At 40.6% G+C, this 144,179-nt stretch overlaps 2 protein-coding genes across 2 annotated transcripts; one reads left to right on the top strand and one right to left on the bottom strand.

Moving 5' to 3' along the window:
* Window positions 1–65,995: 65,995 nt before the first annotated feature.
* On the bottom strand, window positions 65,996–98,210 carry ACTR3 (actin related protein 3). Its single transcript, XM_059820826.1, has 12 exons — window positions 98,129–98,210; window positions 81,836–81,891; window positions 77,434–77,558; window positions 76,764–76,874; window positions 75,090–75,185; window positions 74,420–74,527; window positions 72,129–72,272; window positions 71,233–71,406; window positions 70,363–70,455; window positions 69,736–69,861; window positions 67,647–67,730; window positions 65,996–67,240 (listed from the first exon to the last, which is right to left on the bottom strand). Exons 1-12 carry the CDS (start codon window positions 98,170–98,172, stop codon window positions 67,145–67,147), a joined length of 1,257 nt encoding a protein of 418 aa, XP_059676809.1. The 5' UTR covers window positions 98,173–98,210; the 3' UTR covers window positions 65,996–67,144.
* Window positions 98,211–121,277: 23,067 nt separating this feature from the next.
* SLC35F5 (solute carrier family 35 member F5) lies at window positions 121,278–143,852 on the top strand. The gene is made up of 14 exons (XM_059820443.1): window positions 121,278–121,412; window positions 122,861–123,004; window positions 125,311–125,373; window positions 126,908–126,989; window positions 128,331–128,521; window positions 130,169–130,250; window positions 131,965–132,052; window positions 132,635–132,699; window positions 133,061–133,165; window positions 133,637–133,796; window positions 136,842–136,932; window positions 141,937–142,091; window positions 142,548–142,636; window positions 143,580–143,852. Exons 1-13 carry the CDS (start codon window positions 121,278–121,280, stop codon window positions 142,627–142,629), a joined length of 1,443 nt encoding a protein of 480 aa, XP_059676426.1. The 3' UTR covers window positions 142,630–142,636; window positions 143,580–143,852.
* Window positions 143,853–144,179: the final 327 nt, after the last annotated feature.

Genomic DNA, 144,179 nt, shown 5'->3' with positions numbered 1-144,179 from the left:
CTGAAATTCAAACCCCAAAGCACATACAGACCATGCAGCCACCCACTTGACTGCTGACAGGGAATTATATTCAACTTCCCTGCCAGCTGGACCACACAAGCCATTATGAGAAAAGGTTTCACGAAAAAATGTTAATAGAAGAGCTAAATCTTTGTTTCCTATCCCTAGTCACTTGATATGGTTTAGAGTTAAATTTTGGGAAGCTACATCTCACTTCACCATCAGAAGTTCTCTTACACTGGCAAAAGTACTCTTACTAGCAGTTTTCTCTTCCAGCCCATTCTGTAATAATTTTTTCTCTCATTCCTCCCCTCTTTCACGTTTTCCTTGCCTACACCAGTCTCTGGCAGCCCAGGTAAGCAGCAGCTCTTTCCCTTTGGCCTTTAGGTCTCATCCTAAAAGGGACGTTCTGCTGGAGGCTGGTTCCTGAGGATGTGTGAGAGCCTGGGGAAAGCCTAGGGTCCCAGGTGAGCACCTCCAAATTCTTTGATGTGGATGTTCAAAGGAAAATTTGTAGGGAAAAAAAAAATCCTTACTGCAAACAAGTTTTAAGGACCAAGTGAATTATCTGGCCTCTGCAAAGAGAAAAAGGCTCCAAACTTCTTTCCTAATGGGACTTTACACAAATAGTATAATGTACAAAGGCATCAACTCGTACTAAGAGGAGGGGAAATTAATTGCAAACATTTGCTAGAACAATGAGTTCAGCAAGACAGCCAGTGTAACATTATAAGCTTTAGTATTTGGGCATGAGAAGTCATACTTCATGAACTCACTCATTACATACCTTAAGAAAATCATTACTTTCTTACTGAAGATGGAGAAGGGAGAAAGTTTGTTAAATAGTCTCTGAAAATGATGCTATATGCTTCAAAGATTAGCAACATAAAACTTCTTTCATATTAACTGTAGCAATTCTTCTGTGCTGTAATAGCTTAACAAATATAGTTAGGATTTTTACAATAAAGAGAAAGTGATAAGGCAATTAGTTACTACCCACAAAAAGCTTTGAAACTATTTATTCAACATACCATCAAAATTACACATTAGATTAGCAAGTCGTACATGATAATCTAGCGCAAACCTCGAATGATGGCTTTTGCATCCCAGAGTGATAACATTATTCCTAGCTAGAAGGGAATAAAAATACAAATTATTTTTTCATTGTGACAGTGAAAACTTTCCAGTTAGAATTCACATGCAGTTCAGTATTTTATGCACAAATGAAGGAAGCAAGCAACATTTAAATGACAGAATTATCAGTCTTTTTTGTATATTGCAGCTGTTTGGAAAGCCACAGGGCAAAGGCATTTATATATGAGATAAGCTCAGTCTGTAGAACAAATTAATGCTGGATTGTGAATTAAATGGCATGTCTTCGGACAGCTAATTAGCTTTGTGCTGCTCAATTAAGCTTTGAAAGGACATGTTGTGTTTCTTGATGGAAGAGAAAACATTTCCAGGCTGTTTCACATTCTCGGTGCTTTCTGTTTCTTTGACTGAGAAGTCCAAGAAGAAAAAGAAAAATCCAGCAGCCTTACCAAAAGGTATCAAAGTCTAAACTACAAAGTACGCAACGAAGTTATTTTCAATAGTCCCAAAAATCTTTGATTTGATGTCAAATGGCTTAAAAATATAAGCTAGCTTGGGATAGGAAGGAACTATAAATCCATGTCTTCAATGCCTTTTAAACTAGAAAAGTAGCAGGACCCCTCCAAGGAGAGGATAGAAAAGTTGTATAAGAGCTTTCAGTGATTTGTTAATATTGCATCTTTCTTCAGTTAATCCAAAATTTTCCATCTCTTTTCTTTCCTGCTAGCATCCTAAGCATGTGTATTGAGCAATAAACACTCAAATGTCATTTGGGTTACTTACTCAACAGTACGAAACAGACATTAAAGTTTCAAGTCTTGATTCACTAAGAATGGTGGTTTTCTTGCTGTTGTCCAAATCTTTGAGACTTAAACAGTAAGTGAAAACCTTCCAAGATCAGGTTTCTCACAAGAACTTCAGTACTTCCATCTTTTTTCTCTGCTGGTAGTAACTAAACAGCTGTTTTCTTGCTTCTCTTTTTCTGCTTGCCAATCTTCGAGTAGAAAAGCCTGGTTAAATTGGCGTGGAGAGGGGGTAAAACTAAATTAGATTCCTGGAAAGGAGTAATGGTTTTCAAATCTAAAACCATGGTGATTCAGGCTGCATTTAGCTCTAGCAGTGGGATCTCTCTTGTAGGACGAGAGATCAAATTCTCTTTCCTAGTTAAATTTTCACTGCTCTGCATGTTAATCTACCGTTGAGCTGCAAATTGCACATGCAGAGTATTTACTCAATGTGAGCCAATAACAACCAAAAAGGAGAAACCTGTGATCAAATGCTGCCCTTTGGCATCATGGACTTCATGGATCAGCAGTCTCTTATCAGATTTCTGTGCTGGGGTATTTTCTTCAGCCTGAATCTTAAAGTTAAGAGCATTTAATAAGTACTGTGGATTGTGAAATAAACAGACATCAGGCATTTCTGCCATAAATCACTGAAGGTCACACTAACAAGCAGGGTACAAAATCTGAGAAAATTCTGAAGCTATGAAATGGTTTTTCATCTTCGGTCACCATTTTTACTTATTGTACTTTTCCAAGCAAATTCTGACTTTGAGCAACTGCACCCCAGAGGGAGATATGGAAACCCAGCCCAAGGAAGGACTGTCATCTACTAACCTGCAGGTGTGAGTACACACTGCATATATAGCAACATTACTATATACATACATATGCATGCATATGTATGCACGCATATGTATTATACACAGCATGCTATTCTGGCACTTCAGAGAGATTCCCCTGTCAGAAACAGGTAGAATAGCTGCGTACCAAGACTATTTTTCTGTAACTATCCTTTTAAAGATTTGTACTTCGAAAGCCCCAATTTAGTCGTGTACACTTATGGTGGTATACAAGTATATAAATAAATGTACTCTAGGTATAAAAATATGGCATGTACACTCATCTGTAAGACCATGGCAGAGAACGCCTTTTAAAAATGTGCAGGTTTTATTCTTTATTTTCTTGCTTGAATCTGTTTTGTCTGAAGAAAACCTAGTGTTCCTTCTCTTGCAACTCCTGTTCAGGGAAGAAAGAAAAATTCCTCAGGGTTAAGTAGGAAAGTCTTTTACATTAGAGGTTAAATCCACAGGTAGCAATACCAAGAAAGCAGTAGTTTTTATGAGCTCAAATGAAACTCATCCAGAAGCTGTCAGGAAACATTAACACTACATTAACAACCATTTTCAAAGTGGTGTTTGGAATTTGTTGGATGGTTGTCCAATCTGTTACAGATATTCTAGTACAGTTGACTCTTAAAATTTAAGCTATACATGCCATCAAGGGCTTCATTGTAGCTTTCCTCAAATGTTAACATGAATTTGCTCTTGATGCTTCCCTACTAGCCTTGGAAGAGGAAAACAAAATGGCAGCAGGTGCAGCTGGCAGGCACAAATCCCCATGCTGACAGACAACTGTGGTACAACAAACAGAGCAAAGAAGCCTGTTCTCCACACAGAGAAATGAGTCTGAGTACATTAACACCTGATGTTGACAGCAGTTCTCCAACAAATATATGAAGATTTCCCCCAAACTGTATTTTCATTAAGAAACCTAACTAACAGGAGATATTTATCAGATGTGAGTAGCAAAAAAACCCATTTCATTATTTAAATATCAGAAAGAGGAGAAAAAACATTTTTAGTCACCTCTCTTCTGTGAGACACACCTCAGTGACAAGCAAAGGGCTGAAATTTTCAAAGCCAGACAGAGGATTTAGATTTGCAGTTGCAGCTACTTGCATGATGGTTAAAATGTTCAAATTGCACAAATGGCCTTGAAAATTTTAACAGTTATAGCTACCGAGCAAATATTTTAAATTCTTTGTTTACCCTCATATTACATCTCCTATATTTTCCTTTTTCAAAGGCACCATTAGTTTTATTTCTGCCTGGATTCTCTCTCAACATTCATACCACCACATTTAATTAAGCAAACTCTGAAAACTCTGAACACGCTTCAGGTATGCCAGGCATCATAAGCCTCTATATAACACAGAAGTGCTTCATATAGAAAGCTGTCAGAACTGAGAAACAGCATTTGTCTGAGCTGTACTTAGCATTCTGAGTGAATCAGACGTCGTGTCAAGAGTGAAGAATCAGCAAGAGCCGACCATGAAAGGAAGAGAGCTTGCTTTGTTCTGAGTCCAAGAAAACATTCAGCATCACTACTTCCCAAATTGTGTATGAATCCTGCCCCACTTCATTATTCAAAGCCCTTATTATGATGGGTTGAACGCAGGAATATTTCAAAATGTACCAGCAATACATCTACAACCATTAAATATTGTGCTATATTACCCCTGCAAATTCTGTAGTGCCAGTTCTCAAACTAATGCTATGAAGCCAGCACAGAGGGGAACAGTAGCTCCTTGAGCACTGGTTTCTAAGACTTTGTATAAGCTAAGGTCACATGGAAGGAAACCAACATGCACAAAAAGGAAAAGCAGGGAGAAGAATTAAAACAGAAAACTCACAATAAGTGAAACCCAACAATGTATTTTGGAAGAAACAAGAAACAAAATTTTTCAGCAATGTAAGAAATAATACCAGGTGAAATGCTTCTTTCACAGGCATTTATCAGCCTCCAAGCATGTGACCCGTATGTTTCAGCACTGGCTACAGGGCACCTCTGGGCCAGCAGACACTTTCCTGTGCCCAGCACTGTGCGCTGCACCGCAGCCTCAGCAATTCCTGCGACTGCGCCTGTACCAGCCCAGGCTGATGAGCAAAACTGCTGCTTTCCTTAGCTGCCTCCCCCATACTCCTTCCCAGCAAAGCCCCTTTTGAGATCGGAAACCTCCCTCTGTGGGAAATGCAGGGTTGCGGGTAAGTTGTGATAGACGTTTCAACCTTAGTAGCCTGTGCACAAAGATTAAAGTCAGCAGAAACCTAGATAAAAGCTTGACTGTGTTGAATGCCAGAAATGTTCCTTATTTCCTCTTTCATTATGAAAAATGACTTTATCTTGACTTTTCAGAAATACAGTGTGATTGCGCTTTCAATTAACTTAGTGTTCTGTTTTCCATTACTACAGTACAGAATAACTGTAACCCATTGTACCGTCCCAGGGCTTTTTCAAAGATGCTGATTTACAGCAGAAAAGGGATTTTCTGTTTCTTGCCAGTTGTAAAATTGCTAAGGTAAAGTTGGGAAGCAGACACGTTAGCATTCATTTCATCTTCAGCTCCTTCTATTTCCCCAAGAAGGCTGCAGCAGGCAGTTCAACATAAAAGAAAGTTATTAAAAATTCCACAGCCTTGAAGCAATCTTCATAAAACTGATAATAAATTCAATTTTCAAGTTGCTTAATACAGCCTTCTCTTGCCTAACACAGTTATCCTAACTTAAGGACCTTTTAAACTAATGACCTGGAAGGAATAGGGAATATTTCATTTGAATCTATGCAAAATTTGAAGAACTGCTCCGTACTCTGATTTTCTGCATCTCTTAGTACCATTAGTAGTCCCTGAGCATCCCTCTCTGCCATGGAAACTTACAGGGAAGAACAGGGTGATTCATAATGCAACACAAGTGATTAGGTACATTCGAAATCAGAAATATTAATAAGTTGCTGGTCATATATTTAAAACAAAGTCATGCATAAGTAATACCTTACAACTCCCATTCAAATATTACAATAAGTAAAATAATGAAAGTTTACTTAACTAAACTACTAAGGACCAGAACATATAATAAATGAACTTCGGACTTTGTTTTTGAGTTGGAGTTATGAACATTTACATCTCTTTTTCAAATACAACACTTATTTTTTTTAAAAAAAAAAAAGACTTTACAGAAAATAGTGGCATGAACTTACATTAAAAACTAGATTTCCAGATTTGTCCAGCTTAGTGAATATCAGTTACACTGCTGAGAAGATAGTTTCTAAAAAGCTTGCTTCCCTACATAAGAAAACACGTGTAAATCAGTCTGCAATAAGTCTAATAATCAAATGGAGTTAAATGTTTGTCATTGCCCCATTTGAAGATAGTGGCCTAGATTTCTAAAGAGCTTTGTGAAAAAAAGCCAGCAGAGGTACAGAGACATCCATTCAGTGTGGTTCCAGGTGATGACACTGGCCTCATGGTCGCCTGCAGGCCCCTCCCGTTCCAGTTTAACTCACGCCTGGCACAGCCCTGCAGCAAACTGGGGTTCAGTCTCTGAGCTAAACCAGCATCTTGATCAGCTGCTGGCATATTTACACAGTCTTTACTGGCCCACACAGTCCACAAAAATAATTCGCTCAGACAAGACTTTCCCATAGCAGAGAGCCACAAGCACTGGAGATGATGCTCAGGCAAGCATAAGTGACAGCCAAAGCTCCCAACCTGCATCTTAACAGAAAGGCTTCAAATCACGTAGTTTTGCCTAATAATCAGATTCCACTGTACTGCTTGCTGATAAGAGTTAAAACATCTCCACCCTGACAAGGGGGATAGCCTGCTTTGTGAAGAAGTATGAGCAGTTTAAAACAAACAGGAGAAAAGGTAATATTTTGCAGCAGAGTGTTCCCACAGTCCCCATCAAAACCTCTCAGATTGTCACAGGGATGAACCCTTCTTCTACACACTGCAACTATTCCTTTTGAACTTCTGCTGGGGTTTTAGTTCTGATTTGAGAACAAGCTTGTGTATTGATTAGCAAGAGAAAGGGGAAAAACCCAGCTTTGAAACTGTTCTTTTGAAGATATTCTCTTCCAACTTCATGTAAGTATCCAATGAATTTGGGATATATCTGCAACATCATTCAAGTAACTGGATACAGTCTTAACGAATATAGAAGTTTCTGGTCTGATACTACTGAGTGTTGCAGAGATTTGGATGAGTGAGTATCCACTTGGACTCACATACTGTCTCCAAGAGCTACTTTTTAAAGCAAATAATTAGCAGATCAAAATTAATTTGTATTTAAACAACTGCAGAAATTAGTTTCTTTCAAGTATGCACTTTTATAAATTGCAGTTACAACTTCATTATCTGATTAAGTACAGTGCACTTTGTCAAATTCAGGGACTGATACGTTCATACATTAACTGAGCATATAATTATGAACTGTTTTTGTGACTCTTCAAATTTTAATGTATGCTATAGGGACACAGGCTAATATCTGGATAATTCTAGCTCTAGAAAGATGCTTTGATTAATTGGGTTTAAGAGCAACATATGTTACAACCAAACCTCTGTCACATCTGGGAAAATAGATCAAGCAGCTCACATAGGCACAATAAGAACACTTCAGAGGACAGTCTAAATAGAGACAAATAAATGAGAGGAAAAAGTCTTAACCCCACTTGACAGAGAATTTAATCTCTGAGTAAGGTCCAGAAGGGAAGTCTTGCCCAGAGCAGGGACCTGAGCCAGCTCCTTCTCAAGCCCCGTCCAAGGCTTTGGTAGTAAAACCATCCTTACTGAAACTGCCCCTTGGTGTCACACAGAATGCCACTTTTGAGAAGTGTTTACTGCTGACCTCTGTCTGCTCCCTTTAAAGTCAATGGCAAAGCTCCTACTGACAGCAGTACGAGCACAGACAAGCCAACAGAAAGAAGCTTTTAAGATCTTCCCCATAATATGCACAGTGAGAAAGCAATTTTACTTGCACCGTTGGTTTGAACAAACCATTATCATGCTTTGAGCACACCTATTTTCTAGTGAGCTACGGTGGTTGTTAGAGCATAAGCACAATCTGCCATCACATAATAAAGTCAACACATTATAGTTTAATTGGATGGAGTCATTTACACAGTAATAACAAGGATTAAAACACAGAACACAACAACCCATTTTCTTAAATCTATAACCAGCTGGTTTCACTGCAGGAGTTAAGAGTACATGCCTCACTCACCTCTTATTAGTCTACGTGTTTTGCCAGGTAATTTAAGAAATGTTTACCAAAAAATCCACTGTTTTCAGAGATTAAGGCATTCAGCAACGCAGCTGCTCGCAGGGGAGTCAATCTGAACAGGAGTGCAGGAGGGGCTCCTCCAGCTTTTACAAAGCTGCGATATTCCTGGATACAGAAAGCAACAACCCAAAAGGAAAATGAACTCCTTTGCCCGAAGAAAAGCCCCAGTGATACAGCTGTTCCCTGAAAGCCTTTGCTCTCATGTACAACCCCCAGCTGAAAGCTCCTAGAAAACTTTTGGACAATTACCTTGAGGCGTACGACCATGACCCATGTTTTCTGCAGGACATGACTGTCAGCCACATACAAAGATAAATCTGTCTGGAAACTATTTTTGCCACCCTGAGTTTCACTCACCAAGCAATGCCATGGCAGCTGCGCACACACTGATCACACATCACATCAACACATCCTGGGTGTACACAGGGTTGGCACCATGTTATGGTTCAAACATTGCATGTGGGCAACTGACAGTCATATCTTGAAATGCAGAGACAAGGGGTTTCTAAGGCTCCTGAAGTCAAAGCTATGCTCACTGCGAGTTTCACATGGCCTCATTCCTAAAAGCCTCTAATCATAAACTCTTGGGAGGTAGTGAGTGGTTTCTCAATGTCTCCATGCGTTTAAAAAGCCTGGACTGAATCCCTCTCTAATTTGTCTCTAATTTTTGCTAACCTTCCATTTTCAGCACTTTCAAAGGGAAGAGGAGGCAAGACTGAATTTTGCTGTTTCACAACACGTCTGAGGCTGAGATGTGCCGTGGGGATCGGGCAGGTGACAGCCACTGGCGGGTGCCACATGGGTGCTGCCTCCCCCTTTTTCTCTGCAGCACAGAAAAATGGGAAAACATGGCTAAACGGATAAGCCAAGCTAATGATTTTTTGTTGGGCCAAACTGTCATTCTCTCAGTGGCTTTTTGTATTGTTTGACATTCTTGTGTTACTGACCTGACTGGCATGGGGTGGCATCAGATACACTGCGTCACCAACAAATACAGTGACTGACAGATGACAGCCATGGGCTGGTGAAAGCCAAGTCTCCCCCCAGCATGTCTGTGAGCAGCTACCAACCAGAAAGCAGTAATAACACAGTGCTTATTTGCTGAAATACAGCTTAATTCAGTAAGCTGACAGAGACAAGGATTGTACAATGATGTTTTGAGAAATGCTATTATAGAAAGAGAAAAATAAATGTAACCATAAGAGATCAATTATTTGCTGCAAGCTATTTGCCAAATTAAATCTCAGTGCTTCTTTTAATGTATTTGCTGGTTACATTTTATTCTAAATGAAACTTTATAACCTTTTAACCACATCTTACTAATTCATCCTTAGTGGCTTGATTAGCATTAATCAGATGAAACATTTGACTGGATAAATATACTAACATTTTCTCTTCAGTTGCAAACATGTACTCTTGGTGCCACTTTGCCAGAATCAAACATGTAACTTTGAAACCTGGAACGGCTTTCCAACACCATCTTGCCAATAAACCAAATGTTATGGATGATTTTAGAAAATAATTTCTAAAGCTATGCGACCATTGATAAACCTGATTCATTGCCAAATCAAATGAGTATTTCCGTAAGTTCTTTGGCATATTTCATTTGAATCTCATAATTATGTTTCTTCCCCTCCCAATGCTCGCAGAAGAGCTTGATTTCCAGCAACAGTAAATACTGCTCCACAGTACAGGCAGTGCAAAACAGACAATCCAATGTGAGAATATCTACATACAGAGACTGCCTCTCTGGTCGTCTGCTGCATGGGTCAGGACACAAGTTGGACTAATCCCCAAATCTGTTTTCTCTGAGGAGCTCTGTATTAGAACTGTCTAGAAAACAGAATTGAGATAAAAACCAAAAAACTCAGTTCTGTGATATTTTAGCATTTCCAGAAATATTCTCAAAGAAAGAAAATATCTTCCCAAGCAAGTATCATTCCAACTACAGTGCATTCTTGAGAGCTCCCTGTGCAGCCCAGGCACTCGCCAGGTCCTGGCTCAGAGCAGCAGCCTGGTACGTCTGCTGGTGGGACACCGGGTGGGTTTCCAACAAAGCCCGCGCTGCATTGAAAGATTAATCCAATTCAACACATTTCCATGAAATGTTTCACTTCTGCAAAATTGGCATATTCTGACAAAGAAACGTACCTTCAAAAAACTTCTGAATAGCTTCACTTGGTGTGATTTTACTACACAAATAGATCTTGACAGTGCTTATTGCCATCCACCAGGACTCCATTAGAAGAATGGAAATTCAGCATAAGCTGCTTCTTATAAAAGGTTGCCATCATTTAAAGTTTCCTCTTCACACATAATTTTATTTCTTTGCTCCTGTTTCTCTTCAAGAGATATTTTACACATTATTCTATTATATTATATGTCCCTGAGTAATCTGTTCAGTAAATTTTCTGGGATAGCAACTCATTGTATAGACTGAGCTAAATATAGTCTTTTAGCCTGTTTAATGCTATCTACTTAGAAACAAATACATTTAAAAGCATTTTTTTTTTTTGAGTAAATGTAGTTATAAGCAATACTCAAGGTACTTTTATCCATATGGTTTATTTCCATAAACAGATTTCAATATTCTCCCACCTTCACTGAAACAATTGCTTCTAAATACATATTACTACGTAAAAGAAAGAAAATCCTACAAACTGACAGCTCACATTTTATTGTTTGGATATAAGGCATAAGATTGTCCCTGCAAAAACTGTCCTTTAAAAGCCCTGTCAGGTCCCACGAAGCAAAGGTGTTCCTCCCTGTTGCACTAGGGTCCCTCAGCATCACCACCAACCAGCAGCACCCCCCCTTCCCAGGATCACCCACTTCGCCCCATGAGGCTGGGTGCAAGTCTGACACCCATGCCCACGGCATCAGGGCACAGCCTCAGCAAGGACAGGGTGAGTGAGCGCTGAAAAAGGGAGGGACAGACAGCTCCACATCTCCCATTAGTGCCCATTCCTCCTCTGACTGTTCTTCCCCTGGCACCCTCCTCTCACCCCGTCCAGATTTTAGCCTGTATTGGAGCTGGTTTTCAAATTCAGGAAAAGAATGGTGCTGAGACACTGCACAGAGCTTTTTCTTTTATTTGGGATTTGGAAGCAGCTGTTGCATACACAGCAAGTCAGTATATTAAAACATGACTGAGACATGTGATATTGGGTATGCAAACTAGGGGAACTTAAGGCCTAATTTTAAAATTGAGAACAGCTTTCTAACATGTCTAGCACTGACCTCTCCGACAGCAAATTAGGACACTAGGGGTTTTTTCCTGCTTTAACATGTAATATAAGAACTGAAATATGCTTAGTATATTATGAAGCATGTGCTTCTCTCTCCACTTGTTGTGTATGGAAATCCATGAAATAATGCCTTTACAGTGACAGTAAATATTGCAGTCTGCTTTTAAGCTAAAATGCCTCCAGCTAACTCAAAAAATCCCTTAGAACAAAAATTAGAATGACCATGTCATACATTGTTCATTGTCTTAATTTAAATCCAAGTACAAAGAAAGAGTCTGGAAGTTTGTGAAACACTTTTCTCTCTAAATTGTTGAAAAAATTCCATCAGTGTTCAGAATTAGCAATTACAATAAATGCATTTAGGTTTCCCAGAGATAGTGGCAAAGCAGTATTGCCTTCCAAAGTAACAAAAACATGCAGATGCCTTTGATATCAATTACTGCCCTTACAACTCTGCACCTGAGAAGATTGCTTGTTATTGTGGAAGGGGCTCATGTAATGCTAGAGAGCCAGTTAAGATCTCAGTGACGCCACTGTAGTCACCCAGACTCTCTTCCCTCTGGTCTGCGGTGGGAGAGTCATTGCCCATAGACATTTCAGATTTTCAACATTTACATTCAATGCCTAAAGTCATGTAGGAGGTATCCAGCCCAAAGCACTGCAGGAGCTTTTATTGAGTTACAAAGTGCTTCTGTAAAACCCTCCTTGGTCTCTGACTGAGTTTCATGTGCTTGGGTGAAGGTACAGCAAGAAATGGGGGAACCTATTCCTCCAATTTCTCCCTTAGAAAACCTCCTTCACCACCAGGACCACAATGAAATTAGAGTAAAATTTGCCAAAAATGTTTGTTTTAAAAGAAAGCTCATGTCCCAGGGACATGAGTAAGCCCCAGGTCCAATTTGTGTCTTTAAACACAAATGAGAGTAATGGGGTAGACGATTTGTTTGTAATTATGTACAAAATATCTTGTCGAAACAATGAGAGAGTATAACCCTGTACAATCTGACAAAAACTTGTTCTTCAATGTTAGCTTTATGATTTACCAGGGAGAAATCATCTCCGGTGGGAATTATTTAGTACCATTCATTTTGTAGTGAATTTTCCCCAGAGGAAGGGGATTTTGTTTTAACTCCCCATACTTTTGTTGACAGAGCCTTCATGGGGCTTACCTGCAATAACTTCACTTACTTTAAGAGGCAGGCTAAGAAAGAAGATGTGATTTTACATCTCTGTTGCTGGGAGAGTGGAGGCCAGGGAGCAGGGACACCAAAGCTTGCTCTTTACCCCTCCCCATTGCCTTACGCATGCATAACACAGGAAATTGTACGTCCCTTGGTGGTTTGCTGCTTGCTGCACACATTGAAAGAGGAGGAATAGTCCAGACCAACTTGTCTGCCCAGTGTTAACCACACATTACACCCACCAAGATGCTGGGAGTGCACAGCAGCTGTCTCGGGCTGAAGAGGCATAGCTACACAGCCTTCTGCAGGCTGCAAATTTGCAAGAGCAACCTCAAGTTTTCTTCCGTCCAGCACATGCTAAAAATAGTTTGGATGCTCAGCAAATTTGGGCTCAAGCACTCACCCCTGGTCAGAGACCAGAAAACCTGTTTCTCTAGTGCATCCTCTGCCACTCAGACAGTATGTCATTCTTACTCCCTTGCTATTCTCCCATGCTGTCATTGCTGTTCTAACACCAATCACTCCTCTTTGCAAACTAAATATTCCTGCACATCTCTTTCATTATCCCTCTAAATGAAAGCACCAAAGTAAATATGAGTTAAGATTAGGCTGAGTATACTCCGGTTTTGATTAAGAATATTGTAAAGGTTGTAGTGAGGTCCAGTGCTTCCCTCACCCTTGCTTCTCCGGTTAATAGCTTTTCTATGGCACAGGCAGGCTGCTAGATGACCTTATCCTGGTAATAAGGGAAAATCAGACACTGCCTATTTCTAAGGGCCTAATTAAAGACATGCCTCCTGGGCTTCTGATATGCTCTCAGTTCCTGCTGAAAGACCAAGAAGCTACCACAGCCAGGGCAACCTATTCCCAGCTAAGGTCACCTGAAGGCTTGGCACCTCTTCTCACAAAGGAAGACCAAGTAATAAAGACCTAGGCCTTTAGCATCTTAAAAACAACCTATATTAAATGTTTTAGGAGTAATCCTAAAGAACCTGGTAGCCCATGTGGTAAGCAGTATAAGACTGCTTCCTGCAGGTTCCCAAATGACTCAAAGATGTTGGGTTTATCAGACAAAGCCTTAAATTACCCTCGCACCTCTCTATTTCCTAGCAATACAACTGCTGGGGCTGTAGTCGAGCTCATTATCTGAGCATTGTCAGTATGAAAAAAGCCAAACATTCTCCTTTAGAGTCCTCAGCCTTTGAAATTCATCTCTACCCACTCCCCTATGAACCAGAGGCCAATAAACCGTCAAGGCGCTCTTGCAAACGTAGTTTTACACCACTGTGCTGAAAAAGACTACAGTGGTGGGAAACTGAACAGCAATTCTGGGAATTGTTTTGGTGCATATATTTGTAGTGGGTTGTTTGATTTGGGGTAGGAGTCGGGAAGAATTTATAAAGATCTGCTCTATATTGGATTTCAGAAATGTTTCCAAGAAAGACATGCATTGTGTTGGATCTTTACAAAAATAATCCACATAAATGTGTAAAACGTTGATCTTGTCTGACAAGGCCAAAATAATGCAGTAGTAAAGGTTCTCTACCCTCAATGCACATCAAAATAAGTAAAAACTAAAGCAAAACACTACCATTAAATGTTTGTTTCTGTCTTTCACACCAATATCCTTTAGCTCCTGATGTCCTGCAAACATTTTTGTCAGCTGCTATTGCACAGGGACATGCATTATTTATGCACTGTGCATACTTACAAAAGGCAAGATCTTTGCCATGCTCAAGACTCTAAACAACACATAAAAGTGCTGGGTTGCACAGAGAAGCCCTAACACAAGCCCTGCAGAGGCTCTTCACAGGCCACTCTCTTGCAAACTGTAACCCAGGGATGTGCCGGGAATGCAGCTCCTGGAAAGGTCACGTTGGGAGCAAGCAGCTTCACATAGATCTGCTATCAGCGCGCAGTGGTGGCCCAAGACATGCAACCCCAGGGCAGTGAATAATCAGAGGGTGGCAGAGCAGTCAAAGCCACTTTAATCCCTCTCTCCCTGTGCTGCATCTTCTGTACTTTGCCTCCTACACAACACAAAATCCTACCCATGGTTTGCTAAATACCTGGAAGCAACACAATATAAGAAGTGCTGCAGAATGTGGAGTGTTATAATTCCACGCATATCTCAGACAGAAGAGATACAATCCCTATTAGTGACCTGACGTAGCTGAAGCTGATATCAAAACTGGTTATCTTCACTCCCCCTCACAAGCAAAGTGCTGCTCACGCTAACACTGCACAGAGAACCTGTGAAATTTTCAGCAGTGGCTGATGCTGAGCCTGGGTCCCTTGCTGGGTGCTGTACAAATAGAGAGCCAAACCATGCTACCATCCCAAACAAACAGAAAGTATCTGGAAAGACCAGTGGGGATGCAGTAATGCAAATGGACTTCCATACGCCATTTAGACAGCCTTACCGTGGTTTATAAGAACATGAGTCAATGTAGATTAAAGCCTTTAGCAGAAGAAGAGGAAGATGCTGGGGAAAAGCCCCTTTCACAGTCAAGAAGCTTCATATGTGGTGAGCATCTCATACCTGACCAAACTGGTTTCATTCGAGGGATGGGATCAGCACAGTTCGGGCATTTGGGGAGTACCAAGGGCAGTCTGAAACAAGACCTGGCACATCTGGAAACAGGGACAGGATTAGACGGAACCACCTTATGCACAACTGGTTGTGTAACTAAAGTGTTATCATCTCACTGGTTAGATAACAAAGGAAGGGTTCAGCATTGCAACCTTTTCCCTGACCCCAAACTCCTGTTCACCTGGAGTGCAATAAATAAAGATTTTCAATGAGATTGGGTAAGGTTTATCTCTATCAGGCTGGCCAACCCCTAGTGTTTCTTCACGTTTTAGATTCCCAGGATAGATACTGCTTGTGATCTTGTTTGTAAGTACGTTACTACACTTTTTATTACAGTAGTTTTATCCATTGTATTCCTTAATTAGGATTCTCAATTTTTTTCTGAATTCACTCCTTTTAAATGCTTGTTTTCCTGAGTTGCTTTCAGCCCCTGGTTATTGCTGGAAGACAGAGGGTTACCAACTATTATGAGATTTTATGTAAAATTAGATGTAATATAAGTTTGAAAAAAATAGAAAGACCGGTTATGCAGCCATAGCTTATTTCTCTTTAGCCTGCAGCAATTTCACTTAAAACTTCTGCCATCAAATTGTCTACTACTTGCTTTTTAAAAATAAAATACTAACTATCCTTCCAGAGAGGTGATTGAAACAACATATTAAAAATGCAAGTTGTAGTGCCTTCAGGATACGCTGTTTCTTAAAAGGCCTTTGCTCAATTAATCAGACATAAAGAGTTTGGTAGTATCACCATCTGTATGTTGGTGTCAAGGACATCACCCATGTGTCACTCCTGTAATCAACCCAATTTGCTAAGCTCCCAAGTTCCTTGCCGCAGCCTTTAGTCTTCCCAAGATGGAAATAAAGCCCACTTGTTAATCATGAGGCTAATGGATTTTGCTGTAATTGACAGTGACAGAAGTAAAAACAAATTGCCTTGGGTAAACAATGAACTAGCAAAAGCCTCAGCAGCAGCCAGCTATGATCTGCATTTCTGAAATAACAAAAGCTGCACAAATAATGCCAAAAGTAAGCGGCAGTGAGAGATGTGCGCACTTCCCAGCATCGCTTAAGCTGTCAAATTCCACTAGTAATTTTATCCAGGGCAACAGGGGACAGAGATATCTTGGGAAACTGAAAGCCTCAGAATATAGCAAGAAACAGAGTAAACTCACCCAAATCAGTTCAGAGTTGGCCAAAACACTGCACCTGGTCCCCCACACTCAAAAATTCACCAACTTCAAAACAGAGGTGGGCACAGGGTGACCGCAGCAAACACCCTCCCTGCAGCCACACCACTGCCAGCTTGTGGCTGCAAAGACCCAGTTAATCCAAAGTTAATCCAAACCACAGAGGGATGGGGGCATCTCTCCTCAGTGCTACCAGGAGGAGAGCACAGCTGAAAACATCAGAGCGGGCACAGCCTGGACGTAACCAGGACCAAGCCAGTCTTACCTGTACTGCCTCCAGCCCGCTGAACCCAAAGCAACACAGCCATGTTTGTGTGGGTAAGGCCTAAAATACCAAATTGCACTTGACCCTAAGTGCTGCTGCATGTCTCTGGTGTGTATCTGGATATACAGTATGGGCTGTATCTGCACACATGGCTAGCCTGGAGAAACCATCCACAACTACCCCTTTAAGAGCTGCCCTCACCTTATAGTCTACTTACAACATGAGCAGTGAAGAGTATTACATGGAAACCTGTGCACCTGCTTTAAACAAAGTAGTACGTTTTATTGTTTATTTGTATCACAACAGTGCTATGCTTCAGTGTCACAAGATGCATTGTGTCAGAAGCAATACGTAGCAGGAGACCACACCTGTCCTACAAGTTAAGACCAAGTAAGATCAGGTAGGACCAGGGTGAAAAGCAAGATATCCGCTGCCAGTCTGTCATCTCCTCAAAAGTCTGTATTTGGAATATTCAACTGGACAATGCACTATCCTTTTATCATAACTTAAGGTATTAAAACCTCTACCTAAATGTAAAGGAGTAAAAGCCTTTTCTGTTAAAGTTGTATTACTCAAAGCTATAGTAATAACTGAAGTCAGTGCTACTTAATTTGTAAATGCTGAGAAGAATGAAACATCTAGCCCTTACCATGTAATGCAGAAACAAACAGTTCAAAAGCAGTGAAGGCCGGGATTTACAAGCAAAACTTATCTAGACAAAAGCTTTTTGTCTAGAAGGTCATTTTTATTTGCACCCTGCTGTCACTCCACTGGGTGCAGTCCAACAACAGATGTCCATTTTGACATCAATCCCTACTTTAGGATTTTTTAAAAAATAACCAATTCATCATAACATTTCAGAAAAACGTATCGATTTCAGAGCTACCAGCTCCCTGGTTGTGGATCACAGATTTAAAGAGCTACCAGGAGAATAAGATGGGGAAACTGACACTTTGGAAAGATCGCGCATTCAGACTTAGCAGCGTAATACAATAATCAGAAAGCAGGATGTGCTTGGTAACAAGTGTGGATACCCATCCTTATAGCTGGCCTGGGAACTGGGGAAAATGCTTACTGTTTCCAGACATAACTTTTCCCTTTGTCAACTTGCCATATAGCCTTGTTGCATTGTGAAAACAAGACTGCATTTCCACTGTAGTTATCTGAAGAGTTCACTTAGTTTAGCTTCTCTGGGCACCCACAGGAAGCAAAAGATTTCACATTCATTTTACAGAAGAACAAATTGAGTAATCATGAAATCAAGCATCTTGCTAAAGGATACTTTGCAACACTTCAGCAAGTAAGTGAAATTACAGGACCCCATATGCCATATTAGAGCTTCTTAAGATACTGAGAGTACAGTAAATGAAAAACCCTAATACTCACAGGAAAAAAATATTCTGGACGCTGTTCAGTTTCAGCAGCATGTGACATACAGCTAGACATGACAAATCACTGGTTCTTTTGCTTTATCAGTCTATGTATTTCTGCAAAACAGGTCTAATGTACAAAGTAATACTAACACATTGACAGACATCATTAACACTGCCACTGTACTACTGGTCCATTACCTCTCATATTTCTGAATCTTCCACATTTAAAAGGTTCTCTGAAACAAATGTAGGAAGTTTTAGAGTTCTAACCTTCCCTAGGTTTCTTTTTTTCCTTTTTTTTTCCTCCAGAAGCATTGTGGACACCTCATTGGCAGCTCTGACACACTGAAAAGCACTTGTGCTCACCTCACAACACTCAGCACATATCATTGTTGATCCAATGACTCACAAGCTGCTCTTATATATGTTATATGTACAATATGAATTCTGAGAACCTGCTGCCAAACAGCATTATAAAAATCCTTTAGAGCCAAGTTCTTTAAACATTTATGGCTAACTGCTATGTGAGTCAAGTGCACTGTTTATATTACCAAATGTCATATCTAATTCCCTGTTATGAACCCTTGAAATAAAATTATGCGATAATTACACAATCTGTTTGAAACCTGACAAATATATTCCCAGTACAAATGATTTATGAAGATAATGCGTTGCTATAGCATAATGGTACTTCTTAATGGAAGCAGTAAAGCTGTTTCCTATGCTCCAATAACCACAGTGATTTCTTACACAACTACTGATTAAGCAATAGATAATGTAGGCATTTTGGAAACTATATACACCACAGATTTGTTCCAGGCTGTTCAAAAGTTATGGCCTGTCTATCTAACTGGCCTGTTAGCAAGGTATGAGCTTCATTTGGGCTGTTTCACTCGCTCCTACCCAATTTAGTGCCACTGCAATAGATTTATGTTTAGAGTAACGCACAGTTTAGTCTCTTTTTGTAAGAACTGCTGTTAATCAGAAAACTAATGACTTGGCTGGTGTGGTGTGAGACATTAGTAATGCCTACCCTGGTCTCCTGCAAAGGACTTTGAATTAGTAACTGGTGATGATGCAACTCCCACACCTGAGAAAGGCTCTTTGTTGGTGATTAGCTAGCTCTGATGAGCAAGCCCTGCTGCTTGGAGATCACCACTAGTGACAGTATTTGAGGCACAGGCAGCAAAGGGCAGTGTAGTGGCATCTTCTGTGTGTCCGCCCTTTGCTCCTCCACCACGTGCTCTCTCTCCCACCAAGAGGGGAAAGTGATGCTCAAGAAAGAAACTGATTCAATACACTTTTCCCAGTTTAAGAGTGGCCCTACCAACTAGATATTACATTATTTTCCTACCTCCTTTCCCCACCAAATGAGAAGATAAGTCTTTTCTCAATTGTTTCAGCATCATTATAGTTAATATGTGTGGCAGATGATCAAATTAATTGTTTCTGGGTTCAAATCTAACACTGGTAAGATGTTAACAATTTAAATGAGACCGTCAATTTTCTACACATTTCTGCAGAGAGTTTTGTAATTGCTTTAGCTTTGTTCATTCTGCCAATCCATGCTTCATAACACTGATTTCATTAATGAGCAGCTAAACGTGACTGCCCTGCTGATGATTTGTCCCTGTGCTACCTGTGAAATGTCATTTGAAATGGCCTAAGTTCAGTAAAACAGCCCTGAAAAATTTTAAGTGGCAGCAATTGTTTTACTCCAAATTGTTATATGTAGAATAAAAATTGTATCTAATACAGCCATATCCAAAAACGCATCCAGAAATTATTGATGCATGTTACAAAATCATATCTGGTGGGAAGAAAGACGAAAACTCTCACTATGAGAATTGTCCTGAGGTTTAATTAGCATAAATATATATTCTTCAAGTGCATCAGTGCTAGAATCATAGTCTACTTAAGGAGGGGCTTCAGTCTGGTTTGTTCTTGCCGTAAGTCTCCTTTTTCAGTAATGCTAGACCTGTAAAGCATGAACATCTAATATTTCAGAACCAATGTCAAGCAGACTTTAGGAAAGGGAGTGGTTTAAGAGGAAAAGGAAGTGGGTTAAGATGTAGCCTTCAGCAGCACAAAGGCCATGTTTGCTTAGAAGGGACAGGACAAAAGGCATCTGACACATTCACCTCTGTGGCTGGAACACTTGCTTACAATAGAAAAAAGGGGATTAGCATGGGGAAAAATGCACTGTGCTGTTCCCAAAATTTAGGCATCCTTTCAGATAGGATCATCATTTTTTCCTGTTAGCAATACAATTGTTAGAGAGATAGAAAGATTTTCAAGTAGCAACTTGGTGTCCCAAAAGAAATCACCTTTCCTATAGATGATATTACGTCTAAAGGGGTTATCCAGTTATTTTAATCTCAATATTCACTTACTGTACAAAATTCACTGAAATAACACTTCTTTTATCGAAGGTGATTAGTGCCTTGGTACCTTGTGAAATACATTAATAAAACTTTGATATTTGCAAAGTACATTTGATTAGTTACAGAATTTAGACTTTTTAATACATCAAAACATTTAATCTTAGGAAGAAATGGATGGCTGGGGAGACATAGGAAAAAACAAAGCCTTACACATTATGGTATGTTTGAGCTGACGTGTTGAGAAGCAATCGTACAAAGATCAACACCTAGGGATTCCCCACTAAAATGAGAAGCAAATTTGGAGAAGATTTTGATACTTGTATAAGGTTTGTAGAACATTTCTGGGAGTCTCCCTAACATCTTTGCCCATGTTATATTTTCCTCTAGAAAATCTTTTTACATATTGAACTGTTTAAAAGGTGCACAACTCACCTGTTTTTACTGATTTATCTTTACTGTAATACTTACCATGGTGGTACTTCGCAGAGCTCCTACCCTTCTCCCTCATATGAGCATTCACCCTTGTGTGTGTGTGCACTTTTAGCAAAAGGTGATAGCACCACCCTGTTCATTTATAATTTTTGCCAGATTAGACACTTGGATTCATAATTTTTGTGACAAGTATTTGTTCTGAACCAGATTTAAGTCTCTGCTAAGCTTGGCTCATCTGAAAGCAAGAATGGAAAAACATATTATTTCTTCCTTAGTGTTATTCGATTTTTTTCTGTGCTTTGCTGAGAACTTCTGCAGTCTCCATGCTTTCAAGTGGGCAGAGGAACTTTGGTTAAGGGAACAGAATAGTATTACAGACATGTTTCTTGCTATTTTAGTGAAAATGTATCCAGCTGGGACAGCAGGAGCAGAGCCAGGCATCCCACAATCGTCCCTCCTGACAGCTGGGGAGGAGCAACGGCAGGAGCAGAATCAGGAGGAGATCAGTGGTGTGGATAGGGACCCCGTCAGCTAGAAACACTTACTCAGACAAGGGAAGACTTACTTAGCTACACTGTACAAATCAGTTCACTGAAATTCTAGGAAGGTTTATGATTGCACTGGGGTTTGCTTCAACATCTCCCCTGCTACTGACTGAGGTTAAATCTCTTTGTATAAAAGGTTGACTCTTTCAGTGCTCTATTGCATGCAGGTGATCAAGAAACCTGTTAACACTGCTGAAAATTGTTATAAGAACATTTTTAGCATGAACAAAATAAGATTTTTTTCCTTTAACTTTGTTCTGATTCAACAATTTCAGTTGAAACATTCCTAAGAAAAATATGTCTTGTGACATGCTAAAAGACGGGTAGCTGGACAAAATTAGAAGCAACAGAAAGCATGGTCCTAAATAAAGAAACAAACATACAACCAGGCACTGTTACTTGTACTGCCAAAGGAAGGGTTAGCCCTAAGAGAAGCATCAACAATATATTGTCCTCATGAATAATTTTGAGGTGGTTATTTAAATTAGAAGTACAGCGGGTGTTAGACACTAATCAGTTGTGCAAAGTAATTACATTAGTTCTATGCAATGTAATTGCAAATGAGTGTAACAGGCATTGCAGTAGGGGTGGGAGATAAGAGTAACAAGGGTAAAAGCCTGCAACTACACAGGTGAACTTCATGCGTTTATTTATGAGGCAGAAATGGGAACTTTTATTAGTTCTTACTGGACATGTAACCACGCCATGGCTAAGCAGAGTTACCACGGTGCATCAGAATGGATGATTCCAACTATACAGCAGTTGTCTGTTCTCCACAACATTTAAAAGGGCAGCTTGAAATATGCAAACAGATTTTGTTAACTGCTGTGTAATATTCCCAAAAGGGAATAAAGTTCACTGATATTTTGAGACATTCTCAGATGTGAGAAGGGAACTTCAAGGAGCCTCAGACAAATTTGATTCAACTGCTGACTGCCCGTTTTCCTTTCCACTGCCTTTCATGCACACACACGCTGGAGATCTCCCCCTTCACCCCAGCTTGGCTTGTTGACAGCAAGCCTGGATGTCTCCCAAGAGAGGAGCTGCCTCACCAGGAGGCCAATCTGCAACCTGTCTCCAGGACAAGGCAGGTCCATCAACAATCCTCTACCTGGGCAGGTTAGGAACACTTCTCCAGCAGTGGGAAGGACCTACTTCTACCTGAGCTTGTGGGGTCCCTGCCTAGAGTGAGTTGCAGGCAACAAGGAAGGATTTGAAAAGGTGCAAGAATTTCCCTGGGAGAAGTTATCTCCTGGCAGGAGGAAAGGGTTTGAGGGTGCCAAGACCAACTTCACAGGAATGCAAAATATTTCTGAGTTGGGGAAACAGGATGAGGTGGCTTGAGGCTGAGACAGGCCAGAGAGCAGGGAAGGAAGGAGAGGAGGTTTCCAAAAATCCCACCTACTGTGTATAGTATCAGGCCACCCTGTTGAAAATAGGCTGAAGACCATTGAAGACCATTAAAATTTAGCAATATGGATTAAGACCACATGATCAAAGCGAAACCTACTGGACAGGATTTCCCAAGTGTACCGCACAGAAGAAACCTAAGAGGTACATTGCCCCTCCAGCTTGCCACCAGCAGAGGAGCCGTGCCCACAATCCCAGCCCTTCACAAGGTTCACTGCACATTTTGAGGTGCTTGTCCACAGCCAGACACTTCACCTTCACAGCCATCTCCCAGGCACTGCCCACTCAGAGAGTACTTCTGCAACAGTCACAGGTCCAGGGACTGAAACTCAAGTCCTAGGGGTTCCCCAGTGAACCCCTAGTTCAGAGCACAAACCAGCCTTTATGCTCTAAAATTCTGCATTCATCCAAGACAAGCAACAGTCTCACACTTGACCTAGCTTCAGCTGGAATTACATAGTTTCTGTGATGCTTGGTTTTTCTATGTAACTAGAAAATAATATTCTAAAGGTTGGAGTAGGGAGAGCACAGCTTTATTACAAGGAAGATGTTGGGGTTTTTTCGTGTAAATTCACATGTAGACAGTTCATATGTAGTCAATTCATATGTAGACAAATATCTTAAAATCAGAGTAAGGGAAAAGATTTTTCTCCATATTTTGTAGCTATTGACTTCTATCAGTGTCCAAAAAGTAAAACATTTAACTTCTGAGGGGTTTCTGATTGCTTTTTTAATTCTCCAAGAATCCTGGAGTGATGATTAGATCAATTCCTGTCCATTAGAATTTGAAATTAATCTATTTTGCAACTAGTGAGTGCCCTTCTAGTATTTCACTGAGCATTTTTGATAGATGGATGAATTTCAATAGAACAAAAATGTATCTGATAATGAAGTCATTATGCTTGTTCTGATTTAATCAGAATATTTGTATCATACAAGTCCATTAGAATATCAATGAGAAGACAATTCATACCAGGTTTCTTCAAGGAAATAACAAGCATTTTTTAAAATGTTATACTTCCAAAGGCATGACTTGTCTCTCGCAAGCATCCATTTCTCACCAAGGTTTGGTATGTTCGTTGTGCATCTCTGCAGCCCTACGGTCCTATTTCAATGCTTTCTTAACAAAGGTGCCATCATTTAGAACATGCCATATGAAGAACTTCATTTTGCCTTTAAAAGGTATTCATAATTCAGTTTAATCATCAATGCCATCTTCCTTGGCCCAGGTGTCTGAGGCTGTTTCAGAAGTGAGTCCTGTTTCTGGATTCAGTTCTCTCTGAGGTGCCATGTTGGCACAGCACTTGGTTTTCAAGGCCTAGGATGGTGTTTCAGGTGATGGTATGGATTACAGGGGATGTTTCCAAGCATCCACTGGTCACCTCCCCCATGGTAAGCATGTGGTGTTTGTGGCAGCATGATGTAATTGATCTACCAGGCCCTCCATAACAGTATCTCAGCCACCATCCTCCATACCAGAGGGGCTTTACAGACTCAGCTTGCTTGATTAGGGCATATGTTTCGCATTCACGGGTAACCTGTGCAACCATGTCAATGGTCAATTCCACCTCTCGATCATGAGCCCAGCTGTACCTTGCATTGCCTCCTACATGTCCTGATGTGCCTACCGAAGTACAAATAGCTCACTCTTATGTTCTGGCAGCCTGGTTTACCTGCTTGTTGTTTCTCTGTTCATTGGTGACATGGCTCTTGGGCATGCAAGCATCTACATGATGTACCTTCACAACAAGGTTCTCTACCAGGACAATGCAGCAGCCCGGATGGGGTTACCTCTGCACTGCCAGTGGTTCTGCTTCCATTGCTGTAGCCTGCCCCACAGGGCATTTGCCACCATCCAAGAGTCGGTATAGAGATTGAGTACTGGCTCTCTGACTCTCTCCACAGTCTCCAGGGCCAGCTGGATGGCTTTCACTTCTGCAGACTCAATTTGCATTTTCCTTCAATAGTTTCTGTGACTTGTCAAGTACAACTCCATACAGCAGCTTTCCATTGCCAATGATTCCCCCCAGTATAACAGGACCCATCTATAACCAGCATATTGCTTCTCACTTTCTGGTAATTCTGGTAATGCAGTGGAACCTCTTCAGCATGAGTTGCCTCCTCTGGCAATGCTCCAAAACATCTGTCTTCTGGCCAGTCCAGTCAAGGACCCAGGCCACAGATGGAGCCAGGGAGTCTGGGTTGGTGCCATGTTGCCGCCAGTGCACCATCATGGTAGCAACTGGCACCTGCTGTGGATACAGAGAAAATTAAACTACACCAGAAGCCCACTGGTACCATTTTGGGTCCCTGAAGTACCCTCCCCTTAGGCAGTCCATTGCAGGGATGCACATGGGCCTCTGGGCTGGTCACAATAGGATACTTCTACCACTCATCCCCTGTTTGGCTCACCTCAGACTCCAACGCAGACAACTGTTGGGATTCCCCTGTCAGTCTCAAAATCCAGATGGGTTCTGCCCCTTCATACCCTGATGGCATTAGGGTACACTGTGCACTGGTGTCCACCAGAGCCTTAGAGTCTCATGGGTCTGAAGTGCCAGGCTGTCAAATCCATGCAATCCAGTAAACCCAGTTATCCATTTCCTCCACCTGGCTGGAGGTAGAACTCCCTATTCCTGGTTGGAGCATTGATTACCCAACTCCTGTAATTGCAAACCAGAAGTACCTTCAGCAGGATCAGAAGCAGAATCAGCCCTTCTGCTACATCTGGGGAACTGCTCGATGGCAACCAGAATACTAATCTTCCTGGGTGGACTCTTTCATCGCAATTCCCACATGCAGCCTTCTAGGTTTGAGGGAGGTGCACCATGCACTTCCTCATGTCCTCCCCGCAGTGTTGCCAACAGAACCACAGGGGCCTGCAGCCATGGTTCCCTTTCCCCAGGCCAACTGCATCTGCTGCTCTTGACAAATGAGATGGCAGCTTGCAGGGAGGGGAGGAAGGCATTCTCTGAGTCTCTGGACACAACTAACTATGTCCCACCCACACCCCCATGCAAAAACTGATGCGGCACCCCTTCCCAAATTAACTGCAGCATCCCCTGTCCCCTCCCCAAATAACTGTCATTCTCTTTGAGTCACTGGACCTGTTGGGACAGTTTCTCCACAGACAGATGCAGGCCTGCAGGTTGGGGAGATTCGCCAGAGCTGGCAGGCTGGTCTGCCTACAGCTACTGCCTACAGCCTGCCCCATTCTGGAGCATGGTCTACGACATCCTTGTGTGCTGCCACAGAGCTCTGCCACACAGACCTGCACTGATGTCATCCAGGTCACTGTGGAACACCTTCACAACCACTAGTTCCCTCAGACACTGGATACTTCCCTCAGTGGAGGTCCACTTGCCTCAGTAGTTCACAAGAGCTTGCCTGATGGGATACCTCGCCTTCACGCTTGGCAGGAGCCACCTCCAGACACTGCAGGCTACTGCCCCTCTGCCAATCCCTCTGCCAATCCACCAGCCCCTACTGAGAGATCCCAGCTGCTGGGCTTCCTCATCCGCTCATTTCTGATTGTGGGCCCCAGCTGAACAGGTATAAGAACTACAGATTCAGCTGAACAGATGCCAGTCAATTCATCATTACCTCAAACCCCTTGTACTCCACACCAGGCACCAAAAAGGACTGAGAGAAACAAAAGGACTTGATGCTATGCAAGCATTGTTCAGCAATAGCTAAAACATTGGTGTCAACACTGTTTTAGTCACAAATCCAAAGCTCAGCACCATACAGGCTCCTGTCAAGAAAATTAACGCCATCCCAGCCAGACCCAGTACAGGCTTTATTATGAATATTTTGTTCTGTGTCTTCAGTAGTGGCATTTAGCAGATATTTACAAGTTTATGGTCATGTGAAAGATTGTATCAAGGTAAAACACTTCAGCAACTTTTAATTACTCATATTAAACTTCACTGTAGGCTTTCTGATAACAAAACAGGATTGTATGTTTCTTATCAGCATATACTTCGACTCCTAAAGGCAGGTCCCCAGTACACATGCCTGCAGTCAACACACCTTTCTTTGGACAAGCCTTTGTGTACAGTCGACTGTAAGTATTTCCTTAAGGCTAACCTCACACGCACGTCACACAAGCACTAGAGGAGCAGAAAAGGTATCCACGTAGACACGATTCAGTAATGCGGTTCATTTCTATATTGACTGGTATAAGGTGAGGATAACTTGACTGAAAAACATTTCATTGTGCCAGTAAAAAAGCAGAGGAGGACAAGATCGAAGTGAAGTAGCTTTATGGGAAAATGAGGAATTAACAAAATGCTCATAACTTACTGATGCTTGCAAGACAGTTTTTAAACAAAATTTTAGGTCTGCATGTTATATTTCACATCCTTACCCATATACTGAACAGATGATTATAACTAGTCACTGACATAGCTAAACTTTAGCACGTATTTCTAATTACATCCTAAATATCTCAAATAACAATGCTCTGACCTTAGTTAAAGTGTTTCTGTTCTACATGTTAATATATAAATGATACTTTAAAGGTACATCTCATTAGGTAAGACACTTTAGGAGTAAGGACTTAGAAATTTCCGCTCCACCATATCACAAATTTCAAATCAATCCAGGCTGTAAACTATGAAAAACCTGAGGATAACAGTGCAATGAAACTTGCAAATGGTCCTTAACAAAACAGGTGGGAAAAAACAGTGTTTCAGTAGTTTTAAGCTTCAGAGACCCTTATTTTTAAATTAGAATTGCCTTTTACTTCTTTGTCAAGTATGGGCAGCTGAGAAGAACATCAACACAGTCATAAAAAGAAGTAATGCATACAACTCCAAAAGTTGCCTTTCACCGAGAGCTCATGTCTAATGGGACAGATGTCTGTTACCTCTTATAATTAGAAAAACCCCACATACAAACTTAGCAGAAAATTTCCTCTCTGTTACAATAGCATTGTTAAGTAAATACTGAAAATGGTCATGAGGGAAAGAGTCCCCCTTCAGCACTCTGAGACTGTCAGGAACCACCCCAGGAGCAAGAAGCCCGCTGCCTCACTCCACACTGCTGCTGCTAGGTACCAAGACTACCTCCTTAGTATTCAGCATTACCTTTCTGGCTAAATTCAGCATTTTTAATTTCCACATGTTTGACTGGATTTAATATGAAAACAAGAACATTTTCCTTGCTCCTCCATCTTACTCAAACCTGTTGAGTCTCACATACTAGGTGCTTAGTAAAGGTTTCACCAGCAGTAGAACTCATTTAGTAGTTTATGACCCTGACATGGCAGGGCAACGTTGCTCTCCACCCTCTCTAACCTCCCTCTGCTTCATGACAGTTGTGCAGATCCCCTCCTCCCTTTGCCAGCTCCAGAGCTTCACCCTTCACCAAACTATTTAATTCAAAGTAAGAGACCACCACCCGCTTCCCTGTGCTGGTTTTGCCTTTCTGCAGAAAGCGATGCAGCGAGGACCACAGCAGGTACAAGGCAGATGGGGAGAGCACACACCCAGAAGCCAAAGTCCCCCTTCCTGGTGGTGTGGAGTCATTGCACCTCCTCATCTCTTGAATCTCTATCCTCAGACTCAGGCAGCTGGCCCTCACTCACCCAAGGCACAGTGTATTTCAAGTCAGCACTGAGCTAACCTGGGATCCATTTTGCACCTATGAAACCCAAAGCAGTAAAAGATAAGTTTTTCATCCTTCTCCATGTCCCAGAACATAAAACACTTCTCTGTATTTCACATCTAAAGCAGCATCAGTCTACCTAGAGGTTCTGAGTGCATTCAAAAATAAATGTTTTGATGAAGGCCTGTTTGACCTCTGATGGATAGTTCCCTTCCAATCATTCCCTTTTTCCAACTGCAATTCAGCTGAGGCTGCATTTGGTCTAAGTTGTTATTTATTGCTCAACAACTCACTTAACAACAGGTGAGTTATTGACTATTGACTGACACCAAATGCAGTCTCATCCTCTTGTTAGTCGTGCGGCCTGCATAAACCATTTCAAGAGTAACACAGAAAGGAGTGCAGAAAGGGTGCTATTGCATGGCAGACCACCTTGACTCTCATTTACTTCTTGTTTGGAAATGAAACAATGATCAAACCAAGTCCGAATGCACAACTCCTCATAAGAAATCAGTTCATAGCTAGGAAAATTGGTCTTAGAGGATTGTTTTCTGGAGGCCTGAGAAGCCCATTCAGTGTTGAGGGATCTTTCAGAAAGAATTCCTGCTCCGAGCATATTGACATTTAAAACCTGCTTTCAGGGAAAAAAATAATAAAACAAAAACACATGCAAAGTTTCATGAAGCCAGCCATTTTTTTTCTGCCATGGATGGATCAACTGTAGTTGCAAGACAAGTTTCTCATAAAGCAATAAGCAGTGGAGACATCAAAAAAGTGGTGTCTGCAGGGTTAACGTTAGTTAAAATTCTCTAAGTGGCTTTTGTGAAGCACCAGCTCTCCTTACCTCTAACATACATGAAAATCATACACATAAGAGCATTCAGTGTTAGGAAGCTAGGTTTCAAGTTTTTAGCTACTCTCTTTATTCACATAGGGCAGATAAGTATCGGTGTTGGTGAACGCACGTGATACGTTCTGCAAGAGCCACCGGTACATGTTGCGCAACTCTAAATTCACAAAGCATCTTCCTGAGTAGCTCAATAAAAATCTCTGCTCCAGGCTACAGCAATGGTCAAAAAAATCTAATCAAACAGTTGGATGCCTAGAAAGTGTGATAGAAAAAACTGAAATTAGAATAATATCCTCAGATCAGTATTACTCTTTCAGAATATAAAGAAAGACTGAACAGCCTAGCTGCAAAGAAAGGTGAAGTTTTAAGCTTGAATTTTTACTCAGTCTACAGAGCGGCATAGAGCTTGCAGAAAAAAGTGCAAATTGATGGTGCCCTGATTTTAAAATCACTTGGTCCCCTCATTACAGCAATCATATGAACATACGCGAGGAACACAAACCCAAGGCTCTGTCAGCATCTGCGAGCTCTACTCATGTTCTCAATCTTACAGGCAGAACATTTTATGGCTCAAGCTGTCTGAAATAGACACTATGGACAGCAGCACAAATACTGAATTTGTCAAGAGAGCTGACACTGCATTCAGCACATCTGTAATTGCAATCTGGCCCCTACCAGAAGTAATTCCAAGCAACCACTTAGGAACAATATTTTTCTCCCCCTCCCTTTCTATTTTTAAAGAAACTCAGTGAAAGTCACTTCAGATGACTCAGCGCTCCTCGCTGCTGCATCCAGCCAGACTGAGAAGCCGACCCATATGTGCACACACACCCACACACAACTGGAAAATATAGCAGCTGCTACCCATGTCTCTGCTGGATAAGTAGGGTCCTCTCAATCTCTGCTGTGGCACTTGGTGAATAATTTCAGAAGGAAAAGTGTTTTGCTGCAGCAATCTGGTAAACCCCTTTTCCCATTGCAATCCCGTTAGCATCCTGCGTTCCTAGGACTGCTGCACCACCAGGGAAACGCTAACTGCTTCCCCAGCCAGAAGGAGCTACAGAGCTTGTCAGAGAGTATAGATAACTAGGCCATCACTTTCATTAAAATCACAAAATAAAAGCATTTACAGCTACATTTATCCGCAGTCTCTGAAAGCACAAAGAGGAAATGTCAGAAGCTTTTCTCTCCAGAGCCACTTTTGGATGAATACACCACTTCCATTGAAGGAAGAAGAGTCTTACAGGAAAAAGTACTTTTGCTATCGTACCTGGCTAGCACACAATACACATTTATCCGTTAAGATATGGTCAAGAGGGAATTTTGGTATGGGTAACTTAAGTGCTGTGTTACTGATAGAAAGGCAATCCCAGGCTGTTAAGGCTCAGAGCAGGTGCCAGAGAACTGCTAGCTATTAGCATGTGCTTAAATCCTGTAGTACTCAGTGGCAGGTAGAGGTAAGTGTTTGCTGAATTGAGGTCCTCCGTATAATAGCATTCAAATGGTAGCAGACCTTAAACACATCTATCCATTTTAGGATAACATATAAAAAAATTTCTCATACCTTAAACATAAAATCTCTGCTTCCCTTCAACCAGTGAAATTGTAGTTTATAGTTTGCATATTTAGATTTATGCATTCTGAAACTTGATTTTATTATTATGCGTCTTCACACTGGCTTTTGTTTAAAACTGCTTATTTACCACCCCACTGCATAAGATCACAGCTGAAGCTGAAGCAAACATTTGATCAAAGCTGAAGTTGTTTTGTAGATGATAAGAACACTTAGAAGATTAAGGCATTTAAGAAAGAATAAAGTTACCCAATTAAAGAAAACAAAAAAGTATAAGCTAGAAAGTTCTTACCAGTTATAGTATTTTCTATTTGAATGGCATCCTGGTTTTTTCAGCTTTATGAAATTAATTGCTGCTCTGGCCTATGCATAACTGGGGCCACACTGCAGACACTCAGACCCACAATTTCTTATACCACAACTGACACCCTATCATAGAAAAAAAAAATCTAGCATTTTCAGGTAAATTGTTTTGCTAATGTTTTTATTTTTTAAACAAATTCTACAAGTTTTTTAAAGACAGAAATCAATTACTACTGTAACAAGTTTCAGTATAGCAGTTCCAATGCCAAGAAGTAATTACGGTTTATTAGATTTGCCATTTTACTGGAAATGTCCACACTGATGATAAATTGTTATACTACTTTGTCTGGATGCTAGACCACATCCAACATTAGAAGAAATGACATGTTCAATTAGAGTACCTGTGATATCATACTGGCTCCTTGCACTCAACAGTACCATCTTCCCCACAATAAAACAGGAAATAGCTGCAAGTTTTGATTCTATACAGCTAATGAAATAAATTAAGGTTCAAATTTTTCCACAGAGAATTTTTTAATAAAAATTTAAATTTTAAAAGTCTTAATTGCTACCTTTTAGCCATATTTGCTCCACAGTTGTTTTAACTGAGTATCTTTCGTAATCATGGACAAGAATACTTGATTCACAAATATATTTTCTAATCATTTTTGTGGCCTTTTTTTGTTGGGAATATGGCATTAGCATCAGTAAGAAACACTGCAGTGCATACAAGTTTGAAGCAAGTTGAGCAAGCCTGACGGAGTTGCCTCTTCCACAACTTGCAAGCCCTTTCCTTTGCTATAATGCAGTCATCCACTGGAAGGAAGGGGTAGAAACGAAAGAGATTGCTGTCGGCCACTGGGCGTGCTGCCCCCAGTCCCCCCACCCCTCTCCGGTCACCGCTCCACACGGCCCCTCTGGTGCGCTGCTCTCTCCAGTGCCCATGCATCAAAGGGTGCCGACCCACACTGCCGTCTGTTGTCCACCGCGCAGGTGGCTGCAGATACATCTCTCTCTCTCCCAGAACCTTACTGACACCAGAAGGCCACTGACCACTGCCAGCAGAAATCTCAGGAGTAGCAGCACGGTTCAACATCTGTTCAGAGGCTTAGAGGGGGGAGAGAGGCACCCAAAGCACACACACGTACCTTCATCTCTTCATTTTGAGGCAGCACTGCTGTTCCAGGCTTGGCTCAGCCCCTGCTGCCAACCTCCCAAGGCCTGACTGCACTAAGCTGCCTGAGAAGGGCTCACAAACCCCTGGCCCTCCCCGTGCTCCCCTCACCTGTGCCACCCCGGAAAGCCCCGGTGCTGCTGGAGATGGGTAACGACCCGGCGGGGTCAGCCCTGAGGGGGCGGCCATGACCCCATCAGGGTGTTAGGTGGCAGCGGCCTTTTGGGGATAACCGGGGAAGAGCCCCAAGATAGTCACAGCTGCAGGCATGGCTGTGAATGGAGAGTTGCTTTCCTAAACTTAGTTCTCAATGAAAGGGGATGTCTGAGAATCATCAAAGAACTGAAAAAAAAGGAAGGAAAAGTAAAAAAAAAAAAAATCAACTTACAGCAGAGGATGTGAAGGTGGTGACCGGCTCCTGGCGACGCCTGGGCAGCCAGCTCTCACATGCTCGCCTATCACCCTCTCTTTTTACAATTGTGACTAAAAGTTGGAGTGTTTTTAGTCAAGGCTTGTACCAAGTCCAGGTGCTGTCTGCGGGGGCTCCTCTGTGAGGAGAGGCCGGGGCTGCCCCATGCCAGACACAGCCGGCTCCAGCCGGTTCCAGCCGGCTGCGCCGTGGTCCCACCACAGGGCGCAGCTGAGCCCATCAGCAACACAGGTGGCCCTTAAGAAAGGGCAAAACGCCACCGAGGCAGTGAGGAGTGAGGAAAAAAGTGTGAGAAACAGTCCTGCAAGTGCCCAGGTCTGAGGAGGAGGAGGAGGAGGAGGGGACTGGTATTTCCCTGCAGCCCGTGAAGGGACAGCGGGGGAGCAGACACCCACACTGCAGCCCATGGAGGACCCCACGCCGGAGCAGGTGAACATTCCCTGAAGGAGCTATGGCCGTGGAGAGCCCACGCTGGAGCAGAGAAAACATGTCAGGAGGAAGGAGCGGCAGAGAGGAGCTGTCATGGACTGACTGCAATCCCCAACGTGTGCAAAGTACATCTTCAACGTGCCAACATGGCGGATATCTTACTTCAAGTCATTGACTGAATTATTTCCAGCACGATTTGTTTCGTACCACCCCCTCTCCACCATTAGAGACATACTGTTCAGGATTATCGGCCCTCTGTCTTTACAGTGGGCCTTTATTCACTGCATTGTAGGCTGTGGTTCTGTCACAATTCAAAATGGACAGGAGCCAGCTCAGAGTGTGTTTGTATGGCAAACCTCTGCGGACCACATGCATTGTAGCGCTTCAGGGGGGTAGGAGTCTTTCCTTATATCAAAAACCCCGTCAGATTTCTAGGGAATTCAATTCTGTTAAATAATGCATTTCTGAGATCAGAGGCAAGAAACAGCTCATGCCATAAACTGGTCAGATTTAATGAGAAACATTCATCAGAAGATAGCTACAGTCACGGAGGCTGAAATATTTCTCTCTAAACATCTTTAGCTCAGCGGACTTTTGCTGAATCTTCGGCCTGGCTCCTGGAGCAGGGCTAATCTCCAAACGGACATTGCCAGGATCCTTAGATCTAAGGCAGATCTGCCACAAGGCAGGTTTTCTCTGAAAAGGGATGTTATCTTCAAGTCCTATCAGCCTTTCCAAGACTTTTTCATTTCTGCCATACACTCAGGAAAATGGCCCTCCAGTTCTGCAAGTTAGAAAGCCCCATGAGCGCTGAATGGAGTTGGGCTCCAACAGCTTCCAAATTCTTGCTGCAGAGGTGGGACTGAGGCTGGGAAGGAGCCTCCTTTATTTGGGTTTTTGGGGGTCTTCCTAGAATTTCCGGTTGGTAGGAAATTTTGAAAGTTTGCAGGTTTTCTTCACTTGGGATTGAAACTACATATCAAACCTACACAGGCAGAAAAAATCCAGGCAAATCTCTGCCTAAGCTGTCCTTTAAACCTCAGCAGTGGAAATCCTGCAGCCTTTTTCACTGCAGTTCAAATGAAAAAGAGACATGGAGAAAGACGAAAATCCTTGCCCATGACCCCTTCACCAAGGGAGAGTGACAGACTAGCCAGTTGCCAGTCTGAGAAGTGTTGACTTGGGCTATATTTTATCACACTGTGATGTATTTTGAGCATTCTCATAGAATCAGAGTGCCCTTGTGCTTAGCTAGCCCAGAAGTACAAACATCTTCCTAATGCCTAGGTCCCCCTTGCTGCAGTTTAAGTCGAACACTTCTTCCTTTGCCTGTCATATCCCTGGAAACAGTTTCTTTCTCTTTGCAACATTTTTCTCAGCTATATTTCAGCGCTGAGACCTTCCATTGATCCTCTCTCCTCTACAGGACGCAGAGACAGCACTTGAGTCTTTGCTCATACATCTCACTTTTGGTAGCTCTGAACTCCCTTGGACAGGTCCACTTCATATTACTAGGGACAGCACTAAGTACAGCAGCGAGACCTTCTCAGAACGCTGTGTGCACACTACTTCAAACATTTTAAATGCCACACTCCTCCTTAAATATTGCAGTATTTGCTATTTTTGGGAGGGAAGAAGTGCAAGAGTATGATGTTCATGATTTCCCTGACATAGCAGAACAGCTGGAGGATAACTCAGCGTGACTCAAAATTTTTATAAGCATCATTTGTCACCTGCTTTCCACTTTCTATAACAATTTCTTTTAAAGTTTCAGGCCACTAAAAAGCTCACAGTTTAACACCCTAGCCCCTGTCCACAGCAGGATACTTTGCTCTTAAATTTCTTAAGGAAGAGCAGGCCTCCTGAGTACCTTTTCTCTGTAGATTTGTTTCCTGTGCAGAAATCTTACCAATTATTGGCGGGAACTAAAAAGTGTGCTGTCTTGAATTCATCTTTATTATTTTCTCCCTCTTTGCTTTCCCAAGAACACTATCACTATCATTTCATGATCACAAAAGTGTCTTTCACCATCCTATTCGTAGTAAGTCCCCTGCACTGATCAGTCCAAAGCTAGACGAGTCCTTCTCCCCACTTTCTCTGCTTCTCTGTCCAAAGTTGTCTCCAGCTTACTTCTGGAATCTCAGTCTGTGGCCCTGAGCTGTCTGTTCCCTCCCATAAAGTACCTCATCAACCCCAGTCCTCCCTTCAGATGATGCTATTTGTTGTTGTTAAGGTCCCATCCACCTGATGTGCTTACCTTGGCCCCTACCACAGACACCCTTATACTTCATTCCTTTCACATTTAACCAGGGACTTTAAGTACTTGCCTAGTACTTTCTGGACCTCAAAGTAGTTATACAGCTCCTTTCCTGGTTCTTCCTTATTCCTCAACCCCCAGGGTAGAATGCCCATACCTAAGGTGCTTGTAAAACTGAACCTCAGTTTTTCTTCTTGACCTTCCCAATGCTGTACCTTGACTGTGCAAATTCACATCACAACCCCTCTTCCTCTGGTGTCTTTGTCCAAGGATCAGCTTCTCAGTCCCAAATCTCATTTACTAGTTAGCAACTTTACAACCAAAGATACTCTTTCCAACATTTAGATTTTAGACCATCTTTTCATTTTCACATCACCTTTTTTCCATAGGCTGAATCACTACTCTAGATATTTGATGTAAGAGGGTAGGTTCTCACAAAAGTATTGTTTAGCGAGAAGCAAATAATCACAGTGTTTTAGAACCAGAAGAACATGCTTTAATAATTCCTGGTTTTTTATCATTGATGGAATAAGAACAGAAAACATCTATCTATATGTATATAGAGAAATTTGTGTATATGTATAGACAGAGATAAACAGAGAGTTATAAATTTATAAATTAAAAAATTTGTTCATCATCAGAATCTATTCCATTTAGTGCATTTTCCTTTGGCTTTATTATAGATGGCCTTTCTTTAGATCAAAGTCTAGCTTCCTGGAAGCACGTTTTCATAATTCATTAGTTTCAGAAAATAAAATCAAAAAATCCTGCAAAACTTCACATACATATCACATGACTCTTACTTGGAATACAAAAGACCAAATGCTGCTGGTCTTGCAGCAGTAGAACACTCACTCAATGAAGTTACATTTCTGCTTAAGGAAGAATAGCAGGTTTCATTCCAGAATTGTATTTGGTTTTATTTTTAGAGATTTTTTACTGCAGAATTTTACAGTGAAGATGATTTCCACAACACAAAGCTATGCAAGCATGTTAATCAACTCACAACTGGACACATCTATATCACAGAAAATCCGTTATCCCTTGCAGGTGAATAAGAAAAAATCATTTAACTAATGCTAAGAAAGGACTGTGCAGCCCCAAGAATGCTAAGTGTTTTAAGAGAAATAGGACAGAAAAGAGAGAGGAAGGTGGTGATCTGAAGTTCACTTTAAGCCTCTGTAACACCTTCTTCTTTACCAGTATTTTTATTCATTTCAACTATATAGAAAAGAGTTTCACAAATCATTTTTTGTAATTAAAGTGTTCATGCTCATCCTATGGCCCACCCCTGATGCTGTAAATGAAAAGCTCTCCAGATCTCATGCTGCTGCTGAAACCTTACACACACTGAAGGCTCAGTGTTGCTAATGGGGCTCTGTGCGACTGAGACTCTCGAGGAGCCCCACGGAGCTGCTCCCCAGCTCTGCAGAGCACTTGCACACAGGCTTCCCCAGCCACTCGGCTGAGACTGCTGCCATGTCTTGCATGGTTCACAGCAAATGAGCTTACAAAACTTTCCTTGAAAGTTTCACAAATTACCAGGCTCTGGACAGTTTGCAGGACCAGGATGAGCTCTGTAATTGCTGCAGAAGTCAGCCAGATTGAACTGTTGAGATTGACAGCAGCTGAGAATATCAGAGGATTTTTCTCTCGTCGTTCAATAGGAAATATCTCTGCGTATCTGCTCGTTAACCACAGGCATTACGCTGGGGCTTGGCAAACTGTCTACGTCTTGGCCCAGACCAGAGAACAGAAAGCAAATCCTGGCAAGTCTTGCAGGGCAGCATCAGTGCAAGCCACATCCGTGGAGTTAATGAACTCAAGGAGTGAAGCTCTTAAAGGAATGTATATCCCAAAATTAATGAAATTTTTCATTTCATTAGGAAGTGAATACTCTTCCGTTCTATTCAACATCATTGAAACCATAAAGACAGCCCCTATGGAAAGGGAAGACTCACCTGAAAAACTGATTTCATCTTTATCCATTATCTTTCTAAAAGCAGCATCTTAGTTGCCTGTGCTTTGAGTGTTCTCCAGAGAGCCAACGGGATTTCTTAATGGGCTCTGTGCCAGGCTGTGGGAGGGTGGCTCTGGCATTTATTTCCTCGCATAGCTTCACCTAATGTTATAAATGTAGCACTGCAGCTGAGGAAAGATGGAAGTTGTCAGTTATTGTCTTGCATATGGGAATCTCTCTTTTTCAGTGCATTTGGTTGGGTTTCCTGCCAGAGAGAGCTCCAGTCCAAATTTCTGTGTAATATTTAAAACATAGTTATGTTTAACAAACCCAGCAAAAAGTGGCAAGCAATGCAACAGTGAGGTAAAGCCCAGACTTGTTTCCAAACAAACCCTGAGCTAGTTGAGCCAGGCAGCTCTCCAGAGCTATGCCCGAGGATGCATCCGGCAGGATGGGGTGTCACGGGGAGCTGTGGGGTGGCTGCAGGAGGTGCATGGGGCCCTGGCAGGGCTGGGGACTGTAAGAGGTAAGGTTTAAGGGGAGTTTTGACAGCCTCTGCACCTGCTTCCAGCACTGTTGGTCTCAATGCCAGCCCCCATCCCTAGACTCCTTGCAGGAACGGGGAGGGCAGCCTGGTCCCATTGTCCCCAGTCAGCAGTGTGGTTGGGCACATGGAGATTTCGGTGCTGGGGGAAGGAGGGAGGCAAGAGTGGCCTCGCATCTGATTACAAAAGTCTGCAGGTCCAGCTTGGCCACTCGTGCTGTGAGTAATTAAATACCATACTGTTGCCTCTCTATTAAGCCCAATACTTTTTGTTTAACTGAAGATGTCCACTCTGGGCTTAAGACACTGGTTGTGATTTGAAAGCATTGAGAGACTGTGAATCAGCTGCTTCACTTTGTAATTTGTTCCAGTGATTAATCATCCTCATTGCTAAAAACTGTGCTGGATTTCTCATTTGAATTTATTCGGCTTCAGCTTTCAGCTATTCATTCTTTTTATACCTTTTTTTTCCCTGAGCCACTTAACTCTATAGTAACCATTACTTTTTCCCTATGGATTTCCACCGTAATCAAGTTACCTCTCCAACTCCTTTTTGATAAGCTAAACAATTTAAACTCTTTAAGGCTGCCTCTTTCAGACGGAGCCTAAAGAATTCTGCAGCTTGAAATTCTGTGTACAGCTTTTTTTTCTATATCCCCAATAGTGTTCCTCAACATCCTTTTTAAAATATCAGTCTCATTAAAAGCAGATTAAAATGCATTTTGCCCAAATAAGCCCTCCCTCCCAAGTGATCTGCATGACTTTAATAGATTTCCTCTTCCTCATATTAGTTCTCACTTTGCACCAGCCACAGGTTTATAATTCATGTTGTTATATTTACTTTGATGAAGTGCAGTAGTGCCGGGGGGGGGCTCCTCTCCACCGACCCCGGAGCCACCTGGGGCAGGTGGCAGCTCTGCATGCAGCACTGTAGCACTGCATGCTTAATAAGATCCCACGTGGCATCTGCCTTTTTCCCAGCCTGATTCTGTGAAGCTGTGACCTATCCTTCCCATGACAGCGAGATGAGGGACTGCCTGGGGTTGTACCTGACCCTGCAGAGTGCAGCCGGCTGGGCCAGGCAAGCTGCAGCCCGCTCCACCCCTCTGGATCAGCTCCAGCCATCCCTCCTGTCTCATGAGAGCCGTTAGGTGTATGTAGTACAACTGTATTTACACTCCACTACATTTGTCGAGGTATTTTCTCTGCAGGCAGCATAATAAATAAAACAAGAAAGGCATGCAGCACAGGGTTTTTGCTAATGTGTCTTTGGTGCAGTCAGATCACCCATTGTTGTATACCAATACCACTTTGTTCATGAGGAGATGTGAAATGAGCAATTGTAAAGCTGAGGTCAACTTCAGCTCTTCAGCATTTTACAGACCTTTTTTTTTAAACCACCATAGCTATCATATTTTCTCATCACAGTACTTCTACAGGTGCCTTATCTTTTATCTTTCCAGTAGTGTTGGTGTGTCCAGCTCATTCAAGATAAAAAGCTCAGAAATAGTTCCTTGGTTGATTTTAATAGCCTAGCTAAAATTGCTATTTGCAACACAAGAATGACACCAAGAAAACGAAGGCCGGGGGATGATGGAAGGGTGGCAGCGAAAGCGTTGCTCTCTGCTGCTGTCATCTCCTCCTTCAGCCCCACCACCTCGTACAATCCCGCCTGCTGCACCTGGAGCTGCGGTTTTTGCAGACCGAGTGATGGCCATGGCTACAAGCCCGACTTTCTGGACTTCAACTGTGTAACAGAGAAAGTGTGGATTCCATGCCCTGATGTCTCCGGGGCTGCAGACACAATCCCAATGTGGCTTGTATTTATAATTCAATGGAGTTTTGATTGTCTCTGGGGGAATTATGGAAAATGGGGTTACAATGAAAGATCTGTTTGTATTTTCAGAATGTGCCTTGTGAAATCCCTCCCAGGATTCAGCTTTATGCATTCCTTGAGTCAGGAGTAATGTGATTTAGCTTCTATGTTTTATGGGTTCTGCAGCTGCAGAATTAGAAGCCAGAGCCAAAATAAATAATAAAAATAAAACAAGTGCCAGAAAGACACTATTGCCATTCTGAGCAGAAGGCAGCTCCTGTAAACAGGAGTGCCAGGCAGAGGCTGCTGGGCTTCCTCGGGGAAATAACAGGACAGCATCTTTCCATCACTGAAATCATCTGGGAAACAGCCTCTGTAGGAAGTTCTCTACAGCTCCTTGTTTCTCATGTTGTCTTAAGTTAGGTCAGCCATTACTCAGGGACCTGCCACAGCTTATGATTTGGCAAATAAAGGATTGTGTGTATGCAGAGCCGAGTGACTCTCAGAGAAGCAGGTACCCAGCAAGTGTGAAAACGGGCAGCAGTGGCTGGTTTCTGGCCACGCACACCCTCCTTTGTGGTGCACAGGAGTCGACACTAAGCAATGCCTGATGAAATGCACCTCCCCTGGAGTGCTAAGTGCGTGAAACAGCATGGTGGAGCGCTGAAAGTCAGGTCGGTATTTCTGTAAGGTACCTGTGCAGCGAACTTGACATCCACAGCTAGAAATGTGTGGGCTGACAGATAATATATTTTCCATTTCCCTATCACCTTGCAATAAAAGTTTGAACAGTTTTAGTCTTTCAAATACCAATGAAACATATTTTTTAACAGTTGGGAAACTTCTTTCTGGTTTTATTCTTTTTCCTGGACAAGGACTCTTCTTCTGTCTGGTACTTACTGGAATTGATTTTTAATTCAAATTACTCCACCTTTAGGTCATCCTGTCAGCTTGAGAGGTGCAGCCATTACATTTCTGCCTTCTCAAGTTTGGAACATATTTTTCATTCTGCAGCTATAGAAATTAGCTCTCTTTGCTCCCAGAAGAGCAGCAGTTACAAGAAATGCATGTCTTGAGCAACAGAAAAGCAAAAAGTGGCATTAAGCGAAGCCCTGGCAGAAAGCCTGGGGAGTGCACCGGTGCCCCACTGCTGTGTTTTGAGACAGCTCGTTTGTTTGTAGCTAACCGGGGCCAAAACTCAGGGAGCTCCCTGGGATGGGGGAAGATGGCTGTAATGAGGGGAAAACAGCTCTGTAAAGGTGTAGCCACTTTGCAGAGACACCAATTTGCTGTAATTTCCCTTTGGATGCAATGATCAGATCAATACTTTGATGTGTTCAGGCAAGTAGTTCCACTTCATTTTTGGTTTTTTGTTTTTTTTTTAAACTCAGTCCAGTTCAGATTTTCCATGAAAATCTGATTTTCATTTGGGATGGAAATCTCCATTTTCCACCAGTTCTGCTGAACTGATGAACTTGGAGTTTATCCCTTTTTTGTTTTTGAATGTGGCCAGAGCACTGCCTCTCCAAACGCTGCATGCTTTCTCCTGTCTAACTCCCATTTATTCTTCTGCCTCTGTGCATGCTGGTCACCTTTCACATTTTGGAAATTGCTTTAGATGCAAATAAATCCATTTGTGGCTCCGCGTTCAGGATTTTAAAAGTTACTAGAAAATGCAAAGTAACATATGACAGAACCGAGCCTTTGCTGCTGATTCACATAATTGTTTTTAGGGTTTTTGGTTTTCTCATTTTCTTCTTTTATTAACAGATGTTCTCTTGCATTTTAAAGGGCCTCAAAATGCTAATTGTTTAAAATACCAAGCCTGATCATTCTTTATCCTCTCTGTGTTTTTCTGCTTTTTCTTTCAGCAAGATCACCAACCAGTACACAGCACATTTAATTCACTCTGTAGACCTCAGTTATAGATTAGTAGACTGATTCCTTTCACACAGCATGCTGAGATTTAGAGAAATAGAAGTAAGCAGAAAGCATTGAACTTTTTAAATAGGGGTTCAGACACAAAAACAAGTTACCCTGGCTTGGAAAGTTTACAAGGAGTAGCTGGGCTGCAGGAGCTGTCTATGTCCATGCTTTTAGCATGAGTTGAACAGGAGGATATTGATTTAGTTTTTTCTGCAAGAGGAAAGCATGAGCAAAGTCCAACTGTCTGGTATTTTCAGTGGGCTCAGACCATGCACACAAACCGTAGGCACAGCTCAGCTTGGGCATGGCAACTTCTTCATTTATGGTCCCATTTTGCTGGCCTTGAGCCCCACGTTGTCATTGACTCAGATGAAACACTTTGGATAGGCTACAGGGCATATTGTCATAATTGTGTTTTGTCATTAAATACATGTTTGTGCTTGAGCTTCCCATAGGTTTCTAGGCAGGTGAGCATTTCCAAGCTGAAACCAAATGAGGGGCTCTGAACGATCTTCTGGAGAGTCCTGGCTCCAAAATGTTGTGCCTCCAACCACAAGCCCCAGAGCCAAACGACACTCTGCCTGACTTAGAGCCATGGGCAGGTATCTACACTTGAAAAGGGTAAATATCTTTCTTACCCTTCTCTCCCTAAGTACACTTCCCAGGCCCTTTCACAAGGGCCAGAGCACAGTGAAGGAGAGGCCCCAAGGTAGCAGTTACATCGACAGCAGCTTCTTCCTACTTAAGGGTTTTTCTCTAAGTATTCAGAAATCACATGAAGAAATGGTTTTGGCCATTGAAAACTGCTGAAGGTGTCCCAGTGAGCAGGCAGCAGCAATGATGTTTTGCCCCTGCCTTTACCCCCTGCTGCCTTCCCTGCTCCTTGGACATGTCTGTTGCACAGCGTTAGAAAATGAAGGGGGTTTCCTCACCTCCTGGGGCATGTTTGAGAGTCTCAAACAAAGGTTTTGCAAGACTTGCATGGAAAGCACTAGAGAAATTCAACATCCTGTCAGTGCTGGGGCACAGGCTGACTGAGAAGATGATGCACAGCCCCAGGGTTGCCTCAGGGAAGGGTTTCTTATGTCCTCGTTCCCGTCTCTATCCATGTTGCAGCTCCAGCAAAGAGCCCTGGGATAAACACAACTTGGGCCTTTAATAATACAAAGCTTACAGTAAGCAAGTCAGCAACCTTGTGTGCCATTTCCATTTCAAATGGTGCTTCTCTGTTTTCTCCCTCAAGGTGAGGGGCAGAGGCAGGTTTAACAATTCCCTGGCTGATAGCAGGATGGTTTGGTGAGGGAGATGGGCCAAGCACAAAGGCTCAACACCCAGTGTTGGGGACAGCCAGAGCGATGTCAAACAGGGAGCATCCTGGGAAGGTGGCGCAGAGAGGCTTGGACCCGCTTTCTTCAGTTCTGCCAGTACCTCACCGCTCTCATTTCGGTGTGAACAGATTCAGCATAAGATGCACTGGAGTCTTGTCATCTTAGGAGGCTACTCCGTGCAGCAATGATATCAAGGGCTCCCTTCAGCTGCCTGAAGAGCTAGTGCCATCTGAGAGGTGATTCGAGGGCATCTGAGACATCCTCAAGGCAGATGTGACACAGGACCCAGAGATACCCACCCAGCTGAAGGTGTAGCGGGGTGCCCCACAGGGCATCTCAAATGGCTCCAGATACCTGTGTTTAAGCAGCTGACCTGAGCGGCTGCCTTGCAGACATCTGCCCCACTGGACTGTAACACAGGAGCACAGTTCCCAAAAATGCACATTTTGTACCTCAACACCATTCAACAGTCATGTTGGGATACAAATTACAAGATCCAAGTGATGACTTTGCCTGTCACTATTCCCAGGCAAGGCCTTTCAGCTGGGCCTGCAAGTCATTTCTTTTAGGATTTCAGCAATGGGCTGAAATGGGACATTTCTGAGCACTTTTTTCTAAGCTGAGGTATTCTCTGATGATCCAAGTCACCCTGTGAAGGCATGAGCAGTAATCCCTTCAAAGACACAACCCTCCTTTTGTCTGAAATGTTGGTAGTTTGTTCATTTCTGAAGGAAAACAGCAAGAACTACAACATGATATGTAGTTCTTGCTATCAAATTTTGGACATATTATTTAAATAGATTCCTGAGGATATTCTATCTCTTAAAGTTTTTTATTAGCTGGAATAATTTTCACTATTTAAGAAAACCTTCATGTTGAATTGTGGTTTTTTTCCTAGTTATTTAAACTCCAAATGAATTTCACTGTTTCCTGATATCCATTTGCTCAGTATGAATAAATGGCACAGATGTCCTATCAACTGTTCCCTGCTGCTATAGAATACATGCAGCTTCTTTGCAACATGGACCAACTCACTTCTTCTCCAAGGGTGAGGAGATATCCATAAGACGATATGTCTGAGTGACTAAAAGCCAAAAGCCTTCACCAGCTGTCTCTAATCACCAGCACTGCACTTGGTCAGCGTAGAGCTGGGAACGAGGCAGATGATAATAAAGAAAAGGGGACTTAACCAAGACACGTAGTCCCAGTTGAGATCTTCCTTGAGCACACTGCTTTCCAGATCGCCTTTTCAAATAAGTGGGAAAGACCAATGAAACTGCCTAGAGAAAAACCTGGAGGCAGAATAGGAATTATTAAAAATGCCACACCCTGCCCATTGCTTGTACTTGCACCTGAGTCAGCCCGTGCCACAGGCAGTGGTATCAAATGCTACAGTCACTTAGGATTTTCTGGGTGTTATTTCAGCTGGCTGTAGAGAGGGGAGTTCAGAGACAACTTTTCCGAATTCTGGAGGTGATCAGGTGTGAAGTTTGAGCCTGTTTCATAGTTGGGAGAGGGCAGAATAATATACCGTTTTCCATATTATTCTGCATAATATAATTTTTCTATCTCATTCTGTCAGTTACAGCATGTGTCTTCATTATTACTGCAGCCCAAGAGATCCTCACTTTAAATCTTCCCCCGTCGCTCTTCTCTGTCATGTCTATGCCAGCCTACATGTTATTGTCTCTTTAAGTTTGCTAGGCAGGATTTCATCATGCCTTACATGGTCCTACACATCTCTCTCATACTCTCTTCTTGTTTATTTCACATCATTTAGTTTGTATTTCCAGGCGGTTGCCATTTCTGTTAGTCCCATTGGTTTACATTATCCTCCTGACTTGACTATATGATCATCCTACTGATTACATTTCACCTTCTGCTTTCCCCAGTCCTTATGTTTTTCAGCATTTTAATTTATTTTGCTGGCAAGGTTTTGGTGTCAATTCACCAAATAATTCTTGCTGCCACCACCTGCTATTAACATGGGTTAGGTGACTTCGTACCTTTGAGAACTTGAGCCCTAACTTCCACTTGTTTTAAGGGGAAACATGCAGCTCAGGGCTGACCTGCCAGTTTGGGAGCCCTGATGTCTTCAAAGGGTGCCTGTACTGGACTGGGCAGTAGAAATCTGCAGCATCTTGAATGAGGAAAAGAATTAAAAGAGCAAACATACCATGTTTATTACAACAGTAATGATATCATGGTCGGTATGTGTTGCCTTATTTCAGATTTATAGCTGGGATCTGTGAATGCCCCAGGGCTCAGCATGCAATCCCAAAGAAACTCTATTTGCATGTACTCTGCATTCTATAAATAAAAAATGGAAGTGTCAGAAAAGCATTTTAAAACACTCTGTTATTAAGCAGTTACTGGCAGATCTTGTGGTTTTTGGTCATTAGTCTTCTACAAGCTTCCCCATATGTTGTGACAAGCTGTAGATGTTCTAGCTTTGGTGCCAGACTGAAAACCAAAGCAAAAGGAAAAAAAAGGAGGGGGGAAAAGTGACCCTTAAATCTGTGTGTCTTAAGATAAAATCCTGCCTGTGGACAGACCCAGCCTGGCAGAAGGAGTGACGACTAAGCCCCATTTCCTTCTGTGAGCAGCCACCTCTCTGACAACCTTAGACATGGAGCCCTACGCACCAAGGGGCACTGATGGTCCATGAAATTTGAGCCTGTATCAATGATACATTTAATTTCCCATTCCTCACTCCAGTTCCAGATAGACATAGTTCATAAAGGACAGGTTTTGCAGTTAGCAAACAGAAACAAAGCCAGTGTTAACACAAAAAGGCCAATTTTTTACCCATCCACTCTTTTTCTATGGAAATTCAGGACCTGAGAGATGATTAAAGCAACACAAGATTATTACTCAGGCAGAAAGCATGAGGATATTCATTCCTTCTGAGGTGTAAAGCATGCAGAGGAAAGAGTGAGACTTCCAAGGTCTCTGAGCAGGGCCCTCTCTCACACCTCCGTCTCCTTTTTGAGCTGTCTGTGCACTCCACAGCCCGGGTAGCTCTTACACCTGGCTGGGAGACACAGGATCGTCATTCCTGCAGCACGTCTCTGCTTCCCCAAAAGCCCACGTGAGTGGGCTGACAACAGCTCTCCCTCCCTTTTCCCTGACACCAGCAAGGTTGAAGCTTAACATCCCCTTTCGTCAGGGCTGCCTGCTTGGAGGAGAAAACCAAGTGGCCCAGAGGGAGGTCCCTGCATCCTCACTGGTGTCCTCCCCATGGTTACCTGCCCCCTGAAGCTGTCCACCCCCAGGACCTGTCCTCCACTTTGCTGTCCCTTTTTCTGCTGATTTCTCCCTTATCAGGATCTTCTGATTTCACTTTTGGGCATCACACAGGTTCATGTCAACTAGATAACCCAGGGATATATGATGTATTTAACTACTACAGTCAGCTCCCTTTCTTTTCATCCTCTAGAACATAACTTTTATTTTATTTTTTCTTTTCAGCAGAAGGCAGAGCATTGTGGTGCAATGACCTCTTAGGCATGAGTATATTTATAGCTCTCCCACCCCTCAAAAGGCAAAAGCAAAAATTTAATTTGCTTTCCTAAGGCAGGACTCTGCACTCCATTATGTTAGCACTTGCCCACTGTCAGGGCCACACTGCACAGTGTAAAAAAAAGGAACAGCAGTTCCACAGTCTAGGAAATAAAATAATCTGTGCTGTAAGGCACCTCAGTCATTAGGTAATTAATCTGAGTTATTTTTGTGTTTGGGCTGTGTGCTAGTTTTGGCTGGGATAGAGTTAATTTTCTTCATAGTAGCTAGCATGGGGCTGTGTTTTGGATTTGTGCTGGAAACAGTGCTGATAACACAGGGATGTTTCAGTTACTGCTGAGCAGTGCTTACACAGAGTCAAGGCCTTTTCTGCTCCTCACCCCACCCCACCAGCGAGTAGGCTGGGGGTGCACAAGAAGTTGGGAGGGGACACAGCCGGGACAGCTGACCCCAACTGACCAAAGGGATATTCCATACCATAGGATGTCATGCTCAGTATATAAACTATGGGGAAAGCTGGCCGGGAGACCACTGCTTGGGGACAGGCTGGGCATCGGTCGGAGGGTGGTAGGCAATTGTTTTCATTTGCATCACTTCTCTTTTGGGGTTTTATTTCTCTTTTTTTTTGTTATTTTCCTTTTCATTACAATTTATTATCATCATCATCATCATCACCATCCTCATCATCATTATTATTATTATTATTATTTTGTTTTATTTCATATATTAAACTGTCTTTATCTCAACCCACAAGCTTTCTCACTTTCACTTTCCTGCTTCTCTCCCCCATCCCGCTGGGGCAGGGGGGGAGTGAGCGAGCAGCTGTGTGGTGCTTAGTTGCCGGCTGGGGTTAAACCACGACAGGCTGGAATGGAAGGGTGGGTCCTACCTCAGTGAGAACTGAATGTTTGTGTACCCCAGATTTGTTGCCCGTACCTGCAGACATTTCACCATTAAGGGTCACACGTAGCACCTACACAGGTAACAACAAACACAAGCCCGTGTCTCTCACTTTCCCACCAGCTCTGCCAGGCTTGGTGACTTGGTCAAGATCTTACTCTTTGTCAAGTGCCTTGAAGCTGTAGCCCCCGAAGTTGAGGTGCCAACAGGGAGATGGGTGAGCGGGAGGAAACTTGCCCTTAAGCAGCCACCGGCAATCCCTCTGCTGCCATGTCCCATCTCAGAGGGTTTCCATGGTCCGACACCTTCACAGCCTTCCCCTCTGGGGTTGTGGCTGCAGCTGCCAGTTCTGCCTGAGCAGATGGGTGGACAGAGCTTGTGGCCCCAAGAAAGGCAGCTGAACCTGAAAGCCAGGGGCTAGAAAGTCCACCATGCACTTAGCAAGCTAAGTGCCTTTTTGCAAACACGCGTGGGACTGGATAAACATGAGCCAAATCCCATCCCTACACCTGAGCTAAGCCCTGGGCTTCCCAGAGTAGGCAGTCAGCAGGTGGGCAAGGCCACAGGGGTGGAGAGCTCCAACTCCCAATTTCCCCAAAATGAGAAAGCAAGGATTGCTCTTCATTTAAGCAATTTCAGGAGCTGGTTTCCAAGGCAGCCCCACAAGCAGTTGCACAGAGAGGACTGCAGGATGGACAAGCTGCAGCGAGTGGCAGGTGAGAGGGGAGAAGGGGGGAGTTTGCAAACTGCCTTTGTGTTTTAGACACATCTTCACACTCCTTTTTTTCACATGTCAATAGAGAGTCCTACCACATGTGAAATTACCTGCACCCTCACGATCATTTTCCTGATTTACTGTTAGGTCATCCCAGAAAAAGCACCATCGCAGATGAAGCTGAAAGTTTGAAAATCGCTGGCTTGGGCTTTTTGATTATTATTCTGTTTCCTCTGTGAGAGATGAGCTGCACTCCCAGCTCTGTGTTCTTTATTTGCAGGTGATTTTTACTTAAATGCACTATTGATCCCAAGATGGATAGGAAGCCTAAGAGCTTAAGCCCTGTCCCCGAAGGTGTGAAAGCTTCATTAGATTTATGAAATTCTCCAGGATACACTGAGGGTCTGCAGTCCATCTAGCAAAAAGCCTTTACATTTTACTCACACTCCCATGATTTGTATTCCTTGTTGAATTATTATTATTATTATTGTTGTTGTTGTTTAGACTCAAGGTTTCTCCTCTAGCTCAACTGCATGTGAAATACAGTCAATTAATAGATGCAGAGAAGAGCAGTCTGCCCGCCATGAGTCTCAGATCCTAACACTATAATCTCCCCTTCACGTCCTTTCTCTCTGGCAGGACAGATTTGGCATTTTCCTCCGAGAGAATTAATGAGGCTTCAGGAGCTCCCATGTTTTTTTGGGATAAACAAAAGCATCTTTAGAAATGGTCAGAGAAAAGCAAGAAACAAAGACCTAGAGGTTAAAGATGCAAATAAAGACTGGCATTCCCTTCTGGCGGCAATGCTCAGAGGGAGCATCACCTAGCAGTGGGGACAGAGCTGCGAGGCAGCACACTGCACACCAGGTTTTGTGAAGCAATGATGTATACGTAGGCCAGGGCAGCAGCTCCCAGGAGCCCTGCTCCAGGTCTCTGAGCAAAGTGTGGGTTTTAGACCTCAGTTACCTATTTAAGAAAAGGAAAAAGGCTGACAGGATGAGCTACATCAATGTACTGCCTCCTCTCCCTGGCTCCAAAAAGAAAGAGCTGCTGCTCTCATTGCATCTCCAGCACCTGCCGAGTCCCCACAGAGGGTAAGACATCCCTGAGTTGTTTCATTGCCTCTTATTTAATGCAATAATACTGGCTAAAGTGTTAGCGGGGCACCAGAGGGACCGCTTAGGACCAGAATTATTTAATACATTCCCTCACCACATGGCTAGGAGAGTTAGCAGCAGATTCATGACATTTGTAGAAGAGACTAATTCGGAGGCTGAGAAGTCCAGAGAGAACAATGAAGTAGACAGATATCAGCTAAATGACAGTGGAAAAAGACCATCTTTTATACATAGGAAATATAATCCAAAATGTGGGATTTTTATTCAGAAAGAAAGTGAAGCTTGGAAAGCAATAACACAAAAGTAGTCCAAAAACAAGAATGGACAGTAAATAAAGTAAGTGTAAGCAGAAACTGGCAGATGTCACCAAAACATGACCATATTTCGCGGCTGTTCCCTGGAATAGCCACAGGCTCTGCTGCCCTGCTAGGAATAGAGGCCTGCGGTACCAACACTGGATGGATACACTGGCAGGATCAGGGCGGAGGATAGCAAGGACTGTTGAGGACCAGCAAGAATGGCCTTGGACAGGCTACGCAGGAGATACGGCAGCTACACACTTGAAGATTTTGCAAAATGGGAGTATGCAAAGAAACGCAAGCAGGTTTCAATATAGCTGTGTGTGGAGGGAATGTAAAATAGCCTGCTGGAACCCTGACAGCCAGATCAATTTTTCTGTGAAGTCCTGCAGCTTCCCAGAGGCGGATGGGAGCATCATGCACCCATTTTGGATCAGCACGAGTTGTGTCCCCGTGGGTGCTGGCACCCGGGCACAGCCACATCCCTGGCCCAGCCACCTCCTCCAGGCTGCCGCAGAGATAACCTCATGGTCCCCCGAAGGCAGTGCTGCTCCAGCAGTTTCCCGCTTATCTCATGAGAAAAGAAAAATGTTCCTGTTTGCCCTTTTCCACAGTTTTGGTGAAGCTTGAGCATGAAAAATCCTTACAGAAATAACATCTTTTTAGGCATTTCTAGTTTTTATCCATAACAAGAAAACATGCTTTTCTTCACAAGAAATAGTGATTGTCCTCACTGTTAAATGGCTATTTGGATTGTCATTCCGCTTCCTACTTGCAAAAACCATTGGATGTGGGCATTTTCTTTTAAGCTAGCTCTAGCAATGATAGTAGCAGTAGTAACGAAAATGGAGCTTTAAAAGACCCTTTACAGCTCTTTGATTTTCCTCATTTCTGCCCTTAAAGCATCAAAGTTTTTGCTTGTTTGTTTTTTCAAGGCAGTATTTTTCAGGACTACTTCTGGTATATTTTTAAGGAGACATTTCCCAAACAACATCCCCAGGTCACAAGCAGTATCCATTTTGCACAAGCATAGTTTTGGCTGTACCTGGTGGTACCCTGGAGCAGCCTGGGGTCACAGGGATCACAGCCTGGCCGGAGCAGTCAGATGTCAGATGTAGGATTCGTGTTTGCCATCATCAGCCCTCAGCGGGCTGCAGCCAAGGTCCCCTCACAAGCCAAGCCCCTTGTCCTTCCTTGCAGTCGCTTTGCAGGCGTGGTGTAAGACGGCTTCTTTAAGATCAGACAAGTTACACCCTGTTTCTCTCCCTTGGCTGCAAAGGGAGCTGGCACGGGGCACCCCGATGTCCCAGCCCCACTGCAGAGGGTGACATCGGAGCAGACAAATCACCCCCCATTGCATCCCCTTCAATGCAACTGTACCCTCCACAGTGCATGAGGCTACACAGGTCAGTCAGTCCCAGTGCAACTTCATTTAACCACCGGTAATTAGCAGCAACACACCAACCTCAAGCGGGCGGTGAGCAGGGATGATTCGTTAGGTGGAGAGTTCCTGAGCTTCTCAGACAAAAAGGACTATCAGGTGTGCAAAGTGTTACTGTAATTAAAACCCCTTTGCTGAAAAACAGTTGCAATAGGCAGTCCTGTGCTAAACAACTACTTCCAAATGCAAGCCTCCACGTACAATTCTGGCTGACCTTTAACGAGCCTTTCTGCTGTGCCGTTAATTTTCACTGGTCCCTGAGGTGGGCACTTAAGAGAGTCTTCACTCGCTTTGCACGCTGTAGTTCCAGGGTTATGCCGTTCCCACACACCGCAGCCAAAGACCCATGCAGGCTTATTTTCTTCAATGGCTATTTTTATACATCCTTTTAATCAACTATTTGGCTGCTGCAATCATCTTGATTAATGAATGTGAGTGGGACCCCTCCTTGTTCAATGACTGGGACCTTCGTTTCACACCCACATCACACCATTCCTCCTTTAATATAAGGACAGAGGTATATGGTATCTTGTCAGAATCTAATATATTATTTCTAAGAACTACTAGAATTTATTTCTTCCTCTTGAACTAGAATCTGAAATAGTGAATAATTTTCCTATAAGGTAGGCTGCCTGAATGATTAAACCTGTGACCATGTTGTTTATTTAAATATATTATTTTTTAAAGCTATTGAAAAAGCTCCACATCTCTTCAAGACCATTTTTCAAGATCCTGCTTTATTTAAAAGCATAGCCCTCATAAAAAACTCTGAATGAAAACACTAAACATATTTCGAAGCTGTCCAAGAGTTAGTTGGGCTGATTTAACAATGTCCATACGTTACAGCTAATCACCGTGACTACTGCAGTGCTGAAGAAAGGCCAGCCAGGTTAAGGTCCTGCTTTGGAAAATCACATCGCAAGCAGCAGCTGCTGCCCCAGAAGAGCTCACGGTAATTATAACCCCACAAGAGGCATAATGGGACATAATCTAGTGCAGTTTATGAAGTTCAAAGTACACCTGTGGTGCATCACAATTCTACAACCAACTATGGCAAACATTATATAGCTTTCCTTTGGGGACTAGTGAAAATTATACACATGGGGACTAGAAATCTATTAAGTTATTCAGCAGGTAATAATTCCTGCCAAATCAGGCAGTTATGTTAGCTGCTTATTAGCTGTATCAGATACCCACAGACAGAAGGCATCTGACATTGTTCTGTAGCACAGCATAATCCTTTGATTTGTTTCAGGCCACTTGTATTTGTCACCCCCCCCTCAGGAAGGCACCACCTGAAATAGGTTAGCTGTAGGCTTCGGCTCTTTAAATTGATCTTCGTGAATTACGGCAGTACAAGCTGTGAGCTGAATTACACCCAGCTGTCTACAGGGTTGTTTTAAGAGAAGATTCTACTTTAAACTCAGGTGAGCCAAGGAAGGGAGGAGGAAGTTTTGCTGCTGCAGTACATAGTACCCTGAAGGCTTTGTGGTCTTCCCCAAAACAGTGCTGCACAATGAATGCGTACAGACGAATGACCCAAGCAGTATTAGCATTTGTATCTGACATAAGAGTTAGCAGATGATAAAATAATCTGTGCTCCTGCAAGGTAAGAGTAGAGAGAAGATGCATCAATAGGCGTTTTACAGACATAAAAAGTAAAAATTAGGTTTCTGTAAGCTATGTGGCTCATTGACCAATTATTGTGTAGTAATCTTGGGGAGCAATCTAATTTAAATTTCTATTTACTGTTACTATTTTATAGCCACTAAGAACAACAACAGCCACTTCCCTCCCCTCCTTTCCTCCTGATTGCCTTCACAATTTTACTGTGGAGCTGCTCAGCTGAAACTCCATCTCAAATTCAGCTGACCCAGGAGTACCTTGGGCTGGTTTTGTACCTTGGGTGAGTTACTTTGCTTCGTGCTGGGAAGCTGCGCCTTACCTGCTGGTGAGAGAGCAGAGCAGCAAGCATGGGGGACCCGGGGGAGCTCTCCTTTATCGCTAGCATATGTCACTGGCAATGTTCCCTAGTTTTTTAGTTAAAAATTTCATCAAAAGCAACAATATGAAAACAGATGAAGTGCTGGTGCCAGCAATGCATTCTCCTTGGACAGATCTGCTTTGTAAAAATCCAAAACCTGGTTGTGATGCAGCACAAGAGATATTACAGAAATTTCCACCAGTGCTACTGGGACATGGGAAAATGTCCTGCTATTATTGGAGAAATATGAATTTCTTGAGACCCCTGAAGATATGCAGCACCACTATCCAACCTCTACACTGAGCTACCAGAAAGTAAAACAAAGTCAATCAAGAGTTCCTAATGAAAAACCTCAGAAAGAACCGATGACCTGTTCGGGGCTTTTCCCAAAATGCTGGCTTTTCTCAGCATTTCCTCCCAAAAGACCTCAAGGTGCTGTTTGATACCGGGGCCAGGACACGCACCGAGCAGGGGGCAGGTCTCCGCTGTCACCCATGAGAGATGAAGCTCCTGTTGACCTTCTGGGCTTTTCCACCCACAGGTCCCTGTGCAGAGGCAGGGAAGCAGCAGGTCCTTGGGCAGACCCCGCTGGAGCCGTGGGCTGGGTGAGGGGAGGAGGATGGAGGTGTGCAGCAGCCATCTGCGGGGAAAGCCCCCAGGCACACAGGCTGTGACCCCTGGGGCCAAGAATAGTCCACACTGCAGGGTTAGCATCCCCACTCGTGTATAAAGAGCTCAGGCATGTTAGTGCCATAAGTGACCCGGTCCACTACCATATGACTTATTCAAAACCATACTGGATTTTAATTACTACCTTATTTCTACGTAATACCTAAATAATCATGATAGAGAGGCACCATACAAACAAATATTATGCAACAAGTCACAGAAGACTCACGCTCGCTGTGGAAAGACCTGGCTGTTTAATGGTCTTTTCTATCACATCTTAATTTTTTAATTTAAAAGGGCAGATATAGAGTTATTAGTGTCACTGCTATCTAAAGTCTAATACATGTGATGAGCTTCATGGTGTGTGATCCAGCCATGAATGAGCAAAATGTCCTTTCACTTCAATACTGCCTGTATGCAGTTTTGTTTTCATATCAATATAAAGACAATATTGAAAAGTCAGTTTTGTTTACCTAGTTAACACGTGCATTTTATATGCTCACTTAAGCCAGCATGCTATTTCAGAGGCAAATCAAAGCTGTTATTAAGATGAATACAAGTACTATAGAAAAACTTAATTCAGTTTTTATGTCTTTGCAGTTGCCTCTTTTTTATATGCTCCTGCTCCTTTCTTATTCCCTGTGTGAAGTGTCGAGCACATTCCTCTGCTGAAATGCTGACACGTCTAGTGACAACCTCACTGCCGCAGAAAAGGCAAAAACCCCAAGAGGGTGGCTGTGGATCTCGCTAGCGAAGCGGTGGCTGAGAGAGTGGAAGGTTGGTTTTTTTTTTTTTTGTAATGGTTGGACTTGATGATCTTACAGGTCTTTTCCAACCTTAGTGATTCCGTGATTCTGTGATGGAAGCCACCCGGCCAGGCTGGTGGTGCCATGCTAAGTAGCTGTCCGAAAGCTTGACACATGCGGTTTGGAGCAAGGAGTCTCCTGGCTGCGCAGCCCCTGCCTTCTGCTTCCTCAGCAGGTGTGAATTGTTTCTTGGGTACTGGAAAAGTGCCTTTCTTGATCTACCATCCCAATCAGGTGAGCAGGAGCCACTGTACCGTTACTATGATCCTCTTTATGTCTGAGCATTTGTTTCCCCCCTTAGGATAGTATCTGGGAATTCCCAGTCCACATCTTCTTTCCTCCGCTGCTCAAACACACCCAAAATAAAATATGTGAAGTTATCCCTGAGCTGAGCAAGAAAAAAAAAAGATTAACCAGTATGTGATGTGAATCAGGGCTTAAAGGCGAAGAGAGATGAACCAGGGGCTCCCATCAACTCTGCCAAGAGAGACGGGGGTAAGTCACCCACAGAGAGTCTGCAGCTCCTGGTGTGTGCTGCTGCCCCTCCAACTAAACCCAGACTGATTGCTGAGCTGGCATCTTTAAAATCCTTTTAAGTGCCCCTCACAGTTTGCACAGACACCACCTTTTGAAAGCTGTGCCACAGAAATACGCGCATCTACAAGCCTTGCTCCTGGAGAAGGAAATTCTCTGATTTCAAACATTTTCCATTCCTAAAAGAAAGTATTCAAAATGGAGGGGGAAAAAATCCTGCATTTTCACTAATTCCCCTTAAGTTTTCCAACTATAGAGACAACAAATTATTTTTTCCTTGGGAGCAAAAAAGCAAACAAGGAAGCAAAGCGACTTTCATGACTTTCTCGCTTTAGCCGTGCGGGCAGGTAGGCAGGGGTCACGCTTACAAGGAGGCTCAGGGGAATCGCCTGGATCAGGGCTGAGTCTGCCAGGAGCAGCCACGCTGACCCCCAGAGAAAGAAAAAACCATCAGCTATAATCAGATAGGCACAAGTGTTTTCTCCCAACAAAATTTTAGGTTTCCAGTAGGTTCTGAATGAAACTTTTAACAGCAATTTTTTTTTTCCAGTGAATATTCCCCTCAGTTTTTTATTCAAGCTATTCCAACTTGCTTAAGTGATTTCCTAACACTAACCTGTCCTAAGGAATGAGAATTGCATGAAACTTAATAAATTGTTACTCAGCTATTTATCTACCAAAACTAAATTCCACTCCTAATGACCAATAGCCTGCATACATAGCAGAAAGCATCTATTTGGTCACGAAAGCTGACAGGCGGGATGCTCGGATGGGCTGAGGGGCGAGTGAGTAAAGCTGACCCCATGCAACTTCTTAACCTTGCTCGAACTGCTGGGCAAACGCTGCTGGGGCCAAACAGATTTCTCATTTAAAGGATAATTAACCTTTCGGGTGAAAGCCAGGGGGGCCGGGCTGCTCACAGGGGCTGCAGCTGGGAAAAAGGTGGAAACCCTGGCTGCCATCCCCAAACAGGGAGCACTGGAGCCGTGCAGCTGCGGAGATGTTGATTCAAATCCCACTTTACTGCATACCAACCTCTCTATCTACACAAGCTCTAGGTATATTTTATCTGTTCTTCTAACACAGATATTTACGTGTTTAAACTTTCATGGCATTGGAAAATAGCGTGTCATTTGGTTTCTCTGTCTTTTAGAGGCTGGAAAAGCCTCTGCTGCATTTCTCATTAGGATTGGACTGGGTCACAGCATGTGGTCTCTGACAGACATTACCTAGAGAAAGTATTTAAATTGCCCTGCTCTCCAGTAGGTTTTTCAGCTGGGATAGGAGGTGGGGAGCAGGCGTGAAGGGGAACGCTGCATACAGCCAGCACACCTGACCGGTGACCATGGCCTGGACCTCACCACAAATGGCACAGAGCCCCCCAGTCCCCAGCACCGTCTCTGGTTTCTCAGCCTCGTGCTCAGCTCTGGTGCTATTGCCATAGCAAACCCACCCCACTCATTAAGCGACTGATGGGTACACAGGAAAAAAGAAAAAAAAAAGTAAAAATACAGAGGAAAGCATTTCCGGAGCGCTACAAAATGAGACATCGACCCCACAGGTTGTGAAGCATCGTCTCCTGTCATCCCTTCGATCATTAGTTTTGACCTATTTAGCTCTGTAGGGCAAAGATGATAAATGAGAAACCCTTTCCCTAGGTACAACAGGAGAAGGAGAGGGAGCGAGGGACTGTAAGTATTTAACGGCCAGTATTTGTGCCAGCAGAGAGCTGTCGTCGCTGCAGTTTCCCAACACAGAGGCTCGCTTGCTTTTGCCGGTGCAGCACACCCATGCAGCAAGGAGCTGAAGTACCAAGTGACTGAGCCCACCGGAGAAACCCCTGCAGCACCCCAGGACCCCCGACATCACCCGGGGAAACACACAGGGTGTGCTGTGCGATGCAGCTTTGGTGGCACCACGTCCCTGCAGCTCCTGTTCGCCTGCTCCATAACCTGCGTTCCGCCCCTCCGGCTCAGCTCCCGAGGCGTCAGGCTCTCTCTCACCTTTACCTTACAGACAGGTCCCCGTTTGTCTTTGACAGATTTCAACAGCTTCCAGGGTGCTGCAGCGAGCTGTGGTCCTGCAGCAGGACCTGCAGGGCGAGCAGGGGAAAGAGGAGCGGAAGGACCATGAGTTGGATGTGACTGCACAGATGGAGCAAAATCATCCCCCACTTCAGAGTGCTTCATAGCTGAGGAAAGGTATATGCTGCAGTTTTGGAGCTTGCTGTCAGCTTGCACAGCTTGGCAAATAAACCATGTTTGACATTTTGTAAGTCAGATAAGTTAATGGAGGCGAGAGAGGAGCAGAAGGTTGTCAGGTCACGACTTTGATAAAACCAAAGTGCATTAGGCAATAATTAGAGTTGTTCTTCTAAAAATACTCGGAGGTCCATTAAAGGCAAGAGGAGCACACGGCTGCTGCCCAGCCCCAGCCCAGGACCACTTCCAGGGCATCTGCGCAGGCTGAGCACTGTGACTACAGCAAAACAGCCTGGGTATGGCTCAGCTCCCCAAAAGAGGGCTGCAGGGTGAGGGCTGTCTTGGCCTGTGGCTCCTTAATGCAGCATTTCTTGTTGAGCAAGTCTTAATGTATTTTTGTATGTATTTTATCCCAGTTCTGTTTAATATCTTTATCAATGATCTGGAGAAGGGGATCGAGTGCACCCTCAGTAAGTTTGCAGACAACACTGAGCTGGGCGGGAGCATTGGTCTGCTTGAGGGTAGGAAGGCTCTGCAGAGGGATCTGGGCGGGCTGCATCGATGGGCCAAGTGCCGAGTCCTACACTTGGGTCACAACAACCCCATGCAACGCTACAGGCTTGGGGACGAGTGGCAGGAAAGCTGCCCTGCAGAAAAGGACCTGGGGGTGCTGGTGGACAGCCAGCTGAATATGAGCCAGCAGTGTGCCCAGGTGGCCAAGAAGGCCAACGGCATCCTGGCCTGTATCAGAAATGGTGTGGCAGCAGGAGCAGGGAGGTGATCGTGCCCCTGTACTTGGTGCTGGTGAGGCCGCACCTCGAATCCTGTGTTCAGTTTTGGGCCCCTCACTACAAGAAGGGCATTGAGGTGCTGGAGCGTGTCCAGAGAAGGGCGACGAAGCTGGTGAGGGGTCTGGAGCACGAGTCTGATGAGGAGCGGCTGAGGGAACTGGGGTTGTTCAGTCTGGAGAAGAGGAGGCTGAGGGGAGACCCTATTGCTCTCTACAATTACCTGAAAGGAGTTTGTAGAGAGGTGGGTGTTGGTCTCTTCTCCCAAGTGACTAGTGACAGGACAAGAGGAAATGGCCTCAAGTTGCATCAGGGGAGGCTTAGATTGGATATTAGGAAACATTTCTTCACTGAAAGGGTTGTCAGACACTGGAACAGGCTGCCCAGGGAGGTGGTGGAGTCACCGTCCCTGGAGGTATTTAAAAGACGTGTGGATGAGGCACTTAGGGACATGGTTTAGTGGTGGACTTGGCACTGTTAGCTTTATAGTTGGACTCCAGGATCTTAAAGGTTCTTTCCAACCTAAACAATTCTATGATTCTACGATTTGTAGACCTCTGACTCTCCTGCCCTCCCCTGGGACCCCAGTGCCTTTGCTCCGGGTTGGCTCCCAGGCTCGTGCAACCGCAGTTGGGCAAGCTCAAATGCATGGGGGCCACCAGCACCAGCTCCCCCGTGCCATGTCTCCTCCCTGCCTCCACCAGGAGCACGAGGTTTAGCTGTGCCTTTGCAGCAGCTATGGCAGCAAGAGAATAGAATGAGTTCAAAAGCGACGGGCAGGGAGATACCTACCCATCCCACTCACAACATCCTCTCCAGCAAAAATAACTGAGCTGGCTTAGGCAGGCACGGTTTGGACACATTTATGCCGCACCATTTGGGGGAGGCTCAGCCCCGTCCCCACTGCCCACCTGCCCCAGGGTTTGAGCAGCCCACCCTGCCTGCGGGATGCGCGTGCAGGCAGGGGGGCTGGCTGGTGCTTCCCACCCCACGGGAGGCTCTCTGCAGCCTATGCAAACCTGGGAAGCCTCACAGCTGCCCCACAAAACTTCTCCGGCATTCAGAGAAGATATCTAGTCAGAAACAGAACAGAAGTAGAAATGACAGGTTCCCCACCATCACTTGTCAGCCTGAATTAAGAAGCATGGGGTCAGGATCTGGGCCCGGGAGTGCCCTAACCCCAGGCCAGGGGCTGCGCTGGGGATGGATGCTGGCAGGAAATTTGATCGAGCACCAGAGGAACCTTCCTAATGAAAATACCGTGCTGACGGTAAACTTCTGCAAAAACATTCCTCTTCTACGAACCTCATCTCAGGTAAAAGCACGTTTTGCTCAGAAACACCTGACAAGCTATACTGACAACAACGCTGTGACATCCATGCAGCAAGTATCATCACATTAGGGTAATATTATCATTATCTACACTTTGTGGATGACAAGTACAACACACTAATGGCACCTAGTTACAACAAAACTCTATCAAGACTCTGATAGAGCAGAGCTCTGCCTGGCTTTATCTCTGCTTGTGGGTGCATCAGGTCTTACAAGACACAGCATTGCCCACAGCACCTCCAGGCTGTCTCCTGTGCACTCCCTATGACCACGTGCAAGGAAAAGTTGAATTAATTTGGAGGTGAATTGCAATGAGACTACAAAGATCTCATAGTTATCTCCCGAAGTGGCTTCGCGTACTGTGTGCAACATCTCCCCATACATTGATTCCCCTCCAGGGCACCTCTGACACCCCCCTGTGCTGAGGGACTTGATCCAGCTCAGCATCCATAGGTAATCTCACATCGCTTCCGTTGGCTGGAGCATCTTGCAGGCCTCTGAGCACCCACATCTGCAGGGAGACACTGGTTTATTGTCTCCAAATAGGAAGACAATGCTCAAATCCTCCTCACCTCGGCGTGACTAAAAGCCTTCAGCCTTTCTGTGAAGGTTTGCGATCGGATTCCCTCTATTAGATGCTTTTTTCCCCAGCAGGTTGTGCCAAAAGTTTTTCCGGGCTGCGACAAAGACAGATTTCTTGTGGGAAAGTGCCATCCCGTGGCTAAGCATGAAATCCTGACTGCATTGCGCCTGCAAACTCAAAAGCCACCTCAGACAACTATAACATTATTAGTAAATATGTATATAAGCACAGCCTTGCTGCAGTAAGGCAGATTGCCCATCTCCTGTCCCCACAGTGTTTCAGCAGCAAATCTGCATTATCACAGACTCTTGCATCTTCCTGATTTTCTGGCTTCCTTGTAGTTTTACATGGACACTTAGTATTTGTTATGTGCTAGTTATTATTCTTTGGGGCGCAACTTTTGTTAATTTTCACTGTTAGAAGGTCTGACTAAATCCCAGGGTTTGGAAGTTGGAGAAAACAAGAAAAACAAACCAAAACTGATCACCACCCTGCCAGATGAAGGGTTTAAGGTGTTTTCATCTCAAACCAGAGCTGCTGCTGACAGACCCCTTACTGGCAGCACCCGGCCTCGGGGCTCTGCCACAAGGGAGGGATGGGGAAACTTCTGGTACGCCTGCCCAGATATACAAGACTGGACACCTGGACACATTTTTGCCTTCCAAACTCAAGCCAGTTTAGACACTGCTCCTCCCCTGAGCACAGCTCAGGAAATACATCGCCTTGAATCACTAAATTTTAGGCATCAGTACGTCAAAAATACTTCACATAAGACACAATACCTCTACACTACTGCGGAGTATTGAGCCCACGTCTAGAATTTCCATCTGAAAGGAGATCAAAAGGATGTCTTATTTTAATCTGACCCCTGTGTTTATTTAAACCTTGAACCTACCTATGCTTGGAACATTTCAACAAATAAAACACACTAAACCATCCCAACAATGAACAGCGCAGACACACCAAGGGCTCGGCAAAGTCTCCAGCAGAGGTGGCAGGACTTGCTAAAACACGGAATTTCCAGCAACGCTTTACAGGAGAGAGAGGCAGCATCCAGCGTATGCGACCCAAAGAGGGTGGAGGTTAGCCGGGAGGGCGCAGGAGGAGCAGTGTCCAGCTGTGTAAGCAGGAGGAGGTCTACACAGGGCTCTGCACCTCAGTAAGGGGGGTTGAGCCCGAGGTACCAGCCGCAGACACAGCTGGAGAGCTGCTCCCACCATCCGCCTTGACAGAGGAGCGAGTGCAGCGGTGAATGGAGTAGCTGTGGGTTGTTACTGCTCTTGTACTCCCACGTTTTTAGATGCTGCCCCACAGGGGAACTTAGGTGCCCGAGGACCTGCCCAGGTTCACCCATGCCCAGCGGCAGTGCCAGGCTGAGGCCCCAAAGGCAGCAAGCGGAGCAGGGAGGTGCCTGCCCCGGCCAGCTGGGGAAGGGCAGAAAGAGCAGCTGGTCCCCCCCTTCACTGGTGAAAAGGGATTAATCGCCCAGTCCAAAACTAAGGGAGATGCAAGCCTGGGCTCCGAAGCAGGAGGTGTAAGCTTCCTCCCAGGATTAGTTACCCAAACAACAGGACCAGGGAGAAAACTTATCATACAGCTTAGTAGCCAGGGCATTTAGCTGGGAAGGAGAGACGCATTTAAGCCCCTGCTCCAGTTAATGTTAATTTACAAAAATTCGAAGAACTTCAACAAGATGTTAAAAAAGATTTGTCCTGGATGTCCACGAAGCAGGGCGTCTTTCTGGGCTTCGACGAAGTGAAAATGGCCTCTTCTGTGCTGGTCTGTCTTTCAAACAATATACCTTCCCTGATCTTTCTTTTAATTAATGAAAAGAAGAAAAAAAAAACCCACCAACTTTTCTCAACCATATCAGTGTTACATGTTCTGTATCAAGCACTACATCTTCGGTTCCTATAAACTAATTGCTCTTGCATTCTCTGGGTCTCTCTCCAGCACTAAATGCATTTACCCTAAAAACCCTGCAAGTTTGGGGAAAAAATGCAGCCACTGTGCACATTACTGTGAATCAGAGCAGATGAGGCAGCTTTCCAAACCACTGTGGTAAAACAGAAAACCCAGGAAACATCTTGAACCTCCATCCAAAACATTATTCACAGGTCTCCCCCTCGTCTGGCTTCAGGAAAGGTGCAGAAAGGCATTTGCCAGTTGGAGTAACACCACTTATGAAAGACATCTTTAAGTAATGCACACTACAATTACCAGAAAATTTATACAATCTATATAATACAGGAAAAAGCAGCTGGGGTAGCCAGAGCAAAATTCCAGAAATTGCCATCTGTCTGCTGCTATGGGGATTCACAACGGAGCAGTACGCCCAAACACACAGGGCATCTCTTCTTGTGCTGGTGAGGCACACCTACAGCTAGCAGAGGTCAGGCTGTGCCTTCCCTTTGGTAGTCAAGTTTTTGATAAAAATTTTACGAGTTGAAAGAGAAATCTGCAATACCCACATAGCACAGAGCTGCCCGGCTCCTGTTTAAAACAGGAAGGCTTATACTAAAACGGGGAAAGTGACTGGCACTCAGAGCTGATTATTCGAGCTTTGTTCAATGGTTAAATCAAATGAAATCTGGACTACAGAACTGCTACCCTACATCATTTGCTACTTCAAGGGGGCGGGGGGGAAAAAAAAACCAACACAAACTAAGTGATGATAACAACTAACATATTTGTCTTGATTTTACTGCCACAAAAGTTTTGAAAAAAGTTTTTCATCCTGCCCAACTAACACCATGGTTATCAGGCAATAAGCTTAAACAGTGCCATCCCGCCAGCTGGCAGCGGGAGCACACAGCTCAGCACGCCCAGCAGTTGCATGTGGTCAGCTTTGTGAGTAGTAACTCATTCATCCCAACAATACCTTAATATTTGGTCACAAGTGTTTTCACAAAATGATGAGCCTAAACCGACTTGGCAGCAGCGACGTTTGATTTCTTCTAAGTTCAGCTGCATGTAAACACAAGCTTTTAACCACGCAGAGCCAATTAAACCTGGAGTCCCATGTTGTCTAATGGAATCAATCAAACTCCTGGAGACCAGTCTGCAAGTCATCAGCGCTCCTTGCAATTTTCTGTGCAGAAATAGCACTGCTCCAGGTCACCCAGCAGTCACCAGGACAATAAAAGTATGAGTCTCCTTTATGCTGCTTCATAACATCAGTCCCATTAAATCCTCCATTACACAATAAGTATAGTGACCGTGTGGTACATTTGATGATTAAGAAGAAATGCCAACGTGGCTTTTTTGCCACCTCATGTCTCTACATGTGTGTTTTGGATGCTCCCAGCTCAATGGACCACTGTGTCCCACGACCGCAGCTCTGCCCCGGCTGCACCCAGCTCCGCCCTGGGAGGGGAAGGGAGTTACAGCCGCACGCTGCATCCATCCCTGGCCAGGTTATCCATGTGAACTTTATCAAGGAAACATGGAGAGATTAGGGAAAGGATTTTTGTGTATTCTTGGGATGTTAATTACCAATACAACAGGATTTTGAAACCAAGAGAGAAAAAAAATTTGTAATTGCCTCCATTATGTAATCTCCCAATAACAAGCACTAGGAGAAGATAAAATATCATTTAATTCTAACCTTTTCATTTGTTTTAAACACTTGCCTTTGCAATTAACCTTTTGGGTGCTTTAAACCGAACCCAGCACAGAACAACAATGGGACGTACAATGTTTTTTCTGAAATTGCCTTTCATTCACACTGTATGGTGTGTGTTTCACACGTTCCCTGGGATGACCTACCCACAGGCTGCTCAGCCCCTCTGCCACCTCACCAGCAACAGCAGCTCAGATTCCAATCCAGTGTTACAGGTACAGAACACCAATGTGAACCATTGCCAAAGAGTTAGTCCCACCATACAAGACTGTAATAGAGTATTATACCTGGTGTGTTTAAGTATTGATGACTCTCTGTTCAGTCCCATTAATGGGAGCTGCTCATAGATCTAGTTCCCTAACGCACCAGAAATCAGCCGTGGCTGTATACCTTCTCCGAAATGATCTCTACAGTATAAAAAAAACAGAAAACACATTGCAAAAAACTCCCACTTATTTAATTCTTTGAGGATCTTAACATCATTTTAAATTACAGCTACAAGAAAATGAATGTTGTGTAAGGGCATGGGTACTTCCCTCTCCTTTCTCTTCTAACAAATGACTAACAAGTTTAAAACAACTTTCTTGGAGCTATGGGAAGATGAACACAAACAAGTATAATGAAAGACTAAGCTCCTACACCCCTGATTTTGTAATTAATGTACAGGTAGCTAGATAAAATTCTACGCATCTCACCCAAACAAGTCAGGCAATGTATGGGCTGCTCAGCAGCACTTGAGGCACACATGCTACCTCCTCTTCAGAGAGCTGAGGCCCATCAGTGACAGTGAGACAACGCTGAGACAACACAGCTTCTCTTTAGAGCATGAGATTTCTAGTTCTGTACATAGGATCGAGTTTGGTGCGGGAGGTGCCTAAAACCACACCATGCTGGGCTGCTTAGCTATTTCTATTCAGTTTTGGCAGCAGGTATCCCTCAGCCTAGGAGAAAAAAAAACTGCTGGCCTTACTCCTGAACATACCAAATTAATGATGAAAACCCTGGTAGTACCTGCGCTTCCCCCACTGAATACAGCTAGAATGCAAAACCCATCCTATTCTACACTTGGCAGCAACTCCTGCTCTCAGCCTGACAGCTTTCACACTCAAATGTCAACTCTTCCTCCCATCAAAGAGGTCATTTACAAGCTGGTTTGTTTCCTTGACATAGAAGCTATTTGCTAATCCAGTTATGATTGCGCCAGATACAGCATCCAGCTCTAGAGGGCTCCCCACCACCATGCAGTGGGTATTTCTGTACAATACCAACCTAACAGACCTGCCTGAAGCAGCCAGTCCGTTGGATGCCATCCCCTCCTGGTGCAGCCTGGTTTTTCCTATTCCCACCTCCCCTCTCCTGCAAAAGCCCAGCTGCTGAAACACAGTACATGAGAATCACCTGTCTCTCCTTGTTACCCACCATAGCCAAGAACGGCCAAATTCTAAATATTTCGATGGCGTCACTCTCCAATCCAGACAACCCTTTGCGGAGCAGATCCACCCAGCACCCAAGCCCTGGGCACCTCAGTAACTTACAACCTGTAAAGGGATCGGTACAAAACCAGATTTGCTGAAGAGTGCCTCCCCAAATCATCCGTGACCACTCCTGCACCCCAAATGCCATCTCTTGGGCTCCTTCCACATTAATTGAATTCTGCTGGTGCCTTTTTACTGGCTGCCTCAGCAACAGAGGCCTGAATGTGACAGCGAAAGGAAATGGGAGAAAAAAAATGTTTGATCAGAGTTCCAAAAGATCCACAAACCAGAGCTGTAATTAAATCTAGAACTAGCTGCAGTACAACTTTCAGCTAATATACGCGGTCTGTCCTTCAGCTAAGAGTTTACCTCTGTACCTATACATTCTGTGCGTCTTTGCACATAACCCTACAGCTAGACACATAGCTGTGTGAGACAGGAACCGGCATTCACTCCTTTTCTTTATGTTTCCTCACTACATTATGTATCGGGAATTTTTGAGTTTTTCAAGTGAATTTTTAAGACTCTACTTTCTAGAGGGGAAAAAAACACCAAAACCTTGCCTTATCTTCAGGCCATTGCAGTGCATCAGGAAATCCGGTCACTAGAGCATGATACAGAACCAGTTGCAGAACCAGAGGACTGTCAGAAAAGTACAGCTTATTTTAACTTCTTTATTTTACACATATTTGCCTATGGGTCTTTCTTACCACATGATTCAGTCAGCAGTTATGACTCAAAAAGTCACTATTTGAAAAACTCTGAAAAATTGTGTCACTGTCAGGGAGATGTTAGTAATATAGTTTTGTAATACAATTATTTAACATGTTCTTGTTTGCACGAAGGTTCTATTCAATTGCAGCATGTGAAGTTTTATAATGCTTGCTGTAAAAATACTTTCCCATATTTATCCTCATCTTGGAGTCTCATTTATCACGCTCTGAAACGACTAGAAGCTCTGGCAACTGATAAGCTTCTCTGAAAAGAATGTGAGGAATCTTTACAACTCAGAAGAAACCAAGAGATCTCCCTCTTGTGGTCTTCTACGTAAACAACCTTAACTACATTTGTGAGTTCAAAAGTGTCTAAAGAGTTTTCTTTCATCAAATATTAACAGAAATTGTAAGTAATTTTATTCAATATATATGAAGAGTTCTTCCTAGAAAGAATGAGAAAGAGATTGTTTTCACTTTATTTTTATCTACATGGTATTTTCTTGCAGAAAACCCACAGAGATATAAAACGCAGTGCTGTCTCCTGTATACCACCACTTGAAAGAAAGTGGGGGGAAAAAGTTACAGAACAAAGTAGATGAACAAACCTAACAATGGAGGAGATGTTAGGTTTATACAGATAAGTGCTATCTAGATGAACATATAAACTGCAGTTCTAAAATGCTCACACTTCAGTTTACACAATGCACATAACGATTTCTACCTTACAGACCAATCTTACTCTTCAAAAACCATAGCGGATATGTAGGAACCCATGCTCACAACTTCCCATGTAATGAGATTAACAAGTCTGACGCAAACATAAAAAGAAATTTTGTGCCTTTATTGGAATGGTGTTAGGCTTTAAATACACCAGTTTTGATAACCTGATTATTTGGTTTTAATTAGAAATGACACTACAGAACTGCAATACTGGTCCAACAGTCTTGTCTTTACTTTTTTTTTTTTAAAGCAAGAGATAGTATGAAAATGCACCAAGTAATCAGAAAGCACTAGCAGGCATCGGTTAATCCAAGATACTAGCTTCTTAGTTCCAAAAGCACTCGCATTGTATGGAACCCAGGATTTAGACAGGTCATGATTTGCAAGAACTAGCTGCAGGAGTCATGACTTTTTTTTTTTAATTTACTTTCAAGTTGGTCACTGGTAATTTTTTTTTCCTCAAATATTACAGTTTTTTTAATTCATATTTTTCCTCAAAGTATAAAAAAGTATGAAATATAAACAAGCTCCTGCATTGCACCCATGAAAGGGTACAACAGAAGCATTAGAGAGTTGACTATCTACACACCGTCAAATCCCATCAAATCTTGGATAATTCATTAATATACAAAATATCAGGGCACAGAAAGAACTAAAATCCACTTTTTTGTTTTGTTACGCACAGGTTCAAATAATCAATCTAAAGAAAAAACGTGATCATTTTGGCTTTCCACTACATCCGCATGTTGAGACACTTATTAAAATAATCCTGCTTAATTGTGTTTGGTCTTTTTCTTATTGTCAAGTCATGTTTGTTACCTTAATACCAGCCATCAGACAAACAAGTAATCAGAAAGACTCCTCCTCCCCACCTCCCTATCCCTGACCCCTCCGAGGTCAGCTTTAAGACATGACTCCAAACACAGGGTTGTGACGACAGATGCTAGGACCAATCTCTTCATAATCTTTTTTGGTATGGCATACTTGGTAGAATTCAGGCTGTAAAGGGAAGGAGAGAAAAATTAGTGAAGGGTATGTACACCTTATCTGCACAATATTAACATTTATGTAGCAAATGGAAAAAAACAAATACAGATAACTTTGAAGTCCTGAAATGAATATTACATTACGCGTGGGTAAACACCAATGCAAACAATGTATTTTGCCACAAAACTAAAATGCACTATTTAACAACTCACACAAAGCTGTAATTGAGCTTTCATTTGATCTTTCAAATCTTTAAAGTCCAATGCAAAAATTTCAAAGGGGGCAGGAAGGTTATATTTGCTCCCCGAGGCCTATCAGAAATCCCCCAACTGCATTTAACATGAAGGAAAGGAGAGATGAGAACTCCAAAAGCATACCCAGAATGACTAAAACATGCTCAGCTTTATAGCTAACTTACTGTGGAAGCCAGCATTGATCCTCCAAACCAAACAGCATATCTTTGCATATGGTGTGTAATGACTTGTACATCAATGGGCTTAGGCTATAAAAGGGACGGGAAAAAAAAAAAAAAGGAATATGTTAAAAGTCCCTTTTGCTAGTAAAAATTAGAACTTTTTTGAAAGGAGTATATATTCCAAGCTTACTTTTCACAAATTAGTATTTTCTTAAACGCTGGGTATGTAAATTTACAATTATAGCATCAGATTTTCTCTTGTACAACCCAGATTAAGAGATAGCTCTTGCTTATAAATCACCAGTTACCTACGTTATCAGACATTAAGAGATACTTGCATTCACACCAATTTTCTCCCAAGAGCTCCAATACAGTGTTCCTCTCCAATTATCCACGTTCTATTTTCTGCTGAATTTCTTGAGGGACTGTTTATTCATGCAGTTGTAAGAACAGATCCATACTACTTACCCTTGTCAAAAAAAACACTTCAGAGAGTTAATTTTTAAGTTTCATATCACTATTTTAACAAAGCATCAGTTGCAGATTGTTTGAAAGTTTATCTAGGACCAATACAGTCACAATCATGCTTTTCAAATCTCCAACACTCATTCCAGTTAGCCCCTTTCCCTCCATATCCACACAAACCTTCATTCCTTACTTGTACTTAACGAAAATGGCAGCGTACAGAACAGTTTCAGAAAAAAGTAATTTTTTAGTTCCAAGTACACCCTGCTGAAATCTGAACAATTTGAAACAGTATCTAAAAATCATTTGTAATAGATAAGCAAAATTCAAGCCAGTGACTACTTGCAATGCCTAGTACTCTGAAGAAGGAAGAATTGCATCAGATTTCCTTATTCATATCCTGCTTCCTTATTAAGTGGTAGAAGTCTAGTAAGGAGAACTAAGAACTAGGTTACTTGAACCAGAAAACTGTATATAACTGAAATTTCAGAGTTGTCTACATGGCATATTATGAAACTATACTGGGGGTTTTAAGGATTGTTTGAGCTCATCTAGCTAGATTACTACTAAAAAACAAATGAGAAAAATTACTTCAATCTTGCCTTAAAAGGAAAAAAACCACAAAATAATTTTTATCTCTGCTGATACCTTTCATGTATGCAGAGTCAACAGAAAAAAATGCAAAAGTTAGATCAGAGGTGAAAAGTGGAAAGAACAGATTAAAGATCACTCAGTTTAGTGAAAACATAGTAATTTCATAGGACCATAGGATAATTTAGGTGGGAAGGGACCTCAGTGTCTCTAGTTCAGCCTCCTGCTCAAAGCAGAGTCAGCTACAAGGTCAGAGGAAGTTATTCAGAGTTTTATCTCGCTAAATATCAAAAACCTCCAAGGACGGAGGCTGCGCAACCTCTCTGGGCAGCCTGTTCCAATGCCTGATTATCCCCATGGTGAAAAGGTTTTCCTTTTATCCAAGCTGAATGCATTTTGTTTCAATTTGTATCTGTTGTCTCTCATGTGCCCACCACCCAGCACTGTCAAGGGCCTGGTCCCACTTTCTTGATCATCTTCCCACATACACCGAGGGGCTGCTATTAAGTCTCCTAAAGCCTCCTCTTCTCTAAACAAGCCAGATCGCTCAGCCTTTCTTCACAGGACAAGTGCTCCAGTCCTCTGACTACCCTGGTGGCTTGACACTGAGCTTGCTCCATCTCTCTTGGTATCTTTAAGTTCAAAAGACTGAGGATGATGATTTGCAACTCATCAATAAGCACTAAGCACAAAAAAAGCTGGGGAGTGACCAACTGCTTTTACACAACAGGCATAAGTCCCATCCTTTCATTAGGTGAACTGATTCAGTTCAATAATAGTGGATTGGCAACACAAGTGCACAGCTGGGGAAATACTACTATAGTTTCTACAATGAAAGGATTATACAAATGTTTTCCAGTACCAGTCTACAATTCTCTATAACATATGAATCTCTGAAAAGCTTCTATGAGAACTTTAAATGAAAATGAAGACATTTCAACAAACAAGAACGTCATTGCAATATGTTATTTTCGCATTTTCCAGGTAACAAGGGAGAGAAAGATGTTTGTTAAATGCACTAGCTGCAAGAACTAACCTTCAGTCTGCCACCACTAAGTTCTTCACTAAGTTTCAGTCTGGCATCAACAGTCCTTTTCAAGTCTCGCTGTAAACGGCGACCAAAGTCCCTGAACATGGTTGAGCCTCCAGAGAGGACAATATTCTGTTTTGAGTAACAAAAATTATTAACTGCTTCTGAAAACGTAAGTCTCCAACTTTATCCAATTCTTAAATTTTAAGTATCTAAATATAGTTTTTAAAATTACAGTTAACAGGTATGCTTTTACTTTTAAGTTTTAAACTATCTAACATTTAAGCATGACAGAATATGAATTCACAAAGAGGTTGTCACAATAAAATTGGCTGTGCTTTAAAATCCATTTATATCTTAGTACATCTCACTTTTTTCGCTCAGATTTATGTTTCCCTTCTTTTTCTTTTAAATAAGAGTTTGAGTAATGAAACATCACTTACACAAAGTGTAAGTGAACAACGTAAAACCTTCTGCATATTGGACTTGTTTCTAGAAAAGTGGTTATTTTTTTGTTGGTTTTTTTTTGTTTGTTTTGTTTCTTTTTTTAAATAGGAGTTTCAAACACATATCTCAATATAAAGCACAATCCTTCCAAAACAAGTATCAAAAAAATTCATTATAGCTACTGACCTTATACAGAGGACGTCTAACATCAATGGGACAATTCTGAATAACTTCATCTACTACTTCTGAGATTGGTTGTGTAAAGTCAGGATTAGCAAACTACAATCAAGAATAAAAACAGACGACTCAACATGTAGGACCACATACTGCAAAGGAAAGGGGGTAAAGAGAAAGAACCATCCTATTATACTAAAGATGTAATGAAAACTAATAATGGAAATAGTTCTGTTAGCTATTTTTTGCTGCCATTTATAAAAGGTTTGAAAGAATAATAAACCTAAAGTAGCCATTTTGCCAGCTATTCTCTTATATAGTTTTTGTTAACCGTAACTAGTCAAAGAATACATGCCCTTCCCAGATGCTGAGCACCAGAGCAAAACAGTGCAACATGAAAAAAGCTGCAAAAGAATGTAGAGAGGGATTCAGGGGATTAAAAAAAGAAAAAAAAAAAAGAGGCTTTATTCCCTTTTATTTTTTCCCAACACTGGAAGAGAGACTGAGGGTATAAAGGCAAGAAGACAGAATAATTAGAAACATGACTTTTCAGACAGACAGGTAAGAAAACAGGGTCCCATGTAGTGAGACCTGGAAATTCTATTGAAAATCGGAAGAAGAAAATACGGGTTTAGTAATCCATTTACTTTAAAAAATTAAAATATAGTGCTTTGTTTAGATATCAACTTGAATTTGTATAAAGATGACTAGCAACAGAAATCAAAACCACGTTGAATTACAACAATAGCTGGTATCTACTTACAAATAAGGAGAAATGTAAGTCGGGATAACCACTTCTTTACAAGGTTGCAAATACTATTTACATGCTATCATCTAAAATGCACCTAAAACAAAAAGTGCAGACAATTCAAACCAACTTACCTCAGGATGGAAGAAAATCTCTGGCCCCAGGAATCTCTCATAGCCAACATCAATGGTAAATTCTTTCTTTGAGATAGCATTAATTCCAGTATACTGTTTAATCCACTTTGTACCATCTGTGTCATACTTGTTAAATTCTTTTACTAAGTCAGGGCAAACATAACTAAAGCGTTCCTGAAAATTGAATATGTACAGTTAGAAGTATCTTCTTAAGTATAGCAGAGAAGATGGTATGAACTTTATTTTAAAGTGTAGTAATTTAAAATTTTAATAATAAGAGTTTTAAACTGGCAGATACAGAATAGGCCTCAAAAACAGTTGAACTGACATTTACTGTATACAGTTAAGATAATGGCTCTGCTACTACAAATCATTTCCGTGTGGCACTGAAAGGGGCACATCTTGCTGAGCCAAATTACTTTTCTTCTATTTTTCCTCTAAACTGCTACGACGGTGAGAAACGAGTTCTAAAGTATATTGAAGAATTGCCATAGAAACAAGGTTTAAGTGTACTTTAAGCTGAATGTCTTTCAGAATAGCTTTGTACTACAAAAAAGAACATATCAACATTCAGAAAGAATAAAAGAGTAATTACAGCTCTTTACATTACGCATCCCACCAAGAACATTTCCTACTGAATATTATAATAGTAATAATAATGAAAAGGGAGGAGAAAGGGGAGACAAGCGAAGAGTGAAATTCTAGGACAAACTGAGTATAACCCAACTGTATACCTGAAGTTTTTAGGTATTTCATGTTATTATTTAGACATTTTTGTATTATTTAGAAAGCACCATTACTTGGAAGGATAATGATTTTAAGAGATTATTGTATTTTAAAAATATCTATCTAGCTCTGATCTAAAATAACCTTAACATCCACAGTGGTCACATTACCTTCACTGCTTTAGCTGTTTCCAAGGATTGTTCAGGAGGAATTCCTACTTCTCGCTCCCTCAGCAACTGCTGAATGAAGTATGTTATATCTCGCCCCGCAATTGGAATGTGTTTGATACAGCTGCCAATCACGTACCCTTCAGCCTGTAAATAAAGTTACTTGGGAGAAAGGTATTGACAGGAACACTCCTTTCAACAAAGGTTAAGAGGGACAGAGAAAGACATGGAGTCTAAACGCCTATTCACTACCCGTGATAGTGAGGTTGAAGCCCTTTAAGACTGGCTCATTTAATTACCAGAAATCCAATCTTCAGTAGCCTTATTTTACCTGTTAAAAGTGTTTCGCTTTGCATTGGTTCATAATTCTTACAAGGTTAGGAGGAGCAGAAAGGTCACTAGTACATAAGGCAGACAAATAGCTATACTCACTATTCCTTGGCCTTTATTTTCTCTTCAAAATGAGGTTACTTTTACCAAAAAGGTCAAGGAACCTTGTATCATGAAATATTACTTTAGAATAAATGATGTGGCTCTGCAGTCATAGCCACTGATGTAAGACATTACAATCCACATGAACCAAAATTAATTTTCTGAAAGCAGGGAGAAAATGCATCATTTCAGCACGTTAATTGAGACTGCTTAGAACATCAGACTGGCCCATACTCATTCATCAGTCTACCCTTGTAAGTAACACTCGTCTTGGAGGCCAGTAGCGGGGCATTAAAAATATCTGGTCTAAATGCAGAAACCAAAAGTATTCAAGACTGGCCTTCAACCTCACCAGACCTGCTACCTCCAAACAGATGAATCCAGATATCACACTAATATTAAATGCTTAAAATTTCCTATATACACTTTACATTCATATAAAATGTTCTTTCTAACATAGAAAATAGTAAGTCATAAAAAACGTACTACTATTGTTAGCTTCACTATAGAGATAAGCGTTTGTTAATTCTTCTTTATCTGTTTTAGTATAATAGTGGGATACTACTTCTGTCAATTTGTTCAACATGTTTAGAAGTTCCAGAAATCAAGCAAACGTCACTCTACAAAGAAGCTTAAAACTTCAAGTGATATAGAATACCTACTCTTATTTCAATTTAAAAAAAAAAAAAAACAAACCCACAAATCAGGAAAAGTTAAAACTGTTTTAAACAGTAATTTGAACTACTAATTAAAAAAGTTTACCCATAAAAGGTTTGAAATGTCAATTGTTTCCTACATCTTATTAAAAAAATGCCATCTTGGATGAAAAGTCTGAACAAAGATTTGGCCACTGTATTCCACCAAGATTAACAAGAAACTGCTACATCACAACATATGTTTGATCACCACCAATGCTACTATTTGGTATAACAAATTACTTTTAACAATTGAGGTTACTGTGGCATGATCAAGCATTGTATAGATTTTAATCTTAAAAATTGCAATCTAACTTATTTTCAAAAAGAAAAATGCGTCTAGTGCCTAGACACGCATTTAACTTCCCAAGGAAAGATGGGCAGAGAAGCATATTACCAGCCACTTGAAGAACACTATTAAATGTTCCAACTATAAAATTTCAAATATATAGCTTTGTAAAAGGAAATACATACCTACAGCAAAACCAATAATTTGACAGTTAAGAAACTGCAGCTGTAAATGTTAATTCTTTAATAAAACATCATATGATCATACCAGTTTTTGCTTTTAGCAACTTGATATATTGGAACAGATATTCAACATTAATTAACCTTACAGGTGTGGGTTTTTTCCCAGTCAGGTAGGAACTTTTTTCTTTTTGCTTGTATTGTTGATGCATGATAGCATACTAGTAAGCATTGGTCAACAGAGGGAGAAAAATTGTTAATAATACTACATCTGCCCTCAAATATTTTGTATTATTTCTATTTTATAGATGAATTGACTGAATTAAACAGAAAAGGTTTTCAAACCTTTTGGACTGACTACTGTAAAAAGCATATTCCCTCTTACCAGGAAAACAAGATAGAAATATGATAAAGCAATACAATTTCATTGATCACTTAGCACGGCCTTGGCAAATCACCTTTTAAGATAAGTCACTGAGAGACAATATTCCGTGACAAACTCCGGGTGCAGAAAAGTTCTTTGAGAGTTTCTGCACCATAAAATAAACAAAAAACCCACACCCACAACCCTGGAAATTAATCTGACATTTTTGAAGATTCCTAGCTATACTTCAGTCTGTGTAAGTGTAAGCTTCAGAGAAGTTACAGGACAAACTGTTCTCTGGTTAAACTCTTTCTATAGTTTTGATGTATACTTACAACAGGAATAACATGAGTGACACCATCACCACTGTCTATAACTGTGCCGGTCAGTGTTCGTTCTCCTACTTGTCTTGACGTCCAAGATGCAGCTAAGGCAAGGACAGCCTTGTAAAAGAACACACACAAAACCCAAATCTTCATAAAAGCACTGCATTGCAGATCCCACCCTTCCACTACCCGCCCCCCCCCAACAATACCCAGACTGACACCCTCATGGTAACTTACAGCATGAAAACAGATTTAGTAATGTTATGTATGTGTACACAACAGCTTATGAAAAAGAGGCTACATAAATGTGGTTTTTGACTCCTGATGCTTTTTTAGCCATGTTCAAACAAACATCTTTTTTGCAACTTCATATGGAGAGGATTAAATTCTTGGCCTAATACCATTACGGTGATGTGCTGGGTTGAGTTTTTTTGTTTATTTATGATGCAACAGATATTATATTCTATTGGTTAGAGGCCGCCTTCTATACAGGTAACAAAGGAACAGTACCTAGCTAGAAGAGCACAGAATCAATGCATACCAAACATCTAGTGGTGAACCTTCTAAGCAAAAGTACGTAAAAGTATCCCAAACACCACTCATACAGTTTTCATAGTGAAGTTAGTTTTAGCTCAAGGAGAAATACTGTAGCTCTAACTTTCAACAGCCCTGCCCTTACCTGAACAGCAATATATAGCCCTGGAACATTGAAAGACTCGAACATGATTTCAGCAGTATATTCTCTATTTTCTGGAGTATTTAATGGAGGCTCAGTCTGTGAGACAAAAAAAACCCACAAGTTTTACTTACATTCAAATCAAACACTTGACTTTAAAAAACAAAAAAAATTACCGAATCCTAGATTTTGAAAGATGAGTCATCCAACAACAACAGCATGTAAAAATAGTAAAGTGCAAAGGGTGCTTTTAAAGGCAAATAGTGCAATTAAGAAAATCTAGAAACTCCTCTGACAATAACAGAATTTATGCAGACTGCATTGCAAAAACATGTTGATTAGAGTGAAAACAGAAATACAGAAGTGCAATGAAAACATTATAGTAATTACTGGTTAAGAATTTGCATTGATGGCCCCCTTCGTGGGTTGGTTAGCTCATCACAACTTTTGATTTCACTGAAAGAATCAAGGACTATCAACCTAAAAATGTCAAAGGATGTAGTTTGGCACATTTAAAGAATGACAATTATTTTAAAAAAATTTAAGTGATTCATTAAAGAAAAAAGCTGGTTTTGTTCAGAAAGCCATCACTATAAAACAAGTTGATATGACCAGCTGTAGAACCATATTCAACAGAGAAGCTAGCAAACACACAGTGTGCTATAATAGTATGCTATAGTTTCCATTAAAACACCAAACATACTTAATATTAAGTCTCTCCTCTGAAAGAGCATTTTGGATAATGCTACAGAATATTCAAGAGGGTGGGGGGGGGAAAAAAAAGAAAAAATCACTCTTCCATTGCATCAACTATGTAATAGGATGATAAACAGAGGAGGGAGCCAGGCTCTTCAAAGGTGATAAGGACAAGAGGCCATGGAGACAAGCTGCAACATGAGAAATCCTAAGCAGGTATTAGGAGGAAAAAAGGTAACATGAGGGTGGTCAAATATCGAGAAAAGGGCCAGAGTTGATATGGCATCCTGATCCTTGGAGATACTCAAAGCTTGGTTGGACATAGCCTTGGGCAACTGGATCTAATTAGACCTGCTTTCAAGGAGACAGTTGCATTAGATGTTCTTTAACAAGTATGGCCAACACTTCTAATTCCAAACTTGCTCTATAAACAGACTAAAACAAACTGCCTATTGCAATGCCCTTAAATAATATACTAAGGAATAGCACTTGCTTCAGAGTAACATTGACCTTAATTCAGATCTAATTTGCCCAAATATGACAATCAATCCTTCTGATTTCACAAAAAAAACCCCACACCCACAATTTCACTGTCTAGACACATCATTCAGGTGGTGGCATTGTAAAAACAAAATAATTGAAATTAATGTCAATTCAAAACACACAGGTACTTTTTTTGCCTCAAAAATGTAAACATGGTTATTGAATTCAATGGATAAGTAATAGAAAAAAGAGATAGAGCAGATGCAGTTTGGAGGGAAATTAGAAGAGAATAGAAAAAAGTTTGCAGTTCAGATACTCTGACACCTTTAGAAAATTAGAAAACCTAGATGGGATAAGCCAGGTCAGGAAAGTTTCAGGTAATTTACATTTACTTTAGTTTTCAAGATGAGCATATTCATATTTAAGAACTACATAACTCAGCACAAACATTCTTACTAGTCATATGCAATTTCATAAGTAGGACATAGTTTTACCCACCAAAAGAAAATAATGATCCTCGGGTTCTGCCCTTAGATACTTAAAGATTACTTGCTCCATAAACCTCTCCATCAAGTCCCAGTCTTCAACTATACCATGGCGGATGGGCCACTGTTGCAGAAGAATATCAGAATATAATTGGAAACAAAAGAAAGGGAAAAAGAAATATCAATGTTTTCAACTGCAGTAAAAGCATATATGATCTACGTATGCAAGACACCTTGCATTAGGTTTTCCCTATCTTGATCTGACACCTGTTTGAGGTTGGAATCTGAATTTCAAACAGCTGAGACAATACATTGCGCTTTTCTCAGTACAACGGAACAGTGGCACTAGGATAAACCAAAGATTCCCCCTAGCCCAGCATCCTGACTCTGATGTTGCTGATAGAAGATGCCAAGGAACATGAAAGAATGTGGTATTTCCACTTAACACTCTCCCAGCCTCCCTTCACTTCAAAAGAAATATATATTCACATACTTTTTTGCAAATTCCCACAGGGTCCTGAAAGTCAACAAAACTAATACCGAACCTTATTTTCCATTAAAACAGAGTTAATAAGAAAATAAGATTAAAATTAACCAAAAAGCATTCATAAGAAGCTGTTTACTGTATAGCTGATGGTTTCTAAAGAGTGTTGGAAAATTATTTTAAACATTTCTCTTAATACCTTGGTTGCATAAGTTGGTTTTTCTATTGCTTCATCCCCGATAAAGAAGTCTAAATCATCAACACCTTTCAAAACCCTCCTTTGTGCTTGATCAACCACTTTTGCGGATTCTTTGATAGCAATACCTTTAACAGAGAACACAAACAATATTGTAGATCATATACACTGCACTAAAAAAAGAAAACCCCAATATTCAAGAATAGGAACACACTGTAATTGTACTCATCCTTTGTTTCAGCTATAAGCACAGAAAAGCTAAATGAAACACAGACAATTTGAATTCTAATCATAGGTAAACATAACTATGATTTATGTCAGTAATCAATACAGATCTAAATGCAGATTTAATTGTTAGACAGTCAACATGCAATCAGAGAGATAAAATATAAAAAGAACGGCTAAGGGAATCCCTACAGATCTCATTTTATTCAACAAGTGTTTTCATTTTCTGCACACTCCTCTAATAATAATAAAAAAAGGGAATCCAGTTGTAGAAGTTGTATAAAGAGCAAGAAAGAAAACATGTGCCATTGTATAAATTGATGTTTTACTTCACATGCACCAATTTCACTTCTGGACATAGTATGAAAATGAGATATGGCACACAAAAGGGACTGAATAGCAACTAAACAAGAAAAAACATGTACAAAAGAAGGCAGGAAGGAAGAAGTAGGAGAAAAAGTTAAGGCATACAGAAAAAGAGAATTGGACAGAAATTAAAGGAGTATTTTGAAAAGGACAAATTTGTATGGCCACATGATGCACCTTTAGATGCTTTAAAACAGATTTTCACAAAGTCTATCTTTAATTTCTTCCTTTAAATCCTACTCCTATCTTATCATCAAGAATGGCATGGAAAATTTCATTTAAGAAAGACTGTAAATTTCTCCTTCACTTCAAGGAATAACTGGCAAAAGTTAAGAGGTTGTATCTTGGCAATTTATTCCTTCCAGGATAATTACTCAACACAAATAAATAAAAAAGTTTTTATCAGAAAAATACTGGCTAAGGCTAAATACAGGATCCTGAAAAGATGGATCAGTGATTAGATATCACAGGAACACAGGTGTTCCCTTCCCTAATCTTTCGCATCAGCCCCCTGGCTAACAGGTTTGCAGTGCCAGCAATACCTGCTCTATTTTTTCAAGTCTTGCTAATTGCCTTTAAACACAATCCTTTACACAAATGAGGAAATTCATATATGTAAGAGGCATTAATATCAGCCTCAAATATTCAAAGGTCATGATCCAACAGCTCTTTCAAAAACAGAATTATTTTGCTAATTCTCACCTTCAGTAAGAAGTTCTGTTTGCTCACAACCAAGATTAACAAAAGTTACGAGAACAGCTGCTGCAGGCTCAAGCCCACTGGACACAGGGCAGCACAGGTACAGGATTTGGAAGTCAACAGCATGCTAGGGTAAAGCCCCGTTAGTCACTGATGCTCCCCATCCTTCTCCCTTCTCCTCCCATAAAGAGCAACAAAAGCAGAGCTGCGCAGCTGAAGTTAGATGTTATGAAAGACTGAACAGGATAAAACAGAAGACATTATTTTGAGCTCTTCAGGAAGAAAACTGAGTCGTACTTTAACTTCTGTAGCAGCTTACAGGAGAGCAGAGAGGAAGCAAGAGGCTGGAGGAAGCTGAAAGCATGGGGGGTAGATAGGAAGTAGAAGCTAAAATCATGGGGAAGGACATGTCGCAAGGCCAGTGTTTGATGCAAGTGAAAAGAAGAATCTTGCCAAATATTTTTCAAGTCATCATTACAGGGCTCACACATTTTGGGAAGTTTTTCTGTCCAGATGTGCATGATTTTCAAGAACTTTCAAGTAAGATGCCATCACTTGCCACAGGATTATAGAAACTTTCAAATCAAAGCCGTTTCACCCTGTTATGAGCCTGAATCAAGATGGGAGCTCTCAATATTTTGCTGACCTTGAGACTAGCCTGTTCAGTCCTTATTCGGAAAGTCAGAAATGAGAAGGAAACAACCTGAATCAAGAATCATATCCTGAAAATACAAACAGGAAAATAAATCTTGCTAAAACCAGAGCTAGGCTACCACAGTATCTGAAGACAGGCAGCACTCCAGCAGTATCTCAGAGCATTTGCCTTTGGTTTGCTTGGCACAAGAATTAAGAGCTTTTAGAAAAAAGAGGACATACTTGCATGAAATCAATTTTTGTGCTTAACCACTACTCAAGCCATATTTTTTTTTTTCCTTTAAATGTGAAGAAAAGGCCATCTAACATGTGAAGTATCATAGGTAAACTGAAATAGATGACAAATCAAGAGAACTACTGGGTAATGGGAAGAAGTTGACTCCTATTTTAACACACAGCAGGAAAAAAGGATTAAGTGAATAAAAATCAAGCAAAATTAATGAACTGCTAAGATCTAAAAAGCAGCCAGGGAAGAAAGCAGTGAACCCAAGTCTCTTCAAAAAATTGGCCCAATGTATTCTCATTTACCTCGCTTTTCAAGCAAGCATTTGTCATCTCTACAGAAGCATATTCAGAATTAAATCAAGAACACAACATAAGAGAGGAGTGGGAGATAAAAATTTGTTAAGAGCAGGAGTGAGTAAGATAAGCAGCAAGCGAACAAGGTAGAAGGAATGCTGCTCGAACCTGTTTAACAGCAAACAATTTTTAGAGAATCAAACTGATAACATTCAACCACCATCGCTGGTAGTCAAAGGAGAAACCAAACCATTTTTCCACTGGGGATAATATTAAGGAAATTAAAGACACCAAAGTGCTTTGAAAAGATCAGTTTTTTGTAACATTTTACTTTGAAACTAGGTACTGCTACACTCTATTTTCATTTCTCTAATGTGGATTACACAAGTGCAATTTTACTTCATTTGAGGCAGAAGATTAATGCAAACTCGTGCAGTTAGTGTAATTATCAAACTTGGATTACAGTACAAATGAGAAAAATGCCTTTTTCATTAAGAAAATTGCCGTCGAGGACTATTTCAGCTGTAGGAATATCTAGACTAGAGCGCTTTTTTTTCTCCTTTTCTTTTTTTAATACACCACACTATATCAAAAAGGTGTAAAAAAAAAATCTCATTTCCCCCCTTTCTCTTCTACTTTAATAGCGTCCCTGTTGTACCAATTTCTCTGCTTAATGATCTGACAGGCCATTGCATTCCCAGAATTTGTTTACAGTGTCATGATATCTCTTCTTTTTTGGAAGAAGAAACTGATTTTAAAATTAAATAAAGCAAATCTGAAGATGCAGAAAAAGTATTTAAACCCTATGTATCTGAAATTAAATAAAATAACCATTTGCCTGTTTTTAAATTAAAGATGTCTATGAAGTTTCAAGAGCAATGTAAGGTTTTTTCCAATGGTTCAGTAACTTTTTAAATCTAACATTAAAACTAATTTTTGTGTGAGAAACAAAACTGTAGAGTGTCTTTTATATGCCACTGACATAAACCAAATGAAATTAATTTGGAAAACCAAACAAATTAAGAACTACCTATTAGAAGCCAATATATAAGAGAGTGAAATGATTCTCTCACTTGAATGAAAACAGGAGAATGCATTAAGTGAATTAACCTTAGCTTTCCATGAAAATTGCTTTTTGAAGCATGTTTTCTACAAAAATTAACATAGAGCCTGAATTACCAAGTTCTATTTTACAGTGACTATACTTAAGTATTATTCTAGCTTTTTTCCTGTTGCATTTACAAGGAAAACTGCGTGTACTAATTATTCCTTTTTACCAGGATGTAATACGTGTTTATTTCGGCACAGAAGAACAATGGCAAAATGCCAAGTAGTGTAGGAGATCAAAAGGTGAAGCATTTCTAAAGGAAGCTGATTGAATTCCACTCTCTAGAGTAGAGCCCTATCACTTCAAGGGGGAGAAACAGTTCAGAAGACGGGGAACAAATAAGCAATTTTACATGTAAAAAAAAAAAATCAAATGTTTTCTTGTTCTATTTACCAAACATAGTAAATTAAGTAACACAGCTGCAGTACTGAAAAATACCTGGGAAGTATAACATTTTAAACCCCAACGATATTAAAACATTCAATTTAAATTTTTTTTCTAGTTACTACCAACTAAACTTTAACCTGGAAGTCCCTAATAAGGGGAAAACCTTCCAAAAAGTAAATATAGCCACACTACCGTATTTCAATAGGGTTTCAATTTCCAAGATATTAACTTCAAATATTATTATACCATTTTAATGAATCTATCTTTCTAAACTGAGCATCCATAGCAGAAGAGAATAGAACCATGCTATCACTCTGTGTCATCACTCAGAGGTCTTTTCAAGTCGCTCATTTTTAACTGGTGGTTTGTTTGGGTTTTTTTTACATAGCATGTTACAGAAACTCTCAGTGTAACTTCAGCATTCATACACAGGTAAAAAATACTCACATGAAGGAATAATGAACTGGGGTTCAGTATTACCGGCATATCCGAGCTTTGTATACCTATTGAGGCAAAAAAGGTTGGGTTAATGTTTAATACCACAAATAGCAAAGATACCTCCCTTTTTTAATGAACATACCTCTCTTCCCACTGAATTTCCTTTAAAAAAACAAACAAACAACTTCTCTTTTTAGAAAGGTAAAACAATGCTCCCTATCACAAATCAGGTATCATTGTTAACTTCTACTCTAGTAAAATTTTACTACAGAACACAAAGTATGTAATTCAATTTATCAATGCTTAGGAGTATAATTTAGAGTCAGAGTTGTTCTTCGCTGCTCATCAGTTAGCATTTCTATAGAAATATTTTCATATAGTAAGTGTTAGTGATAGGGGAAAAAATTCCCTTTCCCATGGACTGCCAGCTGGGCACATGGCAGGGCTGGCCATCATTAATTCACGAGCGTTTCCCAAGATGTACTATCGTAGGTGGCAAGTACTGACAGCTTATAATGACAGTAGTAGCAAAAGAAATTCCATTTAACAAATGGAAAACAGCCTTGAAAATGTGTTTAATAGGACTAACGAAAGGAAGAGGAAAAGAGCTACAGACCTTCACCCACTCGATTTCCAGAACGTGCTACGGATATATACATCACTTTAACTGTCATGATGTAAGAAAACTGAAGAAATTACTAGTGTATTCATGAAAAATAACTACAAAACTCACAGTACCAAAACGATCCAGCTGCTAGAAATTTTGTTACAGAAGAACAACAGCACAAGCAAATTCTACGCACACTACATTCAAGACTTACAGCCTACACACAAGTTTTTAACACACACAGACATGAGAAAGTTCTCATTTTCTTTAGACAGTCAGACAGCTGTACTAACTAAATTAGCCGCATCAGCAAAAGCATGAAACACTGTAGTAGCACCTCCACAATTTTCAGCACTCTGATATAAACTGGAAGATCTTAGGCTGTATAAAGCAGCACTAACTTTAACAAGCCGTAAATCTATGTCAATAACACAGCAAAATGCCTGGCAACAAATACAGTAAGAGGTTGGTTTTTTACAGGCTAGAAGAGGAGTGCTGCTGCAGTAGGTTTTGCTGTGATGCTACTGATGCAGCGGTTCACAATTTGCTCACGTGTCCACTAACGCCTACACAGTTTCTATCACTGACATTAATTGCACATGTTAGTGCTGGGCCAGGAAAAACGGTATCCTCTAAAGGAAGGTATATTTCTCTCTAAATAACAAAGTGGTTCACACAGGACCTCACCTAACACCAAAAATGCTTTGCAAGAAAAGTATTTTTAAAGCTGTAAACCTGATCTCGTCTGTAACACACTGTAACAGTTGGGAATAGCCATGCAAAAAAACTCGACTTTGTATTGATCAACAGAGATGTTTACTGAAAAAGAAAACCTCAGAGGCAAAATAAGATAAATAATGGAAAAAAAGAAACTAAATACCAGAAAGAAATTCACACCTCATTAAGAGATCAGCATTATGCACTGTACGTGCCTGAACTCAGGACATGCAACTCAGATTTTGCAGACTCAAGTTTTTCAAATTTTCTTCTTAAAAATCTAGTTCCTAAAAGAAATACCAAGACTTCCACAATCTGATGCTGCTATAACCTGTCATGCAGAATAAAACCGTTCACTGTATCTACATTGTTTTAAGATGCTTTTAGCTCCACAAGAAAATTAATAAGAAAACCAGCAAATATTGACCCACTCCCTTTACCTTCCCCTGCCAATCTGGAACTGTGGCACGTAGATTTTAAAGCTAAATCTACAGAGGAACTTTGAAGCTTAAAGGCTACATGAACTTACAACTAAACCAGAAGTGCCTTAAGCAAAAAAGTTAAAACCGTTTGACTATTAAACTCAGTATTTCAAAGAAAACAAAAGCTAAACTGTTGCAGGTAACAGGCTGTTTAGCTGCTTGTGGTGTGGGAGACTGCCCAGCGCACATACACAGCCAGCAGACTGAAAGAAAAACAGTCAAATGAGAGATGCATTTTACATAAAAAGACCGTATTCAGACATAAAATCAGCATATCTAAAAATACTATGGCCTACTCAGCAAGAAGTCTCCTGACTCATAGAAAAAAAGCGTCACATTTTCAGGCTTCCAAAAAAAGGAAAAGGAAAAAGAAAAAAAAAGAGAAAACCCACATGGCTTCTGGTCTCTGAACATTAAAGCATTATAGCCGCAAGTCTCCAATGTAGTCCCAACGCAAGGCTTCACATCTCTAGTATGTCAAGACTTCCTTGCCACACTCTCCTCTCTGCATCAGAACTGCCACCACCGCTTGCCCATCAGTCAGGGAAGGGACCCGCTGTTACCTCCTGCACCTCAGTCCTGCCCCTCCAGCTCCATGCTCACAGGCACAGACCGCCTTTTGCGGTATTCATATGGCAATTGGCACTGTGGGGCTCTGGACAGTAGCTAGGGCTGCTGCCACAGACTGTGGCAATATATATAATAAACAGTAAGCTTGATTTTCATAACTAAACATATATACTCTTGAGTTAAAATGGAGTTTAAAAATGTTATAGGTGAGACAAAAATAGGTAAGTTAAAAAAAATAATAAGAGTTGATAAAAACCTTCAGTTCTCCAAATGCACATTCTAATAACAGTGGTTTGGGGTTTTTTTAAATTAACTTTTGCAAAGATGAGGCTTTATTCAGACTGACCAGAGCTATTCTACCGCTGTCACTTGAAGAAAAATATTTAAGTCACATGAAAAAAAAGGACACCATGGGCAAGCCAGATTTCACAAGTACACCGTTTACACGAGCAGTTCATACAGGGCAAAGTGTGTCTGACTAATGTGTGATTCACAGGGGAATGAGGCACACCCTGCCTTCTTCAGAGCAGCAGCCACTGCCACTACTGAAAAAAATCCTGACATTGAAGATATATCATAGGCAGTACCAATACTGGATCACAGTTTTTCAGTAAATCACAGCTTGTCTTGCTTACGACATAGCACAAGAGTGGCAGAAGGGACTTCCATGGAGATAGGCAGGTACATGTCATTGAATGAGACACAAACTCAGCTTTCCCACACTGAATTTGGGGCACTCAGCAGTAAAAGAGCAACGCACTGTAGAGAGGAGTATAAAAGTATAAGCGGATTTCTATTAAAATCTGTAACGCAGAACCGATTTACAAAATCCCAAAAGTGAAAACCTGAATTCAACCTTGATCATTCAGATGTTTTCCTTTATATCCCCATGTTCAGCTACCTGAAGTGTTTCTGTAGGCCTATTAGCTCATTTAAGACAAATTTACTTTAGTGACACTGGACATCTGTGTCGTCTCGTGGATGGTGTGTGAGACCCCATCAACCTTTTGGATAATGTATGAATTAATATGATTTTTTTTTGTAGGGAACATTCATACCACGAAGGGGGTGGGGAGGGTTAATGAAGGTTCCTCCTAACCCCACTAATTCACACCTTAACTATCAGTGGAGGAGTGTCTCTACAGTCACCACCACCTCAAACTTACACCCTGAAATTGCAAAGTAGCTCTGTACTGATCTGCCCAAGAGATCTCTGGAATGACAGCCAAAAGGCTTTCCACAATGTTCTCAACTGCACTGATGGGATTTTTTTGTATGTGCTCTCTCACCTAGAATAGATGTTTCTGAGGCTATGACATGGAAGCAATGTCACTTGAAGGTTACTTACATATTAGTCATGCAGACAATTTTAAAGCCAAAAGGAAACAGCACTTAGGGTAAGAACTTCTAATGAGAATGTCATTAACAGAACCTCCATCTGCAAACCACAACCCATAACCATGCATGCGCCTTTGCGCCACTTATTTCTTGTCCACAACAAATGCCATTCTGTATATATTCTCCCAAGTTATACACCCTAGTTCTAGCACAACTGCAATTTTAACAAAAGGATGAGGAATAGGGGGACAGCTGCTTTGTGGGCAATGCATTCATGTAGCTGCTCTGAGAAGTACAACAGAAACGGGGTGGCCCAACACACGTGGCTCCCTTGTCATTTTCCTGACAGCGCCACGCAAAGACACAAGTTAGCCAAGCACAAGTAGAGAAGAGCACTAGAGGACAATGTCACCTGATCTTCAATGTATGTAGAGCAAATCCAGGTTACAGCCTATCCCCCCAGCTACTCCTAATGACCTGGGCTAAAAGCAATTTCATGCATAGGACACTTTTTTAAATGCACACACAAACAGGAATAAGATGTACCTCCAATGCTGGCCCCACTGGAAAGATACAATGCAACTTAAAAAAAAAAAACAAACAACACTTTTCTGTGGGGAGGGAGGAATAACGGGACTGGGAGTCACAACCCTGAAACTCTGTGGAAAGAAAGTCAGGACTAGGCTGAAATCAAATGGTCTCTTTCTGCTTTACTGTCAAGGTGCATAATGTTAGAAAAACAAATATATAGAAGGCTGTTTTTTCAGAGGGCTTTTTTTGTTGGTTTTGTTCATTAAGATGCTGTCTCTTCATGATGGTTCTGAATTACTCTCTGCCATCTGAACCTTGTATCTTACCTTAGAGATGCAATGGGCTTCCCAAGTAGAGTAACCTGTACAACATACGTGTTAGCTTGTGTTTAAGTCCTAAAATTCTGAATCGGTGTATACCACAGACTGGGTACCAAGCCCAGCAAGGTTTCTCTAACTAAACACATCTCTGCAAAGTCCTAGGCAGAACCATTCCAAGGGGTCATGGTCCAAGCAAGTCTATGATGGGATTAGGGATTAGGCTTTACATAAAGTTAAACTGCATTTATTTTAAAAGTAAGCTGATACTGCCTTTTTGCAAGGTGCCACACTTGCCCAGGCAGCAGCAGATCTGTACTCCATATCCTCTTCCATCCAAACTGGTTTAGAGCCAATCTCCCATTTCCTGTAAAAGCCCCTTGCCATTTGCTTGTAAACTCTCCTGACGCAAGAGTGTTTTTCATTTCTTTCCTGAAACCATGTGGAAAATACTCCAAGACACTAGGGCCAAAGACAGAAAGCACGATGATTGCCTGGTAACCAGAACACACATCTTAAGAGGAGGTACAATTAGAGTTTTGATCTCTACTCCAAAGACTGCTTAATTTTCTTATTCCATGACTATACAGGCATGGCTGTGGATACCTTACAGACACGCTACATAGTACTTCCTGGAAGAAATTTTGAGTTTTCCAGTGATATTGTGCCAATGGGATGCAAAAATTATCACCACGTTGACAGCTGCACACAACAACATACTGGCCATTTAAAAGAAACAGTAACAGATGAGCGGTTTAAAAGAAGTAATCCCTGCTAATTTCTGAATCCAGTACTGATACCAGAGCCCAGCAATTTCAGGCCTGGGAATCATTATTTGATTAAACTATTTTCCTACAGTTTGAAACCAGATGCCCACGACCTAGAAATTTTAAATGCACCCTGGCATTTCTGTTGTCCTGCTTAGACAATTCCCACTTGCATGCCAGCGTCTCCAAATCCTGTGCTGAGCAGCTGCATGCACCAACCTGGATTTCACTCCACAGCTTTCTGAAGCTCCCTCGTGGGTCTAACCCAAAGAATTTAACTGATAAAAAGGCTGCATGGGGCCATTTCTTTGTATCAACCAAGAGTAAAGAGAAACTCCAAAAACAGACAGAGGCCCCAATTATGTAAAACAAAGAACAGTGAAGAATCTTACAAAGTCTCTTGCCTTTGCACATGAATTGCCTTCATCAGCATGGACTGCAAACCATCTCACCATTTAAATCCAATCTCATAACCTCACTTCTCTCAAGACACCACAGCAGTAAATTCTCCATATATACTACTTGAACACCAGCAAGGACCGTTATGACATTTGTACATGAATCTGCTTGCTAAAATAAACTTTGTTTATGCAGATCTCCTCCATCATAGCTTAAGACTTTGCTGCATAACAAATTTTACAGAGAAACAGTTAAAATGATTGCACAAAAGAGTACTTTTCTTTAATATTTCAATTTATGAAGTTTCAAGCTTTACTTATATCTTTAAATTACTATTAAGTAAATGATGTTATTATGAATGGCTCAAGATAAAAGATACAAAACCAAGAAAGGTTGGTTTACGATTTCACAATTTCATAGTTTCACAGCAGGCTACTGTGTGAAGGCATGCAACTTAAGTGCAGATGCAACTTAAGTCCACTGAAGCATGTAAAGTCTTTGTTGCAGGTGTGCATACAGCAGCAGAATTAATTGCCGGCTAAGTTACCTTAACTCTAGGAAAATTGTAATTAAGTGAGCAGGTTGTAGAAGACACTACAAAAAAGCTCAGAAAGTGGGGAGATTCTAAGGAGGACACTCACAGAGTAGTATATTCAAAAAGGCATAAAATAAATCAAATGGCAAAAACTCCAAGTTTTTAAACAGAATGGAAAGGGAGTCTTCTCTTCAATCCCCAGCTCCTTAGAGATGGTCTGTCCATCAAACACTTCATCAAAAAAGGGTTTAATATCCTTTCCTGTTTTAACTGGATAAAGTCTGCATAGACAGAATTTAAAGACAGATACAGTGTTTTTACTGTCTGATGTCTTTAGATAACAAAACTGATTTAAAAAGAAGTGGAAATGTTCTGAAACATGGATGAGCACTTAGTCTTCATACACAGAGCCTCATGTTACTGAAAAGTCTGAACAAGCCTTTGTTTTTATTTGTTGCTGCTCTTCTTTCTTTCTTGTACACCAGATGAGACTGAAAATCCTAGGGAGTATTTACTTTCCAAATCCCTGTAAAATGAAATAATGAGAAAATGATGGTGAAAGAGGAAAGCCATCCTGCCCCTTTAAAAAAGGTCCCAACTCTAGCATCAGGTGCAAATTGGTTAAGCAGCAGCAGATCAGAAGTCCCTGAAGGAACTGATTATATTAGGAAAATGGGACTTGCATTAATAAATTAGTTTACTATCTCTTTTCAAATGTCCTTGGTAAAACACAAGATAGCAAAAGACTTTGACATGAGTCATGCCTTTCAGATTTTTATATCTTTAGCTAATATATATTACCTTTCACACATCACTAGTTTGCATTTTTAAATAGCAACTGCTTCTGTCAAGTTTTAGAACACTTGTTGATCAAAAATGTTTTAAGTAATCAATAGTGAAAGCCAAAGAATTAGCTTGCAAAACAGAAAAAGCACACAAGATTAGTAGTGCTCTCAGATGAAGAATTTTGTTAAGCTGTAAATGAGACACATCAACAGATGGTAAAAGGGGATATTTCAAAGACATATAGGACCCCTAGACACCAGAGATGTTACAGATCTGTCAGGCTGCAACCTTGGCCTTGGAATTAACTGCGTTACTGTGTATCCGAAACTATTTTCTTACAGTATTTCCCCTGAAAAATATCAGTCCACTTGAACAAGAACTTTCACCTTGACCACAAATATTTCTTCGCCACATACTGTAACTGTCAGAGTAAAACAAACCATAAGCAGATCGAAGTGGTGTGCAATTTAAAAAGTGAGCTCAAAAGCAGCTTGAAAGAGAAATGCTTCTAACAAACATTTCTTTCCCAAATAGGAAAAAAACCCTCTAAAAAAGGTTAACTTATCCTTAAAAGCATCTATATTTTTGTCTACAATATTTATCCAGTGCTTCTTTTTATCAGCAGCTACATCTACAACTCAAAGCACAGACATAACTGTAATGCTTGCTAGTAAAATCCAGCTAAAATGGGTAGCAAAAAATTGCAAAGTCATGGCCACAAATAGCCAGACCAGAACCCTCCAGGTGCGTGACTAAGAGGAACACGGAGGCAATACCACCCTGTGCTACACAGCATTCAGAATAAATTCACACACATTGTAATAAGAGTCTCCAGGTGACAGTTTTTACACCAGCCTGGAGAACAGAGGAAGCTACCACATTGTGCAGCTTCTAATTTTACTAACATTGGATGGAGTAGAAGAGAATCTACTTTCAAATTTGCCCTATGTTTACTTGCATCAAAGCTTAAAACAAAAAAACCCCACACACCAAAAACAAACAGTGTTCACAGCTTGACTCTGGAAAAGTTCTCTTCTCCTAAAAGTAAACAGGAAGATAAGATGCATTTAATACCAAAAGACTCAAGCTTACGATTAAGTCATGAAAAGTGTACTTGAAAACCAGCCCACACTTAAGTGTTTAAGACTAACAAAATCCAATTCAGGCATTCTAATGATATTACCATCTACATTTGTAATCCTAGTCAATTTCATTTGTATTTGTAAAATCCATTTCAAATATTTAATGCTGACATGTACTTTAACACAGAAAAATAAAGTTAGCTTTCCTTTGACTACATTTTCCTCAAAGGAAGAAGAGCAAACGGCTTTGGATATTATCTTTGTATAATGAAAGTAGTTTGTGTTGGCAGAAGCAGAATGCTCTCTTTTTACTTACTGCTTCCTTTGAGACTTCTAGACTAATTCGTTTTAACAAGTGTCTTAACAGTGCCTCTGTGTTACACCACACCCACACAATAATACCCTATACTGCTAGGTTTTTTTAATAAATTTATATTTAATTTTCATGCAAGTTTTCTAAGCATCTTCCACAGCCTGACTACTCCATGTGATACTTCCAAATAACAAGGAAAGAATACCCCCGAAGTCTGGAAGTCTGCATGACTAATTACTTAATAGTAAAAATTACTTACAAGGGGGCGATTAATTCTGCAACTTTCTACATCATTTGCCCAAAATAAGCTGAACATTGCACAGACATTTATCAAGAAGAAAAAAAGCCAAAAGAATAGATTAACTATACATAGTTTTCAACAGATAAAACAAGGAGAGATCAGTTGAATCAACAAATACACAGTTTCCAAGTCAACAAAATCTTGCACTTGAAGAAATGGAATAGGCAAAATCTGAGTCTATGATGCAGAAAGAGCCATAGCTGATACAAACCTGACTTAACTTGGAAGTTTTTCCAAACAAATGCAATACAGCAGCTAAAACTGTAAAGTTATTCCACATTAAAAAAAAAAAGTTGAGCATTTATGCTTACTATTTGGACAATTTCAGCACTTGAAAGCTCCAGCTTTGAACCAATAGCTACTATTCTATCACCCCAATCACACCAATCTGAGCAGAGGATAAGATGAAACCAAACAGACAGGTAGAGCATGGACAGGGGAGAAGGAGCACACAGCAAGCATTGCAGGACTCTCAGCACACTTCCAACCTACCCAGTACACTGGTTACTACTTCAGCATTTCAGCAGGTAACCAAATGTTTTCCATCAAGAATAGGCTTGCATTAAAACACCGGTTTACATGTTTATCATGTTACACCGTGCTTCTAATAAGAGACAGCTTCCAATCATAAACAGTTGTCTTGTAGAAAAAAAATGCCCCACTAAGCTGTGGACAAAGACATACCACTGAATTTTGTTTACTATAAAAAGCAGCTCTCATTTAGTAAGATCACAGAGATTCTGAAGTCTGACTGCAAATATGCAAGCAGTCAGTCGTGTGAAAGCTTTTGCAGATGATAAATAGACTGATAAATCTAAGGCAAGTAATGACAAATAAAATGCTTATACTGAAAAAAATAGGTAAGTAAGAGATACTGTATTAACTAAAGAATTAAAATTTGGATTCATTCATTGATAGCAGGGTACAATGAAAATAAAGTATCAACAGACAACCTCCTGGCTGCATCTTGGTCTCTACAGACGGAGCACACCAAAACTCATCCTGTGCACAGCTGCAAACACTTGCAATGACCACAAGAGAATAAAGAGAAAAAGGAAACCCCAGAGGGAGGGAATCTAAATTTAGATATCTAGAGTTTTTCCATGTCAAGTCTTAAAAACGCAAACTCATGATAAGAACAAAAAGAAAAAGATTGAATTATGTTATACCCTACATTAAGTCAGGGGATGAAATGATGACTTTTTCAATTTTGGATAGAATCCTCCTTGACAACTGATTTAAAAAAAAAAAAAAGGCACTTGGAAAGGACAGATGCCTTATTTTGATGGCTAAAATAATCCTGCTATGGACACTAACAAGTTTGCAATCAAATTATTTTTAAGCATCTACCAAAGGATGATTTTTAAGATTGGTATATCTAAATATATTTTAGTTCAGTGATTAAACAAACCAAAAATTAAAAATTAAAGCAACAGAGATTCCTTTTCCTATGCAGAACAGGAAATAACTCATGAATTTCACTGGAGATAAACTGAAATATGATTTCAGTTATTTTACCTTTGGATTTAATGTTTTCTCCTTAAAGTCTTTAAATGAAGAATGCTTGTCCAAAATTAAAATTAAAAAAAGAAGTTGGTTTGAAGTTGTCAAAGCCTTTTTGCATTTCCCAAAGAAAGTCTGCAATGATGAAACTAAATGTTGAAACCTTATGTTGAAACTTTTAAATTGCGTGAACTAAAAGACCAAGAGCAAAGTTTCTTATATGTGCCTATAAAACAATACAGAGGATGGATTACTACTCAGGAACTTGTACAGTATTTCTGAACTCCTAGAAGCTGTATTTTCAACTAACATAGACAAGCAAATGTCCATCAGACTCATGCAATCAACATACTTTCTGGGCAGAACATTCAAGCCAGGTACTAAACAACGACCAAGAAACAAGAAGGGAACCTGCCCTGTCCCACCCATGCACACCCACAACCCTACCCTGCCTCAAACCTTTCCTCACAATCAGGATCATACTCTGGTCTCGGTGACTGTGCAAACTTCCCACGCACACAGGAGTAGGAGCTCTGCTGCACTTGGAAGGTGGCTCATTTATCATTAACTTCACAGATTCAGCGCATGGACACAAGTGGGTGTGTCCTCTACTCAGAAATGCCACCGCCGCCCCCACCTTCTTTATGTATATATGAAGCGTAAGCGGAACACAGGAAAAGAAAAGCAGAAACAGAAGGACTGGATGGAAGGTGCTGTGCATCTTGGATGGCTTCTGACATGCATTCAAGTAAGATACAAACTGATTCCCATAATGGAATTCCAAAATATGTATGTGTGCGTGTGTGTATAGGAATATATATATAGTCCTAACTGAATTCCTATTATTCCTAATTATATTGCATGCTCTGTGCATTTAGTGTTGCAACATGGACTGTGTTGTACTAGAATCATTTAAGAGACACCACAGGTCTTCAGAACCTATTTGCAATTATTTTCAAAAAAATGTATTAAACCACAATTCTCAATCTAGCACAACTCCTTTTTCCATGTTAAGGATGAAGCATTTTCCCCTCCCTCCCTAACCACTTCAGCTACTGGCAAGCAAAAGATACTCTTCCAGGATTTTAGGAGTATTTTTTCCATATTCCATTAAGGAATTATTTTGTGCATGCTTTCCATACTGAAAAATTACTTCTGGGATGACACAACATAGAGAAAACTCATTCCAAAAGAGAACATTTTCATGAGGCTTGGAACCCACAAAAGGTAACCAATCGAAATATTAACTGCAAGAACATCACAGTGCTGAAATATTTATACTAAATAGAAGTTATGATTTGAAAATCTGTGGAAATAATCCACGTCTGGAACATTAGGAAAGAAAACACGTTTCAAGGTCCAGTATAAGATACTAAAAAAGTTGCAGAGCAAACAAAATACAGGCTGTTACTTCCCCTTACCTTGTTTTTATAGCACTAGATTTCTCATATCATGTATGTTTGCTGTCTATTGAAGATTATTAGCTTTTCATGGATCTTGTACTCATTTACACTACCAAGTCAAAACCCAGAAGAGAAACAGAACAACGTAATCCTGTCATAACTTTTCACATCAGAAGACACTCAACCCATAAATACTTTGCTCTACTTAAGAGCATGAAGCTATACAGGTGTTGCATAAAGATTAACTAGAGAAGTAGGGTTTGTAGAGAAGTCCCCCAATGCAAAGCTCACTCCACTGCGCGCACCACCTGAGCACCAGCCAACTTCAGCTTCTCTGAGATTTCATGTGCCCAAGTTTATCCTTCCTTCATTCACAGCAAAACTGGTTATAGAAATTGAATAGCCAAGAAACTCTCAGAGATATATGACTCATTCCAAAGAACAGTTTGCAACTTCACGTCAAGAAAGCTTGGAAATCCTGACCAGCCTCAATTTTCCAGGCTCTCAGCTCAGAGAGAACCCAGACTGCCATGAGGTGTCAAGGGACTCTCGTGGTCCCATCATGAACAGCAAGTCTTTCTCCAGTCAACCCTGAAACCTTTAATTCTCCCCTAGTATTCAGGAAAGAAGAAGAAAAAAAAACCCAAACACATCCATTTTTGTAACCTGTGTAAAGGAAGTCAAAAAGGGGCCTAGCTTGGTATATGAGAGGAGATATAAGAATGGAAGATGCGAGACAACAGCTTTTTTTTTTTCTTCCCACACACACAATCATATAACCAATTTACTCAAGAGAAGGCTAACCAACATGCATGACCCTACTGATAAAAGACTCTGGGATACATTTGAGAAGCTGGTCACCAGTGACACTCAAGTACTGAATGGATCTACCTGACAGCCACAGAAAAATGGCACATAAGCCTATAGAAAACAGAAAGTTTAGGTACAGAAAATACAAATACTTTTCTTTAAATCACTTTCATTGCTAAAATTAAGTTCTCACTTTGGAACTGCAGTAGGTTACACAGCCACTTCAGCTCAGCTTGAAGAGCCATTAATTTGAACACTCGCAATTATCCGCCATCCCAAATGAGTTAATTCAGTGCTATACAAGTTTATACTAAGAAAAGAAAAAATGCATTCACACAGAAAGACAGAACTAAAATCTACTTGTCAACCTAATCAAGCTAAATTCTGAAGTGGCGTAGGAAGAGCTTTTAATCATGACTTGCAGGCTGTGCCATGTTCGCCTGTAGAACAGGCAGCAAGAACTATTCAAATACCCAAAAGGCACAGAGCAAAAGACTGCAGCCTACTGAGTTTAAAATATCAGCAAGAGCCTTTCTCTTTTTTTTGGTGTGTTGGTCGTATACTTCATGGAAATAATCTGTTATTTTTCTTTTTTTGTATTTTTATTTTAAAATGCATGTAATCCTTAGATATGCCAGTCTGAAGTAAGTCCCATTTCACAGTATTTACCTGCTCTTTCTAGGTATCCATTACCTTATTTTCTAGATATCAGGTTTGCTTAAGCAAAGAATGCAAATTTCAAGATAACAAATGTAACACTGGATGAATTTTTGCTGCACCTATAATCTGATTGCCATGTCACTGACTTCACCCATCGGCCAGCTCCAGCTGTATGACATACTTGGATGATACTCTGATGTACCTAAAAAGTTTGACTAACCTGTTAAAACCTCAAATGACAAGGATCACATGATCTCCCCAACTCCTCCGTGCTTTGGTCTCTTTATGCTTTGAAAGGGGTTCTTAAATTTTGTCTAATCTGTGCAGGCTGATGCTGAAAAGCACAACTCTGCCACCTTTCTCATCAATCTCCTTCCCCTCAACCTTAGCTGGCAAAAATGAAAACACACACACACAAAAAAAAAAAATCACTTGGATCAACAAAATGAACCTGTGGCTACACACAGAAGACATGTAGGAAGACACCCTTAATACCTCTCCTGCATCTGCCCTTTGGCTGACTAGTTAATTTACAGTCCAAGGAGAATTTACCTTATCATCCCCTCCCTCTAACAAAAGCCTTCTTTTTGGAAAATTTGTGCACTTTTAAAGCCTTGCCTGTTCTAAAGGCAGTTCCTTTCAACCTTTCTGCCTTGGTTTTATTTTCAAAACCTCTTTCTTTTCCTGTTTTCAGGGGCTATCTTTAACTTATCTGCTTGCTTTCATTTTGGTAGACAAGACAGTACCCTAGGTGAGACCTCAACTGATCCGCACAGAGCACAAGGCTGACATAATTTGTGTCATGTTCTCACTTATACACACAAAACAAGATGGGCTGGGAGGGCTGCACCAATTAAAAAAAAAAAAGTGTGAGCATGATTATGCTATCACATCCCACTGCACTACTACCCACTTGTTCCTTATTTAAGTATTAGATTTTTCCTTTGTAAATTCACCACTTTATACCTTTGTCTACTGAAATCAATGAATTCCAACAACCTCAATGCTCTGTAATATTTCCAATGCTAAAAATCTTTGCCCGCAGTTTCCTGAAGCAGAAATTCAGAGAACAACAACTTTGGACTACAAAGCACACCAGAAAGGAAAAGCCTGGAGAGCAGAATAGGTCGGGCTGTGTTAAAAAAAAAAAAATACAGGTGCACAATAAAAGAGCATCTTAGAGAGATCTTTGAAGACTGGGGGGAAATGAATCAATAAAACCAGAGCAAGACTTTGTGAATATCATATACAAGAATGTTACAGGGTATGCCGTGTCCACTGAAGTTGATTAATGGAGTACTTACGCACAGATCTTCCCCAGGAAGATTTGTTTTAACACTCAGGTCCCTCAGTATACCTCTCACATTAAAAAGACAAAGTCATTTCTTATGCAGCTATATGTTAGCATGTTGTTCTTGCTTGGCATCACTGAAAGCTCTTAGCGAATCCCTCTACTCCAGTGGTCACAACCTATATTTTGCAAACCTATAAAGACATAATTACTATCTTTAATGGGACTACCTGCAATGCACAAACACGTGGGATGGGAAAAAGCCTCTAGTGGCATGCGGCAGAGTACATTACAGATCTTTTGCTTTGAAAGATAAACAGTGCATATACACATCATCTTAAACTCGCATATAGTTCCATTATACTCAGCTACACACTCTCATACTCGCTGTGCTAACCTTCCTTCATCCCACAAAATTCAAGGTTTTAGTTCTTGCTTTAACTACAGGTACAACTTCTTCATACAACTGTTAAACACGCATACCTTATAGACACATATATGCCTGCTCTTCTTAAAGACCGCTTTTTTTAATGTCCTACACCAAATAGATTCTCTTGAAGGGACGATGAACATGTGCTTTCAAAAAACAAGTGCCTGGAATTCAAAAGAACATGCCCTTTCAGAGTATTGTAAATATTTGTACCTACACTGCAGTCACTGAGAAATTTGACTATTTTTAGCAAGATGGATGAGAAGTGAAAGAAAAAGATGATTTAAAGAATCAGCATGCCATCAGTGCTAGCTAAAGAGGAAGAGCCTTGAAAATACACCAATACTTTCCTTTCCAGTAAAAGCCCGATGCATAATGCCTAATATGAAATATTTCATTTTCAAAATCACACCGCAGATGGCAGGTCACAGAGCGGTTTTCACTTCCTGAGTGCGCTCCTGCAAGCGGCACCACGCAACCCTTCCAGGTCGCCTTCCTTCAGACACCTCTAAGGGCTTGCTCCCCAACCCAAAGCCTCCAGGAGCCATGCCACGGCAGACAAGGGACTCTGAATCCCGAGGGCCTTCTCCCGAATCACTTTTTATGCTATGTATCACTGGCACCGCATTCTCTTCATCATCTGGTAGCTGCTGAACAAAAAGAAGAGTTTCTAAAACGGATTTGGTTCAGGTTTGACACTGAAAACTGCCTTATAAGGTATAAAAGCCCGAAAGCAGGAAGAGGCTTTGACAAAACTAAGGAAGTTCCTCTGCGCTTGCTCGCTGGAGGGGGAGGGGGTTTTTTCTTCTCACACAGAGAAGTAACACAGAATAAATGACATTATCCACATATTAAAAGAAAATGAATACATAAGAGCCCCCCAGACGGCACCCGTCAGCGCGGTGACTCCTCCGAGCGAGGGCACTCAGGAGCGCGCAGGCAGCCGCGCACGGCAGCGCCGCAGGACCGTTTTCCCCGCTCGCCGTCCCCGGCAGCCGCACAGAGTCCCCCGCACCCCGGCAGGCACCGGCCGAGGAGCCGGAGGCGGCTGCTCCGAGCGGCCCCGGCCGCGGGGCGGCCCGAGGGCTCGGGCGAGCGGGGGGAGCGACCGGCGCGGCCCCGGGTGCGAGCCGGCTGCCGGAGGCGCGGACTGACGGCGGGGAGCGGGGCCGCGCCGGGACACCCCTCCCCGCCGGGCGGCCGCGAAGGGCCCGACAGAGGGGACGAAGGGAAGAGGCGGGGGGGGGGGGGGGGGGGAAGAGAAGGCAGCCGGCTGCTCCCCCCAACCCGGCCCGGCCCTCCCGCTACCGGCACCGCGGCGCCTCGGGCGCGGCTGCCCGGCCCGGGCCCGGCCCCGCCGCGGGCAGCGCGACCCCCGCCGCCATCTGCGGCAGCGGAACCCGCCCGGCCCCGCCCCGGGCGGCACCGAGCTGTCAGCGGCCGCCCCGGCCGTCGCTCACCCCGTGCCGCAGTCCACCACGCAGGCCGGAAGCCGCCCTGCCATGCTCCTCGGTAGCGGCGGTGCTGGGGACGGCGGGCAGCCCTGGGCGCGCTCCGGCTGGGCTCGGCTGGGCTGGGCTCGGCGGCGGGGAGTGAGGGCACTTCCGCAAGGCGGGCGCTCCCTCCCCCGCCCGCTGGCAGGCGCGGCCCGGCGAGCCCAAGATGGCTGACCCGCCCCTCCCTGCGCGCGGCGGCGAGGGCGGGCGCGACAACCGCGGCCCTCGCTGACGTCCGATCTCGCGGCCTCGCCCCTGCGAGGCGGTGCGAAGTGGAGCGGGCGGGAGGGCTCTTACCCCACCCCCGCCCCGGCAGCCGCCGGCCTCCTCAGGGGCGGCGATCAAACGAGGCCGTCTGAAGTGGTATTTTGATGCTGAAAACACGAGAGAAGAGGGGGCGAGGGGTTGTGTGGTGCGAGGAGGGTGCTGGAAATGACGAGGGGATGACTTCCTGCAGGCCCTGCCACTGAGGGACCGAAAGCCCTCCCCGGGAAAAGTGTCACCGAAGGGCAAATGCAGGAGGCCAAACTCCTCATGGTGCTTGTTGGCGTTGCCAGACACTAGCTGGGCTGGCGAATGAGGCACCCCCAGGGGAAGGTACCACATACCCCGCGGCACCAGCCCCGGGCAGCCCAGCCTCCCTGAAAACCTGACTCCCCTCAGCTGTACTCAGAGGAAACCCTCAACCCCCGCTCGCCCATAGACCTCCACAGGAGCGCCAAACCCATGCCTCGCGCTCCCCACCCTTTAAAATCCTGCAGCTGAGGCGGGTGGTGTGGCACTGCCAGGCCAGCCGAGCACGCAGCTTCTCCCAGCCTCCCGCCAGCTGCCTGCGCCCACCAGCCTGCCCCGCTGCCCACCGGCAGACCGCTGATGCCGCCGTCTCCGTGCCACGCTCCCATGTAACCCGGGCAAACAAGCGCGACCCTGCCCTGATCGGCTGTCCCAGCACAGCCGCTGACAGGATCGGCAGCACATCCGTCGCTTCTTGGGTCTTGCCATAGGCCCCCGTTCTCCTTTTGAAGGACTTTTGGTCCCAAAGAGGGCAAGGGCATGCTTTGTTGAGGCTCTGGCATTCAGGTGGACAAAAGTAAAAAAATATGTTCAAGGGCTCACTCTTTTCTTTCTCTCTTTTTCCACCTTTCACAACCCTTCAGGGTTTGAAGGACAGACTGCTGTGTCCACCAGGTCTGGCCCAGTTCTTGCCCCATGATGTACTGTAGCCACACGCTATTTGTTGTTTGCTTTCAAAGTATTTTAATGTTTTAACAGTTCTGGTATGGCCTTCAGGTATTTGCAGTCCTTTGCTTGCTGCTACCGCCTTGGCAATGTGAGCTTCAGGGTGTAATCCCATCTCCTGCTGAAGACAAATTTGGTAGTCCATCAAAAGGAGTAATTGTCAGGGCTCAGCGTGCACTAATGGGCCTTCATGGCCCTCATCAGCCTCACCTGGGGCCTCCACGCCATGCTCCCTGCCTGAGGGCACAGGAGACCCATTCAGGCTCTGCCCTGGGCCCTCAGCTTTTGTCTGAGCTATGCTGTAGGTGTGTGTTGTCCTAGCCTTGCTTTCTGACTTGTTATTAGACTTGCCTTGTCCCTATGGGCCTCTCTGGTTACCATCACTGGCCCTAGTCCTGGTGTGCAGACCAACATCGTGGCTTCACCTTGGACCTGTTTCACCACCGTGAACTTATCAGATGATCTGGACTCTTGGTTGAGTCTTGATGATCTTGATGATCTTGACTCTTTGGGTCTGCCCATCTCACCTCAACCATGTACTGTGGGACATGCCCAGGCTGGTGAGTCCCCAGCCATGCTGGCCATGTTAATGCAGGTGGCTCCATGTCCCTTAAGGAGCCACTAGCCCTCGAAGTATCCTCACAGGGGTCTTGCTTCCTTCTTCAAGCATCAGTCCTCCTCACTTAGTTTAAGCTATCTTTAATTAATAGGCTCATTCCCTAAGTTCACTGTAGGGTTAGTCAAGAGTCAGCGCCAGCGCAAAGGAAGCGCTAGGTACATGCCCTTCAGGTTGAGATAGGAGGGAGCAAACCCAGCCCTTTTTATAGCAGCAGCTAGACGGTTCAGTTGTGAAGTTCAAGCCACCATCTGGCTTCCGTGGGCTGCCAGATCTTCCTGAGGAACACAGGCAAAGAAAGGAGATACTGAGAATGTTAACATTTTTATTTTAATGTCAAAGCAAATTATGAATGTAACATTATGAGGCAGTTTACAGATAATGAAAGGGATTTCTGCAGGATATTGTGTAGCCTGTGAGCTATGCTGTGCTCAAATATGAAAGATTAGTATCTCTGAAAGATTTTCAGAGAAAGTGCAAATAGCCCTTTTTAAATGCACATGCCTGTGTGTGTGCATAGGTACGTATTTATCTAAAATAAATACAGTTAGTATATAAAGTACCATGCAGACTTTCCATTTTCCTCTTAGTTTTATTACCTGGTATTCAGGGTTATACATGCAGCAGGTTCAACTGCTGTGTCTGGCAGATGGAGTCCTGGAACAAGAGAACAGCTTAGCGCTCCAGTTGCAGGAGTTCAAGTAACCCCCCAAAGGAGAGTAAGACAAGGGCCAAAAATCAGTGGCATGCAGAAAGCACAGAGCTGGCAGGTCTTGTCCTGGCTGTACAACTCATAGAGCCGGCACATAGGGGATCAGCACCAGCGAGCTAGTATGCCCAGCTGTAGTGAGTTTTGAACAGTGCAATCGCTAGTGCACCATAGCTGACTGTTTTTTATTACCTAATGTTTCCAAAGAATGCTCCGGATTAGTCTAGCTAAGCTTTAATAGCAAAGTCAAAAGACAGGTGGTAGAACTGCTATAAAAGTATGCTGATGACTTTTTGCTAACAGAAGCAGCATTTGACTATAAAACATAAAGTCACACCCACAAGCACTTACTCTAATGCACTCTACAGAAAATATCCCATAGCTAGATTTATTTTGTTCCTCCTTGTGAGTACAAGTGTTTTCTGCAAAATGGTAAGAAACTGAGCAGGAAAAAAAATACTGCAGTTCATATGGAAAGTGAAACAAGTCTGTTAAGTAACTCCATTGCAATCTCTTGCTATTAGTTTGTGTTCTTCCTGAGTCTGCGTTAAGAATGACATTGAAAAAGAGCAGTGCTGGTGCGTTTTGTTTTACTGAATTACAGTGGAATTTACATGTGAGAACCAAAAAGCATAGGATTTCTGTCAATATCAAGGTGCCAAGTCAATCACAGTTTTGCAAGGGAAGGAGTTGAAAGACTAAACTCCCTGGCTATAAGATCTCATGTTTCATTGTACTAGTCTTGCCAGATGCAGTTCTTCAGGTGGTTGTGGACCCAGGCCCCAGTCCAATAAAATAAAGGTGCAAGATTTCTCTTTAAGCAATATTATCTCATGTTGTTGTACCATAAACACAAGTTTGGCATATTACTCATCAAAACTCAAATAGATCAATCTAAATTTCAATACTACTTCCTCTATAGACCCTTTGTAGTTTCGTGCATTGGCATCTAGATTATCTTGGTGGATATTTTTAGCATAGAAGCCTTGTGCTCAAATTACAAAATTGAGCTTATAAAGCTAAAATTCAGCTAGATCCAGCAGGTTTGCAGTGGTGACTGATATATTTCAAAACTTTCTTGCATTGACATGTTTTCCAACCCTTACTTATGTTTTCAGTACAGGAGCAGTAGGAAAAGCCTACTGTCTTTTTTCATGGTGTAATTTTCTGTATCTTTTCATCCTCATTTGGCCAGAAGTCAGTTCCAAACTTACAGAAAGCTTTTCACTGTTTCAGGGTATACCAGAAATCAAATCTTTAATGTGTAGAGGCAATGTCTTAGTATGTTCTCAATCTTACCCATGGAATGGGAGTGAATAAATCCCTAAATTGCCTTTATCTGATACCATCCCATACAGCAGACATAATCCAGCAATATCATCATTCTGTGATGCATCACAGCCCAGGTTTTATAAGCATAGTTGGGTTGCAGGTGATCTTTTCCTGAATATCCATGATAACAGAAGTAATTACCATTGCAGAGCATCCTCCTCCTGTTGCTGTCTGCCTCCAGGCAGTTTACATATAAAACAAGAGAATGCAGATGAATACAAATGCGTGAGGAACGAGAAGATAAAAGTTCAGAAGGTAAGTTTTTCTATTAGTCAACAAGTAAACACAGGAGCAGTCTTAACAGTTTGGTTCGGATGGAGGGCATTTTCAGACAACTTTCTGCAATTTTTAGATAAGTCTTGAGGCCCCAAACATTTCCATGATGCAGGTATGATTTACTAGCTCCGGCAATACTACATATTAAAATTTCACAAGTCTTTCAGCCTGAAGAAGTGCATACCTAGACAAAAGCATTACAAATCACTTGCTAAGCTACGTGGGAAGCTTTTCAGCATCCTGCTCATTCTGCATCGTTTTCATGTGGTTAATGGCCTGCCCTTGAGCATGCAGAAAGAACAACTCCGTGAATCCATATATAGATCGAGGCCTGGGAAGCACAGTAAAGTGCAAGGAACAAGAAAAAATGAACGGAAGTAAAAGTTGCAGGGGTGAGGGATTTTGGAAATTCCCAGGAGGGCTGAGAACCTGATCTTGCCCAGATCAGCATGTTGCCATTTAGATTGGTATAAACTGAATTTAAAAGGCAGGTTAATATCCAGCACATCACACTGAACATCCCTTAAGCCCAGGTAAAGCTGACAATAAAAGCTAGAGAAACAGCCAAGGAAAATCAGGTCTAGATTATCCATTAGATGATATTCACTTTATTGTATTTATTATAAAGTACATTGCATAATAATTTATCCCTCATGTTCTGAATATTTTAATATAAATAAGTTTTACCAATAGTTGGTGGAATACTACAGAGAGCAAAACAAGAAAACATTTTATCTACCCTGATATATGATGTATGTAGATTTCTTCCAGGAAGGGCCACAAGCAAAATTATAATGTTATTGGTTGATTTTGGCATAGCCATAGCAACAGCCATATGGGAGGCATGTAATTTCATGGAGCTACACATGGTGAAGTCATGGCAAATTACCAGGATCTCATTTGATGTGGCTAGTCTCCAAGAGTTCTGACTTAGATCAACTAAAACCATTAACTTTCAAAATACAATTAGTCCAACAATATTTTTTTTTTAAATAACGAATGGAAAAAAAACCAACTATGATTCTTTGTACACTGAAACAAGGTATGTAAGGAGAGAGAGAAATTTATAAACCAGGGCTTGTTTGTGTCCTTGGACTATTATGATGATAACACCACTATTGCCCATTATATTTGCTAGGAATAACAACAAAATGTGTATCAAAAGATAAATCCAGAAAATAGAAAGGAAGAATTTTGACTGAAAATGTGATGACTTAAATAGGAACTTGATGTTCTGGACAGAGGCGAAGTCTGTAAAAGTCATGCTGTCTAGAGAAACACTGCATTCCTATTTACAGCTTGCTTTTCCATTAAAAACTGTTTATCTTTGTGCTGCTATTCTGTGCTTTCTCATACCAAATATTTCTTGTTCCTTTATAAAGCTTCTGTAAGTAAATTAGCAGAATGATGGTAGCAGGATTCCTACAACAGCAAAACAGGATACGACTCTCTGCCTTTGTGTTGTATCCATACTGCACAGGCTCCGCACGGTCACACCTGGGAGACGAGTAATAGTAATACATAGCATAGCTTGGCCATGATCAGAAAATATGTGCTTTCTCGTGTAATAGAAACATTATTATGTGTTCTCAGTTGTACCTATTTACTTTCTTGGCTGGTACAAATGTGTATTGCTACCTTTTTCATATGACTTAGTATATACTTCAACAGAACTGAGAACCTAAATCAATCACAGGTGTAAGTATCTGACTTGCCTTAGCGGTTGTACTTCAGGCATGAACTTTCATGTTCACCATGTCATGAACCATTAATTTGAGTAAAACCCATGATAACTTGCAAACATACATAAACCCACCATTTTTAATTTAGTGATCTTTTAATTTTTATTCAAAGATCTCCTCCATGCGCTAAATCAAATCAGTTTGTCACTATTTGGTAAGTTTGCAGTTTAGCAGTCATTGCAGGTATCCATAACCAATGAGGTTTCCAGCAGAGCACAGAAGCTCATGGGGGTAAAACCAAGCCTTAAGAAAGTGGCAAGTATGAGAGCAAGAAAAGTGCCAGATCATCGATGCTTAGAACAGAGGATCAAGATGATCCAAGTGGGTCATTTCACAAAAGTAGTGGCATGAGGAATCATAGAGCATGCAATGGCACCATGGATTTTTGAGCTATTCAAACATTTGAAACTGCAAGCAACTGAATGTATGACAGGTAAACAAATCAGTTTCTGTTCTGAGACACTTGTTCAGACTTTAACAGATGTCTACCAACTCTTGAGAGGGTTTTGCTGATAATATTTGACCTCCCATTCTCAATGGCTTTCCATAAGAGGATTGTTTAGAAACACATGTATTATACCTTTTTGGGTTTTTTCCTTGTTTAGTCACTTCTTAAAAAAATATATTCCCTTCAGTCGATCCAAACTGTTGACTTCTCAGATTAGCTTTTAGAAGACAATAGATGTTAAAGGCTACTATATCACAACTACGGTCATTGTGCCATATTACTCTTATTGTACCTACTTCAAGATAATCATAGAATCATAGAATCATAGAATTGTTTAGGTTGGAAAAGACCTTTAAGATCATCAACTCCAACCGTTAACCTAACCCTGCTAAGTCCACCACTAAACCATGTCCCTAAGCGCCTCATCCACACATCTTTTAAATACCTCCAGGGATGGTGACTCAACCACCTCCCTGGGCAGCCTGTTCCAATGCCTGACAACCCTTTCAGTGAAGAAGTTTTCCCTAATATTCAATCTAAACCTCCCCTGGTGCAACTTGAGGCCATTTCCTCTTGTCCTATCACTTGTCACTTAGAAGAGACCAGCACCCAGCACCAGCACCCAGCACCAGCAAGCACCCTTTCTTCACGGTGAGTCTGATTGCTGGTTATATTAACATTTCTGTTATATGTACATTGTGACAGTGCTACTGAGTACTTTCACCTGCTCTTCTGAAATGGCTTTGACACTATTTTTGTTCCCCTTTTAATGCGGGGAGGAAAGGAGAACTAGGAGGAGAATTTGAAACTGGCATAGACAGATGTCCTTCTCTGGATGCGCAGTGTGCTGCTTGAAAATGGTACCAGCCTTTCCAGTCAGCTGGATATTATAGCATCCACAGTTCTATTGGCAGAAGCATGAATAAGCACTCCCTAATTGTCTCCAGACAAAATGAGACATAACTAAAAATATCCTCTCTGATGAGTTAAATAATTTGGCTGCCTTCTTTCCAGCAGGATAAGGAATGTTCTCTCTAGCAGAATAAGGAACGCTCTCTCCAGCAGAGCTGGGGGAGAGCAATGAACAGCTTGTGCAGTATCTTTTTCAATTATCACAGCTTTCTGGAGCCTAAGTGTCTTGTTAAGATGCATGATTTATTTAGAAACAATGAACAATAATAGTCAAATTAGTCAAGAGTGGAAATACTTAAAATACTGTGTTCATTGATAAATAGATAAATAATTAAATAGATAAATAAATTTCTAGTGACAACGCTGCATGCATAAAAAATGGAAGCAATTTCAAAGCACTATTTCTGAGTGCTGGGTACCTCCACACTAGGTTTATTCAGTCTGTTTGGTAATATATAGAGAAAGAAACTGTTAACTCATTTCTATAAAGTTGGGGTTTCTTGCTTGTCTTGCTGAAAGACTGTAGGAAATTTTCCTGAAATAATGTCTTAATGGATCATCAAAAAGTATAAAAGCTGATTTGCAACTCTAAAGCACTATATCAGCCACTGTAAGGATTATATGCATGTCTTTGAAGAAGACCACAGTCAATTTCTAAGAATATGCTCTTCACCTCTAGTATCAGAAATACATCAAAACTAACAGAAACATTGTATCCAAGCATTTCCTTCACTCTACTGCTTTTCCAAGTTGTTGTGTCCTTCCTAACAAGCCAACCAACTTGACTTTTAAGGACAACATATTTTGAAAACATACTATCTGAAAACAATGCACTGGCAAAGCCCAAAATCAGTAGCTCTGTCAGTGCAAGTTCTCATTTGATAAACCTTCATTTTTGGTGCAGTTTAAGAGTCTGCATTGAAAAGACCATAGGTACTTGTTAACATTACAAGATGCGAAAAACAGAAACTTTCCCTCCTGCATTTGCCTGCAGAGTAACTTCCAGTTTAATCCATTTGTGTGCTCTATATATAGAACCTATATATACACAGTACGTCTCCCATGCTAATACTGTAAGAATCAGTATGGGACATTTGTTCATTTGCTTTAGGCTCTTCTTATGAGAATACCTGACTTATCTCGAATCTTATGCATGCCCAGCAAGGGATCAGTTAACTATTACCATATTGGGCAATACTGCAATTCACTTTGAATAGTACCTTATGTTGCAATGAGCCTCAGTGAATCATTGTGATTATTCATACAGGAATGTGCAAAAGCACAAATATCAAAATCTGTTCTGTGTTCTCCTGAACATACAGAGTCAAATTACATACAGTTGCAGCTGTGTAGCCCTGTGCTGGGAAAACTGCCTGACTTGACCTTTAGAAAATTGCTTTTATGGGAATATTCGGTTTAAGTAAAAATGGCATTTGACTCTCTGTTAAGGCCTGTTTGGTTTTTTTTGATTGCATCTCCAGGCAGAGCAGGTACTCGTGCTCACACATGCACTTCTGCTAGCTATGGCATTCAAATGACTCTCTACTTGTCAACACACGTGAAGGTTACATGTGCAGTCCCCTCCTGCATACGATTTTTCTCAGTGGCATGGTAATCCTGTAATTCGGAACACTTCTGAAGGTTTACTTTCCATTTACTTTTTGTTTTGCTTGGATAGGCTTCCAAGTGGTTTTTAAAATCGTCTTTTTTTAACAAATTATGATCACAATTCATCTACTGAAAATAAATGAGTGATAGCCATTTAGTCATTTTCAGTCTGGGAAATCCCATTGCCAATTAAGTTTCCTGTTTTCTTTACTGTTATAAATCAGCAGAGTAAAGAGACTGAAATAAGTGATGACAAGTTCCCCAAACGAGTTGTTTTACTAGGCTGTAATCTTATTACTAGCTAATATTTGCAAGTAATGTTCAGTAGGAAGCAGAAAAAGCACTCGAATCTAGTTCATTTTCTACAGCTATTAAAAGTAATGGTTGATATAAAGCTACATTGCAAAAATATTTGTGGTTTTTGCTTCTAATACATCTGCAGCGTAACATTTTTCCTGTAAGTACTGGTAGTTTTCATAGTAATCAGCACAAATTTTATTCAAAATAAAACATTTTTAAGCACTGAAGTTTCTTAGAGCCTTGTCATAAGGTAAAAGTTAAGAAAACAGCCATGTAACAGCAAGGGTCAAAAATACAAAATGTTCATAAATGCACAAGAGAGGACTGAGGACAAAATGGAAATTGTAACTATCATAGTCCAACTCATAATATAGCCAAATTGTGATGTTTTCATTTCAGCACCTCAAGAATTGGATCGGGAGCAGGCAAGGCAGTGAGCATAGCAATAGAACCATTCCCTCAGGCAGGAGTGGCTTCATGCAAAGCAGGACTTAGGGTGGGAGGACACTTCAAGGGCAGTTGAGGACAACTATAAGACACATTAAAACTGAAATGGTGCAACAAAGGGGAAGTGGAACAACTATTACGAGTTACAAGATTATTAACCAGTGGGCTAAACCCGAGCAAAACAAAGCATTTTCTTTATGCCGCAAGACTCTACCTAAATAAATCCTTAACAGCCAATGTTTTACAGTACAACTGGGTTCACAGAAGAATTAGAGAAGTTCATAGGTCCATCAAGAGCTATTAAATATATTGGCTGAATTACAGACTTCCAGATAAGGATGCTGTAGACAATTTATTTCTAAAAACTACAAGGACGTGCCATGGAAACAGTTACTCTGTAAGTGCCTTGTTTCCAATACCCTTTTCCCAGGCAGCCATTACGAGTCATCATGGAGACACGATTCTGAGCTAGATGGAGTTTTGGTCTAACCCAACAGAACAGGGGAAAACGCCGCTGTCATGCATGCTACGCCAAGTCTAGTCCTGAACACTGAGATGACATCCTTTCCCTAAGGAAGGCAGAAGTTGATCAAAACTGACTCTATCAGTTTAAATATTAATACAGTTTCTTCTGCTGCTTTGTCTTGTTCATCAGCATGAACATCTTCTTCATCAGAGATCTGATCCAAATCCTTCTGAAGGAAGCATTTCTCTAAAATAAGTAGATTCAACTCCTTTGTAGAGATCTATTTGAGCCCTAGAGTATTACATTTCCTTCTTGGGATCAGATCTGTTTCATCCAAATCAGCTATTACGTTCTCATAAGTAGAACATACATGAGCAGAAACTAAATTCTAATTTTCTTTGTAAGTGCAATTTAGCAGGTCTGTAAAATAAAACTGAGGATATTTTCTCTTATGAAAATATTACAGTGCTGCTGGGAAGTAGATATAATTTTGCTTTGCCTATAAAAGTGCTATTTATGTAACTAAAATATTCACAGCAAGAAAAATAAATATGCAATATGTGTCTATTTGCAATTTACATAGTTTTATTACATGTGATTACTGAAACTCTAATTCCTAAAAAAGGAACAGTAAAAAAAAAAGGGGAGGGAAGAAATCATTCTTATAATAGTTTCTTTCAGAGAAAACACAAGATCATCATGTGAACTTTTACAATAGGAAGCAAACTACTTAGTCAAGAGCTAAAAATACAGGAGTCCTGTGATATTTCCAAGTGTAAAAACTACAAACCTCTGGGCTTCTGACAATGTTGACCCATTTTTCTTCAAATGCCTCAGGAACCACAGCGTAAGTGTCTCATCCTGTGATGAAGAGAAGCTTGGCACTCCACCTTAAGAACTGCAGTTTTCTCCTGTTTGCCTGCCTCAGTCAAAATGTTTAAAATCAAAACATTAACAAGTTTGATTTAACTGTGTGACTGCATTGAGATGCAAGCTGCATAGTCTCATAAAAAATAAAAAAGAAAACTCACATACAAGAGAGGACATGCAGAGCTACGCTCAGAAAGATGGTTTTAATTCACAGTTGGGATTTCATGCGCTTTCCACTCTCAAAGGAGACTGAAGGAAAAAAGATGTAACATCTGTGCATCTCCAGATATTTTGCCATCCCTAGCACCAGCTACTGCCACTCACTGTGGGACAGCACTTGCCAGGGGCAGCAAACCAAGTTGAGCTTTATTACGCTAGCTCTCAAAAGTAAATTCCCCTTTTCCAGAGCTTTTCTATCACGGTGTGATCAGGTAAGATAGAAGAGGCTGATAATCTGCACCTTCCCTGTTGCCTTATTTATTCTCCCGGTTCACAAGAATACATGCAGCTTTTTAAAAATATAAACCACTCACCCCATTTTAATATAAATTATGCATAATAATTTTCAATATATTATTTAGTAAAGCACTATTAGCTATAAAAAAGTATTAAGTGTAGTTCTTCTGTCAGAGTACTGTAGTTGTACTCTTTGGTTGTCTTCTCAGGTTGCTCCGCTTATTAATTAAGTGACCTTGGATAAGCCACGTAAGTCTACTGAGTCTCAGTATAAATACTTAGAGCAAAGATGTGCAAGACCCAAGAGAATTAGATGCTGTGAGACGCATGCACGTTTTGTAATTACATTTTATATAATTTTCGGCTCCTCCAAATTCCACAGAAAGTGCCATTTCAAGAGGACTACTGTTTTCCTGTAGTTTTGTCTAAGAAAATTAATTTTACCCAAAATCTCTTTCCAAAGCTGTAAAGTCAAAATTCCATATAAAAGCACCATATTGCATATTTTGGCAATTTTGGCTTCAAGGCAGAAGACAGCGAAGACAGCAGCACAAAAAATCAATACAGTATCATTTATAATACATACTCAGAATACATCCAAAAAAGACAATTTGAACCAAGACCATGATTCACTGCATTTCCTTGTGTCATTTAGACTATAAATGCTTCAGGGTACGGATTGTATCTTACGACTTCTAACAACCAGTTTTATGAGGCATCAAGCTTGTTGAATGTCTCTTAGTGCTACTATATGCAAATAAAAATACAGCTATATTAAGAAATGAAGACTCACAAAAGAACCAAACCAGTTTCAGACTAAAAGTTCTTAAAAGGTTTTTTCTTTTCAAGAAGTAACTTTTATTTATATACAGGAAATAATTCAAGTCCAACAGTAACACCCAGACATACCATGATAAGACGTAGTATTTTTATATGAGACATAATGGATCTCTTCAATCACTAACTTACAGGAAGGGTGAAATATCTGGTTTTATTTCAACGGTTTCTAAGTGTGAATAGCACTTAAACTAATTTCACAGCTATATCATATGTATCATCTAATTACAATTAAGTATCATTTACCTTTCCACTCATCTGTATACATCGCTATTATTTCCTAGCAGTTTTTACTCTAAAATTCCCAAAATATGTAACAGTTGAATTTTGCAAGTAGATGCATTTGTTAGCAGGTGAATACTGAATAATCTGCAACACATTACATACACCATTGGTTATCTTTGGGTTGGGATTATGAGCTCAATTCTTAAATACTAGTCCAAACTTACTACAAGGAAGTAACGCAGACTACAAAACCAACACAAACAAGACCAGAACCTGATTTTGCAATGTTATCTAAGCCTATGCTAGTTTATTTTAATCACTATTTTGGGGTAGATTGTAAGTTTGCGTAGTATTTCCTTTTACAGCTTGGTTAGTCAGTAATTTATGCATCGCAAAATTAAACTTAAGGTAACTGTGCTTTAATGTAGCTTATACATCTATACAATTTCACTTTTTTTTAATGCTATTAAAAGTGTGTTGATAGAAAAGCAGACAGCTATTTTGAGAATTTAATTAGTTGCCACTGCTTCCTGGTCCCGTGAGATTTTATATAGCAGAGTGTGAAGATTATGGTAACTATGAAACAAAGATTCCACCATCTCTCTGCATTTCAGGCCATTTCTCAAGGGTCTTGCTCACTTGGGTTTTTCTTTCTTCCCTCTTTTTGGCAGACTAGTTTCAAGCTCCATCCCACTTCTCCATCTCTAATTCTAGCGCTCTCTTCCTCTGCATTCTCTGTTCCTCCATCTTTTGGTTTCTCGCTTTTTTTTGACCTGCTTATCTCACTGCTTTGAAAGAGACTGTATGAACGCGAGCAGATGGCTCGTCCATCCGAAGGAAATTCTCCTCCATCAGAGCTGATCTACCCCTTCTCTCGTTAAAGACGGCCAATCTAGACGGGACAGCCCGTGCTGCTGCTGCAGACCGCAGTCAGCACTGCTCCCCAGGAGCCAAGGCAGAACTACCCAACCGCAGCGGGTTGACCCCTGCTTCTGATGAAACCAGCAAAACCTGGGTTTACTGCCCTTCTTCCCTCCCCGTCGGCCTTTCGCCATTGCAGGGAGCCGTGACTCCGCGTTCCTCACTCCCGCCGCTCAGGAAGGGCCCCAGCGCCCCCGGCCGCCCCCCCGCCGGCTCTGGGCAGGACCCCACGCCTGCCTGCGGCTGCCTGTGCCGGGCGGGGGCCTCTGCTGCCACCCCTCCGGAGCCGAGCCCAGCCCCGGCGTGGCCGGCGGCGGAACGCGAAGCGACAAACGAACCACCGCGGCGTCCCGCCGCCTCACGGCCCTGGCTGCTGCCCGTCCCCGAGGGGCCGGCGGCCGTGGCCGGCTGCGGCGCAGCGCGGGCACCGGCACCTCAGGCCTTTAGGCACCGCAACCTTTTGGCTCCGTGTCTGAACAGATGGAAGCGGTGGGAAGGGGGAGACGCCCTCTCGCCAGCCCCTTCAGACCGCCCGCCGGTGCCAGGCCGCCCGCGCCCGCCGAGGGACGGGAAGCGACCGGCCCAGCCAGCCGCGCGGCCGGCAGGGATGGCGAGCGGCTGGCCGAGCGGCTCGATGGGGCCGGCCTGCGGGCGGGGCGGGGCCGGCGCTCGCTCGCGGCCTCGGGGATGGATTCTCGGCGCAGCTGCCGCCGCTCGCGCACGCCACCATCTTAGAGGGCGGGCGGGAAGGAGGGGAGGGAAGCGGGCGGCGCTGCCGCCGGACGGAGCTCCGGGCCCCTTCGCGGCCTCAGGTACCGCCGCTGTCGCGGGGACGGGGCTGCGGCGAGGCCCAAGCGGTCGTGCGCGGCGGGAGGCGGGCCGCGGGTTCCGCGGCTGCTGCCCCCACGGCCCCGCCGCGCCTGTCAGCCGTCGCCGGGGGTGTCGTGGGCAAGAGGCCGCGCCCGCCCCGGCCCGCAGGGCTGAGGGGGGGCGAGACTGAGCCCCACCTCGCTTCGGGAGGGGAACTTTGCCCCTTCGCGTTGCGCCTCGGCGGGGTCGCCGCGCCTGCCCGTGCCGGGCCGAGGAGTTCCGCGGCGGTGCGCCCGTGTGTGTGGCCCGTCTCCCGCCGGCCCTTGCCGGCGTCCAGCGGTGGTCGGAGGCAGCGTGTGTTGCCCCCTCCCCGCCGTCTGCCGGACCTCGGCCCCGTCCCACGCACATCTGTGTCAGCGGTGTTGGAGAAAGCGCTTTCCTCTCCTCGCCTCAGTCAGCCGAGAGTGCCCGCCCTGCCCGGGGAAGGAGGGGATGTGTGTGGAGGGATTCCGCTTTCCCGGGAGCGAGCTGGCAGGTGACGAGCTCTCTGTCCTGCCTCGCTTGAGGTGCGGGGAGGTTCGTGCTTCCCCCTGCTTGGGCTGCGTCCCTCTGTCCCTCTGCGGTCTCCGGTGTTTGTTTTATGTGCGAGTGCAGGACGGGTACTCATTCTTCCTCCTCTGTGATCCCCAGGGCTTGAGCTGTATTTCTCCTCAGGCATCCACTTTTTTCTGAGTGTGTTAAGGAGATTTACTCATTTCCTTCTCTTTGTTCCTGCTGCTTTTCCCCAAAGATATCTGTCGGCAGGAAGGAAGGAGAAGACCCCATTCACTCTGAAAGCACGTTTTTGAATGCAGTGATTTTGCCGATTTCTAGCATGCCTGGAAGGCTCAGCTTTCAGATGCAAGAGTGGCGTGTAGTTCTGAAGGCTGCTGGGCTTGTTCTTATCAGATATCTGTGGCTGTTTATCCTGTGACAAAGCGTGATATGTTTAGATCTTGCGTTAGACAAGATTAGATGGGTAGCATGTGAAATGGATGTCAGTTGTGATTCATAGCTAGTATTAAATGTATAGCTGCTGGTGGCTAAGAGGTTGCTCTGTACATGGTAACACTTACAGAGGCCTGGCAGCTTGACGTGAAGCTTTTTCTTCTAATGTTATTGGAAGAGCATAAGAAGGAGGGCAATGTCAGTTCCACTTGTCAACTTTCACTCTGCTAACCTGAAACTACGATGTTTCTAACTCGATGTGGCCATAGATGTTCATGTCCAAAAGGGTTGTAGTCATGCTGGGATGCTGTATGAATGAACCTGAGAAGTATGTAGTTAGATGCTCTGGTAGGTGTTAAAGACTCCGAAGTGTGCAATAGATTAATATTCTGCATTACTATTTCTATATAAGAAAATTTGTTTGAAGCTTTGTTTCATTAATTTTGAGTATGTGCTTATTAGGGAACTTTTTCAAGAGTCTCTTTTATTCCTTAGATACCAGGATCCAGCTGTGCCGTGACAGTTTGATAGTATGACTGATACGTTGTGCACTGCCAGATTCCGAAACCATCTTTTTACTTTAAGCTAAATTCTCTTATTTTGGTACTGAAATTAATGTGTTCTCTGTGCAAACTTCCGTCTTGTATAACTTTTTTATTTAGCTAGGAAGGGTGATGTCTGCTTGCAGTACTCATACTGGCATGAAAAACTTGGCTTCAGTTTCTTTTTTTGGGTCATTTACTTCACTGTATTCGACAGATTCTACAGGAAGCTTTACCCGAGTAAAGATTACAGGGCTGTAGTGAATGTAATTGTCATGTTGCGTAAGGCTCACCTTTCCATCCCTTCTGAAGATTCTTGCTTTTATGCTCATCCTGTGATACTCCTTGAAAGTTGAGTGGAGGTCAGAGTTGTGTTACATTAACCTTGCTTTAATGTACATTACCAGATTTAGAAGGATGGGTGTAAAATGTCTGTCAGTTTACTTTCAGATTTTTTCTGGTTAGAGTCAAAGCAGTGTGTCTATTTATTTATCTTATCTCAAAAGTAATCAAGTATGAAATGAGAATCACCTGATGACAGTACATGTTAAAGGGGGGGGTTGTATCCCAGAACTTGTATTATTAGAGCAGCCGGTATAACTGGAAAAACTAAAACCATTTCTGTGTGCAAACCTTATCTTGGTATGTTCTCTTTCAAATTGCATATGAAATTATCTTGAGTAAATACAAGGAAGAATTTCAAGTTGACTTGCTTGCACTGTGACTGAGCTGCCGCTCTGGGTCTCTTGTTATTCTTGTTGTTACGTACTTTTTTTTGGGGTGTGTGTATTTTCTTCATAGAACAGCTAGAAGCAATACTCCTGTTTTGCAATGGTTTGGCAGTTCTTTTACTTATAATGTTTTACTTATAATGCTATATTCCCTAATTGCAAGTACAATAAAAGCTATTTCATATTTTTGAACTTCATATGATTTTCTCTTTTAGGGTGGAAATTTTAATATGAAAAAAGTGATAATCTGCACAAAGAAACATTTAGAAATAAGATTGCACATCAAGTATCGATGGTGGAGTCACTTATTGCATGTTCAGAACAGTAGAGTTGGACAGGCTATTTGAGCCTGTTGGCTTTAGTGTAATCAGCTACATAATCATACGTTGTAGACTACATAGTGAGACCATTTTTTATCTTTTTTTCTGTATCATAAATTAAAATGGTGACTTAGCTTAAATGATCTAGCCTACTGTAACATTTTAAAAACAAAATACAGTGTCTTGACAAGGAAAGTTAAGTATTTTTTTTGTGGGTTTTTTTTCAGAAGATCTTCATGTAACTGGCTGAAAATGGTTCTGCAAGATGACAGCACCAACTCTAACGCTGTTGAAATGGTAAATAAATAAAAGGTCTTAAAAAGATCTCCATGCTATTTGCTGAAAATTGTAATGATATTAAGAAATGCCTTTTAAATGAATATTTCTTCAAATGTCAAATTTCAACTGGTATATGTAAAGTTACACCACGTGGAAAGCATATTTATTTCCTAATAACGGGAATAAGAGGCAACGATATGCTGAAGTTTCTACTGTACTTGATAGAGTAGAATATTGTATTTACTTTTAAACCATCATTTCTATTTCAGCCTATGTCTTCTGGTGGCTTAAATTTACTGTAACTGTGCACTTGATGAATTAAATGTTTTGTAAGGGTAAAGCCATGTTCTTAGTGAGAAGTGTTTTGTACCTTCTCATTTTAGGTGTCAGATACTATATTAATGTGCTAAACTTTTATCCTTATACTGAAATGGGTTAATTATTGGTAACAAGCCTTGAACAAGGTTCTGTGTGATCAGCTCCAGTCAGGACTACAGCCCACAGCAGATCTTGCATGCTGATATGGGGTAAGATACATGTCTTGCATAACAACGGAATTTAGGTGCAAGTTCTGCACCTGGTTACCTGAGTATAGCTAATATGGATTAAGTAGGGGCTGAAAGTAAGCGACTGAGTAGTATCTTTCCCTTAGTGATATTTGGTTTAGTGTGCACAGAGGGAAGAATTTTTAAGCATCTTTTTTGCTTTGTGTTTATTTTTGTTGTTGTTATGTTCAGTTCTTTTGGATGCATAAATTAAGCATGCATAAACTGTTTGAACTTTGTATGGATAAAAGTCTTCTGGTTTAAGTCTTGGTTATCTGAGATACTGATCTTAATCTCTAATTAGGTTGGTAGTGTAAGAAAAATATGACCAGCAGCTATTGTTTGTATGTGAGGGCACTGAACTAAATAGGTGTTCAGGATCTACAGTGAGCATAGGCTTTGTGGTATAGAATATGGATAACCACATGCCTGTGTCTTAAAGCTACATCTTCATCTTTCTTTAACCAGCTACAGTCATTTGCTAAACTGTGTGGTAAAGGGCTTGAACTTGCTGGATGCTAAGCAGTGCGTAAATCTTGATGAGTTCAGTGGGGGCTGAATCGTAGGCTTGTGTGGTCCATCTTTATAGCCTGCCTCTTAATCTAATTTGCAATAGGTGAAAAGCATCAGTTTAACTTCTGCCTCCTATTCACAGTTTATAAACTTTCAGCCATGCTTGACAGGTGATCAAAGGCAGAATTTAGGGTTAAGCATTTAGTTTTGCCCTTACTGCTACCTCTGTTCTGCGCACTAATTTGTAACTTACTAATATAGGGTATGACTCCTGTTGATACAGGATATCCCTAAAACAGAGCTTAGCAAGGTTTCACATGAATAAGAAAAGAAAAAAATTCTAGCGCTTCCAGGCAATAAACCTTACGGCTTTATTATTTTTGGTTGTCAGTTCCAGTTTTGTTGTGCCTTTTCTTGAAGCGCCACGTACTTGCCAACATCTGGATTTGCCAATAGTTGCCGATTAGATGGGCTTCTGGTTGGTCTAGTATAATATTTTTTCCAAAGTCCCTTATGTATAGTGTTTCTTTCCCTATATAACGATTTTTAAAGTGGATTTTATTGAATGTCTTTATAGGATCTGAGTTCAAAATAATAAAAAAAAGTTTTATGTAAGGGTGTTTTTGGTTTTTTTGTTTTTTTTGATACAGTAATAATACTGTATCAAATTAAGGAGAGATACTGGGCTTCCACAAGAAATAATGTGGAGGTGTCTTATCTTTCTAGATTATTTTAAGGCCAAAGAGCTTAGATGCTCTTCCACTACCTTCTTAATTCTAATGTTTAAATTCTTTGCTTAGGAATGTAGGCCTAAGAAATAGGGCCTTTCTCTGCATAGCTTAGAAAATTAGAACTTATCATCAGGTTCTTCTTTCTCATGTGAACCTTTTATATTCAATTATTAAGGAAGGGATCAAGTCCTTTGAAATATCAAAAATAGTAAATGATTCTGTTTTATTTTTTTGCAAATCAGTCCTGTCCTGCTAGCATTTTTGATGTGGACCAATTCTTAAGGTTCTATACTTGTATGTCCCCAACATTTAGGACTTGAGCTGCAGCAGACACTTGTGGAACTTGAAATTTTAGAAAATGTTTTGCAAAGATAAGTGCATAATATACACACACAATTTTTCAAACTTTTTTTTTTCTTTTTAGGAGACTATCTTCACTTTGACGTGATGTGTGAAGTTTGTTAGCATTTTTTGTTTGTTTTTTTACAGTTATTGTGGAAGGTATGTATGAGAAAAGTCAATCTTGTTCTTTCTGTGTTTGTTTTTGTCAGAGCATATTGCCATCTATGTACAGAAGCCAAATACAAAGAAATGTGGGGAATTGCGTTTTACTACAAGTTCATACTTTGTCAATAAGTGGGATAATGTGTCTCTCTGAAACTTCTCAAAATAGTAGTTTCTATCTGTCTTTGCATTCTCTGTCACGTTTTACAGGTTTTAGTGCTGTCCTAAAACTTACATACCAAGTTTCAACAGGGTTCTGTTTTTCTGCTGAACATTATAGGCATTTTAGTATTGCCACTTTGTAGTTTTTTTAGTCAATTACTAGCTTGAAGGTGCATCGTGCTGCATGATGAAGACTTTGTAGTCAACCTTTCTTGTTAAGCTTTTTTGTTGTTATGGAAGAACCAAGCAAAGGGCTATATTGGGCACACAGAAATGTTAAACAGACACTTTGTAGTCAGATAAGAAAGTAATAGCTGCTATTACTGTAACATGTAAAACTTCAACTTCAAGACATAAGCATGGGCTCTTTTAATTAGAATTTTAAAATCTACTCATAGGTGAAAAAGAAATGGTGCAACATGTACTTATACTCTGAATAACTTCATATGTAACCTCTTATCTAAGAAGTACTAGATATTCCATCATCCTTCCCTCCTGCTGAGGGATCTTAAAGCAAGGGATTTGTACAAGCCTGATGTAGACAAGTTGAGTACAAGTTGCGTACAATATTAAGCAACTACAGAATGGGCACATTATCTGTGCATGATCTCTATGCACAGTGTATACGTGCTATATGCTTTGAAACAGTTTATAGTGAGAACAGAAGAGCTAGGGATGTGAGCAGCTGATGTAGAGATTTGAATTGATCAGGCTACCACTGTTCATATGTCGTGCTGTAGCCTGACAAGGAATGAGATTTCTTCTTTCTAGCTCCTTTGGAACTTTTTTATGCCCAGCTTCCATTTTTGCTGCATATTACGCAAACACATGAGCAATTTGTAGGCTATATATAATGTAATATAATGGCTTGTAGGCTTTTAGTCATAATAAAATGAAGGCAAAGTTTGTAGAGTGTAATATGTAGTATCTATTAGATCGATTCATAAAAACTGAAAAGAATCTTATAAGCTTTCAAGCATAAAAACATTTCTGTTAGCTTACTCAAATTTGAGATAATATCCTTATTTATTCTCTCTTCGAGAATAAATGTTTTCTCCTTTATTCCGTATCAAATAAAAATAAAAAATGCAGTTCCTTGCCGAGTCTTTCATAACTTTGCCCCACCCTACTTACAGACTTCTGCTTTCTTTTGTCAATCCCACCATTTTATCAGAAAAGCAGAATAATTATCCAGAACTGATGCCCACACATGGAATATATCAGCATAGATCTGGTGGTATAATTATACTTCAGGAACTCTGCATGTTTATTTTTCTTTGGAAAGAAGCCCTTTGAGAAATGGAGGAAAAAGTGTCAAGATTTGAACATGGCAGAGACTGTATTGCAAAGGAAAGGCATGAGTCAAAGGCAGGAAACAGTGTAATGATCTCAAATGCACTTGTACCTATCTAGGCATTTAAAGCATTAATCTGGGGAATAGGCTAGTCTGGAAAAAAGAAATGTAGCTTCCTCACTGAAGACATTGTGGCACTGTCACTTTCGTAAGTAATTTGTAAATAATGAAAAGACAGTAAGTGTTTGTATGTTGATGTGTCGGGGGGGAAAAAATGAAGTGTAATTTAAATTCACCGAACTGGATTAGCAAAGCAGATCACCTCTATTTACTGGGAGATTCAGGAGCTGCTCCACAAAGATGAATTAGATTTCAGTTCCTAGAGGAGTTATCTCAAAGATAGGGAGTGTTTGAGTTTATGATGATAAACAGCAAGGTATGTTATGTAATCTGTGGCAAATTGACTCTTAATAAATTGATTCTTAAAATATACATAAGTAAGTTTAATAGTAAAAACATAGAACTACCGTATATATGTCTTACTGAGGTTCATTAGAGTATGTAAAAGATTCTAATACAAGTAGACTGATGAATGAGATATCAGTCTCTGTCACTTGTATTTGAAGCTTTTTAATCATAAAATTTAAGGTTTTCTTAAATTTAGGTCTTCTAATGGGCAGTTGTAAAGCTGTATCACAAATCTGAATCGCCTTCTTAGAAGCATTAGTGGATATAAGAACACAGGTAGGTCTGGTGTGCTTATGATTAGCACTTGTTTGGAGTACTTCAGTGGATCTTGTAATTTTTTTGAGCTAAAACGCAAGCAGCGTTATTAAGAGCTTGTTTGCCTTGCCTTTCTTATTTTTTGGAAAGTACTTTAGTGATCTGTTGACTTAATTAGTGTTTTCAGTAATGTTAATACTTATTTTTAGTGCCAGTTGTGCAAAGGCAAGCCTTCTAAAGTCACAACGTACCACATTTTTGGCCAGCCCAAACAGTATCAGTTCTGTTCTCTTGTGTTTACTCTCTGCACCTAATAAAGCAGAAGTACTCTGCCTACTGAAGGAAAAGGAAAGAAGGTTGGTCATGATCTATTTACACACTGCTGTAACGCTCATCTCCTGTATAAATTTTAATGCTTTAACTGCAAATAGTGTTCTTCCTAGTATGAATTTTTGCAGCTCAAGCCATATCTTCAGAATTTTCTGCTGAGCGGTATACTCTTACTCTTCCAGTATGTAAAAGTGCTTGGCTATAAGGATTTAAACCCAGCTGTACTTTTCTGATGATTCACTAGATTTGCTTAAATTGACACCTTTCTATTACTACCTTGAAAAAAAGACTTCTAGGAACTGTGAGGTGTGCATAGGAAAAGGAAAATAGGTTTCTGTGTGTCAAAATCTGAACTTGTTTATAGTGTAATTTCTGGCAAGTCTGCATGGCTTTTGTGCTAGATGACAAGCTTAAAACTAGTTTACTGCTGTAGCTTTAATTTCTCAGAATATGAAGTGTTCTTAATTGATTATTCTTTTGTGTAACATACCGGGGCACAGCCAAAATCAGGGTCAATGTTTTGGGGTTTTTTAATAGGCAAAGCTTTCGGTTGCATATATTTTGTGCTTACTTTTAGTTTGATAGGTTTTCACTAGAATTGGTGCATGCCTGTATTACCAAATAGATACCTAAATTTTTTGAGTTCAAGTGCATGTGTAATCTAATTTTGTAAGTTTATAATTAAATACGCTTTTTTTTCCCCCTCCTCGAATCAGTTTATGCTTTAAGGGGTCATAATTTACCCAAATGTGTTGCTATGTCTTTGGAAATGTTTGTTGAATGCTTAAGTTTAAGCATGTTTCTGACTACCTTTAGTAGAATTTTACTTGACACAACACATCAAACTAATTTCTACTGTCAGCTTAGAGTGTCTGAATTTACCAAAACATAGTGCTTTCAAATTTTGCAGAATCGGTAGCATAGAAATTTCAAAAAGGCATTATACGTTTTATCTACTTTTACTTACTTCAGTGGTAGAACAGTTGATAAATTCTTGAAAAGCTGAGATTTACTTTCTAATTGCCCCTAATGTATCTGAAAATCTCATGCCAGACCTGTCAAAGATCTGCTTTTAAACAAACATAAGCATGTGTTTGTTTGGACCTGGCACTGGGTCCATTTTATATATATGAAATGCTTGCCCCCACTGTTTACTTGGAGTTTTTTTGTTTGCTTTTTTTGTCAGTGTTTGTAATCTTTTGGGTTTTATTCCTTTATCAATCTTGAATAGGTTACAAATGGTGTGGGTTTTTATCATGAACCGAATGAGCTCCCAGAGCAGTTCATCCACTCAGCGTAGGCGAATGGCTCTAGGAATTGTCATTCTTCTCCTTGTTGACGTGATATGGGTTGCCTCTTCAGAACTCACTTCTGTAAGTATTGTTCCATGCATCTTAAACGGAAAATAAAAGCCTGTGTAAGAGAAAGATGCAGCAGAAACATGGTAATTCAAACACTCAGTGAGTGTTCTAGTGTAATGTTTAACCACCTTTTCAGTACAGGGAAGAGGATATCCTTAGGGTTAATGAACTAACCTGCATCCACTAGAAGTTACAAAGAAGCTCAACTCGGTGACTGTTGCCTTCAAGACAGAAGATGTTACTGATGACTTTAAAATTAAACAACTTAAGCTCGTAACTATGTACTGTAATTAGGGAGTTCATTTTGTTTATTACCATATTGATTAAAATAATGCCCATATGTTTCCTGAGAAGTAGTAAATGAGCTGTAACATTGCAGGCTAGGTGGTATGGTAGATTATGGTTCAGAACATCTAGAAGTCTAGGACCAAAGGACTTGTGTCATGGAGTTTAAGCCCTATAATTGCAGACAAGTTTTTCATAATCTAGTTCATATATCCACCGTCTTGAAACTGGGTTGCAGAGAGGTGGTGGTTGGTCTCTTCTCCCAAGTGACTAGTGACAGGACAAGAGGAAATGGCCTCAAGTTGCGCCAGGGGAGGCTTAGACTGGATATTGGGAAAAATTTCTTTACTGAGAGAGTGGTGAAGCATTGGAACGGGCTGCCCAGGGAGGTGGTGGAGTCACCCTCCCTGGAGGTGTTCAAGGAACGTGTGGACGTGGCATTGTGGGACATGGTTTAGTGGGCATGGTGGTGTTGGGTTGATGGTTGGACTTGATGATCTTACAGGTCTTTTCCAACCTTAGTGGTTCTGTGATCTGGTATTTACTTCATGTTAAATTTTAGGACTTAAAACAGAGCTTTTGGCAATGGAAATTGAGTTTTTAATAAATTCTTGTCTAATTCGGGTTTCTGAACTGTCATTAAGTTGTTAGCTTCAAAACTGATACAGAACATAAGCATATGAAAATGTTTGTGTTTAACATGCTATTGTATTAATAAAACATTTTTTCCAATGAGGTGGTGGAATCACTATTGATACTGAAATGTTATTTAATCAAAGTAATCTTTAACTTGTGATTACTATGCTATTGCTTATAAAACTGGTCTTTTATTTAGAAAATATTTGTATGTAAGTGTATTTTCAGTCCTATTTGAGTTCAGTGGCATATTAATATGTTGCTTGGTTAGATACAAGTAATAAGTAGCTTTTCTCTGTTGGCATTGTATCTTACAAAATGGCTCAGTGCCTTCTTGTTGGCATTTAAAATAGCTTGGGAGAGGGTATCCCCAGCATAGGTAGGGCCACTTGTGTCTTTTGGTCATATATGTCAATACTCAGAGCACTGTCATTTTGGGAACCAGAGTGTTCTGGACTATGTACTTAAACCTGTTCATTCATTTTGTGAATTCTCACCTAATGGTAATTTTGGGTACTGCAATTATTTTCTTTCCACAGTATGTTTTTACAAAGTACAACAAACCTTTTTTCAGTACATTTGCAAAAACATCCATGTTTGTTCTATACCTCTTTGGATTTATTGTTTGGAAACCATGGAGGCAACAGTGTACTCGTGGGTTTCGTGGAAGGCATGCAGCTTTTGTAAGTATTTTAACTCTGTAAATGTTTTGATGTTTGTTGAAGTTAGTACAGGAAAAATTTAAAATAGGGACTAGAGAAGAGCAAAGTTTGCATATTAGTGAAATAGTGCTTTCAGAAAAGCAATTAAACTGAATCACGGCACAGGAGGACTTGGCAGTCATAATAGTAGTCTTGCGAGAGGAAGACAAGGAAGGAAAAAGCAGTATGAAATGTGTCAGGAATCATAGAAATGCTCTACTGAGCCAGACCATTGGCCCATCTAGCCTGGTATTTTATCTTGGACAGTTGCGGAGGATAATTCTTTTTAAGAAGAGCTTATGAGCTTCACCACTGTTGGTTCACTTTTACTGCCCCAGTATCTGTAACCAATGGAATCAGTATTTTAACTTTGTAGTCGATTTTTATTACTGACTCTTTTTGTCTCTGGCAGAACTATGAACTGTTTGCTAAGAGGTTTTGAGGTTTTTAAAGTTGTATTTAGGAAAGGTGGTAGAATTATGTTTTTGTTGTTGTTAATATTGTATTTTTATATCCTTTATGCACGAGTGACCTTCTTTTGCCTATTCTAGAACTAGGCATAGTTTGTGGTAGACTCTAACATTATTATCATATTATAGAAATACATACTTTTTTTCCAAGGAAATTAAGAGATGCTGGGAAGAGCACTTGTTCTGTGCCAGTGTTTCAGAAAGCTGAACAGCAGGACTCAGGAAGCAGTAAGGCATTTGGTCTGATAATAATCTCGTATTAAAATATCAGAAAATGTGATCCAAGAACATGCTGTTAATCAACATGTCTTCATAGAAAATAGCTTGTATGAAAGGAACTGACTTCAGTTCTTCTGGATATATTAGACTTCACTGATAGTGACGGTTGTAGGTGTAACGTACTTAAATTTAAGTACGTTACATGACATTAAGCCAAATTATTTTTATTTAAAAAAAAAAAAAAAGACACCACAAAACAACCCCCAAAACCCAAAAACCTAAACCTTTTATTTTTTGGGTTTTTTTTAAATCTTGTGTTAAACACACAGAACATTTAGATTTGGCGGATATCTTGAAATAACTTTGGCTAGATCAGCCTGTAAAGCCAAGTGTTTGTGCATAGTATGGCACGTGTTAGGCTAGATGCTGTTCAGGATCTTCATAAGATAATTGGGAAATAAACAGAATTTACAGATTCTTTACTGGCAGTAATGATGAATAAGGATGATGAAAGCGTTAAATGATGCTTAGTTGTACAGAGTAATTATACTGACCAAATTTATTAATCTGAGCAGAGGAGTAGAATAAGGGGCTATTGCCTAGTGTGAATTGTAGTGGTTATATTAACCAGCTAAATCTTGGGCAGTGCTATGTCAAAGAAGGAGATAATATGAACTCATATGAACTGGACAGCAATGAGTAGGAGTGCTCAATCTGTCGCATTTTGTGTGTGGCACTGATGGCACCACTACTGGAATCTCATTGCTTTTTCTTCCTAATCTTATAAAAAGCCATTTTTTAAATAATTTGTAGGAAATAGCCTTGACTTTTGATGTTAGCGTATTTCAAAAGCACAGTTCAGAGACAGGACTGTAGTGTGCAGTTAGATTTATTTATTTATTTTTCCCCTAAGGAGTTTAGTTAAATATTCAACTGTATAATTATTACAAGTGCCTTTAAAATGTCTTGTGTCAATCTGGACCAAAAATTATACAATTACAGGTTTTTTTATTTTATTTCAATAATGATTGCTTAGGTAAACAGTCATACCTTACTTTGAAGCCCTCTTCCACATTAGAAGCTTTGTTTAATAGGTTTCTTACCAGCATAGTAGAACAGCAAGCTGCAGGTAAGGGAACAGGGGTTGTAGTGCTTGTTAAAGTGATAAGAGGAAAAATGATACTTGACCTCATCCTAATTTAAGCCTTGTTAAAACTAAGGCAGAGTTCCAGGTTTTTATGCAAAGGAAATTTGCCTCAATAAAATGAAGAAACAAGAGGCTTGTTGTTAATACATGCGCAGTAATTTAGTGAAGCACGTCTCGCTAAGACTGAACTTTACAGGTTTTGGCATTCTGACAGCCTGATCCTGCATTGATACCTGGGTAGTTGAATTCAGTGGGGTTCTCAGAGAGGTACAAGGAATTACTGACATTATTTACTGAACTTGTAAGCCCTCTTGTTTATTGGGGAGGAGGGCTGGAGAGAGAGAGGGAATTGTGATAGAATTATGGAAAAAGGCATTAAAAACTTGTCAAAAAATTTCAGTTATTAATAGTCCTGCCTTGGTAGATTATTACATTTAAGGTTCTGTAATTAGTTTGCAGATGCTGAAGGTTATTTTGCTGCTTGTACAACAGATAACACCATAAACAGTTCTCTGGTAAGTGCCTTAATTTGTGAAGGTCAATGCTTTACAGTAACATGACACCATTATCCTGACTTACTGTTTTTAAAATATGGCAGTCATAAATGTAATAGTTTTTGGCAAAGGGGATTGGTAACTTGTATGTTACTAATAAGTGCTGCAAATAATGACATTGCTTATTATGAGAAATACAGGTTCTCAGCTCAATAAAACACTTACTTGAAAGTTTCTATAGTAGTTTGTGAAAGAAATATTTATGTCGTACAAAGGAAACATTTACATATTCAGCTCTGTAGCTGCCAAAGCAAAATGTGGAGAGTTGGTGGTAAAGCCAAACAGTTTTCAAGATTAAAATTCACAACAGAATCATTCAGTTAATTGAGTATCTTGTATACTGTGATCCTGCATTGCATTTTGAAAGAGAAATGGACTGCCTTCTTCCTTCCAGTGGACGGAGTGACTACTGAATCAAATGTCAGTATTGGTATTCTTCTGATAAGCTGCATTGCCAGATGGCATTTTTCTGGTGATTTTCATCATCCATAAATGATGTTTTGTTATGCCCCTGTTGATCGCAGATTACTGCTTAATTTGCATAGCTAAATCAGAGGCCACACGCAGAAATGTATCCAAAACGCAGAACTTTTGAAATTTGCACCATCTCTTTAATAGAGTAGGGGGAGGCAATTGAGCATTGACAAACTACCATATGGGTATCTTACACTGATTAGGGAGTTGAAGAGAGATTTTTTCCCAGAAGTATTCTTCATTTCATTCTTTGGTTTTTTCAACTTTCTTTATCTACATTTAAGAATAAAATCTTAGTCTGCTCAATTCATTAAGATCATCTGACTCTAAAAGCAGGATTCATTGTTAACCTTGGACAATTTAGCATTAATTTGAACATCCACAAAAATTCAGGTCCTAAACAAGGAGCTACCAGATCTTTTTCATTACTTCACTCTTACAGTTTATTAACTTAATTTAAACAAGCAGCTTAAAACTTGTCTTGTTAGAAGTATTTTAAGCAATTAAAACTTCTGCTAAGTGCCTTATGTATTGGAGTTCCTTTCCCAAAGTTTTTTGACTTTTAGTTCTAGTTCATGAGCTTTTAGGGTCATGGGAGGAAAATTAGTATGTATTCATTTTTGTATGTGTGTTCTGTATTTTATGCTTCTAGTTTATAATTTGGACAGAAGCTATGGTTCTAACGAAATGTCTGTGATTTTGATGAGTTACTTTTTAATTTTAAAATAGTAGGTTTGAATTTTCTGGGGATGAGTTTTGTGTTCATGAGGATATACACAAAAGCACACAGTTATTTTTAAGTACTGTATTTTACCGATATGTTTAACATAAAATATAGGTTATGTATTAACATTTTTGACAAGCCTATTCACGGTGTGCAAAACCCCTTTGTTAAATTTCATTCTTTTAATATTCACCAAGCTTTTCTTTATTTAGTTTTCTAATGCGCTAAGTTAATTCTACTGCTTATAATTTAAGTATTCTGGTTAACTGTATTTTTACTTATACTGATTCATTTCAGAGTGAACCTTTATATGTTCCTGTAAAGTTTCATGATTTGCCAACTGAAAAAAATGGCAGTAATAATAGTGATGCAGAGAAAAGTGAGTAAAGACTTCTGGAATGCTGAAATGCTAGTTCTTTGGTGAAGGAATTATTTTCCTCTTTGTTGATATAACTGCTGTCATGTTGCAGGACTTGCCTCTTCACCTCCCCACCCCCACCCCTTTTTTTTATTCTTTCTTCCTTAAATCTCTTATTGCATGAATTGCAGTCTCCTATATTTACTTTCAGGTAGAGAAAACATAGGCCTATCGTTCAGTTTACCTTTCTTGGTCACTACAGATCCAGCCTATGTTTATCTCAAGGGACCAACTGGGTTCAGTACTTGTGATTCTTTCCTTCTGGGCTTATATGACCAGCAGCAGTGAGTCAGCCTCTGGAAAAACAAGCTATTGTCCTTTTTAGAGCAGGAGCAAAGCAGTCAAAGTAAGAATTTTAACAGTCTATGTGCATTCTGATTTTATTTAAGCCTCACTATCTTGTGATAGTAGCTGAAACAGGCCTACTTGTCCCAGACAATTGTAGAAAAGTTGGCTGTCAAAGAATCCAATTATCTGATCCTCAGCAAGAGTCCCTGCTTATAAAAGGGAAAGTCTCTTTGTTAATTTTGAGATGACACATGTTAACAACGGCTTTGGTAGGCTCTGCTGTCCTGTGATAACATGCACCAGTCACTTCAGGGTTGTTTGAGCTGTAGCTTTTCCCTTTACTTTTTTTAGGGAATTAGGTATTGTTTCATATTGAATTAGGCTAATATTTATATGTAGCATGTAATGTTTTCTTTACGCAGGAAACTAATGATACGTACAATACCCTTATAAATAAAATCTGATCCTGGTTTGCAAGATTAGTTAGAGGGTGGATTTCAAATGAGCAAGTGACCTTATGATCTCTGCTAAGCTTTGAGGTCTGTTGGACACTCATCCTCCTAATGAAACATTGTCTTTGCAGTTAGGTATAGTTGTGTGCAGTTTTTGGCTGTTTGACTGTTAAACAATTAAAGAAAATATTATACGTAATATTTATCAATGCAGAATAATTCCTACCTAAAAATTTGTTATTACCTTGTGTGGATTTTTTTTGACAGGGAGTAGGGATGGTGCTTTTCGGTGAGGTTTTTGTGGGTGGACAACTGTACTGATTGAAAACAGTAATTGTGCTTTGTCTTATTAGTGGCCTAGCAGATAGAAAAATACTAGTTTATTAAATAAAAATAATGGCATGTCTTCTATTTGGATAAAAACCTGTTATTTGTTAAGTATTGTAATCAATGCTGTATTAAAACATCATGGTTTTATTTGCATATTGTGTTGGCTTAAAAAGATTAATGATAATATGCAGCATTTTTTTTTTCCTTTTTTCTTTTCTTCTCTCTTCTTAAGCTCCCAAAAAGCCTCGTGTAAGGTTCAGTAACATCATGGAGATTCGACAACTTCCATCGAGCCATGCATTGGAAGCAAAGTTGTCTCGCATGTCATATCCAACAGTTAAGGAGCAGGAATCAATATTAAAAACTGTAGGAAAACTCACTGCAACTCAAGTAGCAAAAATTAGCTTTTTCTTTTGCTTTGTGGTACGTGCTCCAGTCTTTCAGAAAACTTAAGTATTGATGCAATTAAAACTTGTATAATAATAGTGAAACAGTATTGAGATGACTTGTATTCTTTATGCCTCACTTCATAAATATACTAGAAGAAGTAAAACTTTCCTCATGTGCTGGACATGAAGGTGCAACTTCTTAAAGGGAGGGTAATAAAAAGAGATCCTGGGTGTGTAGTTAACTGTAAGGTCAGTTGTAAGATATGCCGTGCTTTTGTGTCATATTGTCTAGTGTTGGGTATGTTTGGTACAGCAAAATCTGAGATTACATGTATACAGGCTGCTAATAGCTGCAGTGGAACTGCATGAAGTGTGTAATGTCTCTATGACTTCTTTCTGGGCCATCACAGAAAGAGTACCATCTTATGCCTCACTCTGGCATTGTGCCCTCCAGTAGTATGAAGATAGTTAATTGTCCTTCAGCTCCACTGAGGGTTGCAAGATTTACTTATGAATCTGTTGGTTGCCAGTGTTTCTGCATCATGCCTTGGTTCTAGGGGGAGAGAGAGATAATGGTGGCATGATTTTTGAGAGACAGTAAAAATGTGGAGAGCAGATCAGTGATAGCTTCTCCAGAAGTTGCTTCACTGGTACTATGAATAGGTTATATGTCATGGGGACCCACCACAGCTTTTCCTCAGGAAGTAGTGCTCCTTAAACATTTAAAATAATAGTAATAACAAAAATAGTACTGTTGATGCATGGACCAGAAAATGGTGATGTGATTTTCTGTGTGTATACATAAAGAATGTGCACACAGCAGCAAGAGAATAATAAGCCACTCGTTAGTGGTTTTTGGATGGATGAAATAGCTTTTTAAAAAATTACTTAAAATTCTGTGTGAGTGTATTTCTACATATATACACATGCAGATTTTCTAGGGTAGAGTCCTCATGTTCAAAACAAAGCCTGTTTATGCTATTCATGTATGCTGCTACTACTGGCATGTATATGTATTTCTTCTTGGACTGTATAAATATTTCTCCCTAAGACTTCAGAGAATGGTAACTTCCCTGAGGATATATCTGAGAACTTATTAATGAGATCTCAATCAAGAAATGATAAAACACTTGCCATTTTATTCTTTTATGGAGGAATTAACAGACATGAATCCTTCCAAAATATTTTTGAGGTATTGAATGTAAGTGTTACTTGGTTTTTAGGTTGGAGATGTGTGCCAGTTTTAAGTACTCTAAAAAAAAAACTCATTAGGCTGACTAATGTCCCATGTATCTCTGAAATTTCTTTGCAGCCCTTGTGCAGTTACCATCTTGAAGCACTTGCAAAACAAGTTAAAAATACCTTTAGTTACTATAGAATAGCTATTATAATGTCATTTAAATTATTTAATTATTTCTAAGTTCTGAAGTATGTTATTTCATTATTAAACACGTAGTTGAATGTGGTTGGTTTGGGCCAATTCTAATTTTGCCTCTGTCTTTTAACGTACCTACCACTTTAATTGAAGTTAGAAATCTATTTGAGGTAAAAGTCTTGTTCTGATTTTATTTTTGGATAAATAGTTGGGTTTTTTCTTTAAGTAGGATTTTATTGCATTGAGAAACTTAAATTCTGTTGTTGCTAGCCGTATAATCACAAAATTATTTTTCTTTTCCCTCAGTGGTTCTTGGCAAATTTCTCTTACCAAGAAGCTCTGTCAGATACCCAAGTTGCCATAGTTAATATCTTGTCTTCAACCTCTGGTAAGCGTTTATTTACACCACCAGATGTGCATTGTAAGTCTGTTTAGAACATAAACATCTTTTTGGTTACAAAGGACTTGTCTAATGATTTACCTGTGGTTTTGGGGGAATAGTAAGGCTTAAAGTTGTTGAATATGTGCATTTAAAAATTTCCTTATATAATTGCAGGGGCTTAGGTTATCCTCATGATTCCCCCACTTTTTGCTTTTCAAGTTTGTGTATGTGTACTTCTGAGGTTATGTCTGTGTATTAAAGAGATATATTGGGAGTGTAATAGGTTTGAAGGAAAGGTGGTGTAGCTTTTTATAAAAATAGATACAATTCAGAGTAAAGTCTTCCTGCTAATTATTGTGAGGTTTTTGGGTTTTTTTAAAATGGGTTTGGGGTAAAGAACTTACTACCTAAATACTATGCATATCACTTGCTTTACAGGTTTTATGCAGGGCTCTAGTATGAGCTTAAAGTATTTAAATTCTGTGACAGTCTATGTTTTGAGGAGTAACTTTTATTGTTTTATAAAATCAGTTTTAAAAGCATAATTACATGATTTCACACACAAACACACTGACTTTTCAGGCTTATTGCGGATTATTTTGTTAGTATGTCTAGCCTTTCTCAAAGTAGAGCATGTATTTGTTCGTGTGAAGATTCATATCACAAGGTGTTAGTTTCATAATAGTTCCGATTAAAATTACAGAATCACAGAATCACTAAGGTTGGAAAAGACCTGTAAGATCATCAAGTCCAACCTTAAAAAAAAAAAAAAACAAAAAAACAAAAAAAAAAAACCACAACACACCAAAAACCAACCCACCCAACACCACACAGCACCATGCCCATCAAGCCACATCCCACAATGCCACATCCACACGCTCCTTGAATACCTCCAGGGAGGGTGAATCCACCACCTCCCTGGGCAGCCTATTCCAATGTTTCACTACTCTCTCAGTAAAGAACTTTTTCCTAATATCCAGCCTGAACCTCCCCTGGTGCAACTTGAGGCCATTTCCTCTAGTCCTGTCACTAGTCACTTGGGAGAAGAGACCAGCAGCCACCTCTCTGCAGCCTCCTTTCAGGTAGTTGTAGAGAGCGATGAGGTCTCCCCTCAGCCTCCTCTTCTCCAGACTGAACAACCCCAGTTCCCTCAGCCGCTCCTCATCAGACTTGTGCTCCAGACCCCTCACCAGCTTCGTCGCCCTTCTCTGGACACGCTCCAGCACCTCAATGTCTTTCTTGTAGTGAGGGGCCCAACACTGAACACGGTATTCGAGGTGCGGCCTCACCAGCGCCGAGTACAGAGGCATGATCACCTCCCTGCTCCTGCTGGCCACACTGTTTCTGATACAAGCCAGGATGCCGTTGGCCTTCTTGGCCACCTGGGCACACTGCTGGCTCATATTCAGCCGGCTGTCAATCAACACCCCCAGCTCCTTTTCTGCAGGGCAGCTTTCCAGCCACTCGTCCCCAAGCCTGTAGCGTTGCATGGGGTTGTTGTGGCCAAAGTGTAGAACCCGGCACTTGGCCTTGTTGAACCTCGTACAGTTGGCCTCAGCCCATCCATCCAGCCTGTCCAGATCCCTCTGCAAAGGAGGATGCTAGGATCGAGTAGTTAAAACAAGTATGTGAAATATAAAGAAGAAAATGTCTGTACAGTTTTCTGAACAAACTGGTAGCAAAACTTTATTGTATAAACTCTTCTTAATTTCTCTTGCAGGACTTTTTACGTTAATCTTAGCTGCAGTCTTTCCCAGTAACAGTGGAGATAGGTTTACCCTATCCAAATTATTAGCTGTTATTTTAAGGTAAGATAATGGGATGGAACATTTGGTCAAAAACTCCCTGATATAGTGAGAGGACAACTATACCTGCTATACCTATGGTATCTGTGACAATATATGATATGCTTCACTTTTTTAAAAATCCTTGTTTCACAGATAAATTGGGCAAGAGAATAAAGTCTTTTTAAATACTTTGTATTGTGAACAATTACTGAATCTCATGCTCCTGTAGGAAATGAGATTAATCAGGTTTCTGTTGGAAATATGTGAACTTATTTTCTTGTTGTTTAGTTATGGTTTCTTTATTTTTTTGTAGATGGGGGAAAAAGGAAGAGGCTTGACGCTTAATATTGTCAGCCTGTTTCATTAAAAGCCTGGCGCATTGTTCAGGGAAGCTAGAAGTGGGGTTTTGTTTGTTTGTTTTTAGCTTAGGATCAGGCCTTAGCAATAGAGAACTCCTTTTGGCTTTTCCAAAAGTGGGTTTTGATAAACTAAAAATACCTAAAGATAGAACTGTATTTTTCTATTTTTCTCCCCCTTTTTTTCGGTCTTTGTAAAAAAGTTCTTGGGTTTAAGTAGTGTTTTACATTTCTTCTTTTTTGCTAGCATTGGTGGTGTGGTACTTGTTAACCTTTCTGGATCGGAGAAATCTGCTGGAAAAGATACAATAGGTATTTACTTTTTTTTTTTTAATCCTAGAATATGCAGTGATGAGTACCATCTTTTGACAATACTCAGTAGGTCATATAGCAAGCTGTATATTTCTTATTCGTGTAACATTTCACAATCTGGCCTTTTGGTTTCAACTTCTGAAACTGGACATTTATGACTATATTTTCCCCCTATGTATATAGCTTAACATAGCTTAATTTTTGAGCTTTCTGCATTTCTCCATGCTTTTCATATAGTAATGGATTGTGTAACAACCAATTTATCTCTGACAGTTTTATAACAGGTGTATGTTTAGGAGAGTTGATCCCAGTGTGCATAACATGTTTGGCATGTCTTAAGTGGTTTTTTTCATCTTTACAGGTTCCCTTTGGTCTCTTGTAGGAGCAATGCTGTATGCTGTGTACATAGTAATGATAAAAAGGAAAGTAGATAGAGAAGATAAACTTGACATACCAATGTTCTTTGGTAAGACTAAAAATAACTCTATTGAAAGTTTTAATTCAGTGTGTGTGATTAAATTGTTTGCTTTCAGTCACTGAACTGTATATGAGTGGTAAAGGGCCTCAGAACAGCCAAGGAGGTAGAGAAGGCCTATTGTTCCCCTGGTTATGAGTACTTTAGAGGCTGGTTGTGTGAATTGTTTTTTGTTTACAGTCTTAACAATGCAAGATAACGCTACCTGTAGGAATGCAGACAGCTCCTTTGAGTCAATGGAAATTTTTTTTTTATCAATTTCAAACCTGTAAATATCTGATGTAATTGTTTTTTGTGAATTTCAGGTAAAGTTTCTTATATTCCTTTCCTTTGGAAAATTTAAAATACTGCTTTGTTGCTGCTTTTATGTATGCATGTTGTCAAAATAGTGGAGTTTAGCTGAGATTTTAGTTATCTTGAAGGGCATTTACTGTTATTTACTTACACTGTTTTTATTCTCAGGTTTTGTAGGGCTGTTTAACCTGTTGCTGCTGTGGCCAGGGTTTTTCCTGCTTCACTATACTGGGTTTGAAGCATTTGAGTTTCCCAATAAACTGATATGGATGTGCATTGTCATTAATGGCCTTATCGGAACAGTTCTGTCAGAGTTCCTCTGGCTGTGGTATGTACTACATGCTCTGTGTATATTTCACATAAATTGCCTTACCTGTGTTCTCAAATGTTGAGGTGTCAGATTGTTTAGGTAGGTGTCTTTTGCTTTCCCCCCCACCTTTTTCCTGTCCATCTATGCAGTTTGAATTAGAGGATATCATCCATCATGTCACAATGTCCTGTTTAAGAGCAACAGCTAACTTTAAAAAGCAGGTGATGTGGTCTTGTAGTATTGATTCAGATACTGTGTGCTTAGCTTGTTCTAGAATTAACATTTTGAGACAAAAAGACTTTGTGGTACAGAGTTGCAGTAGTAATAGGAGAGCATGAATTTCTGCCTTGTGCATGTTGGATATACATGAGTCAGAATCCAGTATTCTATAGTTGACATATTTGTTTAAATCTTCAAAGACTTAATGAGCTAAATCTCATCAGAATGCATTAGTTGTGAAGACATGGCAATTCATAAATTACCCTAGCTTTTGTTTAGTAATTTAATTATATGGTGGTCTGGATAGGTCAGCAACGGAGGATTGAACATGAGACTTCTAGATGAATGGCTCAAAAGCTGTAAAAGACTTAAACCTTTGTGTAGCTGTTAGGACAGTGTTATTAGAACTGTTTGGTAAGTCAGGGTTCCCAGCTTGGGAGAATTCAGGGAGTCTTGAGTTTCTTCTGGGCCAGCATTAGGTTAAAATAGGGGTGTTAAAGAAAATTCTACAAGTTGAAAAGTCATATCAAAAAGAGATGTGTTTCCAGTGCCATACAGTTGCTCAGTGAATTATGTCAGTTTCAGTGGTAGATTTTGAATAGGTGTGGCAGTTTGTGAGCTTTTGCCTGAGAACCCTTGGTGTTCAGCGGCTCAACTCGGTGGTAGAGAGACTGGAAAACCTCATGGGATAGCTACTCTGAAACAGCTATGTCTGTAATCCTCGGATCCTAGGTTCTGCAACAATAGTACAACAAAAGATCTAGGTGGAGTTCCATGAAAACCTTTTTGTGTGTGTTTTTTTCTGTTTTCAGATGAAGCGTCAAGTTATTTAGGAAATTTAATCATGACATTTTTTTGTGTATTGGCAAACTCTTACACCAGTCCTAGTTATAAATGCATTGCAGCATATGTTCCTTTATAACTTAATTTGTTTATTGGTAGAATATTTTTGTGATGTTAATGCCATCCTGTAAGATTAGACTACAGTTCAGTATGAGTTGGTAAAAAGGTTAAGTGCTATTTCAACATAAGCAAAATAACAAACAGACAAAACCCCAAAACAAAACCCCCCAAAACCCCTTTTGTCCCAAAATCAAGTGCTAGCATAGGGTTAAGTACCTGAGTGTGCGCGGACTTTTTTTTTATACATATGCTATTTGTGTAGTTAATCAGAATGATAACCCAGTCGATTAAAGAGCTATTTTTATTTCTGGTTCCTTTTCCCTAGAATTTTGGACTAGGACTAATTTTCAGAGTTTGTGCTGACATTAGCCTTTTATCTGTCCAGTGTGCCACTAATATGGTCCTCTACTCTTTCTTTGGAAGTAAATAATATCATTTAACCTACTTGTTTACTTCACCTAACCACATACTGCCAACTGTATAATGTAGTGGTACATGTAACTGTTAATTAATCCTTTTTTTTTTTTTTTTTAAAACCTGCTGATAAGTTTTCATTGGATTCTGTACTGTTTATTCATTTATGGTGTTCTGGTGGACAGGCTGGTTCTAATTCAGAAGTAGTGTAGAGATACAGAAGTATTCTCTTATGTTATAGAAGAGGATTTAGAATATTGGGGAGGAAGTTTGCAAAAATGCAAAGTATCTAAAATGCTTTGTTTCCTTTCTGTTCCTTTCTCATCTGCGTACATTTTTCTTTGTTTTAAAGACACAGAACAACGCAAACCGATTACAAATACCTGAACTGGTCTTTTTTGCTTGGCTGGAAGTCAGTCTTATGGAAGGACCTAATGGCTTGGTTTGCGAGTACTCTTTTGGTTTAATTAGAGAAATACATGCATGAAGTCATGTTCTAGAAAATGTTTTCCAAATGTGTGTTCAAATCTTTGTGTTTAAAAGGTGTTAACAAACTTCAGTGAGGTGAATTAAAATAACGTTTTATTCAGTGAATCACATTTCATGAATATAGTTTCAGTGATGCCGCATCTGTTTAATTTCTACAGTAACCAGAATAAAGACTGAGTAGGTAAAAAACAATTTCAGAATTCTAACAGACATTGCAACTACAAGATTTTCCTTCTTTAAAGTTAGTTGTGTGCAGAACTGATTGCAGTTCCACAAAAAAAGCATAGCTGGTACTGTTTTCAGTACTTGCCAAGGATGGGAAGAATTGCCTTTGTCTTACTAAATAAATAAATTCTGGATGCCTTTGAAATAAGAGGCTGACTCAGTAGTGGGCATTACTGATTTGAATTGGATAGATACCCCCTTGTATTTATTTTTTCATATGGTAGAGTAGGCTATTGCATAGAGGAGTATTTGCTAACAAGTTGTCAGTATGCTTGGTAACTTTTTACTTGGCCCATAATAAAAAGGGAATTGCAGGGTTTTTTTAATATTGGATGTTATGCTCTTCACTTGGTATCAAAATGGCTCAGGTTTTATTTATAGAACCTTAGGTTTATATCGAAATGCCAAAGATCTCAAGACCTCATGTGTTCTCTTAGGTCTGTCCTACATATACTTTGAGGTTCTTGGGGGTTTTTTTGTTGGGTCTTTTTTTTTTAACTTCATTCAGTAAATCAGTGATTTGCAAACTAAATATGGCTTGTCAAGGAATTTTGGGAAAAAGGTCAGTTTTCTGCGGCTGTATGGGAATTAAACTAAACTCTAGAAGACATCAGTAGCCTAGTTGAGAATTCTGTGCAGTTTTACAGATTTATGACGGAGTGTGGGTATCTCAATTTTTGATTATTAAAACAAACAATGACTAACAGTTATGCTTTATCAAATGCCTTCTGCAGTTTGGTGTATTACTTTAGTTGTCTCATGTTTTAAATAAGACCTCTTATTTACTGTAACTACTTTTTTATTATCTTTCAGGGGCTGCTTTCTTACCTCATCACTGATAGGCACACTTGCGCTAAGCCTTACAATACCTCTGTCCATAATAGCTGACATGTGCATGCAAAAGGTAATATACTACTAAGTTTTGAGCATTATTAACATGATTTCTTTGAATTAAATGGCAATGTTATTTTTAATGATTTATACAATGAACAGTATTTTACTTCTGTCACTTATTAATAATTGTTGAACTGCATTCTAATTAATACTCTCTTGATGTTGACAGTTACAGTAATTTTGCACTTGCAAGCATGCACTTGCACACTTAAATATATTTGATTAAGACACAGCTTGTATGAAAAGTACCTAAAGTAATGAGCAATGCCTGGTCAAATGCTTTACCTTGAACAGGCACAACCAAAAATCTGCAGGTTTACCACAAAGGAATATAGCAGCTATAAGGCTTAATTGCACATTATTGGATTCATGTGGATGTTAGCCTTCCATTTAACTGTCCTCCTTTAAGTTAGTCTAGTTTCACTGGTATTGAGGTAATAGCTGTGGAAGAACCTTGCATGTAAAGAAAGAAAAGAATCTGATAATATGAGTTTAGAATAGAAACTATATGAAGTTAGTTTATATTACTCTTCAAGCTATATAGGTACTTTTCTTTTCATGCTGGTGGGGTAGAAGTCTCAGTTTTAAATATTTTATTATGTATGAACTTCAACTCTAACTTTGAATATTTGAATTTAATATTTAATCAGTGGCAAGGATTATCAATTCTTAATTTCATGTGGATAATGATTATTTAGCATATACTGCAAGCACGCAATTATTGGGGTTTTTTGATTTTTCTTTTTTTTCTTTTAAATCGAGGTCACATAACTGTTTCTGTTTCCTGAAGGCAGGATCACTTGTTTCTGCTCTTTATTTTGGATTTAAATAATCCCTACTGCTAAATTTTTAATTTGAAAGTTAAACCACCTGTTTAACTCTTTGAAATAGCTTTCAACCTGATTTTATAATGCATCTGTTGTTAAAGCAAACTTAATTTTTCTTATAGTGATAATGCCCTTCTTTTTTGACAGGGCATCCCTGTGTAGTCCATTATGGCTATGCCTTTTGACACCTCTCAGTGTAGACACAGGTGTATTTGTCACTTAGCTAAATTGTCAGCATTTCCATCACATGCTTGTGTGCATTTTGACCATTGGTGACACCTGTATTTCATTGATGTTAAATGTGTGTATAGTCATGTGGTATGGAGAGGCTACAGGAGTTTTTTAGAAAGCAGGGAGTAAAATTATGTGCCAGGTAATTTGTTTTCTGGGCTGAAAATAGTGACTTAGTCAGCATTTGAGCACCTTGGCCTAAATACAGTTTGTTACTGAAATACAAGAAGTTCTTTACTGAGATGATCACAGAATCAGAATCACAGAATCACTAAGGTTGGAAAAGACCTGTAAGATCATCAAGTCCAACCTTAAAAAAAAAAAAAACCCAAACAAAAAAACCAACAACAAACCACCCACAAAAAAACAAACCACAACACACCAAAAACCAACCCACCCAACACCACACAACACCATGCCCATCAAGCCACATCCCACAATGCCACATCCACACGCTCCTTGAATACCTCCAGGGAGGGTGACTCTACCACCTCCTTGGGCAGCCTGTTCCAATGTTTCACTACTCTCTCAGTAAAGAACTTTTTCCTAATATCTAGCCTGAACCTCCCCTGGCGCAACTTGATAAATCTTTATGTGAATTAGGAAGCAGTTCAGTCATGTAATAGTTTAGCTGAAAATGATATCAATAAAAATGGGCAAAACTGACCAAACTTAGAACTAACTATACAGTACTACTTCTGAAATTTTGAATTGAATGGTGGTCTTGCTCTGCCAGCTGCTGCTTGCTTATGCTGCTCTGATGTTCTTTTGAGTCTCATAGCAAATGCAGTTATGAGTAGTTTGCAAGCTCTGTGCAAATAGAAATGTGAAAGTATGAGATGAGAAAAATTTTGACTAGGCCTGAACATAGCTTAAACTGATCATTCTCTGAGTAGTGGCTTCCCTGAAGCAAGTGGGGTTTGTGCATTATCTGTGGTGGTTCAATTTATGACTTGTTTTCAATCATTACATTTGAATTTTTTCTTTTGAGGCTCGTACTTGTTTGTACGAGACTGACTTCTGTACAGGAAGTTACTTAGAATATTTCCTGTCAGAAAGAAGCTTTACTACTCAATGTTTTCACAAGCAAAGTGTAAATTCTAATGAGCAACTTGTGACTTCTGAAATTTTCTGGCAGGCATGTAAAAATGGGGAAAAAATCCACACAACTTGTATTTCACTTTCACTTAATGTCAGTGTGGATTTCGGAAAATAAAGCGGAAAAATAGAAGTATAAAAATAAAAAAAGGATAGTCAAATTGGAAAATAAAAGGACAGTCGGACCCTGAATAAATACTTGTGTAATGAACATGTGAGACACAGTATGCTTCATATTAGTATTATCTGAATATTCCAACATGGAAATACAGCAAAACCTTGCAGTGATTCCAACAATAATGAAGCATTCATTGGTAAGATAACTGTTTGTGTGTTGCTGTTAAAGGGACATAAATTGTAACAGGAAAATAAATAACTAATGATGGTTATTAAGGAAACAAGGAAAAAAAAATCTGTAGACTTCTCCCCCAAAAACTCACTTCAGTGAGGTAGATTTAGGTTTATATGTGAGCTAATACTGGTAGCAAAAAATAAGAATTTTGTATGTATATACGTGTGCATCTACACATATTTTATAATACATGTGTGTGCAAATACATTTTTAGAGGTGTGTATATATAGAGTTACGTATATTAATATATGAAAAGCTTAGGTTGTCTTCTGAAGTGATTCATCTAAACTTTCTTCTGGAATACATTGAAAAATGGAATATGCTTTTCTAGTTCTCAGTAAACAACTTCATCTCTAGGCTATTTAATCTGAGTAAACATAGAGTCAGATCTTTTAAAATTAATTTATTCTTCATGTACTCATGGAATATTGAGGCATTTGAAATAGCCAAAACATCTTTAAGGCTCTGTTGGATGACTTTCAGTTGATGTTGGTAACATAAGGGCAAGTTACATTTTTAACTCATTTTTATAGTTTATCACTGTTAGAGTTTTTTATGTATTTGGTATTTATAAACATACAAAAAAGCCCCACAAATGTAGTTAACTATCAGTCTAACTTCCTGTACACCTTGTATTTGCTCTTTTCCTATTTCTTTTCTTAAATCTTCACCTTCCTGTGTTTATGTGCTGGCAACATCTTTCATGATCAGAATCTTCATGCCTCTTCCATTTCATCCACCATTCTTTTCATTTGCCACCACATGGTTCCTTCTGGAGTTTGTGGTCCATGTACTTGCTACCTTCTGTTCCTTTTAATTTTTCTTTCTCCGTTTGGAAAGACTGCTTTGTCTTCCCATGGGGAAATACAGAGCCTGACTGTTTTTAGGCAGCTGGCCATTGGGGGATGCCGATTACATCTTGCCATATGTGGGAGAATAATAAGGGAGGGGTTGGGGGTTCATTGTCTTATTTTTTGTTCCTTTTCCAATTAACATATGCATTCTATGTTACTGTTCTTCCTTCTTCCCCTGGCTGTTATGTACTTGCTGTCCGAGTTTCTACTTTCCTATCTGTTTGGTGCTTTTAGCTTGTGGCTGCTTCTTGTATGTTTAAGGGTATGTAAACTCTTACCACCTTCTGATACTGAACTGTTCAGCATGAGGTCACTGGGGGGACCATTAAGAGTTGTCTTTGACAACAAGGTAAATTTCCTACTATATCTTCTCTTGCTGTTGGAGGTAAATCCTTTGTCTCTTTTTTTTTTTTTTAAAAGAAATTGCTAGTATTAGAAGCATAAATGAGTAACCCTAATTAAAGGCAAACTCCTGTAGACTTTGAGGTTGTTTGTACAAGTGTATTTGTGCAAATATGTCTCTCAGTCACACAAACATAAAAATATCCTAAGACAAGCCCCATGCTTACTGAAGTCTCAGTTGTCCAAGTTAAGCTGATAGAAATGTAAGCTTCCAACTTCAAGCTTTCCAGTTAGTGCTTCTGGCCAGCCTTGTCTAATGTGGCTAATAATGTAAAGATTAAAATATGAATATATGCAGTCTTCATATGACTGTCAAATATGCATAATTACTACCTTTCTGGGTCTTTATTATTCTCTAATAATCTGACATAAATCTGAATCTTAAGAAATTACAACCAGATTTTTAACAACTACTTAAATACTCCTTTTGGTAACTTCATTGTTTATGAATTTCTGTTAGAAGTCAGTAAGGATAACATAAGGCTCTAACAGTTGCAGTTTATTAGATTTTTGACAGTGAACATCAATACGCTACCTTTTTTCCTCCAAAGTCTTCAACTTTGGAAATTTTCTCCACAAGAGGGAGCTGTGCTTATGGTTCATTGCTGTGGTAGCTTTAAAGGTGTTTCAGAGACTAGTTCTTGTTCTTGCACCTTTGATTTCTCTAATCTTCTATAATTTTAAGTTTTGAACAGTCTCAGATGATCACTTCTGAGTGTAGTAGTAGGTAGATACAAGTAGAATTTAGTTTAAATTGGGCAAATAATGTGCCCTGCCTTTTTTAATGAAAAAGAGAGTTATTGTAAATTTCTTCTTTCTATGTGTATTGATTTCAGTAGTTTCTGCTCAGTGACAGTATATTCATAGTGAATAAACAGGTGCACAAGTCTTTCAGGTGAGAACTCTTATTCAAAATTTTTGAAATGTCTAGGGGATTTTCTTATTTGTACCAGTTAGACAGCTAAAACCTGAAAATGAGTCTATTTGGAAATAGTAGTCTTCATCCACACCACAGTGCAAACAGTATGTTCCATTGTAAAGAACAGATCAGAGAAGAAAGGTTATTAATTTGTTAGCAGTAGCAGTGGCTATAGAAATTCTACCAAATAACTTACAAAAATATTTGTAGTATTTCACCCTATTAAAAAGAACTGAAATTTCATCTCAAACTTAGGATAATTATTACAAATATTCAGTATGCTAATTTTTTTTTAACTCTTGAATGAATTATGTTTGTGTTTTAATTCCAGGTGCAGTTTTCCTGGTTATTTTTTGCAGGGGCAGTCCCTGTATTTTTTTCTTTTTTCATTGCAACTCTCTTGTGTCACTATAACAACTGGGATCCAGTGATGGTGGGAATCAGAAGAATTTTTGCCTTTATTTGTAGAAAACATCGAATTCAGAGGTAGGGCAGTCACAAAGTATAATCCTACCTCTTTAGCCTTTCCAAGATCCTATACTCTTTTATAAGCCACAGTATTCATACTGTATTTATTTTCATCTTATTTTATATTCAGGTATACTAATTTCTTAATAGCAGTAGTTGCCAATCCATTTATTAACCTATGTAACGCTCAGAAAATGGAAAGAAGGGAAGTCTGTTTACCTTTTAGAAGAAGTTGCCTAGTGGCTGTCACAGTTTTCTTTGTTCCCCTTAATGCCTCTATGGTAGCTGCTGTACTCGGAACATGCAGTGAAAATTATGCGAAACTTCAGTATACGTTATGAAGTTAAGGGGTCTTTGTATGTTTTTAATGGCTGCAGTTCAAACCAGTAGCATACTTAGTACTTATGTTGGCTTCATAACAACCAATTTAGTATCACTGTATAACTTTAAATAAATAAATTTGTTTCTTTTAAGAATGCCGGAAGAAAGTGAGCAGTGTGAGAGTCTCATTCCTATGCATAGTGTTTCGCAAGATGGAGACAATTGCTGTTCATAGACAAAAGGTATGCTTAATAAACTTCAAACAATACAGAGAAAGGTGAGGATTGGTTCTCATGACGGCATTTGTGTTATATAAGCACATGTTTTTACAGAGCATACAGTTAATCTTGTTCTGTATTGATGGATAGAGTTTTGAAAGGTGTCTTCAAAATTGATTATTATTTGTTACTAAGCATTATTCTCACCTTGATACAGTTCTTGGTCAATGTTTTTGAAATGTAAAGTAGTTTTTTACTTAAGAGTATTACAACGTTCATCAAAAACTGGACATGAGTCAAACCGGAAGAGGCAAACAACTTCTTGGTATGGATGGTGTGTGTGGAAGAGATCTGAAGTAATTATTTAATTCATTTTAATGCTGTTGAGGTCTCAGTTTGGGTTACTGCAGTTCATGAAAAACATCAACCGTTTAAGGAAGTTTAGAGGACATGACCAGACTTTATCATTATGGGTCTAGAAAATGGGAAGGAGTCCTTGTGTTTGTGGTTGACAAGAATTAAGTTGTTAAATTGCATTAAATATTAGGGAGAACATTTCTCATGATAAGGATAGAGAAACTAGAGTAGAATAGCTCTACGAGGAGGTTATGCAAACCTCTAACAGGAACATTACATGGTTTGTTGATACCGTCTTGGAGAATAAAGATAGACATAGTTTAGGACTCTCTTAGCCTTGTGCTTCAGAGCTTTAGTTTTCAAATAATGCATGCAGAATTACATGATGAAAACTATGTTTTTATTTTCCAATGTTGCTTAAATCTAATAATGAAATTAAAAATATTCTAACCAAAACGGTAATTGTGATGTCCTAAGCTTAAAATACACAAGTTGTTTCCATTATTAATAAGATGGAAACAAATACATATGGTGATTCCTTTTTTGTAATCTAATTATATAACCCTGATAACTTTTAATGTTTTTTCCTTTTTTTTTTTTTTCTTCTTAGTTTAAAAATGGAATGATGCCCAGCGAAGAGACAATCTTCTGGAAAAGTCCCTAAGGAATCATGTTTCAGTGCCTATTCTGAATTCATAGTAAAAATAAGAAGTTTCAGTTCTTTTGAAACTCTAAACTTTTCCTCTTTCTTGCTTTCATCTGGTTTTATAAGTGAACAAATTTACTACATGCCTATCACCATAGGGAGTCTTAGTCCATCTGAGCAACCAACCTGCCTTATTACACTGAGCTGGTGTGTACTTGACAAAATCAAGAAAACAAATGCTGTTAAGTGATTTCTTTCTCTTTTTTTAACTCACGATTTTGTTAAATGCTGGACAATATTATTTTTAAAACATACTTTCAAATGAGTTATGTAAATAAGTTTGCAGGTCATCAAGTCTTACAGGCTTTCAGATTAAAAGCTAAATAGATATGTTACCTGTAGTAGGTACAAATTAACTTTTTTATGTTGTATAAACTATTTACATATTAATAGAAAATAGAAAAATAATTTATTAAGTGCATTCTTGTAATTATTGAGACAGGATCTTTGTACGGTCTTGGAACACTACATATATATTGTCTTATGCCATTTAGAGAAGCCTTG

Source organism: Gavia stellata, chromosome 8 (assembly GCF_030936135.1).
Source record: "Gavia stellata isolate bGavSte3 chromosome 8, bGavSte3.hap2, whole genome shotgun sequence".
Taxonomy (NCBI): domain Eukaryota; kingdom Metazoa; phylum Chordata; class Aves; order Gaviiformes; family Gaviidae; genus Gavia; species Gavia stellata.
The sequence above is the reverse complement of the archived record's forward strand: the minus strand, read 5'-3'. Positions and strand labels throughout refer to the sequence as shown.

Excerpts from the sequence above, each read along its gene's own strand:
- ACTR3 (XM_059820826.1), bottom strand. The coding sequence starts at position 98,172 with ATGGCAGGGCGGCTTCCGGCCTGCGTGGTGGACTGCGGCACGGG. Across the intron at positions 71,407-72,128 it reads AAACAGCTAAAGCAGTGAAG|GAACGCTTTAGTTATGTTTG; the intron begins GTAATGTGACCA and ends TTCAATTTTCAG. Across the intron at positions 67,241-67,646 it reads GATCAATGCTGGCTTCCACA|CCTGAATTCTACCAAGTATG; the intron begins GTAAGTTAGCTA and ends TTCCCTTTACAG.
- SLC35F5 (XM_059820443.1), top strand. The coding sequence starts at position 121,278 with ATGGTGTGGGTTTTTATCATGAACCGAATGAGCTCCCAGAGCAGTTCA. Across the intron at positions 132,053-132,634 it reads TTATTAGCTGTTATTTTAAG|CATTGGTGGTGTGGTACTTG; the intron begins GTAAGATAATGG and ends CTTTTTTGCTAG. Across the intron at positions 132,700-133,060 it reads TGCTGGAAAAGATACAATAG|GTTCCCTTTGGTCTCTTGTA; the intron begins GTATTTACTTTT and ends TCATCTTTACAG.